The 144,179-nt window shown below is 39.3% G+C and overlaps 1 protein-coding gene, 2 long non-coding RNA genes and 2 other non-coding genes across 7 annotated transcripts; 2 read left to right on the top strand and 3 right to left on the bottom strand.

Annotated features, from left to right (window-relative positions):
• Positions 1 to 3,243: 3,243 nt before the first annotated feature.
• On the bottom strand, positions 3,244 to 3,351 carry LOC131222589 (small nucleolar RNA R71). Its single transcript, XR_009160117.1, has one exon. It is a non-coding gene; the product is annotated as a small nucleolar RNA R71 (small nucleolar RNA).
• A 39,855-nt stretch (positions 3,352 to 43,206) lies between these two features.
• LOC131251615 (uncharacterized) lies at positions 43,207 to 49,345 on the top strand. 2 transcript variants are annotated; one of them, XR_009174002.1, is made up of 4 exons: positions 43,207 to 43,614; positions 48,442 to 48,520; positions 48,619 to 48,768; positions 48,997 to 49,336. It is a non-coding gene; the product is annotated as an uncharacterized LOC131251615 (long non-coding RNA). The 2 variants fall into 2 exon arrangements; XR_009174001.1 differs by having other exon boundaries at positions 48,619 to 49,345.
• A 27-nt stretch (positions 49,346 to 49,372) lies between these two features.
• On the top strand, positions 49,373 to 64,395 carry LOC131251607 (uncharacterized). 2 transcript variants are annotated; one of them, XR_009173996.1, is made up of 3 exons: positions 49,373 to 49,728; positions 61,336 to 61,442; positions 64,027 to 64,395. It is a non-coding gene; the product is annotated as an uncharacterized LOC131251607 (long non-coding RNA). The 2 variants fall into 2 exon arrangements; XR_009173997.1 differs by lacking the exons at positions 49,373 to 49,728; positions 61,336 to 61,442 and adding exons at positions 61,539 to 63,313; positions 63,407 to 63,525.
• An 8,603-nt stretch (positions 64,396 to 72,998) lies between these two features.
• Positions 72,999 to 89,400, bottom strand: LOC131247669 (uncharacterized). Its single transcript, XM_058247742.1, has 2 exons — positions 89,317 to 89,400; positions 72,999 to 73,469 (listed from the first exon to the last, which is right to left on the bottom strand). The coding sequence occupies exons 1-2, from the start codon at positions 89,398 to 89,400 to the stop codon at positions 72,999 to 73,001; spliced, it is 555 nt and encodes a 184-aa protein (XP_058103725.1).
• A 5,831-nt stretch (positions 89,401 to 95,231) lies between these two features.
• On the bottom strand, positions 95,232 to 95,338 carry LOC131223206 (small nucleolar RNA R71). The gene has a single exon (XR_009160337.1). It is a non-coding gene; the product is annotated as a small nucleolar RNA R71 (small nucleolar RNA).
• Between the last annotated feature and the right edge of the window lie 48,841 nt (positions 95,339 to 144,179).

The following is a 144,179-nucleotide window of genomic DNA, read 5'->3' as shown; positions in this document are numbered from 1 at the left end:
TAGGCTTTTCAGCTCTTGTTGGGATGGTCTTATCAATTATGTTTTCACTTCTAAGAGTGGTGATAGATTTAGCTTGCTCCATGTGATTTGAAGAGCTATGGTCACTTATTTCACATTATTGTTTTGGGTTAGGGAGAGGTTGGGTTGGCAAGGTCCCTTTCTTCATAATAACAAGTTGTGACTCTATTCTTTAAATAGACGATGCAAACACTCCCAAAGTTGTCTTAATGTTTTAGAATGCTTGCAATATATTTTGATTAAATTACACTTAATTTTACATGAATTTCTGAACCGTATTTTCTTGAGACCTCCTTTGATTGATAAGTTGAGAAATGGCCTCTTGAGGTGTAGCCGTTTGTCCATTCCTCCGACTGAAGTTTGGATGATTTCTCCAGTTGGGATTGTATGTATTTGAGGTGGGTCTGTTGAATGGTCATTGGTAGTTGTTTATGGCATTTGATTGCTCATAGAACAACTCTTGAAATGTAGGAATTGTAGGACAATTCTATGTTAAGTGTGCATTGCTAGCACAAATACCACAAAAAACTTTCATGGCCTCATTGTAAATGCTATTGTGAAAATCTAACACCCGTGGTATTGTCAAATTTTGTTGTGCTAAACCATTTAGTATTTGCATCATGCTTTGAGTTGAAGTGATCAGGTTCATGCATTTTAAAGTTGTCTGCATCTTCATCGAACTTGCTTACATCTTCAAGTTGAAGTAAAGAGTGTTGAAGTTCATGGTTTCAAGCTAAAATTCAAGAACTCAAGTTCAAGTTTGAAGTTTAACTACTGTATACTAAAGACTCAAGAACTCAAGCGTGACTCAAGCTCAAGTTCAAGAAACCGAACTCAAGCTTCAAGTATCACAAGATATCAAGATTCGGAAGCGTATGATGTTTCATTTGTTCCAACTCACAAACAGGTTTGCATGACCCGAGATTGACCCTAGATAGTGTCATAATCATTGCATATTCTTTGTGGGTCATTTCATTTGTTTATAGGTCATTTTCTCAACTAGTATTAGACCTTGTTCGACTAGTCCAAGTACTGCCTTGACCAATCTAAGAGTTTTCTCGACCAGTCCATGGTTTGTTGCTATTTTTTAAAATTTTCTGTTGGGCTCTTGACCAGTCCTGGTGACTGGTCATGTCACTCGACCGGTCGTGCAGGCTTGACTCAAAGTCTAGCAACATTTCTGGGTCCCACTTGACTAGTTGAGTGCAGTGCTTGACCAATCGAGCAACGGTCTTATCATATCGCGTCGAAAAATTTAAAATTTTGTTGGTCCTTCAACCAGTCGAACTAACCCTTAGACTAGTCAAGTGAACAGTATTTTCACTTATAAATAGAGCACGAATTTTAGAGTTTATTCATTGATTAAAAGCGAAATCAAGACACCACTCTGAGAGATAAGTTTATGATATTTTTAAGCTATATTGTGCTCATTTAATATTCTCTTTAATTAGCTTTTATTATTTGATTTTGAGATCTTTATTCCAATCTTACTTTAAGAAGGGATTTGAGTCTTCCCCTTTCTTGAGATCAAAATCAAATCAAGCTAGACCAGGTTGATTTAATTAAAAATCATTTAGAATTAGAACCTTTTCATCTATAAGACTGGACATTGAACATCTTTGTCTACATCAAATTGGTTCTACCGAGTTTCTTCAAAGGAGAATTTTTAGATAAGTACATTTACTTTTTGTATATCCTTTTTGATTTTTAAGGTTGTGCCAGAAAAATCTCTTTTTAGTTTGTCTGAGGTGATCCAGAAAATCTCAGAGTGTGGGGTTTTTGGAATTGTGTAAGCCCAAGCAAAGACACAATTGTAAAGGTTTTAAGGTAAACCTTGGAAAACCTTTTTTCATAGTAAACGCTAATATCCTGAGAGAGTGGATATAAAGAGTAGAGCAATTGTGTGGCTACTTTCTAACAGTTGGTGTACACACAAGTGAACCACTATAATTCTTGGAAATGTGCTGGATGATTGAATGTGCTTATGTGTGTAAATGTTGTAATTTATTTTAAGCATTTGTGGTGAATGGTGTAATTTATTTTATGCACTTGTGGGAATGCTGTAATAACTTAGTATATTTTAGTTATCATTTCCTTTGCCTCTTTATTGGTTTGGGTTTTTGATACTTACAAACATTCTAGTAAGGTTGTCCTGCCAAAAGCCTTTGGTTTTTGGTGTTAAATTGTCCTTAGAACTAAGTTTGTATCAATCTCTCAATACTAGTATATTTGAGGTTGATGTTTACTTATGCTTCTTTATTATTTAATTGTGCTATCATCCTTTAAATTCTGCATTTATTTTTTTAATTTGGCATAGTCGTATTCACCTCCCCTCCGCTCTAGGACATATTGTTCGGCCTTTTCACTTGTCAAGTTTGACAACTTCTACCTTCTTATGTTCGAACAAGTTTTTGGTGCCGTTGCTAGGGACTACGCTGTACTTTATAAATTATTTTAGTTTTAGAATTAGTTAATTATTAGGACTAACTTTTGTTGTGTTTTTTCTAAATTAAATTTTTTGAATTTGCTTTTAACGACTAACTTGTTTTCTGTTTTATAGCATTTAACTTAGCAATTCATCTTTGTTAATATCCTTACTTTTATCTTTTTCAAATTTTGTAGATTCTGAATTTTTATTTTTAGTAATAGTTTAAAATTAGAGGGATCTAGAGTATTTCTTAACAAAGTGGGTATGTGACAACACTCTACATCTTTTAAGCAAAGGAGGATTAGTTGAAGGATTGCATATCCATCACCAGATTAGACATCACTTAAGATCCTATGAGTTAGTTGAGATAATAATTGTAAATCAACCTCACCACCCGGCTGAAGAACTTCAAGATGAGAATGAGGTACATCAGGCTCCCTGCCTAAAACCTTATGTGATTATTTACAACCTGCGAAGGCGAGTATACCTTCCTGCATGATTTTTCCACTCAATGTAGGAAACGTGAATTTTATGCCAGGAGTAATTCAACTTCTTCCTAAATTTCATGGGCTAGGTTCTGAAAGACAATATTTGTACTTGAAAGAATTTGATGAGATCGTCGCTACCCTACACTTTAATAATGTTTCTGAAGATACTCTAAGATTGAAATTGTTTCCCTTCTCACTGAAAGAGAATGCTAAGTGGTGGCTGCACTCCTTAAGGCTGCGATCCATTGGTACTTAGGCTGAGATGACCCGGGAGTTCTTTAAAAAGTTCTTCCTGGTTCATACAACAAACACCTTAAGGAGGGCGATCATGAATTTTGCCCAAAAAGAGGAAGAAACCTTCTTCCAATGTTGGGAGAGATTCAAGGATCTCTTGAATTCCTGTCCACATCATGGTTGCGAAACATGGTAGGTAATAAGTTTTTCTATGACGGATTAACTAATCCCATGTGCCAATTTGTAGAGATGATGTGTATTAAGAAATTCATAAGGAACTCGATGATGTGTGTGATTACTTTGACCAACTTGCTAAAAACGTGCAATCATGGGACACCTCCTCAAGACCTACCACTTTTAAGCCAACTCAATCAAAAGAGAAGGGAGGGATGTATGTCTTAAGAGAAGACAATGACATGAGCGCTAGGGTGGACAATGTCACAAGAAAAGTTGAGGCCATGCTTATACCCCAAGTGCAAGTTTGTGAAGTAGTAATAATCTCGGTGATATCGAGGTCGAACCCATATGGACTTAATGTCTTGTGGATTTAAGAAGTATTTAAGAATTAGAACTGTAGACTACACTAAATCTGAGAATTGAAAAGATATTATTGTGAATTGAAACTATTAACATAATGGAAACTAAAGCACCAAGGATCCACTTGTAGTTATCTTAATGTCATCTTGCTTGATTCAATCAATACTTCTACTGTAATCGGAGTCTTAATCTATCCAGTTAGGTGATAGAGCGGTTACAACATCATAAACAGATTTAAACAGATTCTGAACATTCATAGGATTTGAAAGGACGAGCTATAGATGTCCTGGGGGTGGTGAATAGGATAATACAAAATATTTTGATATAATGAGGAATAATTAAAGAATTACTCTTAATTGTTTAGAGTATTGAAATCTTGATTACAAATAGTTCGTAGGACAACCTTCACTTAAAAGCTTTAGGCAAGACAACCTTATTTCACAACATCTTTAAGATCAAAACATCAAACTTAACAAGAGAAAATCAACACAAATAAAGAAATAAAGAGATAACCAATCACTACCATTGCATTTTTCTTGTAATTTTTCTTGTGCTTTTAAGATGGAACCTATAGTAAAGCGTACTGTACGTAAATCCAGAGCTAGTTCATCTTCTAGATCCATCCCTCTTGGTGTACAATTGTTGTGCTCATCAGAGGATGATCCAAAACATGTTCGAGATTTCCACATAAGGAATATTATTATTGAAAAATCTGTAAATTTAGACCATGTTGCTCATTTTGGTCTTGTTGAAATTCTTTCTAAGGTTAGATGGGAAAGAATTTTGCATTAGGGTGGGACAGCTTACTAGTCTATTGTGCAAGGCATGTTTGCCTCTATTTGTGATGTTTCTCTCGAGGATTTATAATTCTTTATTAAATTTGTAGAAGAGACAATCACTATTACGCCTTTTGTCATATCTGCTTTAATGGACATATACGTTGCAGATGATGGAATTCTGATCACTACAATTTTAGAGAAAATATCTAAATCTGAAAAAAATCGATTACAAGAGCATTATGTGGTTTCAATACTGAATGGCGATCCGGTAATGCCTTACCCTCCAACAAACTATTTCCTAAATACCACATCTTACATCTCATCTTACTCCTTTTATGTCATGCCGTTGTTATGGGTATTCGTGTCTATTTACCTTCTTTGATTTGTTACGTCATCATTCAATTTCGCTTGCATCCAAAGAATGGGTCAATTCCGTTTGGACATCGTATGTCTAGTATTACTTTTCATTACAATGTCCAAGTCTCTACGGTTAATGCAACAAAATCCGAACTCCTTTTTAACAACTTGAATTTGAATATGATGGACCTCACTTCCCTATCGGAGCAAAGAGGAGGACAAGAAGAGCCGCAAGAGGCAACAGACACAACTATGGATGACATCTTCATTGAATTAGAAGATTCTGATGATCCAACTGATTCTGACTATCATCCCTCTCAATTTGATGAGAGGTTATCTGCATTAGAGGAGAAGGTTGAGGCTCTACATGTATCTTAGGCTTCATTAGCCTAAACCCAAAAGTGTACAATGAAGTACATGAAAAAGTACTTCCATCGCATCAACCGGAGTTTGCGACTTAATGATCCTTTGATGCCTGAACCATCTTCCTCAGGGTCAGATTGAGCTTGATTTGTTTACTTTCTTTAATTATGTTGGTTTTGTACTAAACTTATTCGATGGTTTATTTGGATATTTTGGATGATTTGCTTGATGATATATTATGGTTGTATGAATATTTTATATACTGTCTTATACAGTGTTATTCATCTTGACGCAATATTTTCCCTGATATATATGTTAATTGCTATTTCTAGATATTGGCATTCATGTTATTTTACCCTACTTTGATATGCTTCTTAATATATCATAAAACTTCTTCTTCCGTTGTCAACTCGTAACACAAAGGGAGAGAAAATAGTGTGTGTGGGGTGGAATGTTACATAGTGGAACTCTTCATAGTGGAATGCTACATAGTGCTACATAGTAGAATGCTTCATTTTTTTATTTTTTTTTTGCACACTATATGTTGTATTTCACAAGGAGAGCATCATAGTTGTCTACGAGAATTATAAGGACGATCCTTACAACCTCCATAGGGTAGCTTCAAGCTTATTGATCTTGTTAATAATTCTTGTGAATGAGTGTAATCATAAATGATGGATGTATTATGTATGTTGTGTGTTTTGTTATAAAATTGACAAAATGGGAGATTGTAAGTGTTGTTATGTTAAGCATACATATATTGTTAAATTTCGTAAGACAAAAGTACTTCAAGGTTAGATCATAAGTATGGAATCACAAATACTCTACATGACTAAAGATCAACTCAAGATCGGCTTATGATCAACTCAAGATCGGCACATCTTCTCAAGAAATTGATGCTCGTATTCAAGACAAGATCAAGTCAAAATTCAAGACATGATGTCTTATATATTTGCTAAAACACAGGTGGTATAACCCTAGAAAGACCTTAGGTTTAGGTACTTTAAAAAATTCATTAACTTGGGTTTTAATAAGTGTTTTTACTGTGGAATTCGACTAGCCTATCTTCAGGTTCGGCTAGCCTATCTTCCTTAGCCAGCCTAACTTCAAACTCGAACAAAATAACAAATTCTATTGAAAATTCGGCTAGCCTAAGTTTTGGTTTGCTAGCCTAAGCTTGAAATTCAGCTAGCCCAATAAAATTTGGGTGAAATTCTAGCAATGCAAATCTTTGATTTTTGTAGGAATTCAGCTAGCAGAATTGTAATGTTCGGCCAGCCGAATTTTGGATAGATCTTATCCTGTGTGATCCAATAGTCGTTGGAATAAATCCAGTGGAATCCGGCCAGTCGAAGTCGGTCTTAGGCTAGCTGAAGTTCCAACCTCTTTGCCTATAAATTGAGTTTTTCTCTCATTCTAAATGAAAATGAAAATTTACTATAATTATTCTCAAGAGAGAGAGAGAGAAGCTCAAGTCCTCGACAAGCAATCTATTGGTATTTATAAATTTAATTTATAACTTATTCAATTCCATTATCTCAAGATCTTTTTAATCTTATTATAAAAGGGTAATCTATACTCTTCTCTGAGATTTAAAAAAATAAAATCAAGTATCCATTTATAAAATCTATATAATCCTATACTCTTTCTGTCTGATTAAACATTGCACCATCTACATTCAAGAAAGAAGTTCTTTTACTAAAAGCTTCTGTCACGTCTTTGAATATTCATTTTGAAGATAAGTACATTTACTGTATTTCTTTTTAGGTTTTTCTGAGATAACCTGTGAAAATCTCAATAAAGGTTTTTATGAGATAGCTTGTAAAAATCTCAGTAGAGATTTTTCTAAGATAGCCTGTCAAAATCTCAGTAGGAATTTTTATTTGTTATAATCTGTGAAAATTACAAAAGGGGTTTTTATTGTGATAGCCCGTGAAAATCACAAGGAACTATATCAGGTTGTTAAAGTGAAGTTGCGAAAACCTTATTATAGTGATAACTAGTAATTTTGGGAGTAGAGTAGGTGTAGTTGTTTTAAGCATCAAACCACTATAACCTCTTATACCTTGCTGTGAATGCTTTAATCTTTTAGTAGTGGATGTTATTTATTATTTCATTCTTGTGGTAAATGTTGTAATTTTTTTATTATTTTCTCTTGCTAATTTGAAAGATATTCATGAAATAAGGTTGTCCTACCTAATATTTTAGGTAAATGTTGTTTTACGAATCATTTAGAATCAAGGTTTCAATACTCAAGAAATTGAGATTTTTATAATCTTTATATATTCCAAATTTATTTCAATTATATGGCATTGTCTTATTCACCCCTCCTCTAGGACATCGCCAGCTCTCATTTTGAAACCTTCTAAGGTCACCTATTTGAGGTGTTATGGTCTCCCAAATCTTTAGGGAGGGACACCATGGTTGAGGCTATTAAAAAAAGGTAAGCATCCAAGGTCTTCATCACTAGAGGAGTCTCATGAATCAGGTTCGGACCCCTCCGTATCATCTAAATTTATTTCCATAACCTTGCCTTAGGATTTTACTTTGCTAGTACATATATCAATATCATGTTTATAACTCTCATAATTGGAACATTGGGTTATACTCGATTTTTTGAAATATTTACCTTTACGCAAAGGTTCAACCGATTTAACCTTTTGAGTCACAACTCTTCCTTATATTAAACTTGTGGAATTTCTTAAATTTTCTAGAAAATTCCCCTTCCTCATCCTCATCGTCAATATCACTTTTAGATTTAACAATCTTTTACTTATATGAATACTTATATGAAGTTTTAAGGACGGCTAGTTTCTTCTTGTTAGAGGAGGTCTTAAAGTTTAGTTCATAAGTTTGTAGGGAACTTAAGAGTTCTTTTATGTTCAACTCGTCTATATTCATACACTCTTTTATCGAGGTTATCTTAGGAGAAAACCTTTGTGGTATGATCTAGGTGTTTTCCTACATATAAAACCTACTGGAATCCTCCCTCCTAAACCCTAAATGGAGTTACAAATATCATTAAGTTTAGAATAAAACTTCATGAAAGTTTCAAACTCTTCCATTTTTATATTTTCAAATTGGGTTATTAAGAGCTGAAGTTTCGATCTTTTAATTGTGCTCGTGCCCTCATGGGTAGTTTTCGAGATGTCTTATGCTTCCTTTCCTATTTTACAAGTACAAATACGTTTAAATTCATTGGGCTAAATGACATAGTAAATAGCATTGAGAGCTTTGACATCATAGGTTAACTTCACTCTCTCATCGACACTCCATTTAGATTTATCTTTGAGAGTGCTAATGGTTCTACCATCAACCACGATTTGTTCCATGGGCATAGTTTATCATTGTTCAACTGTAGCCCAAATCAAAGGGTCAAGGGATCTTAGAAAGACTATCATCCTAGCCTTTTAATAGGTGTAATTAGACCCATGAAAATAAGGCGGTTGTGTGACAACACATTGGGCAGACATAATTTTAAAGCCCCTTTAGATCAACTCTAGGCGGTTATGCCCTTCAAGAGCCACCCACTCTGATACCAATTGAAATTGCATATGATACTTTACCATTGCGTGTATAGAAGCTTAGTGGAGCTATAGAATTATGGCTAAGTCCTATATGGAAGGTGAATAGGACCACTTAAAAATTTCACAATTAAAAATACAATTACCTATTTAAAATCATATACCAATTTAAACTAAGAAGGCAATTAACATTGAGGCTTCCAAGCTAAAGTGGGTCCAATCACATTAAATATAAAATATATACTAATAAAGCAACTAGTGTATATAGATATTGATCTTGTGTGTGGGATGTACTAACTATTCAACACCTAACATTTATCTAATCATGGATATATATAATTCAACAAATTAAGTTCACATGCATAAATAGAAATGTGCTCAAATAACAATCTTAAACACAAGCATGTATAATAGTTTAGTTTCCCTACTTCACTCCAGGCGGATGCACTCTCCATAAGTGTACCACTATTCACTATCGGAGGTTTTAATTAAAGTTCACATTTAACCTATACAAGAGTATACTTCCATCAGAGACCTACACAAGGGCTTACAAATGTACACTCCTGTCAGATGCCTACATAATGAGTTATAAAGCGTACATTCCCGCTAAAGGCCTATACGAGGACTTACACGTAATCACCCATGTTGATGGTGATACGCTCTTAAAACCTACGTGAGAATTTGGGTCACAAACTCTATACTAAATCATACACAAGGAAAGAGTATGTAGACTCTTACAATTGACAACTTACTTGATTGGTCGTCCCTTTTATAGCATTTTGCTTGAGTCACTTCTTCAAAGATCTCTCGTATTTGAATCTGCTCCTTAATTTCTCCCCCAATCATTGATGCCGATGCTTTAGCTCATATGATTAATCGTCTTACATATGATGCTCCAAGAGCTGACCAAGGTGATTGGAGGTTAGTTGAATCTCCTTCAACTTAAGAGATTTATAATCCTATAAGATTCACCTAGATAGGTAGTCTAGAGAATTTAGACAAGAAATTGAATATATATATATATATATATATATATATATATATATATATATATATATATATATATATATATATATATATAGAGAGAGAGAGAGAGAGAGAGTAATGGTCTCCTGCGAACCACACCGCAGGATACCTTAGTGCGGTCCAATACCTAGCGTGTAAGGGACCCTTCCGCGGGCGCAGATTGGCTACTGACAGGTTGACTAGCTAGACTATTATTGAATTTGAGGCCCCACCATGATATATGTTTTGTATCCACACCATCCATCCATCTGAAGAGATAATTTTAGGGTGAAATCCAAAGAATTGAGTCATAGCCAAAGCTCCAGTGGACCCCACTACAGAAAACAGTGGGGAGAGCGAAGCCACCGTTAAAAACTTCTAAAGGCCACCAAAAGTTTTCGATCAAGCCTATATTTATATTTTCCCTTCTTTAATGTCTTTGTTAACTTTTGAACAGGTTGGATTTTAAAAAAACATCATGGTGGACCTTAGAAAGGTTTCCACGGTTGGCATCAATCTTCCCGCTGTTTTTTGTGGTGGGTTCCACTAAAGCTTTGGATCTGCCTCATTCTCTTGCTCATGGCTTAAAATAATATCTCCAAATGGATGGACATTGTGGATACAACACATACATCATAGTGGGGTCCACAGAATTGGTGACGTCACTTCCGCAGAGTGAGGTCCAGTGTTAGGAAGCGGATTGCGTGGTAACTCACTACGCTTAGCATACTGAGTAAACTCTGTGAGGTCCACCATGATTTATTTATTTTATCCACTTCGTTCATACATTTTAACAGATAATTTTAGTACTTGAACCAAAAAATGAGGTCTATCCAATGTTCAAATGGACCACACCATAGGAAACAGTTGAATTGAATGTCTACCGTTGAAAAATACTTAGAGGGCCACAAGAGTTTTGGATCAAGCTTATATTTGTTTTTGCCCTTCATCCATGTCTAGATGATCTTATGAATAGGTTGGATGAAAAATAAACATCACTATGAGGCCTAGAAAGGTTTCAACGGTGGAAATCATTATCCCCACTGTTTCCAGTGGTATGATCCACTTGATCTTTGGATATGCATCAATTTTGGGCTCAACTCCTTAAATTAGATGAAAAAATGGATGGATGGCATAGATAGACTACATACTTCAACATTGCCCAACTTTATTTACTCAGCACAATAAGAGTGGACTGACTAACTCGGTACGCAATTTGATTTCCCGTATGGATTGGCGTGGCTGGTGGTCGGAGCTCTATGGGCCTCACCATAATGTATGTGTTTCATCCACTCTGTTCATCCATTTTTAAAGAAGGTAAAATATAAATATAATCTTGATCGAAAACTTTTTATGGCCTTTAGAAGTTTTTAACGGTGGCGTCACTCTCCCCACTATTTTCTGTAGTAGGGTCCACTGGAGCTTTGGATGTCACTCATTCTTTGGATTTCATCTTAAAATGATCTCTCCATATGGATGGACGGTGTGGATACAAAACATATATCATAGTGGGGCCGTAAATTCGTAGCAGCTAGCCAATCCGCGCTCGCACAACAGTTTCTTGGGGTGGGAATTGGACCGCACTAAGGCATCCTACGGGATGGTTCACAGGAGACCATTACTCATATATATATATATATATATATATATATATATATATATATATATATATATATATATATATATATCGTTAACAGATCTTTCAATATGATCAAAAGCCCCTTCAATAGGATCGAACTATCCGTCGATCCTCTCGATAAAATTTAGAAATATATCTGTATGGTTGCGAGATTGTTTCTTCGATCGGATCAATTTGGTCCTTCAATGCCATCGAGACCAATCGACAAACTGTCAATGGGATTGAGGACCACTAAAAAACTATTGTTTTGGATAGGTATGCTTATAGTAGTTTTGCAACTCTTTTAGCCTTACTTATCACATTTGAATTGGACTCCTAAGGCTAAGGGATAATGAATCAAGGTTTGCTTATTAAGGTTAGGATCATCTAGAGGTTAAGGTTATTTTGGAACTATGGTTTAGGGTCACCAAGGTACTTCTTTTATTTGTTTTTCACTCCTTAATGCTCCATGTCTACTTGTGTCTTCGGTCTTCAGCTTCTAATAACTCAACCGACTACATAACACATAAACTCACGTGATTAATTAACAAGGTATACAAATAAGTGCATTAACACTACCCCCTCAATATCCGCATAGAATGATTTGCAATTTGTAAAGTAGTTTTGGTGGGTTTCACCTCACCAAGTCTCAATTGTTTATATACCGAGTATGATATGAGATTAACACTTGCCCCCAAGTCAAGAAGTGATTGTTCAATCTGGAAGTTCCTTATGATGCAAGAGATGGTAGGACTATCTGAATCTTTGTATTTTGGGGGAGCATTCTACTTGATAATAACACTAACTTGTTTGATTAGAAAGGCTTTCTTTTATATTTTAAGTTTTCACTTAATAGTACAAAGATCCTTGAGAAACTTTGCATATGATGGTAGTCTCTTAATGGAATCCAACAAGGGTATATTGATCTTCACTTGCTGGAAAACTTCCAAGACAACATTGTAAGTGCTATAGTTTCTATCCCTCTTTGTTGTCAAATTTGTAGTGCCAAAATCACTATTATACTCTGTTATATATAACTTGCATAAGTGAAGCTCTCTCAAGGATCAACATTCATAAACAAGCTAAGCTCACAACAAGCAAAGCTCTCAAGTACAAGACTCAAGATCTTGAATGAAAGAACTGCTCACAAGATAAGACTCTGGAATGAAAGAACTGCTCACAAGACAAGACTCTGGAATGAAAGAACTGCTCACAAGACAAGACTCAAGCTGAACTCAAGACTCAAGCTGAAACTCAAGCCACTTTCAAGATTGAGTTACATGAAGAGTTCAACTACATCAAGACTTCAAGACTGATACTTCAAGGTCACTTGTTCCTAATGCTTCAATGTCCATACTTCATGATTGAGGTTTGTTTGACCATAGGTTGACCTTAGAAGTAGGTCATTTCGGATACATAAGTCGAATGTTATTTTTCATGTGATTGGTCTGTTCTTCGACTAGTCCTAGGCCTTCTTCGACTAGTCCTAGACTTGCTTCGACCAGTCTAAGAAATTCCTCGACCAGTCGTAAGTTTGTTACAAATTTCGGATAAAATCTGTTAGCCTTCGACTAGTCCTGGAATCTGTTCGACCAGTCGTAGGAACAGTGTCGACTGATCTTCGACCAGTCGTACATTCTTCGACTCGAAGTCCAGCGAAGATATTCAGGTCCTACGACCAGTCGAAGGAAACCTACGACCAGTCGTAGGTGACCTACGACCAGTCGTAGGAGAGCTACGACCAGTCGTAGAACGGTCAGAGCATATCCCGCCGGATTTTTCAAATATCTGTTGTTGCTTCGACTAGTCGAAGAGCACTCTAGACCAGTCGAAGACCCGATCTTCTCACCTATAAATAGTGCACGAATCTCAGAAGAAATTATCGATTTAATTAAAGTATTCAAGCCAATCTTCGTCGAACTTCTGAGAGATAATTCTGTGCTCCATCTAAGCTAAGTGTGCTTATTTAATATTCTCTTTCCTTAGCTTTATTTAATTGATTTTGTTTCTTATATTCCAATCTGATTTGATAAAGAGGAATTATTATTCCCTTTCTTTGGAATCAAAATCAATTAAGGCAAGCCCTATTTGGTTTAATTTAAAATCTATTAGAATTAGAACCATTGTAATCGAGTACTGGACATTGAACTTGGACATTCAATCATCTACTTTGATTTGGTTCTACCGGGCTGCTACAACGAAGGAGATATTTAGGTATTTTACATATTGTAAATTCCTTTCTATTATTTTGGTTTCTTTCAAGATTTGCCAGAAAAATCTTGTTATTTTGGTTATCTGAGGAAAGCCAGGAAAACTCAGAAGTGGAGTTTTTTAATTGTGTAAGCCCACATACAAAGACACAATTGTAAGGGTTTTGGGTGAACCTGGGAAAACCTATTTTTAGTGAACGCTAATATCCCCTGTGTGAGGATATTAGGAGTGGAGTAGCTTTTTGTGTGGCTGTTGTATAACAGTTGGTGAACACACAGGCGAACCACTATAATCCCTTGAGTTGTGGTTGATTGATTTATTCTTTTAATCTTTTAATTAATTTTTGTGGGATGTATGTATGGTGGTGAATGTTGTAATTATTTCAAGCTTTGTGAGAATGTTGTAATAGCTTAGAATTTACTTTCTGCTATTCCTTTATAAGCTTGATTTTCAATTTCATTTGAAAGTTGTTCCAGCAAGGTTGCCCTGCCATTTTTATGGTGTATGGCTATCCCTAGAACAATACATTTTTAATTACAAGTTATTTCATTTCAGTTTGTATTTAATTCTGTATTCCTCTTTGATTTGAGACTTGATACAAAGACCTTTCTAGAAATAAGGTTGTCCTACCATAAACTCTGTTTTTGGTGTAAGGTTGTCCTTAGAACAACGTTTGTATCAACCTCTCAAGATCAGAATTTTGGGGTTGTTTTTCTTTCCTGCATTGTTATTTAATTTGGCTATCATTTTCTTTATTATTCCGCTGTTATAAGTTTTTATTTGGCATTGTCCTATTCACCCCCCTCTAGGACATATAGCTTGGCCTTTTCAAGTGGTATCAGAGCCTAATAGCTCTTTTTTTATTCTTGGATTTAATTCCTGAGCTAACGATTTAAGCTATTTAAGATGTCAAATTTTGATAGCCTTTCAGTCACTAGGCCTCCACCCTTTGATGGCTCCAACTATGCTTATTGGAAAGTCAGAATGAGGATCTTCCTCAAATCAATGGATGAAAATGTGTGGCAAGCCACAGTGACTGAATGGAATCCTCCTATCATGGAAGTTACTGGGGTTGATGGTTCAAAATCTATGAAAACCACACCATATTACCAATGGACCACCCTTCAGAAAAGTGAGAGTAGTGCAAATGCTAAAGCACTAAATGCAATTACTTGCGCACTATCACCGGATGAGTTCAAAAGAATCATTTCTTGTACCGCAAAGCAAGCTTGGGATATATTAGAAATGACACACGAGGGTACTACAATTGTCAAAAAATCTAAAGTCCAACTCCTCACAACCAGATTTGAAGAAATTCATATGGAGGAAAATGAAATGTTTATGGACTTTTACACTAGATTGAATGACATTGTAAACTCAATGTGGGGTCTTGGTGATAAAATCCCAGAAAGTAAAGTATGTGCAAAAATACTAAGCTCACTTCCTGAATGGTTCAATTCTAAAGTAACCGCAATCCAGGAACTTCGTGATACGGATAATATGAGGGTTGAAGAACTAGTTGGTTCTTTACAAACCTACGAGTTAAACTTTAAAGCTCCTAAAGGTAAATCTATCGCACTAAAATCTTCTAAATGTAATTCAGAAGAAAATTCTGATTCAGAAGATGATATGGCTCTTTTAGCTAAAAAATTTTATAAAATTTTCAAAAGCAAGAAAAGAGTTGATTTTCAAAAATCAAATGATAAAATGAAGTTTAGACCCAAATCTAGAAAATCTTTGAAAGATAGTCAATGTTACAACTGTCAAGAATATGGGCACTTAGCAAATAAATGTCCTAAAAGGGACAAACCCAAGAAGAAGGGTATGTTGGCTACATGGGATGAATCATCTGATTCTGAAGGTTCTTCTGAATCAGAAGATTCTGAAACTGAGTCGGGCAATAAGATTAAAGCTCTTATGACTCTAGCCAAATTCACATTTTCAGATAATGACTCTACAAGTGAAGAAAATCTGAATAGTGAATGTGAAAATGAAGATGATCTTCAAGACGCTTACAATGCCCTATATAAGGAAAGTTGTAAAATTGCTGTCAAACTTAAACTTCAAAAAGAAAAGTTTTCTAAACTCAAAAATTATTTTGATTCACTTGTCTTAGAAAAATCACAAATTTCAGATAGTTTTGAAAAATCAAAATGTGATTTGGAATTCAAAAACTCACTAATTATTGATTTAAAATCTGAAATTGAGAATCTTAAAACTGAAGTATCTTCTCTTCTGAGTTTAAAGGACACATGGAAATATGCCCAAGGTGATCCAAAGTTAGAAAAACTTTTATCCGGATCAAGAAAATGTGGCGATCGATCCAGGTTGGGCTATGATAAAAATCTACCTCCTAAACAAAAGTATACTCCTCCTATGTTTGTTAAAGGAGAGTCCTCAAACTCAAAAGGGAAAAGTACTTATCAAGATTTTTCTAAAAATTCAAAAACTTTTCAAAAACCTAGAAACAGCCATGTCAACTTTAATCAGAAACGAATTCCACTAGCTGAAAAGATAGTTGATTTACTCAAGGAGCTATTAAAATCTAACTCTATAGGTCATTCCTACAAATATACACAAAAGAAGACCAACTATGTTCCTAAACCCAAAACAGTTATGAAATGGGTTCCTAAAGTTACCTGCTTGGTTGCTCACACTGCTTTCAAAGCAACAAGTCATTCAAAGTGGTACCTAGACAGTGGATGCTCCAGGCATATGACAGGTGACAAAGCTTTATTCACCGATCTGAAAGATATGACTGATGGTTCAGTCACATTTGGTGATGGTAGCAACTGCAAGATTATAGGCCAAGGTATGGTTCAACTTTTTAATCTTCCGGTGTTTAAAAATGTTTTATACGTTGAAGGTTTAAAACATAACTTGCTTAGTATATCACAAATATGTGATAATAACCATAATGTTCGGTTTTCTAATCAAAGCTGTGAAATACTAAACAATAAGGGTTCTGTAATATTAACTGGACGTAGAACGTCTGAAAATTGCTATATTATTAGTGAATCCAGCTCATCTAATCAAACATGTTACTTTGTCCATACAGACGAGACTGATTTATGGCACAAACGTCTTGGACATGTACATTATCGAAATTTATATCGATTGAGCAAACGAGAACTTGTAAGAGGTTTACCCAAACTTCAGAAATTAGATAAAATATGTGGCGAGTGCCAGATAGGCAAACAAACAAAGAACTCACACAAAAAGGTGAATTCAAATACCACATCAAGACCACTCGAACTTCTCCACATGAATCTGATAGGACCTACCAGAACGGAAAGTCGTGGTGGGAAAAGGTATATCTTGGTAATAGTCGATGACTTTACCAGATTCACTTGGGTAGTCTTCTTAAGGGATAAATCTGAAACCCTTGAAGAAGTAAGAAAAGTTCTCAAAAGGATTCAAACTGAAAAATCCTCTCAAATCAGTAAAATTCGTAGTGATCATGGATCTGAATTTGAGAATAGCAATTTTGATAAGTTCTGTACTGACCAAGAAATATTACATGAATTCTCTGCTCCCAAAACTCCACAACAAAATGGAATTGTAGAAAGGAAGAATAGGGTGCTTCAAGAAATGGCTAACGTCATGTTGAATAGCATGAAGCTCTCTAAAAATCTTTGGGCTGAAGCAGTCAACACAGCTTGCTATATTATTAACCGAGTCTACACTAGAAAAGATAATAATAAAACGGCTTACGAATTGTGGTTCAATAAAAAGCCTACCATTAAATACTTTCGAGTTTTTGGCAGCAAGTGCTATATTTTACGTGATCGTGAAAATTTGGGAAAGTTCGATACAAAGAGTGATGAAGGTATTTTTCTAGGATACTCTTTAAACAGTCGAGCTTATAGAGTTCTGAACAAAAGGACTGGTGTGATTCAAGAATCCATTAATGTTGTCATTGATGATCACTTAAACACACCAATCTCTAATTCAGATAATGATGAAGTACTAATCATTGATAAACCCGATACTTCATCGAATCAGACTGATTCTGAGTTAAGGACTGTTAAAGATCATCTAACCACACAAATTCTTGGAAACCCTCTCACTGGTGTTCGCACCCGTAGACAACTTGAGGATATATGTAATTATGTATGTTTTACATCCCAAATTGAACCATCTAACGTAAAAGAAGCTCTGGCTGATGAAAACTGGATTGTTGCGATGCAAGATGAACTCAACCAATTCGTAAGAAATGATGTTTGGTATCTCGTACCAAGACCTAAAGATAAACACATCATTGGAACAAAATGGATTTTCAAAAATAAGTCTGACGAATGTGGAAATATAATTAGAAACAAGGCTAGACTGGTGATACAAGGTTATACTCAAATTGAATGGATTGATTTCGATGAAACCTTTGCACCAGTAGCACGTCTTAAATCTATCAGACTATTTATATCCATTGCATGTTTTAGAAAGATAAAGATCTATCAAATGGATGTAAAAAGTGCTTTTCTAAATGGCGATTTACATGAAGAAGTCTATGTTGAACAGCCAATGGGATTTGAAGATTCCAAAAATACTGATCATGTATATCGGCTTAAAAAGGCACTTTATGGATTAAAACAAGCACCTAGGGCATGGTATGAGAAACTAACAAAATTTCTTTTAACTCATAATTTTCAAATGGGATCTGTTGATAAAACTCTGTTTGTTAAGAAACATAATGATCATATCCTAATGGTACAGATTTATGTTGATGATATCATTTATGGATCAACTTGTACTGACTTAACTACTGAGTTTGCAGATTTGATGAAATCACAGTTCGAAATGAGCATGGTTGGGGAATTGACTTATTTCCTTGGATTGCAAGTAAAGCAACAACCTGAAGGAATATTCATTTCTCAATCTAAGTATGCCTTGAATCTAATCAAAAGATTTGGATTTGAGAATGGCAAGAATTTCGATACTCCTATGAGTACTACCCTGAAACTATCAAAAGACTCTAATGGTAAAAATGTTGACTCAAAACTTTATCGGAGTATGATTGGTAGTTTGTTATATTTAACTGCTAGTAGACCTGATATTTCTCTAAGTGTTGGTATTTGCGCAAGATATCAATCTGATCCAAAAGAATCTCACTTGATTGCTGTCAAGCGAATTATTAGATATGTCGCAAGTACTGTAAATCTCGGTCTCTGGTATCCTCATGAAACCAATGTTCAATTAGCTGGGTACTCGGATGCTGACTGGGCTGGTAATCTAGATGATAGAAAATCAACCAGTGGTGGTTGTTTTTTCATTGAAAATTGTCTAGTTTCCTGGTTTAGTAAGAAACAAAATTCTATATCACTTTCAACAGCTGAAGCTGAGTATATTGCAGCTGGTAATGCATGTACACAACTTGTTTGGATGCAACGAATGCTAAGTGATTATGGAATTAAACAGGATTCTATGTTATTACATTGTGATAATTCCAGTGCGATAAATATTTCAAAAAATCCTATTCAGCATTCTCGTACTAAGCATATTGACATTAGATTTCATTATATAAGGGAATTAGTTGAAGAGAATGTTATATCTCTAGAATATATTCCTACTGAAGATCAACGAGCTGATATTTTCACAAAACCTCTTGATAAAAGCAGGTTCAAAAAGATGAAATTTGATCTTGGCATGTGTATTTTAAATTGATTATTTATGCCTTCTTGTATAATATTGTATATATTTGCTAGATTGTATTTCAATTTTTGTAAAATTTGCAAGTAAATTGAATTTTTTTGGGGTTTATTCGACCAGTCGTGAGTATACACGACCAGTCGTACTACGACCGGTCGTAGATATCCACGACCAGTCGTAGAACTCGAGAATCAATTAATATGGATGACATTTTTGAGGAACTGGATTCTGACTCAGCTAATGATCCAGATTTTATACCATCTGATGTTGATGCACGTCTGAGTGCATTAGAAGGTAAAGTTGAGAATATAAATGTTAAGTTGGAAAACATGTCTGTTGCTCATGATTTGCAATTCAAGTACATGCGCAAATATCTTAGGCGCTTGAACAAAGGCATGCACCAACTTGATCCTTCTATTCATGCTCCATCTTCAATTTCTAGTTCTGACTAGTTTTTATGAGACTTCTGGTCTGTAATAACTTTATTACTTAGCACTTGGCTGATTTTGATTTGGATTCTATCTATGTTTAATGCTGGATATTTGTTCTTGATGTAATATTTATGCTGGATATATGTGATGCTATCTTGAGTATCTCTATGACTCTTTTGTTATACTCTATTTCCTCCTTCTGTTTACTCTCATTCCTTTATTTAGTTCTCCTTTGTCATATTGTGATTAAAGGGGGAGAATGGTTTGTTGTTAATATGATTGTGAGAGGAGTAGCATTGGTTATGTTACTCAGGGGGAGTGGGGTGTCAAGGGGAATATATGTTTGATCTTGAATATATGTTTGATCTTGTTGAATGATAATAGTTGAATGTTGAATATTGATTTACAGGTATTAACCAGTTGTTTTACTCTTGTTTATCTTGATTATGTGTTTTGTCACTAATTTGACAAAGGGGGAGATTGTAAGTGCTATAGTTTCTATCCCTCTTTGTTGTCAAATTTGTAGTGCCAAAATCACTATTATACTCTGTTATATATAACTTGCATAAGTGAAGCTCTCTCAAGGATCAACATTCATAAACAAGCTAAGCTCACAACAAGCAAAGCTCTCAAGTACAAGACTCAAGATCTTGAATGAAAGAACTGCTCACAAGACAAGACTCTGGAATGAAAGAACTGCTCACAAGACAAGACTCAAGCTGAACTCAAGACTCAAGCTGAAACTCAAGCCACTTTCAAGATTGAGTTACATGAAGAGTTCAACTACATCAAGACTTCAAGACTGATACTTCAATGTCACTTGTTCCTAATGCTTCAATGTCCATACTTCATGATTGAGGTTTGTTTGACCATAGGTTGACCTTAGAAGTAGGTCATTTCGGATACATAAGTCGAATGTTATTTTTCATGTGATTGGTCTGTTCTTCGACTAGTCCTAGGCCTTCTTCGACTAGTCTTAGACTTGCTTCGACCGATCTAAGAAATTCCTCGACCCGATCGTAAGTTTGTTACAAATTAGGATAAAATCGTAGCCTTCGACTAGTCACGGAATGCATTCGACCGATCGTAGGAGCAGTGTCGTGATCTTCGACCGATCGTACATTCTTCGACTCGAAGTCCAGTGAGTTTTATAGGTTCTTCGACCGATCGAAGGAAACCTACGACCCGATCGTAGGTGACGATCGTAGAGCAGTCGAGCATATCCGGATTTTTCAAATATTCATTGTTGCTTCGACTAGTCGAAGAGCACTCTAGACGATCGAAGACCCGATCTTCTCACCTATAAATAGTGCACGAATCTCGGAAGAAATTATCGATTTAATTAAAGTATTCAAGCCAATCTTTGTCGAACTTCGAGAGATAATTCGTGTTCCATCTAAGCTAAGTGTGCTTATTTAATATTCTCTTTCCTTAGCTTTATTTAATTGATTTTGTTTCTTATATTCCAATCGATTTGATAAAGAGGAATTATTATTCCCTTTCTTTGGAATCAAAATCAATTAAGGCAAGCCCTATTTGGTTTAATTTAAAATCTATTAGAATTAGAACCATTGTAATCGAGTCTGGACATTGAACTTGGACATTCAATCATCTACTCTGATTTGGTTCTACCGGGCTGCTACAATGAAGGAGATATTGGTATTTTACATATTGTAAATTCCTTTCTATTATTTTTGTTTCTTTCAAGATTTGCAAGAAAAATCTTGTTATTTTGGTTATCTGAGGAAAGACAGGAAAAAACAGAAGAGGGGTTTTTAATTGTGTAAGCCCACATACAAAGACACAATTGTAAGGGTTTTGGGTGAACCCTGGGAAAACCTATTTTTAGTGAATGCTAATATCCCTGTGTGAGGATATTAGGAGTGGAGTAGCTTTTTGTGTGGCTGTTGTTTAACAGTTGGTGAACACACAGGCGAACCACTATAATCCCTTGAGTTGTGGTTGATTGATTTATTCTTTTAATCTTTTAATTAATTTTTGTGGGATGTATGTATGGTGGTGAATGTTGTAATTATTTCAAGCTTTGTGAGAATGTTGTAATAGCTTAGAATTTACTTTCTGCTATTCCTTTATAAGCTTGATTTTCAATTTCATTTGAAAGTTGTTCCAGCAAGGTTGCCCTGCCATTTTTATGGTGTATGGCTGTCCCTAGAACAATACATTTTTAATTACAAGTTATTTCATTTCAGTTTGTATTTAATTCTGTATTCCTCTTCGATTTGAGACTTGATACAAAGACCTTTCTAGAAATAAGGTTGTCCTACCATAAACTCTGTTTTTGGTGTAAGGTTGTCCTTAGAACAACGTTTGTATCAACCTCTCAAGATCAGAATTTTGAGGTTGTTTTTCTTTCCTGCATTGTTATTTAATTTGGCTATCATTTTCTTTATTATTCCGCTGTTATAAGTTTTTATTTGGCATTGTCCTATTCACCCCCCCTCTAGGACATATAGCTTGGCCTTTTCAAACTTGATTATTAATCGGTGGTTATGATGAGAGTAACCACCGAGGGAACGAGGGTACCACCTTATGACCATGCTCAGACTCTTTTTCATGTTGAACATCACCGATTTACCATTGCTCTTAGATTAAAAGATTCCTTAGGTTTTTCAACCTTCTTTGGAACATATTTTTCAATCACTTTACCACTTCCAAGCGCGATGACAAATTTAACGTGCTCAACATGGGGATTAGAAGAATTTGGATCACTCGTTTCATATTGCCCTTTGGGATTCGGTTGTAGTTGAGTAGGAAAAGTTCCTTTCACCCTAACATTAAGGTAGGATTCAATTCTCTCAACTAAAGATTTATGCTCTCGGAGGATTTGCATTGCGCTCTGATTGATTTATGTTGTTCATGCATGAATGCTTGCAAAGTTCTTCTAAGGTCTTCTTCTGTGGGGGCACATAAGGGGTACTATAGAGGACCCTTGAGGATTATTGCCCGCATTAGCAGTGGGTTCATTTCTCCAACTAAAGTTAGGATGGTTCCACCGATTAGGATTGTACATGGTTGACATTTAAGCACTAAAGGGCCTTTAGTAAGCATTCATGGCATTGGGTTGATCACGCAACACTTCGTAGAAGGCAGGGATTGTGTGACAATCCTTAGTCATATGTACATTGCTCTCACAAATACTATAAGAACTTTCAACAATCTCATTGGTTTTAACCACATCGACTTTCCTTAATTCCAAGGCTTCTACTTTTCTTACACGACCCACTATCTTTGCATTAACATCATCATCTTCCTTCAATATGTACATACTTCCATTTTTCTTGGGCATAGGCTTGGTCTCATTTGTTTTATTAGATGTATCCCGAGGTTGGGCGTTCTTTGCTAAAAAAAATTAAAATAATTGCAAGTCTCATCGGGATCCTTGCTCATAAAATCGCAATTACACACCATCGCTATGAATTGTTCCATGTTTGAGCTCAAACCATCATACAAAAAGCTAATCATTCACTATGTTTCGTAACCATAATATGGACAGGTAAGTAGGAGTTTGTTAAAATGTTCCCAATACTAAAAAAGGTTTCATTCTCCTTTTAGGAGAAGTTCATGATATTACGTCTCAATGTATTTGTAATGACCCGAAAAACTTTGTGCAAAAACCCGAGTACTACCTCAAATTCTTTAGAAGTTAAATGTGGGTTAACTAGTGTTAAACTCGATTACTTGTGAAATTAGCACTAATCACTTTAAATTTAATCTGCAACACCCCAAACCTATAGAATCGTTAGCGCTATATTACCCTGAAATCTAGGATTCAACGCTAAATCCAGTTGCTCTCGGGAGTACTTGGAAACTTTGTATCGGACCTGGACCGCATGTCGAAAGTCCGATAGCGATGATCTTAGACAATTATGATCATTTTGTTGGGCTTGACAATCACCTCAAAAATCAAGTCCAGATGATGTCCTGAGACGATTTGCTTGAGTTCGAAGTAAAGAGTGTGAGAAAGGTGAGAAATTAATTATGAATTTATGAAATTTGAATCGTGTCGCTTGCGCACCGATTTTAAGCATTCTGACCGTTGGATTCTGGCCCAAATTCACCCTCGGATCAGGAAAGATGGCTCACACATGTCAAAGTGCCGGTGGGCCTGATCGAGTTTCGGTGACCATTGAATTAAAACTGGTCCGCCACGGCTGATCTATAAATCCGATCGGTACAAAAACTCAGCCTAACCTAGATCCATGGTCAATGAGCTTAAGTCTGACCCACGTGAAAAAAGGACCTCCAGAAGTGCTCCGTTGGATCGAAATAGATCCGATTTGGTTATAACTTAAGTATACCTTGGCCCTTGGGCTATTTTTATCAATATTAAGCCTATATAAAGACCTTAAAACCCTCACTCTCAACTCCATACGAATTTTCTAAACCCTAGCTAAGAGAGAGAGGAAAAGAGAGAGAAAGTGAGAGAGAAGTTGGTGAATCATCTTAAGATTCTTCCCTGTTACTCTGCGTATCTAAACTATCACATCTGAATCGTTATTCCAGCTATTCTAAGTTCATTCTTGGGTAAGTCAATCAAACCCTAGCCTGTTTTGGAGCTTAGAATAGTCTAAGTGTTGATGTAGCTCATTTCATTCATGCCTTAGGTTATCTAGTCGCCGTTGACGAATACTTATCATCTGAATCAGATCTGTTGCGCACTTTCTGATTTAAGGTGCGGACTATATTCGTATAGGTTATGGTTTTCAAGGCTTTCAATGTCGGTTAATGGTTTATTATTGTTGTGGGTGAAATTTCACATGTCAAATGCGATGTTTGTATTGCGTTCCTGATATATATGAGCTATATTGAGATTTGTGTATTCCTTGTATATGTAGAAAGTATCGTATACGTATGAAATACGAATATGTGTTTGTCATGATTAATTGTCGTGTATTTGTACTAGTTGTATGTGTATCAACTCCTTGGCCAAAGGAATTGTCCAAATCTGTGTTATCACCAACATACGTCATGTATGTTGGAATATGTAGTTTAAGTGTTTGTAGAAATGTCTGAATGATCAAGTGTGTAATATATTATCCTGTTTACGGGCGTTGAGAAGAGATTCTCAACTATCTTATTGGTGTGTATGATTTCTTACATGCAATTTACATTCCTTGTTGTTTAAATTCGGCACTACTTATGTGTAAATCCATGTTAAGTTGATATTCATCAAATGCTCACATACTGTATGATTAGAATTGTTGATCCATTACTATTCTGAATTGCGGGTATGAACATCTGTTATACTTGAATGTGTTTGGGACTATGAAATAGTCCAGGGAATCGGTAACAAACCTTGAGTTCGTGGCCGAGGTTGTTTTCGCCACGAAGGACGTGTTTGATAAACCCGAGTCGTATTAGGGTTGTCGGCAATGGTTTGGCCACACAGAGTATTTGCGCACTCTATGTCGTTCAACTCAAAGTGCGCTCGTGCTAGTCGAGCTCATCAAGTAACCTGATTGTCCCGGTGGATGTGCACCATGTATGTACGCTACTGTTTGAATCTAGGGTACCAAACTTACCAATGCAATCCCGTTAACCATTGTACCTTGATCCGCTAAGACTCATGAGCCGGACATGGTGGTATGGGACACCGTGGTCGAGCTGTCGGCCTATACTGGGGCGACGAGCCTCCCCGTATGACCAGTGAGCACACCAGACTCGTGAGCCGATTATGGTGGTATGAGACACTATATTAGCGCTGTCAGCCTACGTTGATTGGTGACGAGCCCTTTGTAGTACCCTCGAGCATACCTTGATACTGCATTGAGGTGACGAGCCTTAGTGTAGCAACTAAGGTATGACTAAGCATGCATTGATTGGTGACGAGCCCTTTGCAGCGACCTAGAACCATATGATCGTATGAGATTGTCTAGGACTGACGACCCTAGAATGGATCACCGTTTGGGAATTGATATGAGGAAGGTACCTTAGCTTCCCAATCCTACTGTATGAAAAGGACTAATAACAACTTAGTAATCATGTTCATGCACCGCATTGCATATGCTTTGGCGTCGTGGAGCACTGCGGGAGGTTGTCATGCGTACCGTAAAATGAAGACGCTGAGGGAGTGCAGGCGAGAGTATGCATCATTTCTACATACATCCTTCATTAACAAGAGTAATTAGGACGTGTTTGATTGTATTGCCTTATCATTACTGCTTGATTGATTTGATAATATGTTAACTTTTACTGTATAGTTCCACTGAGTTGATCACTCACTCCTACATTCTGGGACGGTGTTTTAACACCAACCAGACTCTGTCTTAGATGCAGATGATGATGCGACCTCCGAGGCAGAGCAGGAGTATGAGGATGACGAGGACGCATTTTCTTTTATGTAGTTCTCAGGCGGGTTCATGTGAGTCGTGCCCTGAGCACGAGGATTCTGGGTTTCTTTTGTAATGGATGATTTCATTTTGATACTTATATTTTGAAAACAAACACTTGTAATTATGACCTGGCAGAGCATACATATCACAGGGACTTATATAAATATACATATATGTTTCTTCAGTCTTCCGCTTGCAGATTTCACCTATCCTTGGATTATGTTTGCAGTTTGGCTTAATCTACTCCATATTTTATGCACTCATACAGACAACATACATCCATCATTGCATATGTTGCATAAGTGATATTTTGAAACTTGGGAGCTGAGTTATGCTCGACCCCCGAATTTCAGGGCGTTACAGTTTTAGTCTTATAAACAGGGAAAAACTTATAAATGAATTCTGTAGTCATCTCAGATCATGTCTTGATGATTCTTGCCCTCAAGGAGTGTAACCATGATTGGGCTCTCCTTAAAGGAGAAGGGAAATAATTTCACCCTCACTACATCTTCAGAGACATTGTTGTAATGCAAAGTGGGTACAATCTCATCGAATTCTTTTAGATGCAAACATGGACTTTCAGAATCAAGTGAAATTTTAGAAGCAACTAAATATGTTTAAAATCAATGTTACCCACATTTACTGGAAAAACCATACAAGAGGGAGTGGTTGTTCTTGTAAGTTGTAGGTAGTCACGTAAAGTCCTAACTGGTGGGACATTATTCACTTTATTCTCATCTTGGTTTGGTTCATTCTCAACCATGGTTCTGGTTAATTCACAAGTATCAGGGCGTTTTTTAACATGGTGATTGGACATCCCTTCAACTAAAATTCATTCGCTTAGAAGACGCTTTTGTGTGATCATGTGTCCACTTGGGCATGAACACAGAGAAAATCCTAAAATTAAATCTAAACCCTGAAAAAAATAGAAACAATTATCTAGAAAAGCAATTAAAATAGAATGAGGTAAGGATGTTAACCAAGAATAAGACACGATTTAAGACAATCCTACAGAACATCAAACAAAGGAATTTAGTAGTAATAAAATAAACAAAAAAATCTTATATAAAAATAGAAATTATAGAAAAACCCATCTTAAAGTGTTTTTAAACCACAATCACTGGCAATGACGCCAAAAACATGTTACAATCCTAAAATTGCACACTTAGTGTAGGTATTGAAGTAGTAAAGTATTTAGTAGGTCCGAAGTGAATCCACAGGGACAAGAGGGTAAAAACACTACTAAAACTAGAATAAATTTAAGTTATTCCCATTCAGGTGAATTTTAATTGTGTAGAAAACAATAATAAAATAAAAGTAAGGTTTCAAGTATCAATCAATCCCCAATGCTAATTCGTTAATCCAACCTTATTACTCAATTGGAATCGAATAAGGATTTGTTCTAATTGGAAGATAAAAAATTTAAATCAAATAATGATTTCCAAATAAGATATGAATCGCAATTGATTAGTCTTATAAAAAGAATTTGTATGTGCTTGTATGTTTAGCATACATAAGGTTGTCAAATTTCATGAGACGAAGTGATACCGATCAGATCATAAGTACGCTTAGATCACAACTACTATACATGTCTGAAGATCAGCTCAAGATTAACTTATCATCTCAAGAATACGTTGCTCGGTTTCATACTAGTTGATCTCTGTATTCGCTAACCAACATGTGATATAACCTTAAAAAGACCTTAGGTGCTTTAAAAAATTCATTCATTTTTGCTCTAAAGTTCAGTCAACTTAATTCTGGTTCGGCCAGCCTAAATTCCTCAGCTAACCTAACTTCAGGTTCGGGCTAAAAATTAAAATCTGTTGAAAATTCAATCAGCATAACTTGAAATTTGGCCAACCCGAGTGAAGTTCGGGTCAAATTCCAACAATGCAAAATTTTGAATTTTACGAGAAGTCAGCCAGCCGAATGGGAGAATTCGGCCAACCGAATTGGACATTCAGCCAACTGAATTTTGGATAAATTTTATCCCGCATAATCCGTTAGTCATTGGAATAGATTCGGTGGAATTCGGCTAGCCGAACCTACTCTTAATCCAGCTGAATTTCCAAACCCTTTAACTATAAATAAAGGCATTCTCTCATTCTAAACAACAATGAAAAATTACTCTAAACTTTCTGCAAGAGAAAAGCTCTGGTCCTCGGTAAGCATATTGTGCAGTATTTATAAATTCTTTTTAAGATTATTCAATTTCTTTTTTCTCAAGATTATTTCAATCTCATTTTAGAGAGTAGTTTATACTCCTCTTGAGATTTAAAAGAATTAAATCAGTAGCATTAGAGTTTTCATTTCACAAAATACTTTAGAACCCTATACTCTTTCTGTTGAGTGAATACTGCATCCTCTACGTACAAGAAAGAAGATCTCTGCTACAAGCTTATACTACATCTTCAAATCTACATTTGAAGATAATTATTTTACTTTATTTCATTTTAGGTTACTCTGAGATAACCTGTGAAAATGTCAGTAGGTTTTTATTTGTGACAGCCCATGAAAATCACAAAGTGGGTTTTATTTTTTTTGTGATTACCTGTGTAAATAAAAAAGAGATTTTATTGTGGGAAGCCCTTGAAAATCACAAGGAACTGTATTAGGTTGTTAAGGTGAACCTGAAAAAAATCTTATTATAGTAAAAGCCAACATTACGGGGGTACACTACGCCAAAATGGCCAATTTTCGACGGACTTCGTCCATCGCAAAAATCTCTTGGTTTAACGACGAATTTAATCCGTCGCTAACGGAAAAAGTCCGTTGCTAAGCTCGTCTTTCTCAAATATCGTAGTCCGAACGTCGCAGAATTTAGCAACGGACCAAAATCCGTCGCTAAAATTTGATTTATGATGGATTTTTGTCCGTTGTAACTAGGCGACGGACGAAATCCGTTGCAAATTTTGATTTGGCGACGGAAAATGAATAGTCACAAATTCCCACCCAAAATACCAAATGGCGCGCTTTTCAGTTGCTTTTGCGACGGATCGTCGTAAAAGGACTTTTGCCTTGACATTATTTTTTTCATTTTTTTAGAATATGGTGGAAAATTAAGTTTTTTTGTAGTCTAATAATTGTTTTTTAATAGAATTTCAGTGGTTTAATTGTACATATTTGTATCTAAGATTATTTTTTAACAATTGATTGAATGCAAAAAGAAAATTTATTTTGTTTTTATATCAAATGAGTGGAATTTTTATTTTTATTTTTTAATTTAAAACTAATATTTAAATGATTTGTAATATCACATGAAAAAGAATATTAAGAAGTTAAAAAAGTTTAACAATGTTTGAGAAAAAAAATAGATTTTGAAAAAATAAAAATCGTGATATAATAAAAATCTATTTTGTGGGAACAAAAAAGAATATTTTATAAAGTTGATAAATTTGAAAAAAAAAAAAAAAAAGCATTTGATTTTGAGAAAAAATAATATCCTGAAAAAGAAAATTAAAAATATTTTTAAAAATGTGAAAATTTTCACAATGTTGAAAAATGAAAATATTTTTTTTAAAAAAAATGAGAGTTTGAAATTTGAAAAAAAATAAAATAAAATTTGTGAAGTTCAATAAAAATTAACAAGTTCGAATAAAATGCTTTTAAAAAAATGGAGAAGTGAAAATTTTAAAATAAAACGATATTAAAAAATTGATACTTTATCAAAAAACAAACATTTTGAAACGAAAAATCAATAAGTTGAAAAATTTTGTGATTTTGAAAATTAATTGAAAATGTTCAAAATTCGAAATTAAAAGAAAAAGTTATTTATAAAAACACTAAGATTTTGAAAATATATATATAATTTTAAAAAAATAATTGAAAAGTTGAAAACAACATGATGCTTTTGAAGAAAAAAAAAAATCGGCATTTTAGAATATTTGGGAAAAAAATTAAAAATTGTGAAAATTTAAGATATTTTGAAAATAAAAATTCAAAATTTGTATTTTAATTTATTTTTTGAAATATTTTATAATAAAAATGATATTTTGTTAAAAGTTTTCAAAGAAAAATTTAGAGTAAAAAAATATACATTTTGAAAAAAATGTAATTTTTAAATGAAAATTGAAATTTATTTGTGAAAAAAAATATTTTTTAATAAATTATTAGGCACATCCACTAATTGAACATTTAACCGTTTTTGGACAATCGAATTAGTCCAGATTGAAGAGTAAATAACTTCATATGTTTAAATCAAATTTCACTCAAATTGTTGATCAGTCTTGTATTCACAATACCTTTCTCACATGTAGCTAGCTTGATTGGGGCGAGTAACTAGTCAAATTGAGGGTATTGATCAATAAATTAGAGTGAATGGACTATATATATAAACTGGGATAAATATTATTGTCAAAATTGTGACCCAACTTATTAACCTCGCGAGAACCTACGAATTGATGTTAGTAAGTTTTGTGGGCCTCATCATGATGTGTGTCGAACATCAACACCGTGCATTTAATGTGTCCCCTTTAGGTTATGAGATATCTCAAAAATCATCCGTAAACAAAACTCAGGTGGGCCATACCATCTAAAACCATGTCAAGACATCTTAAAAAAATATAAAAGCACTTGGTGGGGCCCACATGAATTTTGGATATGGCTAAAACTTGGTCTGACCCCTCATCCAAGTGGGACACACATAATGAGTGGGTTGGATATATGAATCACATTAAGGTAAGCCCAATATATGATTATGAATGTTTTAAGGAAACCCTTCTACATTTAAGTTAGTCATTACCCTTACCAGAGTAAACTCTTCGGGGTCTACCGTTATTTATTTATTTTATCCACTCTATTTATTCATGTTAACAAATAATTTGAGGTCTAAAGAACAAAAATGAAACATATCCAAAGCTCAAGTGGACCACACCACAGGAAATAGTGTGATTGAACCTCTACCATTGAAAATTTCTTGGAGGCCATAGAAGTTTTGGATCAAGCTGATGTTTGTGTTATCTCTTCATTTATATATATTTGATATTATTAATAGGTTGGATGGCAAATAAACATTACTGTAGACCCAAGGAAGGTATCAATGGTGGAAATCATTATTCTACATTGTTTCGTGTGGCATGGTCCACTTGAGTTTTGGATTTACTGAAAATTTGGGATCAACCCATACTGTTCATCCATTTTTCAAGATCATTTCAGAGAATTATTCAAAAAATGAATCATATCTAAAGATTAAATGGACCGCACCACAGATACCAGAATTGATGGGAACGGATAGACTAGTCCCCTGCCACCCGCCTGTTGGCCAGTCTTCGGTGTTATGTGGGCCCCATCATGATGTATGTATTTCATCCATTATGTTTATCCATTTTTACCGATCATTTTAGGGCTTGATTGAAAAAATGATAGGAATATCAACCTAAGGTGGACCACATCATAGGAAAACAATATTGATTGGATATCCACCATTAAAATCCTCTTAACGCCCACGATACTGTTTATTTGACATCCAATCTATTACTTAGATCATACAAGCCCTTATGAAGGGAAAAAACAAAGAGCAGCTTGATCCAAAACTTTTATGGCCCCCAAAAGGGTTTCAATGGTAGACGTTCAATCCCCCATTGCTTTTTTCAGTGTGGTCCACTTGATGGTTAAATCTGTCTTATTTTTTGTCTCAAGCCTTACGACGAGCTCGCCAATTGGATGGATAGTTTGGATATAATACATACCTCACGATGGGACCCACATAACTTGCTGACGTAAGCCAACTATTCATCTCCTTCATTTGGCAGGAAACAGAATAGCTACTCCCCCTGCCACTAGCCTCGTGGCTGGTGGTCAGTGCTCACTATGATGTACATGTTTCATCTATTCTGTTCATCCATTTTTCAAATTATTTTACAATTTTATATCAAAAATTAATGGGACATAAATCTCAGGTGGACCACACCACATGAAAACAATGGCGATTGGATATCCACCATTAAAATCTATCTTAAGGTCCATTGTACTGTTTATTTGACATCCAATCTATTGATTAGGTAATACATGACCATATGAAGGGAAAAACCAAAGATTAGCTTGATCCAAAACTTTTATGACCCCCAAAAGGTTTTTAATGGTCCATCAACACTGTTTCCTGTAATGTGGTCCATTTGAGATTGGGATATACCTCATTTTTGGTCTTACACCATCAAATTATCTAGAAAAATAGATGGACGGCGTGGATGAAACACGTACGTCATGTTGGGGCCCACCCAGCATCCTTGTGCAGGAACTTATCTGCGAAAGGGTTTAGCACGTGGAATGCTGACCTGCAGTCTCTAAAATCTGAATGGCCCACATGCAGCAGAACTTCATAAAACCTACTGCTATCAATTTTACTTTGAACCAAGACTTCAATTGGCCATGAAATATGCAAACAGTTTCTTCCTTGAGAACTCATCACACATTTTGAGTCTCTAAAATCTGAATGGCCCACATGCAGCAGAACTTCATAAAACCTACTGCTATCAATTTTACTTTGAACCAAGACTTCAGTTGGCCATGAAATATGCAAACAGTTTCTTCCTTGATTTGCATTTCTATTTTCTATGGCCCACCAGAATCTTAGATCAGGGTGAAAATTCACCCCCTAAGATTTCATGGGATTATACATCTTATGGACCGTTCGGATTCAACACAAATAACACGTTTGCAAAGGTGCGCACGTGCGTAGGTTAGCATGCCTCCTTTAGCACGAAATCCACGTCCCCTGAAACGAGGAACCCCTGTTCTCTCTCCCTCTCATCCAATCTCCTTTCCGTCTGTCCCTCTCCCAGCGCCGGCCCTAGAGATTTCTCCCACCTCTCTTCCTGTCGATCTCTTCACGTACATCAGGTAATGCTCTCTCTCTCTCTCTCTCTCTCTCTCTCTCTCTCTCTCTCTCTCAGTCGATTGATAGTGGTGGTTCTCTAAATCGATTGATAGTGGTGGTTCTCTCTCAATCTCTCTCTCCCAGCGCCATGATTCGGAACCCCCTGGATTCGGAACCCACATGATTGGAAACCCCAGCGCCAATGGTTATTCCAAATGGGTGATTCCAAATGGTTATTCCAAATGGGTGATTCCAAATGGGTGATTCTTAAGTAGAGGTCTGGCCCTTGATAGATTGGAATGGTAGAATAGGTTTCCTGTAGCTATCCCCAATTAATTGGAATAAGGCTTACATGGTGATTATTTTTATTTTATTTAATTTTATTTGTTTTTATTTTATTTTATTTTGCTGTTTTTGGTGTTCTTTTCCTGTTTAGAGATCAAAGTCGGGCCCACTTCTTGTGAAGTATTTTCCTCAAAAGCTGTAGAGGAAGATGAATTAGAAAATGGTAAATAATGGATGGACCGTTGCATGCATCATACATCAGATGTATAGAAATCTTAATGGGATTCGTGCCATCATGTCATGTGTATGTCTCAGGTGGGCCCACCAAGAACATGCCTTGGCCCAAAAATCAGGCTGGTTCACTCATCAGGTGGATCATGTTTGTATGTTGAATATAGACCGTTGATCATTTTCTTGGAGTCCATTTTTCTCATACTGATGTGGCCCAATCTGATGAATGGATAGTGGCTCACGTTATTTTTTTGCACCAGGGGATGTTCATAGGTTGCCCCACCTGATGAATGGCCTGGATCTAGCACATCCATGTTACATTGGCATGTTCTTTGCCAATCACCTCCTCACAAGAGCATGTTCTTTGTGTTTTCCTTTTACCTAGGTTTATGTAATGTTATGAATAGGTTGGATGACAAATAAACATCACGATAGGCTTGAAAGGTTTCGATAGTGGATGTTATTATCTCAAATATTTCCCATCGTGCGCCCACTTGCCCTAAAATGATTGGGAAAAAAAAAATGAATGAATGGGACATAACCCATGTATCATATGGGCCTTACAGAGTCTCACACCTGATGTGGCTATTGGACGGTGATACGTGGACTCCACAATGATGCACGTGTTATCTACACCATTTATCTATTTTTTTAAACTATTGTTTTAGGGTGAGATAAAAAAAAAAAAAAAAAATCCAAATTTCAAGTCGACCACACCATAGGAAAATAGTGATGATTGAACCCCACCATTAAAATCTTCTTTGGGGTCACAAACATCAGCTTGATCCAAAACTTTTGTGACCTTGAGAAATTTCTAATGGTAGGCGTTCAATCACAGCTGTTTCTTGTTTGATCCAAAACTTTGCCTAACAGCCCTCGCGCACGGCTCCCGTGAAAGACAGGGTTACAAGCGTATGGGGCCCATTGTTCAGGTATTATGGATCCTACTGTGGATGGCCTGTGCACGAAAGATACTCCCGAAAGGAAATCCTAACCCTTGATTAGTGGGGAAAAAAGATATGGTTAAAATTGAATAGGGCAACTGTTTGCATTCAACCAGGAAAGGCCACATATTGTACAGCTATGATCTTCGAATTTGGACTTTTGGTACAGATGCTATCTGCATTGAAGAAACCATTATGAATGGTTTGGATCAAGCACAATTGAATATCAATGGTGCTGATTGCTTCATGTGCACTTGTTTGCACAATTGCGGACGATTATCTCTACCATGTATAACCAGAATAAACAGTAAACTTTGTATTTAAATAATGCCATTTGAATCTGTCATTTTTGTTATTTAAATTTCATGATAGTAGCATCTCGTCCTTCGATCTTTGGCCTCCATAAATCCATTCACAACCTGCCTTGCGTCACTACATCACAGCTCGCCCTTCATGTATGGCCCAGATCTTGATCTTTCATCATGCAACCAACCTAGAACTTTAATTCTCTTCAAATAATTCATCTTTCATGTATGGTTTCACAAAAGTAGTGTACAAAAACATGCGAGATGACAATAAACTGGAATGGCCCACCAAACAGCATACTTCAATACAATAGAATTTTAACTCCAACTTCAGTTCATAAAATTCAATTTGTTCACCGTCAGCACCACACCATTTTTTTAGTTGCACCACGTGTAACTGTAAGAGATTCTACCGGCATGAGTACATTAACCGCCATGAAAAAACAACTCCAGACAAAAGTCTGTTGATCAATCCACAACATCACTGCTGACAAGCTTGAATTTTTTTAGCATTGAGGACCAATTTCCTTACAGAAGAGAAGGCGCCCAAGATTCCAGTGCCAGTAAACACAACAACAATAGAAGCATTGACCCAGAAGGTTAGAGAAGTTTTGGGAGGGTTGTGCGTCATGTGGTATAAGAGCATGGGGAGGATGAAGTCCAATGGAATGAACCCAATAGCTCCTACCATACTATTTATGTCACTGAAGAATGGTAGCATTGCTGTAAAAAATGCACAGCATACCATATACATGGTTCGGGGTTTTTTTTTTTTCCTGCCTAGTTCTCTCGGATGTGTGTAAAACCCTGTCCACCACGCCAATGCACATGCTAAAGTGGATCACACTATATATTCTCTAGCCCAACCAGTCAAACAGATGGGTCACGCTGTAGATTCTCTATCTGCTAAATCTAGCAGGCTCCCTTATCAGGTTGGCCACAGCTACAAAATTAAATATTGTTTTTTCTCCATACATATGTTTCATCTGACGTGTTCCATCTGACGATTGGGCTGATTTAGAACCATAGTATCTACACGTTCCAACACAGTTGATGAACCAGTCAGATCTTGCACATGTTTGTTACATTCTCATATGCATTGGTGTGTAGATGCACAGGTCCATACACATGTACAGGCTTAGCAAACCTCTGATTTTTGGTGGGTTGGGCTTTTTGAGGCAACGCATATGATGGGCAGTATAGATTCTGTTAACATTTCACTGGGCTCCATTTCTACCAAAGTAGAAAGTATGTGCACAATCGGTGAGAGTGGGTGTAAATGGTGGATCACAAGTAGGAGATTCCGATACATTATATGGTGTTTTACAGCATGAGTTAGATATCCACTGTTTATTTGAACCATGTAGCAGTGTCAACATGTTAATAATTAATCATAAATGCAATTATGATTTGCTTGGCATTTTGGTTGATTTCTATGCAGTCTGAGCCTACTGCATTGTATGTAATTTTGAAAATTTTATTCCTAAACAGATGCCATTAATGCAATAAATGGAACAATCATTACTTATGGACAGGTAAGCTGCAAGTTGATAGAAATTAATTGAAATGATGCTTGCTCTGGTTGCCAACATTTTCTTTTTATGTTTCTGTCATTAACTGTAGTTTTTCATATTGTAAATGCATGAATTCATGACTGCAAACATGCATGCACTGTAGTACACATGTATGCAAGTGCGAAGATATATCCTTGAATTGCCTGTACTGTTTGAGGCCAGGCTACAAAATATGCATCCAGTGAGCAATATGTAGCTTCCATATTCATATTGACAAAAAAGCAAAACTGATAGATGTTGTGTTTTGTTTGTTTCGGCAAGTAATGTAAAGCTTTCATGTCATACTAACAAATTGTAACCTTCAAATAATGCATTTGGAACAGACTGGAGCTGGGAAGACATACAGCTTGGAGGTGAAGTGATTAAATTGTATTCATGAATGGGTTGTTTAATGAGTCATCCTAAAAAAAAAAATAGTGGTGTATTTTGAACTGTTTTGCTTTCAATTCAGATGATATCTAGTAACGTCCTCATGTTGAAGCAGGGACCAAGTATGTCAGAGTGTGATGGACAGAAAAAAGGAATACTTCCACGAGTTGTAAATGGGCTTTTTGACTAATAGATGTTTGAACTTGTAAAACAGATCTAATAACAACAATGGGCCATTCGTGCTACCCAACGAGATAACGGTTGTGTGTTTTGGTGTGGAAGGCACATACTTTCTGAGTCTCCACTTGTAAGCTTCAAATGTTTCATTTTTTTTTTCCCCAAGTTCTATGAATCCCTTTTGTCTTTTTGTACACGACTAAAAAGGAGAATTGCCCAGCTAAAATTGATTTCCTTGGGTCTGCTTAATTTGTGACCTGTTGGTCTGAGTTAAGTCCTGAGTTTGATACCTTGCTTTTCAAATGTTATACTAATTGTAATATTCATGTGCTTTGCATTTTGATTTGGAGATGTATTCCATTTACTTATTAATATTTATTGCATTCTTGTTCTAGAGTTGTATGTCGGTGTGGTTCTTGCCAGGCAGAGAAAAGGACACTCCGTGATTGGGAGCGGCACACTAGTTCCAAATGGAAAAATTATCTAATTATCTAAGAGCTGAAACAAGCAGGCCATTTTTGTGCAAGCCTCTTTTTTCTTCCTAGAGAAATTCTACTTTCGGATGCATTTGGATGCTTGATCGAATTTAATTGCTGAACATTCATTTATCACTACTCAATAATGCTCCCAAATCAGATCATTGTAGCTGCTTGTCTATTTATTCCATTCGGAATTGTAATTAGCTGGTATTCTCGTATCCTTAAGTTAACAGCATGGTAAAATTAATCCAAATATTTCTGACATCTAGAGATTTACACAAACCATGAGAGTAATTCAAGTAGTATTGATTGTAGCATCAAGCTTACAGATCATCGTGGGTTACAACCAGCTTTGGGAAAAATTTTCACGGTACTCCATAGCAGCACCTCATTCAGTGAGGTTAATTTGGTCATAAGCATTAAGGACTACATATGTTTGGGACTGTTTTCTAAGTCTCAGAAGTTGCTTTCTTTTCTTTCTTGATTTTATTTTTTAATTTGTACATGGTTGATGATATATATATCTTGTTTCTCTCATGGTTAATTTTGTGAAACCGATGACATCCACCTTCTGTATAATATTTTCTAATAGAAATACTACTAGGCTCCATTGTACTGCCAGTAGCTAGGCATGGTGCAATGCTTTACCTCTTGGCTTAACTTGTCCTGCTAACAATTACACTATCCTTTCTTGTCGTCCTCAGCTTCTATTTGAGCTTGATCTTTTGACTTGTATACTGAGTTTAAATTTATTTTTTATTTTTTGTTCGATAGACCCCAATGCAACAACACAAGGATTGCAAATTTTCATATGCTGGTCCGAAGACTCAAGTGAGGCTGACAATTGAATCTAAAAATATGTAAGTAAATATCTCACATCTCTATACTGTACATGTTTTTATGTACTTTTTCTCAAATAGAGTGGTATGACCTAATAACCATTATCAGGGCCCATAAAACCATCCAGGTAGAATGCGGGGTCCAAACCTTTGATCGGACAGATTGTGGGGCCTACTCCTATGTTGTATCAAAATGCTCAAATGTGTTAATTTAAGACTTTGTAAAAAGACAATAATGGTACTGTGGGAGAAATGGTTCTACTGTAAATCCATCAAATTTTCCATGCACCATGCAGAATGTCTGTAACATTGTTTACTTCTCGATCTTACCCAGTATATTTGTAATTTATTGTGTGTGCCCGGACATCAATTTGTGGTCTGATTGGGTTACTTGCTAGTGCTGGCTTATGGAATTCTATAAATGTTTGGTCTTTGGCAGTGAAACCATTGGCTGCCTCTTTCACCTACCAAAAGGTCTCTTGCATCTCAAGTCTTTGCTCCTTTATTGACATGTGGATAGGTCATATGCATGATGATCTTGATCATGTAGTAAAGAAGAATGGCCTGCGACTCGTTTGCCCTCCTCGAAACCTTTGTACCAACAATGGTAGATGAAATCTCTTCTTTCTTGTACCTTTTTCAATCTCATTTTTGCACGATGATCGTACTTACACCATCTCATTTTGCCAGCTCTAACTTTCATCATTATTGAATGTGCTGAAGCTTATTGCGTTAGAATTTTTTTCATTATGGAATGTGCTGAAGCTTATTGCATTAGATTTTTATTATTATTTTTTTAAGTGCCAGAACTTATTGAAAAAAAACTCAATGTGCATGTAATCTATCATTGGACACTTGATTTATTTGCACGTTGCCATTCTTTCATCAAAACTTGGATGTTTTTCTGTTCTTTCCAATGGACATTCTTGAATTGAGTGCAAGTGTTCCACGATCCTCAACACCGAAAGAGATTATATTTATAGTTTCTCCATGGTGGCTTTGCAAATGATTATGGGTAGCCTGTTGAGGATTTTTCTTTTCGAGATTTTAGCAATTTTTACGTCGGAAGCCTGGAGTTATTATGATATTTTGGCATGTAATGATTCTTGAACTACTAGCTGCTCGAGGGAGATGCCATGACTTGAATTTCTTTTGGTTCATCAGGGTTCTTGTTTCTGGCTGTGCAACACATAAAAAGTATTGTTTATTTTACATTTTGATCTGATGTATGAAAATAGAGCGAAAATGGTTATGTAGGGAACACACAAAATTAGTCGGATTGAGGTTACTAAACCCCAGTTAATTTCTATACACTTGCTCTCAACAATATTGATTTACCTTTTTCAATTTTTATTTTTATTTTTTTATTTTTTATTTTTTTTAATTTCACTAACAAGTCATGCCTTTAACCAGACGTTGTCTCTTGTTTTTGCACATGTACATTGTTGACTTGTTGAGTAAGATACAAATGTTGGTAATGGATGATGTAATGACACAGGTACAAGAATGTCTTCCTTTCTTATTTGCATTTTTTGGGAAAAACTTATCAAAACTATTTTTTGGACTAGATAATCCATCCGTTCTACCACTGATGTCCCATCTTGAATGGACGAAGTAATGGATGTGAGGCTTGGTAATGAAATTCAACTTTTTAATTTTCTTCTTGTGATTAGTATCATTCTTTGGGAAAAACTTATTTAAACTATTTTTCCATTTGCAAGGGCCATGGTGAAACTAGCACCAGGACTGCAATACACCAGCAAGCTGATGTAGGTGTAGAAGGTATATATTTTGAAGTGGAATAAACACGCCAGCTTCTATAAGTAGTCACCATGGATGTTTTTCTTTTTCTTGTGCATGTCAAGTCTATATATGCAAAGGTCATAGAAATCATGAATTCATGATTGATTGATTTTCCTGATCTTAATGCATTTAGGAATTATCTAGTAGAATCTTTCCGAGAAGCAAATTCTATTTTCATTTTTGTTCTTAGAAACTTGTTGAGTTAAACTCATCATGATGCCTAGTTATTATTAAAGAAAACCTTAATTTATCTTTATCTTTTATTTTTTTATTACTATTTATGTTCTATTTATGTAGCTTCCACATATTTCTATTTGTCCCTATGTGTTTATGCACCCTGTATAATTAATATTTGTATAATAATGTTTTTAATTGAAAGTCATATTAGATAAAAAGATATGTCTAAATAATTCAACTTGGAAGGAGCTATATTTTCACTACACCAAATGTGGAATTCTCCTGTGATTTCGAGTTATGATTTTGGGCGTTTTATGTACATTATTATTCTATCAAAGAAGGCCATGGAAAGTTGTGGAAATGTCACTTTCTAGGAAATAGGAAAACATGCAATAGTGGAAATGTCATTTCCTCAATTTACATTTCTGCAAATCCAAACAGGCCCTAGAAGTAGCTGCTAATCTTCCAAATGTTGAAATCAGCAAAAATGAGAAGTCCAAGAATTCAGCTTATGGTGGCCCTTGGATCTGCATCAAAATTATCTTGCTACTCCCATGTCCTTTGACATTTGAGTTACACATGTTTACCATTTCCTTTATTGGTACTCTCATGTCCTTTGATAATTCCTGTCTTCTGTGTTTGTTCTGTGTTTTTGTGTTTAACCTGTTGAGAGGGGTATTTGCAGGCTGTCAGTTCACTGGCTTGTGCCAGAACAGGTTGGATGAATGTTGACATTGATAAAATCGTGTGCGAGACATGTGGAAAGCAACTCAGTTTTACTTTGTTGGCGTCTTGGACAGTCTGAAGGTCAAATTCCAATGTCTTAAATTGCTTTAATCCTATTTGCTACCTCTAAAGTTCTATTGCTTTAATCCCATCTTCCAATTTGGGAACATGTATCCACTCTTCTAATTCTCAGTTTCTTTAATAGAAGCTCCTGAACAGGATTGCTATGTTTCCCTGTTATTTGAAGAAGCACTTGTTTGTTCCTTGATTACTGTTTTTTGTTCTCCACCAGAATGCAGGACCATTTTATTAATGGATAGGAGCAGGACTAGCGAGTGTCAAAATAGCAGGATTCAACAATAAAACCCTGTACTTGTCATCTAGTAGATGGATCTACAAGGTAACCACAGAGATTGTGTACATCCATTTAGTTTTTGTTACTGTAAATAGCTCCCATTTGTTAATACTTGAGAGGTCATATACAATTCACAAAGATTATTTTACTCTTCTATTAGGCGGAAGCTCTTGATTTGGAGAAAATTGTGCTTCAAATAGTAGCAGAAGTTGCAAAGGACTGGAGAATAGATGATATAAGTTGGCCCTTGGGTCATTGTAATTTTAAAGCCAACATGCTTGACAGAAGTCTCGCTTTTGAGTGGTGATGAGAAGGTATGTGAAATGTCTTCTACCATGCTATTTTGATTTTGCCTGTTTGGCTATATCAGGCTATGTGGCTGCATGGAAAGCTGTATTGCAATAAAAATTTGTAGCGTGAAAATGGACATTCATGTGCATTTGTAGTATGAAAACATCAAATAGACCGTTAACTATTTTATTGGTATTGTGTTGATTATTGTCTTGATGACTGTTAAATGGGTGAAACATGCATGCACATGTTTAATCATTGATTGATTATGATATTATTAAATAATCGTGTGAATTACTTTTTGAATGACTATTAGGTGTAAGATTCAAAATAAATACAAACAAATCTGACTAGTTTTTTGTAATCCGCGGGCACCTAATTCGCAGATAATTTAGCGACGGACCAAATCCGTCGTTAATTTCTGAACGTTGACAGTACACGGGTTTGAGCTCGGTCCTCCGTCGCTAATGTTTTAAATAATGAATCATTCAGGTGGTTTTCCGAATTTCAGCGACGGATTTTTAATTTTTGCGACGAATCTTAAACGACAGATTTTATCCGCCGGGAAAGAATAACGACTCAGTAAACGGCGATTGGCGTAGTGGTAGTAATTTTGGGAGTGGAGTATGTGTGGTTTTTAAAGCACCGAACCACTATAACTCCTTGTCCCTCTGTGGCGAATTCTTTAATCCTTTTTAGTGATGAATGTTATTTTTATTTCATTATTAGTGGTGAATGATTTATCTTCTCTTGTTAGTTTGAAAGATTGATTTTAAAGACATTTGTGAAATAAGGTTGTCCTGCCAAATATTTTAGGTGAAGTTTGTCTTACGAATTATTTAGAATCAATGTTTCAATACTTGAACGATTGAGATTTTATATTCACTACACCAAAATCATTAATTAGGAACAGCTAGCTCTTTGGTTTAGGAATGGTTTAAAACCGTTCCTACTTAAGAATAATAGGTTATTTAGCTACGAATATAAACCGAAGCTATTTTGCTACAGCTTTAGATAGTCCCATAGGTGGACCTATGGAGGCCACCATGATGTACATGTTTTATCTAAGCCATCCATCGATATTAACAGCTTATTTTAGCACATGAGCCTAAAAAGAGAGGCAGATCGAAGGTTCAAATGGACCACAGAGTAGAATACAGTGGAGATTAAGTTCCTACCGTTATTTGTGGTGTGGTCCATTTGGTCCTTTGTTTTTCCTCCTTTTTGGGATCATGCCCTAAAAGTACTTGTAAAAATGAATGGATGGTGTGGATAAACCACTTATATCACAGTAGGCCCCATGGAGCACCTGATAGTATCGCCCGTCTCCAGCTCCTTCGTGATGGGTAGTACCAAATACATCCAAAAACAACCCCATGCCTAAAAAGAACCCTTGCTCATCTACTCTTCCTTGCACGGGGAAGAAAGAACGGAGAATGGGAAGGAAGAACGGAGAATGGTGAGGAAAAGAAAGAGAGATGCATCTCGTTGTTGCAATTGTTCCTCTCACACTCTTGTAATTTTCTCCCTATCCAAATGCCTATACAAATACATCTTATATTTTTACCTACATCTCTCTCTCTCTCTCTCTCTCTCTCTCTCGTAGGTTTTTTTTTTTGAATCTCTCTCTCTTTTAACATGTCCAAGGATGAGATACGAGGATCTCTGTAATCCGATGTATGATATGGATATCAAGGAAGCCTTAGCCACTTGCATCTCAAGCATTCAATGGATCTCTCCATAAAGCACGAATATCTCCCTGAAGATCTACAGGTCCTCTCTCTATATATATCTGTCATCCATCTGTTAGATCGATTATTTTTATTTTTTTTTTCCAGATTGTCTATGACTGTAGGTTATAAAATGAGGTGCAAATGATTGAATCTGTGAAGTTTACATCAATCTTTTTTAAAAATTTGGTTATGTTATGCTTTGGCACCTTATATGCTCGATTAAATGCCAAACGGCCCAAACCTGTTGTATTGTCAAGAACTTTGCTGTGTTCGTGCAATTGATTTGGGTTTCTTGTGTCTCGTCTGTCTCTACCATACACACAGTTTAAAAGTTTTGGAATGTAATGATCTGCTGTGTTCGCCATCTATTACAGTTTCTTTTTAAATGATATTAATTACATTATCCTCATGTCCATAGCTAATTTAATGAAAGAATTTAATCTTATGTTTCAACTGGTCCACAACATACGATGATTTACTAACAACCAGTCAGCTTTTTCCACAACCAATCACATTACCTGTAAGCTTTCTAAGATCTTTTCCCTAAATATCTCCTCCCAATGGCATGTTTTGGTAGCTATCCTAAATTCCAAGCTAATTTAATCTATATGTTAATGAGAATTGATAAGGTCATCACCAAGGACATGTATGTTATCCTCAGATTTTCAGCTTTTATAAGTGAGACCCATGGTTCAGAGGTCCAGACCATTGTACGAATGCAACTTATTGTGGATGAATGCCATCTCAAAAATCACCTCTGATGCAACCCACTGTGGGCAAAGGCTGTCTAGAAAGTCTCCTAGTCTGGAAGATCCTCACCACTGATCTTAGCTGTTTGAAGTTTAATTGATGGGGACATCATGCGCACACGCGCACGCACAACACCCCCTACACACGTACGTACACAAAAGGAGGGCCCCACCATCGATCTGGCTCGATGACAATATCCAAGGAGGGCCCCCTAGCTAGAAGACGAAGTTTTAGTTCAAAAGGGTGGGCCCGATAGTCAAGAAAAACCTATCATGGGATCTCATGATCGTGGCCCACTCGTCGAATTAATTTCATATTTTAGGTTTTGCTTATTGTTATTATTTAGAACATCGTGAATACTTTATATTTCTTTGTTCGGTTTTTATTTTAGTTTACTTCATCGCTAAGTAATAGATTGCGCACATAGTGCGAGTTTTTGGAGTATAGGGTTTTCCCTATAAATAGGCACCCCTTGTAGTTCTTTTCATTCATTTGAAGATTAATAAAAATTCTGCGTTTTCCTACTCTCTGAGTTGTAAAGCCTAATTGGGTGCGAAGCCCTCCCTTCATCGAAGGGTTAACTACCATGGTGCGAAGCCACATCTATCCCGATTCGCCCCTATCCATCGCCATCTCTACCATCCATTATTCTCATCTCACCCCATCATCTACACTTCGAATCAATCATCTATTGTAGCAATTCTCCTCCTCACAACAAAATTTAAGAATCTGGCCTTACAGGAGAGCCGAAACTTCGGCGGAGCACCACGCACAAACCGTACATTGGATCGAGCTGAAATTTGGGGATTTTGGAGTCCATCCCTGGCTGACAAGGGCCAAGGTGTTCTTTTTCTAAATAGTGGGCGCTACACACGTGCGGTCGGGATCACACACACGTGCGTCTGGGCCATCGTTGTTGTCCACGCGTGCGGTACTTCTCTGGTTCGTCTCTCTTCTATCTTTCACTTCGCTTTCACCCAAAATCCCTAAACCTAACCCTAAATTACTCAAATATCCAATTTTATGCCCTTTCTTTTTTACCCTAGGGTTTCCCGATTGGAATTTCTGAATCCCTTGGATTAAAGACTAATTACTATGCATGTGTGGATGATTATTTCTTATCTTTGAGTATCATTTGGTTCATAATTCTTATTGATCCAGCCCTATCATGTGTAGGCCTGGACCCGCATAGATTCCTCTTAATTGAATGTTTGGACTTTCATGTGGGATATGGAATTTGTGTAATTATTTCTGAACTAACGTGATCTTAAGCCTGAAATCTCGCATATCATATTTAATTGTCATGTCCTGCATCAAATTTGATATCAGAGCTTAGGGTTCTTATAGGGGAATGTATTACATGTTTAGGGTTAGTTTGTTTGAGTCCATCATGCATTCAATTCATCATATGTAGCTTTGAGGAGTCCATAGTCCCTGATATTAGTTGCTGAAATTTCTGTTAGTAGGAATTTAGCAATTTACATTGTTGTAACTTTCTATTATTCCTTTATTTTGACAACTATATTGCTGGATTTTAGTAGCACTGCGTAGTTTCCCTCATATAGTCCCATAGGATCATTTAGTCCCATATAGTCGTCGTAGAAAGTCCTTGGTTAGAGTTACAAGTTGTATGCCCACACGTACGGGTCATGGTTTTAGCTAGCACCCTACACTAAACATGGAACAATTGCTAGAGTCACTAAACAAGTTGTCTCAGCAGATCGAGTCTTGGGGTAAGCGCTTGGAACAAGACATAGATCAACACCTTGACCAAATAGAGGCCTCCCTCAGGACAAACCCCACCATTAGGGAAGATGGTCAATCTCAGGTAGGTGGCGAAGGAATTAGTCATGGGCGTGCACTCATACCCCCACCCCATGAGGGACATCAAGACCATTATTTTGAGGGGTATAACATGTGTGGCCTCGTGGGTAGAGAGAGTGCACCAGAGGCTAGTATAGAGTTACCTACTGAGGTCATTCCGATAGTGGATGAGTTTCATGATGTCTTTCCTGATAATATACCAGATGAGTTTCCCCCTAGGAGGGATATTGAGCAAACCAGAACATGGGACACCGTAATACCTATAGCCGAGTTTGCGTTTAATAGTTCTGTCGATAGGTCCACAGGTCTCTCAGTCCTTATGAAGTCTTTACTGGTTATAAACCTGAGAAACCAATTGATCTTGTCCCTATGTCACTGTCCCATAGGCCGTCAGAGCCTGTAGAGTCTTTTCTACATCACATTCATTCATGGCATTAAGAAATCAGGCAGAAATCACTACTAGTAATGAACATTACAAATTTTCTGCAGACCAGCATAAATGTTTCAAAGAATTCAATGTAAGGGACTCTGTGATGGTCCGCATCAGGCCCGAGCGGTATCCTCCGGAGTCCGTTCGTAAGTTACACGCGCTTAGCGTTGGACCCGTCAAAATTATAAAATGAAACGGTCTCAACGCGTATGTGGCAAATCTTCCACCCTCCATGGGAATTAGTTCCACATTCAATGTGGAGGATCTAGTTGCATTTTAAGGGGCCATTGATGCATTATCCAGCCTTTCACCTAACCATCTTGATTCATCAGACCTTTCCCTTGATCCATGGCCCCCTCTCGACCCATTTTCCAACCTCTACCTCCCATACCTATCCGTCCCGACCTATCTTCCCAGCTACTACGTCCCATACCTATCCCTCCCGACCCATTTTTCCAACCTCTACATCCCATACCTACCCGTCCTGACCCATTTTCCCAACCTCTACCTCCTATACCTACCTGTCCTGACCCATCTTCCTAGCTACTACGTCCCATACCTACCCTTCCCAACCCATTTTCTCAGCCTCTACCTCACTACCTACCCTTCCCACACCTAGAGAGGAAATAAAGGATATTCTGGACCATCAGATAATATCTACGTCGGACGGCGGGTTTCAGAAGTACCTGGTTAAATGAAAGTTATGCCTAGCTTCAGACAACACGTGACTCACTAGGGAGGAGCTTCAGAAACTTGATCCTGACATCCTGGATCGGTTTAAGAGTTTTATTTTGCCAGTGGCGAAATCTTCGCAGCCGGGGAGAATTGATGGAGACATCATGCACACATGTGCACACACACTCCCCCCCCCCCCCCCCCCCTAGCGCACGTACGTACGCAGAAGGAGGGCCTCACCATCGATCTGGCTCGATGACGACGTCCAGGGAAGGTCTCCTATCTAGAATATGAAGTTTTGGTTCAAAAGGGTGGGCCCGATAGTCAAGAAAAACCCATCATGGGATCTCATGATCGTGGCCTACTCGTCGAATTGATTTCATATTTTAGGTTTTGCTTATTGTTATTATTTACAACATCGTGAATACTTTAGATTTCTTTGTTTAGTTTTTATTTTAGTTTACTTTATCGTCAAGTAATAGGTTACACACATGGTGCGAGTTTTTGAGGTATAGGATTTTCCCTATAAATAGGCACCCCTTGTAGTTCTTTTCATTCATTTGAAGATTAATAAAAATTCTGCATTTTCCTACTCTCTGAGTTGTAAAGCCTAATTGGGTGCGAAGCCCTCCCTTCATCAAAGGGTTAACGACCGTGGTGCGAAGCCACATCTATCCCGATTCGCCCCCATCCATCGTCATGTCTACTACCTATCTTTTACCATCTATTCTTCTCATCTCACCTCATCATCAACACTTCGAATCAATCATCTATTGCAGCAATTCTCCTCCTCACAACAGAATTTCAGAATTTGACCCTACAGGAGGGCTGAAACTTCGGTGGATCACCACGCACAAACCATACATCGGATCGAGCTGAGATTTGGGAATTTTGGAGTCCATCCCTAGCTGACCAGGGCCAAGGTAGCCTTTTTCTGAATAGTGGGCCCCACACACGTGCGGCTGGGATCACACACATGTGCGTCTGGGCCATCGTTGTTGTCCATGCGTGCGGTACTTCTCTGATTCGTTTCTCTTCTATCTTTTACTCCGCTTTCACCCAAAATCCCTAATCCTAATCCTAAATTACTCAAATCTCCAATTTTATGCCCCTTTTTTTTCGCTAGGGTTCCCCGAATTGGAATTTCTGAATTCCTTGGATTAGGGACTGATTACCATGCATGTGTGGATGATTATTTCTTATCTTTGAGTATTGTTTGGTTCATAATTTTTATTGATCCAGCCCTATCATGTGTAGGCCTGGACCCGCATAGATTCCCCTTAATTGAATGTTTGGACTTTCATGTGGGATATGGAATTTGTGTAATTGTTTCTGAACTAACGTGATCTTAAGCCTGAAATCTCACATATCATATTTAATTTTCATGTCCTGCATCATTAATGTGGACCGTTTCCCTGTCTCTTCTTAATTGTCAGTTTGCAGGGCCACATATTGAGAGATAAGGATATTCTTATGGAGTTGTTTTTTTTTTTTTTTTGAATGGTCTATCTGCAACGAGTCCCAACAGAAAATGGTCTTTGTCAGTGAACCATGGGCTCCTCTTCTGCAAACTGAAAACCAGAAGGAAACTGGTGTACAACATCATCAGGTAGAAGATCATATAATTCCTTCATATGTAAATAGCTTTTCATGCCAACGTACGTGCAGGAGATGGTTGATTTTTTAGTTGATATCTGGCATGAAGAGGGGCTTTACGATTAGATCCGAAGATTATCTTCTTGGGGCGGTGAGATGTTTGTTTCTTTCATTTGTAAAGATGCTTGTATGAACTAAATAACACAAGCTGCAATTGTCTTTTGAGCCGTGTTTCTTTCTTCAAATCAGATGAACTTTGGAAGTTACATATAGATAGAAGAACCCAACTAGTCAAACATGCCCCGGCATCTCTGAATCATTTGGAAGCAAGTAGAGAGTTATATGATCTCTCTATGATGGAAGAATTTAAGCTAGAGAGCATGGCCCATCTCAGATATGGTGAACAAGCTCCTTCAATTTAGGAAGTATTTTAATTCATACAAACAATGTTTTTGATTCATACAAACAAGCCCATCTCTCTCTGATGGCTTTTCTGTTATAGAGGCTATTATTTGAAAAAACTCCAATTTCAAGATTGTTTTTACTTTTGATGTATTTGAGTGGATTCCAGACAACCCAATCTGCATTACTGAAGTGCATACAAATTTCTTTGGTGTATGATATCAGTCAGCTGAGAATTGGATCTGCTCAGAATATTGTGTCCCACCTGGAACCAGAATCTCCAGTTAGTAAAAAAGCATCAGATCAGTCATCAGAGCAACCACAACAACAGCCACAACAAGCAGAAATGAAACTGATCTCAATGCCCCACCCTTTTTTAGATATTTGCACCCCTTCTTCTTCTTCTTCTTCTTTTGGTGGAGATTTTGTCACAAATCACGTGGAGATCACCATGGCATTTCTCATCTATATACTTCTTCTTCCTTCTTCCTTCTTCCTTCTTCTTCTTCTTCTTCTTCTTCTTCTCTCTTTTTAACTTTTGAAATTGGGATTTTGGGGGGTTCTTTTATTTGGTGGAGATTTTGTCGCAATGAGGTTTTATTTATTTATTTCTTTTGATTGACAATGTAGTGAGATGTTGGGTATGGGGTTTTGTCATTTTCACAATTCGGGTTTGTTAGTATGTTGAAGCATGAATTGAAGAAATGGAGATCACCTTGGCAGGTTGGCAAGTGTGCCACAAATCACGTGGAGATCACCTTGGCATTTCTCATCTATATAATATTCATCTGTCATTACTCATTATAGAGACTATATAATGATGCAGATCATAGCGATAGACCCAAACCAGGCAGCATACGAGATAGGATTGCCAGTCATCAAAAGGCTGGTGTTGAGCACAAGATTGACTACATGGAGTCTCTGGCACTTCCAGTTCTTGATAAATTGCTAGAAGATGTAAGTGTAATCTTCTCCGACATTTGACTGGAACTTAAGTCATTGAAAGAAAATTGAACAGAACTCTTTATTTTTTATAATCTTTAGGAAGTTCATTAGAAGTTAAACAATATTGTGTTTAATCCACATAGATAGGATGTGATTTTTTTTTCATGATTCATAGGAGCCTGAATTCCCCTCATAACTGTAATGATCTTGGTCCATTGCCAGTCAGGACCATACATGTGATGAAGAGATGGTAAATTCAGATTGTCTATCTGGTAGGGGCCTACTGGGGATGTTCCACAGTAGAGAAACCACACCCAGATCCTGGACTGTGGAAATAAACAATGGGCCGTTGGTCCACATTCCAAGGGTAAGTCCTATTAATTCAAAGACTAGGATCATTGGTGGTAACTTTTGTATCTTGGGACATCCACAGTGGGGCCCACCAGTCACATGTGGCAATAAACCAACGTTGACTCATTTGAGACCAGGGATATTCTCAAACTAACATAATCTAGAAAATCGTGGCACTCCTGTTCAAAACCAATTGCAGGTCCACTTGCATCAGCAACAACAGCAACCATCCAAACATCTTAGGGCCTGTTTGGCAAACACCTAAATTTGATTTCAGTTCATTTTAGTTAATCATCGTTATGTTTTAATTAAAATGAGATGAACTCATTTTCAGGTGTCTACCAAACAGGCCCTGCGATTTTCCCTTCACAGCACATGATGTACATATATTCTACATTACAATTTTCTTTAATTCATGCTTCAACATCGTTTGATTGGAATGGTTGGAATGAGTAGTACCAGTTTCTGTCCCAAGAAAGTCACATTCAGAAATCAATATTTAAAACCATGCCAAGAGTCGTGTGTAGAGAAGAGCAGTTCATTTGGTTTGGGAATCTCAGTAACAAACCATGATGTAGCTCTGTTTCCAAGTCACAATATTACAACCGAACAAATAAATGCATCATGACCTAGAGCCCATTTCATGCCTTCAAAAAATCATAGTAATCCCAATAATAAGCTCTGTTTACAAGTGTTGGGGAAAAAACATGACAAGTCCGGAGACCTGGTTATGGAATGGACCAACTCTACTGACACAGCCCGAGGATCCAAGGTAACAGGTCCGACCGAGGCAAAACAGTGAAGCCTAAAGGAGAGACTTAACTCGGGTTGTGGAAAAGAGGTTCTGACCGAGAGTCAAAGAGTCGGGAGCCGTAGGCAAGATATAGAAGACGCATAAAGTTGCCTCGGCAAATGAGCCTACAACGTCTAAAGGATCAACTAAGGTCCCAAGGCTAGAAATCGCCCGATCGATCATAAAACTGACTCATGTTAAGTCGGTTGTAGTATCGGTTATCGGAATAAGGAGTATCGGTTACGAGCCGACTCTGTTTCATCTGATAGAAGATAAAAAGCCCTGTCCTTGCAGCCAGCCGAGACTCATCTATTATTAGAGTCGGTCAAGGCCGAGCCGAGCAAGGAAGAGGTGGTGTAAGCATGAATACCGTCCCGAAAATCTTGTGAAAGGATTCCCGACCCCAAAAATCTCGGGATTGGGAAGCATCCGTAAGCGGATTACAATCAAATCAAATCTCCTAAGATTGGGGAAAGAATCCCTGCATGGCGGGAAGGACGTCTCCAAAATCAAAGGTACGTGGTAAACCCTTCTAAAAACCCTTCCTACGTTGTCCAGTCACTGACTTTAGCATCGGAGGGTCCCCGGCTCTAGCTAGGGTCTCCTTTGTCTCATCCTTGTGTAGGCGATAGATCAGAAGGAAGGCTCACCAGCTTTTTGCATCAACAATTTGGCGTCGTCTGTGGGAAACTGTACAAAAAGTCGTTCTCCACACTCTATCCAGAAGCTGTAAACGTGCTCTAATGGTGATAACTAGAAGAACGGTCCAAGAAGAGCTAAATGAGGTTGCTGTCACTGAACGACTGGGTACGAGCGTAAATCGAGGAACTCAGAATCAATCCAACAACCGTCAGAATTCCGCTGCTCATCCGGTGGCCTCTGCTGCTACGAGAAACACCCAGCGGAACTGAGGCAATGGACGATTGGATAAAGAGGTCCAGGAACTCAGATCTGACATAAACATCATGAAACAAATGTTGGAACAGATACATCGGCAACAAGTTCAGCCCGGTGCCCAGACGACCAACGTCCCACAACAAGTCGCCGATCCTGAGCCTATCGCTCCGCAATCGGCGATCCCTCAGCGAAGTCAGCCACACGGTCCGTCCAAGTCAGCATCCACTCATTCCAAGACTGTCGTGCTGCCCCCTACTGATCTCCGACATGAGATTGATTGGCGGAGGTGCAGTCGGCCTCCGGTTGAGGGAATGACAGAAAGTGATGAACCTTGGAAAGCCGACCTTCACGACTTCAGGAGACAAGTGTGGGAATAGATTGCGGACATGAAGCAGAGTCGGGATGCCTATCAAATTAGGCCTGAAACAAAGGCATCCCCATTTGTGGAGGAAATAGTGCAGGCACGGCTACCGGAACGGTTTCGTTTTCCGCAAATCACACCTTTCACCAGTAAAACCTATCTAACTGAACACATTGAATGTTTTCGAACATACATAGAATTGCATGATGCCTCGGATGCTGTAATGTGCCGAGATTTTTCCTTCACTTTAGCCAATGTAGCTAGACTTTGGTTCAAGCAGTTGAAACCAAAGTCCGTCACCTTGTTTACGGAGCTCAGTGATGCGTTCCTCACCAACTTCATTGGTGGGAAGAAGTTGAAGCCCCCTACGCATCTGGACAACATAGTTCAGAAGGAGGGAGAGTTACTAAAAGATTATATCAAACGTTTCAATTTTGAATTACTCCAAGTTCGAAAACATTCAGAGGAGACGGCACTCAATTCCATCATGCAAGGTGTTAGGGATAAGCCGTTTCTGGCATCCCTGGACAAGAATCCGCCTATGACTCTGGCTGAATTCATGACTCGGTCAGATAAATATGCGGACGTCGAGGAAACACAGAACTTGTATGAGGTCGCCCAGAACGCAAAAACCCCAGCCAAAGAGTCAGCCAAAAAGGAAGTTGACTCGGCTGGAGGAAAGAAGCGTAATGACGACCAAACATGTGATGAATGTAAGTCGGGCAAGCGACCCGACCGAAGGTTTTCTACATACAACCTGCTTAATAAACCTCAAGAGCAGGTGCTGATGGAAATCAAGAGTGAAGGATTTATCAGTTGGCCGAATAAGCTTCGGAGTAATCCGAACCGACGGAATAATGATAAATATTGCCACTACCATCGCGGTCATGCCATAGTACGAGTGATTTTTATCACTCGAAGGAAGAGATCGAAAGACTTATCTGAGAAGGCTGGCTTAGAGAACACGTTGAAAGAACCGGGACAATGGAAGAATGCCCGAGTGACAACCGACCCACGGAGGAAATCCATACTATTGTTGGCGGTCCTTAAGGCGGAGGCGACTCGAACAATGCTTGGAAAAATCACGCCAGGAGCATCAGTCGACCTGAGTCCGAGATCTTGATCATAGCCCGACTTTCGAAAGAAAAGAAGAGAGAAAAATACTATATCTCGTTCACCGATGAAGATGCTCGAGGCATTCACCATCCCCATGACGATGCTTTAGTCATTACTCTCACCATCGCGAATCGAAGGGTATTCCACATACTCGTCAACATAGGATCATCTACTGACGTGTTGTTCACTCAGGCGTTCAACAAAATGGGTGCCGAACGATCGGCATTACGGCCGGTTCGTATCCCATTAGTTGGATTCTCTGGAGGACAGATACTCCCAGAAGGAATCATCTCACTACCACTTACTGCTAGAAACCCTCCGCATCAGGTGACAGTAATGGTCGACTTTCTGATAGTCGATCAGTCATCCGTCTACAACGCTATACTCGGCCGACCCTCTCTGAGTCTCTTTCAAGCTGTGGTATCCACATACCATCTCTCCATGAAATTTTCGACTGAGTCGGGAGTGAGAATCGTCAAAGGAGATCAGCAAGATACACGACGTTGTTACGCGACAGCCGTAAAAGCTCCACTCAAGGTATCAGTGATCGAGTCACTGGACCCTCGGGTTGAAACTCACGAATGAGGACAACCGGTGGAAGACCTTATCTCGGTACCTTTGGCTGAGACAGATGAATCTAAAATGGTGCGAATTGGCTCGTCTCTGTAGTCACCCGTGAAAGACAATCTGATAGCTCTGCTCCAACGTTACGCTGACGTATTTGCATGGAGTCATGAGGACATGCCTGGGATCGATCCTTCGGTAATGACTCATCGACTCAACATCGATCCGACCTATCGACCGATTCGACAGAAGCGACGCCTGCTCGGCCCCGAAAAGTATGCTATAATTGAAGAAGAGGTCAGCAAGCTCCTTAAGGACAAAGTCATAGAAGAGATATACTACCCAAAATGGATAGCTAATGTCGTGCTTGTGAAGAAAGCCAATGGGAAGTGACGAGTCTGTATTGATTATACCGACTTAAACAAAGCCTGCCCAAAGGATAGCTTCCCTCTTCCGAGGATCGATCAGATGGTTGACAGCACTGCAGGGCACGAACTTCTTAGCTTGATGGATACCTATTCAGGGTAAAATCAAATTGTAATGCACCAATCTGATAAATCTAAGACCACCTTTGTCACTGACAAAGGTCTTTATTGTTACCGAGTGATGCCGTTTGGTTTAAAAACGCTGGAACAACTTATCAAAGATTAGTGAACAAAATATTCGCTCGGCAAATCGGCCAAACCATGAAAGTTTACATTGACGACATGCTCGTCAAGAGTATACATACGGCCGATCATATAGCCAACTTAGAAGAAATGTTCCTGATCTTGCACAAGTTCCAAATGAAGCTAAATCCAAGTAAGTGTGCCTTCGGCATGAGCTCGGAAAAGTTCCTCGGATTCTTAGTTAGTCAGCGAGGGATCGAGGCAAATCCGGAAAAGATCAAGGCATTGCTTGACATGGAATCTCCAAAGACGATCAAAGACATACAAAGGCTGACCGGACGAGTAGCCGCACTCAATCGCTTCCTGTCCCGAGCTACCGATAAATGCCTCTCATTCTTTAAACAACTGAAGGAACGACAAACGGTGGATTGGATGAAAGAGTGCGAAGCAACATTTCAGCAATTAAAGTCTTATCTCGGATCTCCGCCTCTCTTATCGAAACCTGAACCGGGGAAGCTCTGCTGTTGTATCTGATGATGTCTGAGGCAGCGGTTAGCTCAACTCTGATACGAGAACAAGAAGGAAAGCAGCTGCCCGTTTATTACATTAGCAAAGCATTATTACCGGCAGATACAAGATATCCACTTCTAGAAAAAGTGGCCTTAGTCCTAGTAGTTTTCTTGCGGCGACTTCGGCCATACTTCCAAGCTCACACCATTGTCATTATGACCGACCTCCCACTGCGTCAAATTCTATAGAAACCAGAAGCTTCAGGTTGACTTACGAAGTGGGCGATTAAACTTAGCGAATTCGATATTTAATTCAAGCCGAGAGTAACAATCAAGGGGCAAGCCGTGGCCGACTTCATTGCTGAAGTGACACCACGAGCAGATTCAATGACTTGGAATACCGAGCCTACTAAAGAATTGACGACCGCTTCTCCCGAGTCATCGCCTGACCCAATTCCCTGGAAGTTGTATGTCGATGGCCCTCCAACTCTCAAGCAAGTGGGGCAGGAGTAATCTTGGAAACTCCCGATCAGACTTACATGTAGTATGCCTTAAGACTTGGATTTCAAGCCTCAAACAATATAGCAGAATATGAAGCTTTATTGCTCGGCCTCCGACTCGCGGCCAGTTTAGGTGTTACACATCTTAACGTCTTCAGTGATTCACAACTAGTCGTCAATTAGGTTACGAGCATGTATCAAACACAAAAAGAACAACTAAAAGCATACATGGAGAAAGCCAAAGAATTGATCGGCAACTTTCAGCTATGCGTCATCACTCAGATCCCTCGGACCGAAAATGTCAAAGCCGATCTATTAGCAAAACTTGCCTCAGCCGACGAGGACGACATACTTAGGTCCATTCCGATCGAGTATGTCGCTAAGCCGAGTATCAGTGAACCAGTTAGCTCGACCATGCATACAATTGATTCGGAACCCACTTGGCTCGACCTGATCATCCGATATCTCAACAATAGAGAGTTGCCCGAAGATCACGGCGAGGCTCGACGATTAAAGATCTGAGCTTCCCACTACACCATTCTTAACGGGATACTATATAAAAAGGATTTCTATGCTCCTTTATTACGATGCCTAAATCCCGATGAAGCCAATTACGTACTACAGGAGATCCAAGAAGGGATCTGTGGAAATCACTCGGGTGGGCGAGCACTCACACACAAGGTTTTACGTCAAGGATATTACTGGTCGACCGTTCAGCACGACGCTCGTAAACTCGTCCAAAGATGCGATAAATGTCAAAGGTTTGCAATTATTCCGAGGTAACCCTCGGAGGAGCTGACTCCAATGACCGGTCCTTGGTCCTTCGCGCAGTGGGGAATCGATATTATCGGACCACTCCCCATGGGAAAAGGCCAGACCAAGTTCGCTATCATAGCAATAGACTACTTCACAAAGTGGGCCGAGGCAGAGCCTTTGGCGAAGATATCCGAACAGAAGAGCACGGACTTTGTATGGAAAAACATTATCTGTCGGTTCGGGATACCCCGAACTATTGTTACTGACAACGGAAAGCAGTTCGATAACAGAAGCTTTCGAGAGATGTGCGATAATCTCGGAATTAGAAATGTATACTCATCGCCCCATCATCCTCAGACGAACGGACAGGTTAAGGCAGTCAATAAGATCATCAAACAATATCTCCGAACTAAGCTTGACCGAGCTAAAGGAGCATGGGCCGAAGAACTCCCAAAAATACTGTGGGCATACCGAACCACGGTCCGAACCGCTACAGGAGAAACTCCTTTCTCCCTTGCTTATGGCTCGGAAGCCGTTACCCCAGTCGAGATCGAGCTACTTTCAGCCCGAATCAATTCGTTTAGCGAAGAGGATAATGAAGAACTCTTGGCCCTCAGACTTGACCTTGTGGAGGAACAAAGAGAAAGAGCTCGGCTACGAACTATGGCTCACTAGCAACAAGTAACTCGATTTTATAATGCCCGAGTCAAGGTGAGGCGATTTCGAGTCGGGGACATGATTCTCTGAAAAACGTTCCTCAACTCTAAGGAAGATGGTGCGGGCACACTGGGACCCAACTGGGAAGGACCCTATGTCGTCTCAAGCACCATCCAACCAGGAACGTATCGATTGGAAGACCTTACCGGACAATTGCTACCTCATCCGTGGAATGCCGAGCATTTGAAAATCTACTATCCCTAGGTCAGCCTAGCAAAGCGTTCAAAAAGACTCAAAATTGACAAGCATATAAACTGAATCAAAATGAAAAAGAAAACCATGTGTATTCATTCATCAGTATGTTTGTTACATTAAGTTATATCTTGCTTCGACATTACATTAACAGAGTAAAAGGCTTAAAAATAAAACGAAGGGTCGGCCATGACACACAAGCTTCTTCCTTGGTTGTGGATACTCTTGAGCCTGCCCTGGAGCTCGGTTTATTTGGAGAGCTGGTGTGAGTGCCAAAAATGGAGCTGATGATGGTACCAAAAATTTAGCTCCAAGGTTCACTAGGAGATAACTTGAGTAGTTCAGACTCAGCTACCACCACTTGGAGCAACCTCAGTAACCTCGGGAGCTACCTCGGTTTCGACTTTGACACCAGCTGCGGCTTCAGCAGGTTCGGCAGCCTCAGCCTCCTGACCCTCAGACCCGGAGGCACCGTCATCAAATCCTGAGAGATCAAGGTCGGGAAAAGACTGCTTCATCAGTTGGATGCAAGTTGTATATCCACCCTGATACAAGCGATCCCTCTCTTCCTTAAACTCTTGGGATCCGAGAAAGGCTTGTACGGCCTGATCCTTGGCCTCCTTGGCCTCGTTGATGGCCCTCTGGATAGCCGCCTCGGCTTCAGGCTTGGTCCGAGCCAGCTTATCCGTGTAAGAGGCATGAGCCTGACGGATTCGCCGACTCTCTTCTTAAGCCTCTATCAGTAGCGAAGCCACATGAGCACATTCGGCTTTGGCATCAGCCGCGGCCTTCCTAGCTAGTCCCAATTCGCCTGACAAAATTCCAGCCCAAGCCAAGGCAGCCTCGACTTTTGCTTCCGCCTCAGCTGCCTGTTTTTGAGCCGCGGTCAGGTCCGAGCAGGCCTTAACCAAACAAGGGGCCAACTGCAAAAGGAAAATGTGAAGCCAGACTGAGTCACCAATAGAAGAAATCATAAAAAAAGGGGAAACTACAAACATTACTTCAAGGAGTATCTTCGCCGCATGACCGAGGGTTTGTAGCAAAGGGGCATTGTAGAGACTAGCAAAGTCCCTCTCCCTCCCATGGGCGATGGCCCAAGAGACCATCCCCGCCACAACCCACTAGAAAGGCGAAGGCTCTTGTTGAGTCATCCCCCCTCCTGAAGCCTCCCCTCTGTGCTCCGAGACTCGCTCTGCAACGGGTCCCGGCTCAGAAGCCACTTGAGACTCGCCAGGGACTGCTCCTGCCTCTTCTGCCCTCTCTTCGGGGTCAGAAAGCATGATGACAGTCGAGATGACTGGAGCAGGGGTGACTGGGGCGGACTCCTTAGCCTTTGGAGCCGTCTTCGCCTTCTTTGAAGGCCGAGGCTCCGACAGAAGCACCGACCCTGGAGGAGCTTTCATTTTTTACGCCGGTTTCAGAAAGGGCCGAGCTTCAGCCATCTTTGTATTAGACAAGGTAAAGAGTTAGGAAAAATCCAAGAAAAATGCGTCAGAACAAATAAAGGATACCTATCACGACAGAATTTAGGCTTGAGAGAAGAAGACGCTTTGGCTGAAGAAGATTCTTCCAAGACCGATCTTCCGGACTTAGCGTCTTCAGTTCCTTGATTCGAGCTAAAGCGTTGGTGCCTAACTTCGGCCTTTTCTTGGGAATGTTTGCAAAAACACGTTCAGTCAGACTTAGAAGAATCATAACAAGAAAAGACACAGAAAGAACATGCCGAGTCATCTGCTTCTAAGAATGCCCGAGGAATGCGAGGTCCAAAGAGCCCAGACTTGGTGGTCTCCCAACGACCGCACGCCCAGAACCACCTCTCTCTCCAGTGCTTGTTAGAGGGAGGAGGGTCAGTTATCAGAGGACCGCCCTTGTTCCGCCAAGCACACAGGAAGTACCAGCTGGGTTGTTAAGGGTTTGGTCGTACTTGGTACAGATAGAGGAACTCATCAATGGTCGATGGGGGCTGCTCTGCCTCGGCCCATAACACTGAACATCCGAATAAGTTCCTCCACCCATTCGGAACTATTTGCCCGAGAGCAATTCAGAGTCGGGAAAGGAAATCCTGAGCAACGGGTTGAAGGGGCAGACGCAAGCCACATTGCATGGCAACTTGGAAAATCGCGACCATCCTAGGAGGAGGATGGTTGGGCAATTCACTCGGGAGAGGAAGGCGAAGAATAACTGAGACAGGGACATGATACTCGACTCGAATTCTGTCCAAGTCTGCCTCAGTTAAGACCGAAGGGACCGGACCCCTCTGCTCATCTCCAGCCTCCCCTCCCTCGGCAGCCTCCCCTTCCTCGTCTGCCGACTCAGCGACCCGAACCGACCTCCTAAGAGGAACCGGCTTAGTGGTTTCCTCAAATTCCTCATCCTCTTCTTCCAAGTCATCCCCAGGAGGATTAGGTCTCCTAGAGGCAGTCGACAGTGACACGCCTCCAGAAGGACCTGCCGAAGCAGGACGCTCCGCTGAAGTTTCAGAGACCCTTTCAGAAAACTGTAAAGCTTCATTGGTGCCAATCGCCATCTCCGTCAGTAATGAGGGCGATTCCGAGACATTCCAGAGATGTCTAGTTCGTCCTCATCACCAGAAATCCCCTCTCGGGGACTTGAAGGACCATGCATTGCCATTGAAATTGAAAAGGAAAGGGAGGGAGAGAGTTAAAACTCACCGGAGAGGCGAAAAACACACAGACGGAGAAGCTAAAAGGAAAAAGGGAATGGAAATGGTGAAGGAAACGGCAACAGAGAAAAAGAGGAAATGGGGGAGGAAAGAGCAGATGTGCGAAAATGGGGAAATGGCGTCCCGCTCCTTTTATAGCCCCGCCACGTGGCAGAGGCATTTAAGGAGGAGTCGAATCGTCGTCTGTTTCGACTCCCCCGCCCAACACGTGGCACACGCCAACTGACACAAGTAACGTCCTCGCCATGCGTCCAACGCTCATAAGCGAACGAAATGTTTTGACGGCTGTCCGCTCGTGCGACCTCGAGTAAGGAACCGACGCACGTTAAAAACGACACAAGAAGCATTAATTGCCCCATCGTAACCTTAGTCTCCAGGGCACACCGACTTAAAAACTCATTACCCCTTAGTGTCGACATAGCTGACACAAGGAGTAAGGGGGCTTACTGTTGGGGAAAAAATACGACAAGTCCGGAGACTCGGTTATGGAATGGACCAACTCTACTGACACAGCCCGATGATCCGAGGTAACAGGTCCGACCAAGGTAAAACAGTGAAGCCTAAAGGAGAGACTTAACTCGGGTTGCGGAAAAGAGGTTCCGACCGAGAGTCAAAGAGTCAGGAGCCGTAGGCAAGATATAGAAGACACATAAAGTTGCCTCGGTAAATGAGCCAGCAACGTCTAAAGGATCAACTAAGGTCCCAAGGCTAGAAATCGCTCGATTGATCATAAAACTGACTCATGTTAAGTCGGTTGTAGTATTGGTTATCGGAATAAGAAGGAGTATCGGTTACGAGCCGACTCTGTTTCATCCGATAGAAGATAAAAAGCCCCGTCCTTGCAGCTAGCCGAGACTCATTTATTATTAGAATCGGTCAAGGCCGAGCCGAGCAAGGAAGAGATGGTGGAAGCATGAATACCGTCCCGAAAATCTTGTGAAAGGATTCCCAACCCTGAAAATCTCGGGATCGGGAAGCATCCGTAAGTAGATTGCAATCAAATCAAATCTTCTAAGATTGGGGAAAGAATCCCTGCACAGCGGGACCCCTCACTCCTATAAAAGAAGGACGTCTCCAAAATCAAAGGTACGTGGTAAACCCTTCTAAAAACCCTTCCTACACTGTCCAATCACTGACTTTAGCATTGGAGGGTCCCCGGCTCTAGCCAAGGTCTCCTTTGTCTCATCCTTGTGTAGGCGATAGATTAGAAGGAAGGCTCACCAGCTTTTTGCATCAACAACAAGTATCCACAAATTGACATTTGGTTGAGAGCTTTGCTACAGCCATGCATGTGCAATGAAGCTCATGAACATGCCACATATGTGGCAGCATTGCACTAAGGTCTGAGATCCAATCCATCCATCAAAATGGCACCACTACATTGATGCCCTAGCACAAGAATCAGGTTGATCCAATGTTTGTTTTTTGGCTAATGAAATGTTATTGTATTGTCTAGTATGGTACTTTCTAATTTTATAGTTGGTTTGTACTAGTATGGCTAAATGTTTTTGTGGAATTGGTCTTCAAGAGCTAGAAAATTGGGGATGTGAATTTCCTACTACCCTGTTACAGGAAGCCTATATAGCTGAATGGAATGTGGCCGTCCACGCTGATGTTCAGGTGGTGCTTTTACAATGACTTTTACTGGCAGTCACAAAACCGCATATCTTTAATTTCAGGTTTCATTTTTTTTTTTTTTTAATATGTGCCAGTTCCATAAAATAGTGTTTGATCATTGCACACAATTTCAGATTTCTCAGTAATTTGTTCTTTCACTGCTATTAGATTTCTGAGGACATCAATCCTTGTGCCTTTCTGTTTATTCATGTATTCTCAAGTTTACTTTGTTTGATTCATGCTTTGTTGTGAATTATGGTATTTTTTATTTTTTTTCCTGATATACTTGATAGATGCATCTTGTTGTTATTCTGTTTTCTTCTCATGGAAAACTAAGCTAATTTTTTCAGCATCATATCTGTGCATTCATCCTTTAAATGGCTAATCTGCATCAGATTTCTGACATCAATGCCTGTGTCTTTCTGTTAAATGGCTAATCTGCAATTGATTTGTGCATTCATCCTAATTATTTGTACACACCACAAGAAATATATGAAAACTTCCAAACTTGTGAAGGAGATTAGGATAATAAGACTAAGAAAGCTAAGTTGCCAATTGACTGGAATAAAATACTTCCATTTTGAAGTTAATGGCAAAAATTCCTTTTATTGATCTAAAATCCAACAGAAAAAACCTCCCTACAATGTAAGCAGATGTTTTGATAGAGAGAAACCAAAGGTCCCATTTAGATGCAAGCAAAGTTCTGTTACGTACACTCATGTTGTCATGTGATTAGCTAGATGTTTGGAGAGAGAGAAACCAAAGGTCCCATTTTCAGTTTGTATAGGCCCATGGGTTGGTGATCCAGAATGTTGATATGGTGGGAGCCATGGTAGGTGAACTGGTTTTCAGTTTTTCAAATAAGTTCTCTCATGATCCTTGGGTGGCCATCATGAAGTTGGGATATGCAGGTCCTGGATGCTCCTCCCTAATTAGAGCCATGATGGAACAAGGGCCCTTCAGAGTTAACCCCGATGGGAAGACTCTCTTTAAAAATGACTATGCCTGGAATAATGGTGAGTGAATCTAGCTTTCATAAAACTTCAAAAAACAACCAATAATTATTTACTCGATGTCATGTGATTAGCTAGATGTCCATTAGCTGGCCATTGATTTTGACTTATAGCCTACCGAATGAGTAGATTGGCCCAATTTCTATAACAGGTTTCATGGTATGTGACTCTACCTTTTGCATGTATTGAATATTTTGCAAACGCAACTCTGGTGGGAGAAAATGCAGAATGTGAAAGTTCATATACAGTTGCTGTATGTGATGATTATCTCTTATTTTCAATGTGCAGGGTGCAATGTAGGAGTTGTTAATTAATATTTGGCCTAATCTACACTAACAATAACATTTTTTAAAACGGTTACAATTCATTCAATGTGCATTTGGTTGCATGCATTTATGGCTGTCCATTTACTATGATCCCTGTCATGAGTGGATCATTGCCCAACAATCACAATCATTTGAGACCATCTAATTTTGCCCAATTGAATTGGACCATTCAATTTGATAGATCCCAGACCCAGTTGAATGATAGGATTGATTTCTGTGGTTGTTCTCCATCCAGATTAAGCCCCACTTGTTGGACAGGTCACCATGATTTGGTTGACAGTGGTGAGCTGACACCTTAGTTTAACCAATACACCACAACTTTGAACGTTTGGGCCCAGTTTGGTTGTGCCAATCTTTGGTAAAGAAGATTGTTGCTCAGATGGTCTTGACCACGAGTGACCCTTGCCTTAAAAAATCATTCAGATAGAAAGATCCTAACCCATCCAATTTTTTTGGCTGTTTTCTACTGCATTAATGGGTTAGAAGTATTTCTTTTATAATCATCTATTTGAAGCAGTTTGCTTACCTAGAGGAGCACTATGGAAATGGTGTGACAGTTACCCCACTTGAGAGGCAACATGCCTTTTTACCCAGGTATCGATATTGCCATTTTATGCTTGATATGCTGCTCTCATTTTCTTAACGAGCACATTGACTGACCCACTGATGGAACTCTCTTAAATGTAGGCCATGTATTTTCTATCCAGACAACAACATTTTAGTTGCACAAAATCATGCTGATGTTACTGACAATTTGGCCAAATACTGCATCAAAGAGATTGGGAAGCCACAGCCAGACAGGAAATGTGGGGTCCCTGTTAGATATTCCTGAGAATCCTCGAGGGTTTTTTTTTTTTTTTTTTTTTAAATTTATATATATATATATATATTTTACACACGCATGCTCACACCACACACTCACGCCAGTGGAATTTCACCACTTATGGATACTTGAACCCTTGACCAGGTGTTGAAACTCCTGAGAGTCTACCACCTGAGAAAGAGTAAGGATCCAAGAATCCTCAAGTTGTTTATTGTGGATCGATGCTGCTTTTGATGAAGGAAGCAGTTTGGAAGTATTTGCAGCAGATAAATGTTAAGTTGGTTTATTTCTGTAAAATTTCAGATGCAGAGATCAGAGGTTTGGTTGATCTGATTTGACATTCTAAAAAAAAAATTCTATGACAAATGGTTTTGAATTAGTTGAAATATCTAGATTTTTTCCTTCTTTCTGCATCATGTTACTTGTTTCTTGTTTCTGCATCATGCGCTCAAGGAAGTTTTTAACAAATGTTATTCGTTTGTAGGAAATTCATCCTTGGACACACATGATGGAAGTGCCTCAGTTGCATGGATTTGGCCCTGCTGCTAATCAATTGTTGTAGGCTTATAAAATGCTTTTACAGGTATCCAAGTCCAAATAGAACTTTCGATTCTTCGCTAGAACCATAAAATTGCCTTGGATCTATTGGTTTTTCCTGACAGTTATTTTAGGTTTGTTTCCCTCGCCTCAAGTGTATGCTTCATCTTTGTGAGTATGCTGTTTTGGGGCTTATTTTAGGTTATATTTTGAGCCCCTTTTCGGCCCTGTTTCACTGCTTGTAAGTTGTTCATTTTTATGCATGTATAGCATTTATAAAAACTTGCACTGAGAAGATAGTATTACCCGTATGATTTTTCACTTTGAATTTAGACTACTCACTGTTTTATTTTTAAACATCTATTTGATTCCTATTAATTGGTTGCCTGGGATTGCTTGATTACTGTGATTTTAGATATGTCCTATTTACAATAAGACCCACAATTTAAATGATCTAGATAGTTTCACATCAGTAAATCATGTGGAGAGGATGAGGCATGGCCATTTTTTTAAATGATACAAAACTAGCATGGGAATCCATAGAACTAGTAGAACATATATGACAGAGCTATATCCCCATATTGTACTTGGTAGGCTGATGTATCGATCGGAGCTAGGATTTTGATAGAACTATCTCTCAGTGGCATATGGGTGTGGAATATAACGTCGGTTTTGAAAATTTGAAAATTGGGATGGAAATTGATTTTGCGGCATGCCCTATTTAGCCATGGTTGAAAACTGTTCCTAATTGGTTTAGGAACAGTTCTCAACCGTTCCTAAAGAGGGATTTTGGTCTAGTGATTATTTATATATTCCCGTTTTGTTTCAATTATTTGGTATTGTCCTATTCACCTTCCCTCTAGGACATCAATAACTTACCTTTTCAAAATTAAGTAATTGATCGCAAGGAATTTCAAGCATCTATTGTACCTTGAGTTAACAATAGATCAAGAGATTTTATAAATCGAAATTTTCACCGAACTATAAATTCAATCACATTAATTATAATTCATTAATCGAACCATAAATATTGAATTAAAATGAATTAAACACCCTTTAGGCTCAGCTAAGAAATTAGCCAATCATAGCTAATTAAACTAATCTTTAAAAGAAAGAAAAATAAAAAAAGCTAGAACTAGAAAAGAACTAATAGACGAAGAGGATGGAAAAACTTTAAGAAGAAGAAGATCCACCTTTACTTTCTTTCTTTGGTCATCTCTATTATACCCTAAACGTGCTTAGGAGCATCACTTAAATAGAGATTTTCTACTGACTTGAACAAATCCCGCACTTATGTACTTTAACATGAACTGTCGATTGATACCTTTGATCGATCTAATGCAATCACTGCTGTACAATTGACTGCAATCGGTGGTTTTACGATCAATCAAAGCTTTTCCTTTGATTCGAAAGTATTAAAAAACATTCGGCAACCAATTTGAATTTTCCTGAATCTCGACTGACTTCCAATCGACATCAATCGATTGAAGATCCTATTGATTGATTGAAATTTCTGTCCTTTTCACTTGAATTCAAAGCGCTTGATTGTCAATTTCTTCCATCGAAAAGTACCAAGTCTTTTGATATTTGAACTTCACTTCTTCAGCACTTCAGTCTTCTGATCTTTATCTTTCTCTGTGGGCTTTAAAACTCCACGATTAGCTTGGATTGTCTCAGACTTCCAATATTCTTATGCAAATTGAAAAATCATCTGATAAAAGCCAATCAACTTTTAATATAAATGCAAAAGATTATAAAATTAAGAATAATTATGCAATATTAAATAGCTATCAAATAGGACCACGCAACTTGACCATATAGAGAGAGATCTTCAGGCCATTCATCTGATCGGTTGCATTGTAAACATATCATTTGAAAGCAATAATGCTGCTCTACCCCTCAAACTTGGAGGAAAAAAATGTGCGGTTAGAAACAAGTCCAACGGTCCAAGTTCAACGAATCTTAAAACTATCAGCTGGAGCATAGTCCACCTTCAATGGTTATAAAATATCAACGGTCTGTTTTACCCAACCACAGGCAACACTTGCCAAAACTAAAAATCTATGGTTGGGCGTACATGCATGGTCTCTGCATGGCAGACACGTGTAGCTGATTGTAATTGTTTTGACAGGATGAATCCCACAATTCAACTCGTCCTGACTCACCCAAGTCTCAGCCAATTCATCGGATGTGTTCCCTTAAGATCAAAAGTCATGGTACCAACCTATACTGGTGAGAAATTGACCACTGTAGATGCCACCTTTTACCCAGCATCTTTTCTGAGCCATCCCAAACTTACAATCCTAGTCTAGACCTTTCATGTACGGATAGACTAATTGAGGACGAAAATACCCCTACATTTCAAAGTTATTTTCATTTCCATAGACCTATGGCTACAGATTATAACCGTAGCCATAGGTTGTGCATTCATGGTGGGCAATGGGGCCATCGCTGGTTTGGCGCGACCCCACCGATCTAAACAGAGCCGGGTAGGGCCACCGCCAGTTTGGCGCAATCCTGCTAGGGCTTGAGTTTTGTAGGGCCCTCTACACGTGTGGGGCCCATTTTAGCACTTTTACCCCTTTTTAAAACCCCTAAACACCCCCATTTCGAAATTTTCCTAATCCCTCTTCCTCAAAACCCAAAAACCTCCCTGAAAGCCCATTACCTGCATCCAATCCTCCCCACTAAACCCCATTTCCCTAAATACTCTTCATCTTTAGGCCCTCTATTTACAAAAATTCTTCCTTTCAAACCCAATTCCCTCAAAACCCCTCATTCCCTAAACTGGTATTGCTCAAGGGGGCGTTTGGTGCAGGGTATTAAATGGGACCAAGTGGGATAGAATTGTATTTAGTCCCGTGCAATTCCATCCATCATTTGGAGAGGATGGGAAAGGTTGGGATTAGTTGGGATGGAATTACATTTAGTCCCATGGAATTGCATTTGGTCCATGCAGGATTTCTGTGGATTTTGAAATCCATTACACATGTGGGCCCCACATTGATGCATGCATTTATTTATGCCGTTCATCCATATACATCGGTTACATGTGACATTTTAGTTATATTTGTGTACAAGTGAACAACATCCGTTGTGAATTTGGTCAGTTGATTACAATTTTATGGTCCACCAAACATGATTTTACTTAATCCGATGTTTTCCAGTAGTAAAATTTTTATCCCAAACATGGGATTAGATGGCTACAATACCATAGTATTTCTAGTCATGCAATCATTGTGCAATAATGGTGTTAATCCCTTATAATACAATTCAACACCATTTAAATCCACGGACTAAACATGCCCCAAGGGGATAACTACTCCGAATCCACGGAGCTGGAAATTCAACGAGGAAAACTTGAAATTGAGCAAGGCAAACTGGAAATTAAGTGACGCAAACTGCAAATTGAGCGAGGCTAATATGAAATTGAGCGAGGCAAATTGGAAATTGAGCGAGGTAAATAGGAAATTAAGCGAGGCAAACAGGAAATTGAGCAAGGCAAACTGGAAATTGAGCAAGGCAAACTGAAAATTCAACGAGGCAAACATGAAATTGAGCGAGGGAAACTGAAAATTGAGCAAGGGAAAAAGGAAATTGAGCAAGACAAACATGAAGTTAAGCGAGGCAAATTGCAAGTTGAGTGAGGCAAACTAGAAATTGAGTGAGGCAAGCATGAAATTGAGCAAGGCAAAGAGGAAATTGAGCGAAGCAAACTAGAAATTCAGCGAGGCACACTAAAAATTGAGCAAGGCAAATTGTAAATTCAACGATGATCAAAGGAAATTGAGTGAGGCAAACATGCAATTCAAAGAGCATCAAAGGCAATTGAGCGAGGAAAACAGCAAATTGAGTGAGGCAAACTGGAATTTGAGCGAGGCAAAACTGAAAATTTAGCGAGGGAAACAAAAAATTCAGCGAGGTAAGCTGGAAATTCAACAAGGCAAATTAGAAATTGAGTGAGGTAAACTAGAAATTGAGCGAGGGATGATGGAAATTCAACGAGGGAAACTGAAAATTGAGCGAGGAAAGCTAGAAATTAGGCGAGACAAACTAAAAATTGAGCAATGCCAAACTGGAAATTGAGCGAGACAAACTAGAAATTGAGCAAGGGAAACTGAAAATTGAGCAAGACAGTGAAAATTGAGTGAGGAAAACTAGAAATTGAGCGAGACAAACTAGAAATTTAGCAAGACAAATGGAAAATTGAGTGAGGCAAACTAGAAATTCTGCGAGGCAAACTTGAAATTCAGTTAGGCAAACTAGAAATTCTACGAGGCAAACTTGAAATTCAGTTAGGCAAGCTGAAAATTAAGCGAGGCCTCGCTCAATTTCTAGTTTGCCTCGTTCAATTTCTAGCTTGCCTCACTCAATTTCTAGGTTGCCTCGCTCATTCAAAGCATGGAGAGAGGGTTTGGATGTTTGGGAATGTGGAGTTTTGAAGGAGATGGGTTTGGAAGGGAAGGAGGCTTGGGTGGTTAGCTTGGAGAGAGAAGGTTTTTAGGTCCTTAAGAAAGAGGGTTTTGAATTGAAATGGGGTAGGAATTGAAGGTTTTAGGATTGTTGCCTTGCTCAATTTCTATGTTGCCTCGCTCATTTTATAGGTTGTCTCGCTCATTTTTCAGTTTGCCTTGCTCAATTCCTAAGTTGCCTCGCTGAATTTTCAGTTTGCCTCGCTCAATTTCTAGGTTGGCTTGTTGAATTTTCAGTTTGCCTCACTCAAATTCTAGTTAGCCTCGCTCAATTTCTAGGTTGCCTCGCTCAATTTTTATGTTGCCTCATTCATTTTATAGGTTCTCTCGCTCATTTTTCAGCTTGCCTTGCTCAATTCCTTAGTTGCCTTATTGAATTTTCAGTTTGGCTCGCTCAATTTCTAAGTTACCTCGCTCAATTTCTAAGTGTCCTCACTCAATTTTCAGTTTGCCTCGCTCAATTTTTAGGTTGTCTTACTCAATTTCTAAGCTGAAAATTGAGCCATGCAAACAAGGAATTCAGTGAGGCAAACATGAAATTCAGAAGATGGCAAGCTTGCTATGATCGAGGCAACCTAATAATTGAGTGAGGCAACTTATAAATTTAGCGAGGCAGGCTGAATTTGAGTCAGGGAAACATGAAGTTGAGTGATGCAAGGTGAAAATTGAGCAAGGCTATGAGACCCGTATCCTATCCCGTACCGTTCCGTAGGCTTCCGCGGTCCTCCCGGTCGAATTTTAGCGATTCGTGATCTGTTATCGGCATTTGCGCGTGATCCTGAGTCATGTCCCATATATTAGAGTCGGCTCGACCTGAGACTTATATCCTTGCAACTACGCCATCGTCACGGTTCCGATGCCGCGTCTCGCGCGCTGAGGCGATACCCTTGCCAGTAGATGTGGGCCCGCGTTTAGTTCGAGAAAAACACCGTGCATTGCTAATCCCAAGAAAATCCATCACATCAATCCCATCAATCATATCAATCAAGTACACATCACTCCCATCACTCACACCCATCTTTAAGTACAACTACCTATTCCCAAAGTCAACTATCTCTCTTACACAAGTACTCCCATCACTTACATTTCTCTTATCTCTCTCATTTCTCCCAAGCAAGCAATCGCCCAACTTCCATGAGAGAGCTTGGTGTGGCCCACCTTCCTACCTCCCATCTCCACCATCTAAGCTTCATCTCAACCGTTAAAATCCATCCCTTGGAACTCTAGATCGTATTGGTGGAAGGAGGAGTCTAAGATCCAACGGTGTGTGTTCATAGCATTAAATTTCTTTGATTTTGATTATTTGAGGGCCCACATATGGTGGGACCCATTTGATGTATGGTTTGTATCGCCTTGAGGGGCCTATAGTGGCGGGGTCCCTCCATCACCATCTGATCTTTCTCTCTTTTCTTTTTTCTTTTTATCATAATGATGATGTTGCCTTTGTGATTTGGGTAAACTTGTGGTTATGCTTATTATAAGTTAAATGTAGGTTGGAAAATCCTCCTTGTAGGATCCCAGGATCGGAATTTGGCATATGTATGCTGGGAGCCGAGAATGGGGTGCTGCGGAGGCTGTCGGCACCGGATTCGGCGATCGAAAATTCTGTGAGCCCAGTTTCCGAGTTTGGAGCGTGACAGAGGCAACCTATGAATCAAGTGAGGCAAGCTGAAAATTGAGCCAGGTAAACAAGGAATTCAGCAAGGCAAACTACAAATTCAGCGATGCAAGCTTGCCATGATCGAGGAAAGTCCAATAAGTCCAAAACTATAGGAAATTATGGGCCTCACTGGGCTTGAGATCCATTGCGGACAGTAGATCCATATTATGCCTTAAGCCGTGCCCTTTGCAATTTCAAGGAAACTCTTGAACTATGCGACTCTCCAAAATCTAAAGCCCATAACCTAGGGGTTTCTAAAGGGAGAAGCAAGGGAAAGAGAAGGGAATGTAAGGAAAGAGGAGGCTGACCGAGAAAGGATAACATTATGCTAGAGTATCGTAGTGATTATCAAGTTACGGAGACGTGATTTTCTTCCCTCTTCGAGAACATTGACTAACCGCTTGAATTAAGGAGCAGCTTGATCTGAGTTAGCCACATTTGACTTGTTCAATCGACTTGGATTGAACTTAGACGGTCGACAGTAGTCAGACTATGCGGAACTCTTATACCAATGAGAGCTTTAAATGTGTAATGGGCCCGATTGTAGGCTCGTATCCCGACTTGATGTATAAGACATATTCAGTATACTTTCTTCCCCTTCAATATGACCATTTTGGAACCTATTACTTGTATTTAGTCCCGGTTGTAGGCCTCGCTCAATTTTCATCTTGCCTCACTCAACTTCATGTTTCCCTGACTCAAATTCAGTCTTCCTCGCTGAATTTTTACCTTGCCTCGCTCAATTATTAGGTTGCCTCGATCATGGCAAGCTTACTATCTTCTGAATTAGAGCGAGGCCTCACTGAATTCCTTGTTTGCATGGCTCAATTTTCAGCTAATAAATTAAGCAAGGCAACCTATAAATTGAGCGAGGCAACCTAAAAATTGAGTGAGGCAACCTAGAAATTCAGCGAGGGAACCTAGAAATTGAGTGATGCAACTTAGAAATTTATCGAGGGAACCTAAAAATTTAGCAAGGGAATCTAGAAATTGAGCGAGGCAACCAAATTGAGTGAGGCAGCCTATAAATTGAGCGAGGGAACCTATAAATTCAGTGAGAGAACTTAGAAATTGAGTGAGGGAACCTAGAAATTGAGCGATGCAACCTAGAAATTGAGCAAGGGAACCTAGAATTGAGCGAGGGAACTTAGAAATTGAGCGAGGGAACCTAGAATTGAGCGAGGCAACTTAGAAATTGAGCGAGGGAACCTAGAATTGAGCGAGGGAAAGTAGAAGGTGAGCGAGGGAACTTGAAATTAGGTGAGGCAAACTAGAAGTTCAACAAAGCAAACATGAAAGTTGAGCGAGAGAACATTTACAAGTTATGAATTTTCATTCATTATAAATTTTCCTGAAGTACAAATTGCACGGGGTATATACAACACTATATATAATATAACATTCCACAAAATTTCCCTTTTCATCCCATGCCTACATCAAGTATCATTTTCAGGTTACAGACAAACAATCATACACTATCGACTTCCTCCAAACGGCAGTGAATTTTTACATGTTTGTTCCCTCCAAGGTGCCACCACTGCACAGTATATTGATGAATTTCATTACAAATATGCTGCAGTCAAAACCATTGCTTTGCTTCTGCACAGATTTCTCTTCTTTGGCGGTCCAAGTCTTCCCTTCAAGCGCGGTGACGTCTCCAGTGGCATGGAAGAGAATGGGGAGCGCCTCCGTCATCAATTTGATCTTTTGCTTATACTTTAGGAGATCATTTGACATTAAGCTATCAATAATAATGATCTCTTGTTGTCTTGGATATACAACCAACGAGAACTAATGATAGTTATTATGGTTCACGGGTACATAAACTTGTCCATGTTTAAGAAATTGAGCGATCAGTAAAAACATGATCATAAAACACATTACAACCAGGCTTGATGTTATGTGACGAATGCATTGCCCGTTCACAACACCAAATTGCCTTGACGTGTGATTTATCCCACTGCTTGGCAATTGCGACGACATTGCTTATCTCACCTACCAACCTCGCACGAAGCAAACTTGGAGTCTCGATACACCTTTAGATTCAACATACTTACTTGAAGGGATAGCTATTACAAACGTAATCAAAGATCAATACAAGTAGCAAAAATATGAATTAATAGAAAAAACATATTAGCGATAATCCGAAGTAAACATTTACTGTAAAATACGTGGGACAGAACTTGCAATCCTTGGGATATGCAATTGAAAGGTCAGACTGCATTTCTTCTAAGAATTCAACATATTTGTCGATAGCCTAATCCACAGAGTAATATGATTCAACAATAATCGAATATAAGATATAAATATATGAAAGTCAATGTATATAAACACTCAATTACGAATGCTTACCACACTATCAACCCACGCATCATCTACCCATATAGAATTGAACCATGAAGCCGTTGTTGTCTCCTCATTTACTCCATAGTAGTTCTCTAATTCTTTTAGTTCATCTGTTGATAGCATCCTGAATGGATCCATTTGTATACAAAATGATATCGGAGATGTATGAAAGTTTATAGCTTCCTCAGGTCGGCTCACCACGTTAGTGGTTGTATCGATCGAAGACAGGGATAAGAATGGAGAAACTATATAATAGGATGGCTTCATTACCCTTTTAGTTCTCCTTACATAAATGGGAGGAGAAACGGGTGCTTCATCCAATAGAGTATGCTCGGCCATAATATACGATTGCACCTCTAACTCTCCATTTCCCTGTTCTTTCTCTTCCATATCCTCTACTTCCCCTTTCTTCTTCAACTCCTCGTCCTCCTACCTTAAAAACTACCCCCTCTGTGTATAGAAATCTTCCTTCTCCTTCTTGAAGTCATCCCTCTCCTTTGCTAAATTTTCAGTCTCTCTCAATAACTCACACATCTGCCTATTCAACTCCTCTTTCTCCTTAAAAAACAATTCCTTCTCCTTCTTCAACCATGCTCTCTCATTCAAATCTTCTCTCTCCATCTTCAACACTTCCTTCTCTTTCAACAACCCCTCCCTCTCATCGAGCTTCTCTTCTCTCTTTCTCAACTCTTCTTTCTCTTTCCTCAGCTCATCTCTCTCGTTCTTCAACTCCTCTCTCTCCTTCTTCAATTCATCTCTCTCAACCCTAAATTCATCCATCAAAAGAGCTGGCTTCACGATATTCCCCCCCGATCCCTCTCCTTGTACGCCTTTTTCATCACTTTCCGTTGATCCCTCCGCATCCTCATCATCATTCTTGTTACCCTCATCCTCATCCTGGGTTTCAATGACCTACAAAATGTATCAATGAAGATATGAGAGTCGGGATACTTTTATCATGACATTGGGTTTATCGAACAGTGAATTAAATAACTAAAAATTTAATAAACGTTCATAATATCTCACCTGAAAACTATCACGGATCAAGCGAACGGTGTCCGTTTCCCATTCTCATAGGGTGGGTTCCAAGTTCTTTATTAATATAGTCTGCAAAAGAACCCAGACTGATGTTAATATATGGAGTATAAGTGTCAAATTAAGCAAAGTGAACGGTGGAGAAATACATATACTTACAGCTTCGCTCTAAAAAATTGCATGTATTTTGTTGTACCTCCAACCCTTCCAGCCTCGATATTGAATGAAACGTGAAATTTGTGAGGGAACATACGAAATAATATACTCTCGTAAGGCCGGTAATTTCTCTACAGCCCATATATGTTATAATGAGATTGCATGAGGTTAAAAATCCACAATTGAATATAATCATGTAGAATAAAGAAAGAGTTCTTACCTGTAGAAGAAAGACACAACCATATAAATCGAAATGATGAGATGTGCAATAAGAAGAAAAATGGGGATTGCTTAAACAGACTTAGCTGAGTATCATGCTTCTCTAATCCACCCTTCACCATGTCGAACTACCATTTTAATGAACACTTAGAGGATGGGTTGGGGAATTGAGAATAAGAATTGTCACCTACAAACATGTAATGAAAAATATATCAAAAAATAAAGTTCACTATATACTTGATGAATCATAACATAAAAAATTAAACGTAGTTGAAATCAAAGCATAAATCGAATAAAACTCAAGTGAAATTAAGAGAGGCAAGCATGAATTGATCGAGGCAAATTAGAAGTTTATCGAGGCAAGTTGGTAATTAAGGGAGGCAAACTAGAAATTGTGAGAGGGAAACATGAAATTAAGCGAGGCAAACTGAAAATTCAGTGAGGGAAACATGAAATCGAGTGAGGGGAGTTTGAAATTGAGCGAGGCAAACTAAAAATTGAGCGAGGCAAAGTAGAAAATGAGTGAAGGAAACATGAAATTCAGCGAGGCAGGGTGAAATTGAGCGAAAAAATTTAAAAAATTGAGCGAGGCAAGGTGAAATTGAGCAAGGCAATCAAGAAATTGAGCGAGGCAATCAAGAAATTGAGATTGGTAACCTAGAAATTTAACGAGGCAACCTAGAAATTGCGCAAGGCAACATAGAAATTGAGCGAGGCAACCTATAAATTGAGGGAGGGAACCTAGAAATTGAGCGAGGCAACCTACAAATTGAGCGAGGCAACGTAGAAATTGAGCGAGAGAACCTAGAAATAGAGCGAGGCAACCTAGAAATTCAGCAAGGTAACCTAGAAATTGAACAACACAACCTAGAAATTAAGCGAGGCAACGTAGAAATTGAGCGAGGTAATGTAGAAATTGAGTGAGACAACCTAGAAATTGAGAGAGACAACCTAGAAATTCAGCGAGGCAACCTAGAAATTGCACGAGGTAATGTAAAAATTGAGTGAGGCAACCTATAAATTGAGCGAGGGAACCTAGAAATTGAGCGAGACAACCTAGAAATTTAGCACGACAACGTAGAAATTGAGCGAGGCAATCTAGAAATTGAGCGAGGGAACCTAGAAATTGAACGTGGCAAGGTAGAAATTGAGTGAGGCAACCTAGAAATTTAGCGAGGCAACGTAGAAATTGAGCAAGGCAATCTAGAAATTGAGCGAGGTAATGTAGATATTGAGTGAGGCAACTTAGAAATTAAGCGAGACAACCTAGAATTTGATCGAGGCAAGGTAAAAATTGAGAAAGGCAGGCTAAAAATTGAGCGAGGCAAGCTAAAAATTGAGCGAGGCAACATGAATTTGACCGAGGCAAGCTTGAAATTGAGTGAGGCTAACTTGAAATTCAACGAGGCTAACATCAAATTTAGCAAGGCTAACATGAATTGGAATGAACTTTAAATGAAATTGAACTAGCCTAACAATTTGCTCTTCGGTGAATTTGACCGAGCAGTTAATGAAATTGACCGAGCTTTACATGAAATTCAATTTCTCTTCAGTGAATTTGACCAAGTAGTTAATGAAATTGACCAAGCGGTTCATAAAATTTTCTGTTACATTACATGAATCCGTGGAAGTTCTCCATCATATTTTTATGATATCTCTGTCAAATTTATGAATTGCTCGGGGAATTTCACCAGTCATGAACTAGGAATGTCGGCGACGACTCAAGCATATTGCCGAGAAGTAGGTCAAATGGACCAAAACCTCTCGCAAATTGGATTTATAGTTTGCTGAGTACGCTCTTATCGTACTGAGTTAACTGAGTTGGGCCCACCTTGAATGTATGTGGACTATCGATGATGTTCATCCATTTTTCCATCTAAAGTAAGGGTTTAAGCTTAAAATGGTAGCATATCGAAATATCAAGTGGATCATATCATAGGAAACGGTGGTTCCACCGTAGAAACCTTGCTATGCCCCACAATGATGTTTTATTTGTAATCCATCATGTTCATAGGATGATTTTTACATGGATGAATCGAAAACCAAGATGTGAGCTTCATCCAGCAGTTCAATAGCCCACAAAAAATTTACACCGTTTAGGGAAATATACTACATTATACCTGTGGTTTGTGCTTTCTTCCGTGGAGGGACCATTTTCAGAAAATTGAGAAAATATAGATGTATGGAGAGCGTGGGATCTAGTGAGAGAATGGTGCGATCCAAGTAACAGACTTTCGTGCAGGAAAATGATTTTTTGCCTCTCTCTTTTTTTTTTTTTCCGGAAATGGAGCAAGGAAAGGGAGTGAAAGGAAGAGAATGGCGGTGAAAATTAGGGGTATTTACGTCCTCAAATTTGCTGTCTGTCCGTGTAAGGTCTAAGTTGGGAAGTTAAGTTTCAGATATCTCATAAAAGACGTAGGATAAAAGGTAGCGTCTACAATGGTAATTTTCTCCATACTGGTCAATTCGTACCTCGAGTGGGAGCGGATCAGGTGTTACCCGGGTAACACTGTAATGAGTGTTACACCGACTGTGCAGCCTACCTGGATGTATGTGTAGTATATATCCATGCCCTCCATCAGTTTTTCCAACACATTTTAGAGTATGCTACCAAAAATGAAATAGATCCATATCTCAATGGACCACACCATATGAAAAAGTGGTCATTGAATGCTCACCATTAAAAACTTCCTAATGCCCACCGTAATGTTTATTTGCCATCCAACATGTTGATAAGTCACAGACCTGGATGAATGGGAAAAACAAATATCAGCTTGATCTAAAACTTTTGTGATTCCTAAGAACTTTTCAATGGTGGACATTCAATTCCTACTGTGTGGTTCACTTGAGATTGGATCTACTTCATTTTTTGAACCATGCCCTAAAATAAAACGGAAAAATGGATGGACGGCGTGGATATGCAACACATATATCAAAGTAGGCCCCAGGGTCTGGGAAACACAGTGTAAGATGTTACCCGGGTAACACGTAATCCCGCTCCCCCTCGAATCCTCGTACCATGTTTTGTGGTCCAAATCCAACGCATTTAGAGTCGGGTCCCATGTTAGTTAGGCAGAGTCCAACGCATTAATATTTTGTACCTAGTAAGGCCTAATGGGCCCATGTCCGAATAGATGCCCATTTATTACCAAGTTAGGTTCAATGATCCGTCAGGCTGACCCAACGTCATTTATTATTACATTGTAGACACCGAAAGTTCCATTAAATTGGAACTGTGGGAAGTTAAGTTCATACCTGCCAAGGCTTGCAACAGTTGGCAGAGTGAACACAGCCAGTTTATACGTGGTATGCAAGCTTTGCTAATGTACACGCCATGCATGTGCCAGCATGGAATGATAGGTTCAAGATCCAATCCATCCATCAGAGCGGCACCACTATATTGAGGCCCTAGTCCAACCAATAATCAAATGATCAGCAGCAAATGAATGGCTTTGAAAAACTTAGCTGAAGTTTCTAAACTATTAATCTGTTTGCAGTATGGGCCCACGTGATGATAGATCTATGGTTGTTACCGACCTGGTACTGGTTGGTACTGGTCGAAGCTCTGTGATCCCCGCCATGATCTATGTGTTTTATCCACGCCTTCTATCCGTTTTGCTAGCTTCTTTTAGGACATGAGCCTAAAAATAAGGCACGTTCAAAGCTCCAGTGGACCATAGCATAGGAAATAGTGGGGATTGAACAATTACTATTGAAAACTTCTTGTGACCCATAGGAGTTTTCGATCAAGTTAGGTTTTCGTGTTTTCCCTTCATCCAAGTTTATGTGAATTTTTGAACAGGTTGGATGGAAAAAAAACATCATGGTGGGCCTGAGGAAGGTTTCAATGATAGGGGTCATTAGCACCATTGGTTCATGTGGTGTAATCCACTTGAGCTTTGGAAAAATGAGCGCCTGTCCTAATATGAGCTTGCAAAATGAATGGATGTGGTGGATAAAACACATCATGGTAGGGTGACATAATTTTTTAGTACGGCAGTATTGAGCCCGGTCATGGCTAGAGGTGGGCATCGAGTCGAGTCGGACCGAGTTAGGTCCAACTCGACTCGATCCGGTATTGTGAAACCCTTGACCCAAACTCGATCCGACTCGGTACCGAGTCCAGCAGGCCTGACTCGATCCTAACCGGATCTTGGTTGGGCCGATCCGAACCGAGTCCAACTTCGTCAGAGATACCGAGTTAGATCAAGTTGGCTATGGTTCGGATTAGGTCAAAAGCTCAACTAGATCGGGTCAAGGCCGGCCGCACCACAGAGCGAACCCAGGCCGATCCCGAGTCGGCCCAGATGAACCACATTGGGCCAGGCTGATCAATCACAGCGGACCAGGCCATTTAATAAAAATAAAAATAAAAAGAAATTACCTGTATGTTAATGCTGCTGTTCGGACGGGTGGCCGAACCGGGGCTGCTGCCTATACAGACAGGTGACCGGACCTGGGCTGCTGCCTATGTGGACGGTGGAGAGAGAGAGAGAGAGAGAGAGAGAGAGAGAGAGAGAGAGAGAGAGAGAGAGGGGAATCGGGCGGAAGGGTGCCGAAGGAGGATGGGGATGAGGAGCCATACGAAAGGGTGCCAAAGGAGGAGGAGGAGGATGAGGAGGAACCGGACTCCGGGATCAAATTAGGTGCGGCGGCCAGCTACTAGGGTTAGGAATGGGTAGGTTTAGGATTTTTTTTTTCTTTTGAATATATACTACCCGATTACCAGTCCAAGTTGGGTTTCGGATCGGATCGGATCGGGTTCGACCATATCGGATTTCGGTTTGAGTCGGGTCAGGTTACCATATAACCCGAACTCGACTCGGTTGGAATTCGGATCTGCGTGGGTCTACTCGATTTGATTCGAAACTGGCATTCAGTTCGGGTCAAGTCGGATCCGACCGAGTCAGTCGATTCGGATCCACTGAGTCGAGTCGAGTCCTGGCCAGCTCTAGTCATGGCATCACTACCAAATCCAAGCAACAAGGGAATAATGCAAATTCCCAGACATGGATTAGGTACTACCCTCACCTCTCCTTAGCTACAAACGAACAAGGGCTACAAGGGGTAACCGTGGTGTATGGGTTTTATCCACATTGTTTATTAATTTTTTTACCTCATTTTATGGTACAAGCCCAAAAAATGAGGCAGTTTCAAGGCTTAAGTAGACCACACAACGGGAATTAAACATCTATCCCTAAAAAGTTTTTAGAGGCCACAAAAGTTTTGGATCAAGCTTATATTCATATTTTCCCTTAATTCGGGTACATGTGACCTTATTAGCAGATTAGATGGAAATTAACCATCACAGTGGACACTAGGAAGGTTTCAATGGTGGGTGCCATTAGCATCGCTTCTTTTTATAGTGTGATCCACTTGTGCCTTGGATCTGCCTCATTTTTGGCTAATACCTAAAATGATATGGAAAATTGGAAGAGCGATGGGGATAAAATCCACTGGTCCCTCAAAACTCGTCAATTCCTAGCTAGAGTCGGGTGTGGGTAGTACTCAATCCCCATCCTAAATTCACATGGCGTGGCCCACTTGAGCTTTGGAATGGCCTAATTTTTGTTGTTTTGCTTCATTAAAGTTGGAAACATGTGATGAATGTCTTAGAGGACATATACACAACACAATGGGTCCCACAACACTCCGGGAATGTTCTATTGGGTGGCATCTCCTCCCCAATAGTCCCATCTAGATGGTCTGGATGACTAGACCATGCAACCATATGGGCCTATCATGATTGGAGCAGGAAAAAAAGGACTGTCCATCCAACAAAGACAACTTATGAGGGGTGTGTTTTTGGTAGATGAGGTAGTATCTTTTGAAATTGCACGTGGTGGGCCACGGGCTATGCGTGGAAACTTGGCAGAGCTAGGGAATGAAGGCGTTTACACGTGGTGGGCCATGGGCTATGCGTGTAAACTCCGGTGGTAGACTCCGATTGGATTGAGCTCTAAAGATTATAAATGTTAAAGCTGAACATACACAAGGAGTTTACATAGACTTTATAAATGACAACTTGTTGGATTGAGCTCCTTTTATAGTGCCTTATCAGGTTGATTGATCAATGTTCTTTCGTGCTTTAATCAGCTCCCCTCGATCGTGATGTCAATGCATCGTCAATGCTTCAGCTTAAAGATCAACCACCTTGCATGAGATGCTCCTTTCGGTGACCAAGGTGATGGGAGGTTGGTGAGTTCTCCTACAATAAGTGGGAATGTTGTAATCATACAGGATTCACCTATATGGGTGTTCTAGAGGGTTTAGAGAATGATTTGACTATAAGTTCAAGTCTAATCTTTAAAACAAGGTAGAGATTAAGTTTATCTTCAACATTTTGGTTGGAATCCTCTTTCAAGTTATAAATCATAAGAAATATAACTTAAATCTTATTTACTTAGAGACTTAGGATGAGGGATATGGTCATGAAATCACCCAAGCTTTTATTGCACCAATACTTATCTAAATGCTCAAGAACCGAATGCCTTCTATTAAAAGGTTAAGCTTCCAAGGGCTCAACTGACTACATGACACATGTAATAATGTGATTGACAAATACGATACACAAATCAGTGCACTAATAATCTACACCTTTGTCAATTACGTGACAAAAACCTAACGTAGACCATGTTATGGTTCATACCAATGATATACCAAAACAATACTAAATTTTACGTGTCTAAGATTACAATGATTTACAAATTTAAATACAGGAATTGAGACATGTAACATTAGTAATGCTCCCCCATAATTGCTCCACATATCTCATCAATTCTTGCAACAATAAACAAACCCTGCAAAATAGAATTCATTATTTTAGTGGTACTTAATCTTTCTCCCATTTTTTGTCAGTATTTAACAAAGAGTTTGTTCCCATAAATATACTAATAAAAACATAGCATGGAATATCTCTATAAGTAATAGATTTATCAATTATAAGGCATATACTAACAGGGGTTTAAAGGGTGCATATAATCATTAAAACATAGAACATGCTTATTTTGGTCATTCAAAAGATATACGAATCAAATTAGGGATAATCAGTGATAATGTAAGATAAAATATGTGATATAAAAATTCAACAAATTTAAAGCTTAAACTATTAATATAAATGAAGTTATAATCCTTAGATTTACTAATTAAGCACAAGATAAGGCTAGAATCCTCAGATTTTTAATTCAGCCCTAAGGGACCTTCTAACATTACCTCCTTAAGGTGTTATGGTATCCTAAGTCTTTAGGGAGGGATACTGCAGTGTAGGCCAATAAGACACATAAGTGACAAAGGTCTTTAATAGTAGAGGAGTCTTCCGAAGTGAATTCGAACTCTTCCGTATCATCCCATATTGTCGCCATACCCTTGCCTTTAGATCTTACATTATAAGGGCAATCAGTGGCAATATGTTCATAACCCTAACAATTATAACATTTGATATGCTTAGGTGGTTTAACATATTTGCATTTACAATTCTCAACCATCTTCTCCTTTTTGTCACAACTCTTCCCTCTACTCAATTTGAGATTTTTTTAATTTTCTTTCAAAATCCTTATCATCGTCCTCGTTATCATTATCACTTTCAAATTTAATAACTTTATGCCTATGTGAATGCCTATGAGATGTTTTAAGGATGGTTAATTTCTTTGTACTAGAAGAGGCCTTAAAGTGTAGTTCATATGTTTGTAGCTTTACTTTCATCTCATCTATATTTCTACACTCTTCTATCTAGGTTATCTTGGGAGTGAGTCTATCCAGTAGAGATTTAAGTATTTTTCTACATATATAACCTTCTAGAATCATCTCTCCTAAACCCCACATAGAATTGTAATTATCATTCAGTTTAGATTAAAATCCCATGAAAGTCTCAGACTCTTCTATTCATATACTGCTTATGCATTTTAAGTGTGGAAGTAAGGTGGAGTTAGAGAATGAAGGTTACATCCTAAAAGGGGGGGGGGACTAAGACCTATTTAAAATTATCCCAATTAAAAACAACAATGCCTAACTTAAACTAAAAGTAATTAAACTAAGTAAGGCAATGTAACTCTAAGGCTTCCAAGCCAATAGAGGGTCCAATCACATAGATTACAAATGATATGCAAATAAGCAACTAATCTATATAAATAGTGTATATGTGCATGTGAGATGTGCTACCTATTTAATCACTAAGCATTCAGCTAATCATACATGTGTAATTAAACATTCAAACACATATATGCACAATTAAATAATTACACAAATAACAATTCCAAACATAAGTATATATAGTGGTTCGACTACTTACTTACTCTACTTCTGGTGAACGCACTCAACCCATGAGTGTATCGAATTTCACTATTGGAGGTTTTAGATTAAGTTCACCTCTAACCTTTACAGCCCTACACAAGGACTCTAAAATTTATGCCCTATACAAGAGCAAGGGTCATAATCTCGAACCTAACAATTTAGGCTCTACTCTCGTGCTAAGGTCCTACACATGAACCCAATGATTTAGGCCCTACATAAGAGCCAAGGTCCTACTTCTGAACCTGAAATTTATGCCCTTCATAAGAGCAAGGGTCCTACTCCCAAACCTAATACGTATTCTCCTGCCGGAGGCTTATGAAAAGAATTTGGTTGGTTTTTTCTTAGGCTAATTAACAACCTTAGTCCTACACAAGAACTACAAAATTTAGGCTCTACGGAAGAGCCAGGGTTATACGAAAGAACCTAAGTGAGTTTAGACACAAACTCTTACACTCCAACTGTAAGACCTGTATCCTAGTCTCTGTACGCTTCAGCGGTCCTCCCAGTCAAATTCCAACAACCCTCGACCTGTATCCGACGTTTGCGTGCGATCCTAAGACGAGTCATGCATACCAAAGTCGGCTTGACCCGAAACTTGTACCCTAGTGACCATGCCGTCGCCGCTGTTCCAATGCCATGACTCGCGCACCAATCCGATACTCGGGCTAAAAGATGTGGGCACACGTTCATTTTCAGGAAAACGCTGTGCGTTGCAAATTTTGAAGGAATTTCTACAATATGTCCCATCAATGAATCAATCGCTCAAGTCAAGTACACCCTATACCTCAAGTATAAGCTCCATCTCTCCTTTTTCCACAAGTCAACTCTCTCTCTCTCTCCCCTACCCATCCCTCTTTTACACAATTTTCAACTAAGCCCATGCTTCCCCATCTCCTTTCCTTACAACCACCACATCATCCCATCCCTTTTCACCCATCACTTACCCCTCTCTCTCATTCCCATTCACTCCCAAGCAACACCACATGTCCAAGCTCCTCTCTCCCAAGCCAAGTGTGGCCCACCCTCTCATCTCACATCTCAACCATTCATTCATCATCTACCTCCATCAACATTGAAGGCAAGGAGTTAAGGAGGCTAAGGGATTAAGGAGGAGTGTAATAGGTGGGTGATCCACTGTTGATTCTTATTTTAGGGCCCACTTGTTGGTGAGACCCATTTTGATTTATGTGATATAACCATGAGAGGCCCATAGTGGCGGGGTCCCTCTATCACCGTCTCTCTCTCTCTCTCTCTCTCTCTCCTTTTTTCATTTTTTTTGTGATGATGTGGCCATGTGGCCCACCTGGACGTACCCCACTTGATGTATATCCACACCATCTGTGCATTTGGTGGCCCACTTGAGCAAGGCTCACCTCATACATGTGCTGTGACCCAAACTGTCTAGTGTCCAGGGACGCTGGACGTGAACTGGAAACAAAACTATTTACTTGATTCCAAACTTTTAGGTGGGCTGCTCATGCAGGCCCTACCTTGATGTATGGGTTTAATCCACACCGTCCATTCCATTCCCCAGCTCATTTAAGGCGTTGAGCCGAAAAATGAGGCCTACCCAATAATCAAGCAGGCCATACTGTAGAAAATTGTGATTTCTACCGTTTAAGGCTACTAGGGCCCACTGTGATGTTTTTACACACCAAAATACCTTGAATATTGGGTTTGTTTGGTCCATCATGAGCCATAGAATCCAATGGCTGGACTAGATTTTTCGGATGTGGGCCTTACCTAAGAAAAACCATGGAAAAATATAAAACAATTTTTTTTTTAAAAAAAAGTAGCTGACGCTGCTGCTGCTGCCATCTAGAGGACGGTGCAGCAGCGTCCTCTACGTTGTGGATAGTGGCCAAGGACCGTGGGTCCTAACTGTGGGCCCCACTGTGATGTGTTTTGAACATCAACACAGGCCCCTTAGTGCAGTGGGCCACCCCAAAATTCACCCATAAATCAGAGCTCAGGTGGTCTATGTCATAAGAAATAGTGGAGATTGAATGTCTGCTATTGGAACCCGGTTGGTTTACAAAAGTTTTGGATCATTATAAAATTTATTTTTCCTCTCTATCCAGGTCCGTGGGATCCATCCATGCCGTCCAGCCATTAGAGTGGGCCACGCCATGATGCGTGTGATGCATCCACTGTCCAGGGACGGTGGGACGCACCCTTGGTGTGGGGCTACACTTGATGTATGTGTTGTCCAAGCCATCCAGGCCTGGACGTTATTAGTATATTAAATATAATATATATATTATACTAGGAGGTGGGCCACACTTGTGGACCCACCATGACCTCGTGTGTTAAATCAGCACTGTTCAAAGCATCCAGGGGTCTCTGGATGGTGGCTTTTCTTATGACATGTTATATTATATTATATTATATTATATTATATTATATATTATAATATATTATGGTATATTATATTATATTATATAATATATACTATAGTCGCCACTACGTGGACTGCACCATGATGTATATATCTGCACCATCTAGTTGCTGGACAGTGCAGCAAGCATGACAAGCACGCCGTCCATCCAGATTACGTGGGGCCCTTGTCATGTATGGGTCTTACCCACATCGTCCATCCATTCATCTGGTGAGCTGTGGGCCACGTGGGTTGACCCCACCCCTGATGGATTTTCACACTCATGTAGTCCATCCGTTTTGGATGAGGATGCCACCTTGATGTATGAGTTTCATTCCATGCCGTCCAACTATTTTCCACCTCAACCGTCCATCAACTGGCGTGTCATGCTAGGTACGGCCCCACAATGATGCATGTGTTGTATTCCTACCGTCCATCCATTTGGCGACCCCGTCTCACGGCTTGAGACTAAGGCAGATCCAATTTCAAATGGACCACATTGCAGAGGACGGCGGGATGAACACCCACCATTGAAAACCCTTTGGGATTATAGGGGTCTAGATCAATATAATATTTGTTTTTCCTCCATATCTAGGTCTTTGTGACCTTATGCATAGACTGGATAGAAAATAAATACCATAGTGAGCCCATTGGAATTTAATCGTGGGAATCATTATCACCACTACTATTTGTGGTATGGTCCAGATGATCTTTTGATCTAATTCATTGGTAGGATAATGCACTAAAATGATCTCTATAGTTGGATAAATGGTGCGGCCCAAGTAATGCGGCTCACTTGTTGTATTTGAGAAGCTCAAAGTGATGTATTTGGGGCCCATGGGTTAAGGCCCGGTTTGATGTATTTGGGGGCCCATTTGACTCGACCCATTCGACTTAGCCCATTCGATTCGGCCAATTTGAATCGGTCCCTTTGATTCAGCCCACTTGATGTAGCCCATTTGATGCATGATTGACCCATTGGAGTGGCTCACATGATACGACCCACTTAAGGTATGTGAGACCTTTGTGTGGGTCGACTGTGATGTATATGAGGCCCATTGTGATGTGAGATTCCACTATGATGTATGTCATGATGTTTTGGCGGCCATGCCTTAGGAGTAATGGTGGTTTGACGTCCACATTGATGAGCAATGATGGTTAAATGTCCACATTGTGACCTTTCCTTAGGCCTTGTTAGGTCCATTCTCATCGCTGCAAATTGCCGAGGCTAATTATTGATCGATTCTGATTATCGTGGTCTTTTGCCGATTCTGATTTTTATGGCCGATTGCCGATTCCGATTGTCATGGCTGATTACCGATTTCGATTATCAAGGCCGATTGTTAAGGCTAATTCTGATTTCGATTGTCGAGGCCGATTTACGAGGCCCGATGTGGGGTATATTCAGCCCGTGTTTAAGGCCCAATGTGATGTATATGAAGCCTATGTGATGAGGCCTATTGTGGTGCATTTGAGGGCCAGGCGATGGAGCCCATTGTAATGTATATTAGACCTCATGTGAAAGGCCCATCGTGATGTGTATTAAGCTCTTAAGTGAGACCCATGGTGTTGTATATTAGGCTCTTGTGTGAGGCCATGGGCCCACTATATGTTAGGCTCTATGAGGGCCATTCCTTAGGGGTAATGTTGGTTAAATGTCCACATTGTCAAGGTCGATTGTTGATGCCGGTTATTGATACTGATTATGAGTATGTGATAGCATAGCATCATGATACATGCCCATACGCATCATCTGTATATTTATTGTGAGATGTGATTGATCATTGCATACGTCATAGCACAGATGATCTATGAAACTCCCTGATAGGGGAAGTTATCTCACATGAGCGCACGATATGTACAGGATTGATGCATGATTAGATTACATGACTTATGCATCTTGCATTATGTGATCGTGATTACTGTACGCCCTAGCGACATTAGGGCTGTGACCTCCACAAGCATATCGTGGATGACTAGATGGGACACTGAAAATGTTTGGTTCAAGCATTTAGGCACTTTGGATGTCCGTGGGTGAAAGTCCCTAAACCTCCGAGGCCAGGAGATGCCCCAATGTCAAGACCGAGTGGATACATGAGTGCCCGAGTGCCGAATACCAGGAGGCCGCATCTCCCACTATGTCATGGTCGGTTGGGAGGGAGTGTGGCCTTACCCGCCTAAGCGTAGGGCGCATAGCTAGGCTAAGTCTGACCAGCTCATGAATGGGTCCGCTATTGACGTGCTGGGTATATATTGGCTGACTACTGGCCAGGTGGATAGTGAGGTCTTTTCCACTTGCATGGTCGTGTGTCAGTGGGCAACGATTTGCATGTAGAGTGTACTAGACCCCGGTGATGATCCCAGTGATATACAGTATTGATATGTGAACTTATTGAGCAGGAGTTGCATACTCATACATTCATTCACTATCCACTCGGGCTAGTGGTGTGCAACTGTTTGTTAAGTGTATATTCGCAATGGCCAGGATTTCGGTTGGGGCGTGCGACTAACCTGAGATCAGGAATCGACCACATTATGTCGGACTATCCAAATTAGGTATGGGACTAGTTTGGATAGAAGTCCCTTGTGATGGACCCCATAGCCTGCGATACTACGTACTATCATTTCGACTTCACACTCTAGAATGGTCATTCCATTCGCACTGCTTATTGCATTACGTCCATGGCATAGGCTTTTGGGTTGCTATATTTCTGCATTTATATGATCTAGACAAAGCTGATGGTATTAGTAGCTCTTCCGAATTGCATATTTTATTGCATCCTCGAGATCTGAGATCTGGTTCATTATGTTTCTGCATTACATAGCCGATTTACATTACTTCCTCTATATATGACATTGTCTTCATATGTCTTTTCATCCCATATCCTAGATGAGGTTGATGACATTTTTATAGACTTGCAGTATTTTCGCTTACTTTGATATCTTATGATTCATGCCAGTAATTCCGATATTGTATGATTACGGCATTGTATTGAATACTTGACACTTATCTTGTGTACACACTTACACCACCCTCTAAGCTTTCTATAAGTTTATGTACAATAGATGCGTGCAGGTGATGATAGGACGTAGTCGAGCTGGGGGAGGAGCGTGTGGCAGATCTTCTGGAGATTTTATTATATGCATGTATTTCATTTTCAGTATTGTACTCAAATGATTATATTAATAGATACGTGGTGATGATGTTGTTCTTATGATTTGAGTATGCTTGTGGTTATGCTTCTTACGAGACAAATTCATGTTGAAAATCCTCCTTATAGGATCCCAGGATCAGAATCTGGGTATGATCGCTAGGAGCTGAGAATGGGGTACACGGAGGCTGTCAGCACTGGATTCAACGATCGAAAATTTTGTGAGCCCGTTTTCTGAGTTTGGGGCGTGACACCAACCTACATAATGAAGGAGTATAAACATGGAATCTTATATATGACACTTGTCGGATCGAGTGCCTTTTGATGCTCCTCTTGGGTTGCTTGATCTCCGCTTTCCCATGCTTCAATCAGCTCCCCGATGCTCCCCCAATCATGTTGCCGTTAAATTTAAAAATACTTCTTTAATTAAACCATAAATATGAAATATCCAACATGAAGATTAAAAAACTTGAATCAAAGTAAGAATAACATTAAAACAAACTACAAGCTTCACTTTTTAGCTCTAACTAAGATATTATTTAAGCAAAGACATGATTGAAACTAAACTCTTAAAACAAAACATGAAAAACTAAGTAGAACAGATGGATTGAAGAAGATAGAAGACTCCTCGAAGTTCTCTAGCACCTTTCTTTACTCCTCCTACCATAATTCGTACTTAAAAAGCCCTAAGAGATCCCTATTTATAAGCTTTGTAGGAATCGACTTTGAAATCGCCTCAATTTACACAACTTTATGTAGCTTCAACGACACCTTCGATGGCATTCAATGACATCAAAGTCCAGACATCGAGTTTGATTCAAATTTGGAAACTGTTCCGCGCGTATTCTGTAAGTCCTTCGATTAGATCACCCGACCTTCGATGGCATTAAATTAGCTTCGATGTCAACGAATATGTGTTCGATGGGATTGAAAAATGACCAAAACCATCCAACGAGTAACTCTCATAATTCATTATAATTTCAATGTCATCAAACTAGCGTTGATGGCATCGAACGTGTCTTCGATGGGATCAAGAATTGAATCTTTTTGTCTAGCAACCAAACTTGATTTTCTTCGATTTCTTCAATAGGATCAAGCCTCCTTCGATGGCATCGAACACTTACTTCAATGGCATCAAAGTTGTGTTCGATATCATCGAACTATCACGTTCAGCAATTCTAGATTTCTATAGTTTATAATCTCAATTTTCTTCCTTCTTCACTTGGTTTTCTTGGATCTTAGACTCTTAAAATCTTCAATCATGACCACCAAAGATCAAACTCTAACTTTAGTAATTCTTGATCATCAAATCCATACTTTTAATGTCTTTTTCACCTTAAGCTCTCAGAATCACCTCGCAAGAGAAAACAAGAGTAATAAGTTAAATTAAGCACATTAATTCTCAAAAAACCAAGTTACAACATGAGAAAATTATGTAATATTTCACACTCAACAATAATTTCATAATGAAGGGCTAAGAGGGAGGCATCGCAACCGCACTCAGAGCAATTGATGCAGGGCTAAAGCGAACTTGTATCATGCACTTCGAGTCCTCAGGAAGATTGCTGAATTCAGGAGGACTATTGGAAGGGATACCCTCTGCATTGACTGTCATTTCCGAGTCAATGGTCACAATCTCAGTAATTATGGGGTCAGGAACCCCTGGAACTGCTGAAGCTACTGTTGTTGTTGTTGCGCCGACATTACCAAAACTGTTGAGGTCGCTACTATAGTTGTATGAATTGCGAATATTGGATGACCGTTATTGCTGTTGTTGATTGTTGTTGTGGTTGGGTCACAACCATCTATTTCTTGGCCGGTGTTAGTTCCCAAGTAACTACAAGAAAAACAGGAGTCAATGAGTGCATAAGCAGGTAATTTAATATAAGCAGATACGAGCAAGCGATCTCCACCTAAGTCAGAACAAGTGGCATAGATGACAGGCCGATTTCTAATGGCTTGAGAATTTTATATTATGGTCGTCAGCGGTCGAGTGGAAGTAAGGAATGGTGGCGGACTAGGACGATGAGGCGGATGATACTTCTCATCAAAAGGGAGATCATGATTATTCAATTTCTCTCTATCTTGCCACCATTTATTCTATCATTTATTAAAATGGGCTTCCTGGTGACATTTCAAACCCTCCTCGATCTCTTGAGAGTAGTCAGCAACAGAAAGGCCGAAACAGTATGTAATGTTTGAAATAAGTCTCAAAAGAGGATACGACTTCGGCCGAAGAAGTACTTAACGGTCGACACAGCTTTGCTGGTGTTAGTAGTGGTTGATCATCTATTATTGAATACAACTTAAGGTGATTGATGCGTCATAGGGTAAAGGTTGGTATTGTCGGTGGTGGAGCGGGCAGATCTCCCAAATCATGAATATTCTTTAGGTTTGTTGATGGTTGCAGAGTGAAGACTGGAGTATCAATGTTGGGCGGTAGTGACCTCCTAACTAATTAGGTCAGTAGCCTCAGTCGATGGAACTGGAGGACGGAGAGCGGCTGATCTAGTTCTCAGTTTCTTGGTTGTCTTCTTTACAGAAGGGGAGATAGGGGGAGTTATTGTTCTTTTCTTTCTTAACTGAGAAGCAAAGTGGCCAATCAACTCGGCATGATCCCTATTGTTCAACAATCGAGTATAATGACTCTCCCTTTGAGGAAACTATTCATGACTTGCGGTAGATCATCATAATTTGGGAGATCTAGAACGTTTGCCTCTAGATGATAAGAAGCATGAAGTTTGGCATACACACCTGAGTTGAGCATCACTAAGCGATTGTGGGGTGGTTAGTTGCATGATTTGTGCGAAAGAGGGTAGGGAATGTACTGTACTAGGCCAAAATACCGAGCAAATTGTTGAGTGTTAAATATTACATATTTACCCCTATTTATATCTTGGTTTTATGAACATGATAATGCTTAATGGGTATATTTTATACATGTTTGTATTGTGAGGTGAATCTAAGAGCTTGGATTGAAAAGAATGTTAAAAGATAGATTTGATGCTCATGAATCACTAAGGCAAGGTGTAGCGGTCCAACTAGCACTGTACAATATTGTCCACTCTAGGTCCCACTAGACCCGTATGGTTTTTTTCTCAAGGTTGCCCCCAAAAGGCCTCATTTGGGGTAAGGATACTGGTAGCTCGCCTAGGTCCTCAGGCCCCACCCACATTAGCACATACTCGTCCACGATATTGTCCAACTCAACTGCCATCAGAGTGCACAACAGTGGTTTTGCTCTCGCAGGAGGCCTCGTTTGGGGTAAGGATACTGGTAGCATGCCTAGGCCCTCAGGCCCTGCCCACATCAGAACCTACCCGTCCACGATATTGTCCAACCCAACTGCTATCAGAGTGCACAACGGTGGTTTTGCTCCCTCAGGAGGCCTCGTTTGGGGTAAGGATACTGGTAGCTCGCCCAGGCCCTCAAGCCCCGCCCACATTAGCACCTACTCATCCATGATATTGTCCAACCCAACTGCCATCAGAGTGCACAATGGTGGTTTTGCTCCCGCAGGATGCCTCGTACAAGGAAGGTCTGAACCACACATATAACCACCACAACTTCAGACAACTCTTCCGATGTGGGACAAGGTTCCACCCCACTGCCAACACAATAGCCTACCAACCACTAGTAGCTCACCCAGGCCATTAGGCCCCGCCCACATGTGCTGCAGTGACGGGGCATCAAAATATCCCCCACCGAGGGCAGAACTGTCCTCAGTTCTAATACCATTTGTAACGACCTAGCCTCAATAGTATAATATTGTGCGCTTTGCCTGAGGATGCATGACTTTATTCTTGAGGTCGAGCTCATGGCTCACCCCAAAACGCGTTATACTATTGAAGGCTAGATCCCACATCAGTACAACCCTCACGGATTTGTTCCTACTTAGCGGAAGCACCAGGGCTACATCACCCACAGGACACGTTATTCTAATTAAGGACTAATATTGTTCACTTTGGGTCTACTAGTAGCTCGCCTAGGCCCCTCAGGCCCCGCCCACATCAGTACAACCCTGGTGCTTCCGCTGAGTAAGAACAAATCCGTGAGGGTTGTACTGATGTGGGCGAGGCCTAAAAAAGGGCCTGAGCGAGCTACCAGTGGTTGGTAGACTACTATACCCACAGTGAAGGTGAAACTTTGTCCCACATTAGAAAAGTTGTCTGAAGTTGTGGTGGCTATAAGTTGGGCTCCTCCCTTAACAGACATGACACGTTTTAAAGCCGTGAGCTTCGACAAATCGGACAATATCTTGTGTTGTTGGGTTGAGCCTTACAAATGCTCTGATACCATTTGTAAGGCCCGACTTAACAACACAAAATATTGTCCACTTTGCCGAAGCTCATGACTTTAAAACGCGTCTTGACTGTTAAGGAAGGAGCCCACTTATAGCTACCACAACTCCAGACAGCTCTTCCGATGTGGGACAGAGTTCAGCCTCTACTGTGTGCACAGTAGCCTACCAATCACCGGTAGCTCGTCCAAGCCCTTAGGCCTCACCCACATCAGCGTGCACCCGAGTGTGCCGGCCCATGTGTGACCACAGTGATGGGGCATCACAATATCCCCCACCAAGGGCAAAGCCATCCTTAGCTCTAATATCATTTGTAATGGTCTGACCAGCACTATATGATATTGTCCACTCTGGGTCCCACTGGACCTGCACGATTTTGTTCTCGGGGTTGCCCCCAAAGGGCCTTGTTTAGGGTAAGGATACTAGAGCTCGCCCAGGCCCTCAGGCTTCGCCCACATCAACACCTACCCATCCATGATATTGTCCAACCCAACTGCCATAAGAGTGTACAAGGGTGGTTTTGCTCTCGCAGAATGCCTCATTTAGGGTAAGGATACTGGTAGCTCACCTAGGCCCTTAGGCCCTACCCACATCAGCACCTACCCGTCTATGATATTGTCCAACCCAACTGCCATCAGAGTGCACAGCGGTGGTTTTGCTCCCGCAGGAGGCCTCGTTTGGGGTAAGGATACTGGTAGCTCACCTAGGCCCTCAGGCCCTGCCCACATCAGCACCTACCCATCCATGATGTTGTCCAACCCAACTGCCATCAGAGTACACAGTGGTGGTTTTTCTCCCACAGGAGGCCTCGTACAAGGAAGGTCTGAACCATGCATATAACCAGCACAACTTCAGACAACTCTTCCGATGTGGGGACAAGGTTCCACCCCACTGCCAACCATTGGTGGCGAGGCCATTAGGCCCTGCCCACATCAGCGTCCGCCCACTTGTGCTACAATGACGAGGCATCAAACAAGGGATGGATCTTCGGAGACCAAGATTGAAGATTTCAAGACCCCAATATTTAATGAAACCAAGCGGAGAAGGAAGGAAATCGAAAGTACAAAGTGTAAAAATTCATAGAATCTGAATTTCACTGTCTATGTCATCGACCACCGATCGATGACATCGAAGCCAGTGTTTGATAACATCGAACACGGGTCGATGACATCGAAGAATTACATGAAAATCAAGTTTGGTTGCTAGAAAAATTGGATGCAGTTCTCAATAACATCGAAGCCCTGATCGATTGCTCGAAGACCTGCTCGATGACATCGAAGGCACTTCGATAACATCGAGATTTTTGTGAATTTCTGAAGCAACTCAATGGAACACTTTGGACACATTCTCAATTACTTGGATGCCCTTCGATGACATTGAAGGACTATTCGATGACATCGAAGGTATGTTCGATGACATGAAGAGTTACGCAGTGCGAAAAGGCGCGACTTCTGGATTCAAGTTACATTCGATGACATTGAAGGTGTTACACAAAGTGCGTAAATTTGAGGCGGTTTCCAAAGATGGTCGGACTAAGGCTATAAATATGGGTTCTCTAAGGAGTTCTAAAAAGGAATTATATTTCAAGGAGCAGAGCCAAAGGGTAGAGTAGCCTCCCAAGAGTTTTTCTTCCTTATTTATTTTTAATGTTTTATTTAGGGGATTCAGTTTCAATCATGTCCTTGGTTGGCTATTCCTCTTAGCTAGGGCTAAGAGGTGAAGCTTGTAGCGTGTTGGGATGTTTATCTTGCTTTGATTCTTGTTTGTCTTGAACTTCATTTATTTTTAGTTTAATTTTAAGGAATATTTTCAGTTTTCTATGATTTATTGTGACTCAAATTACAATAGATGCTGTAATGGCTTTGAATATCTTCTTTTTCTGTTTTGAGATTGTGAGATTAGTAAATCCTGTTATTCACCATTGTCTCCTGGGCATGGTAGGATAATGGAATACGTTCTAATCGTCACAATACTCCTTCATGTGTGGACTAGATCAATGAAAAGTTTATAGATTTGATTGAATTGTTCCATCTTCCAATTGGATAGGATAAGACTCTAATTCTAATTATGTTTCTTTAATTAAGTAAGGTAACATCTTGATAGCTACAAGTGGATCCTTAGCGATTTAGTTCTCTTTTCATTATTGATACTTCATTCACAATTACTCTCTTTTATTCCAGATTTGGATTTATATCTTATTCTAGTTCTACTTCTAATTACTTTCAGAATACGTATAAGTTTAGTCCCCATGGATTTGACCTTGGTCTCATCGAGTTATTACTACATTGCGACCCTACACTTGGGGTTGTGAACAAGTTTTTGGCGCCATTACTAGGGACTATGGTTACATTTTTTTGAGATTAATTACTATTAGAATTAAGTTAAAATTAGGGTTTATTTTTCTGGTATGCTTTTAGGTTATGATTTTTCTGCAATTGTTTTTAGAGAATAACATTGTTTTTTTTTTATTATTATTTTTAATTTTTTAAACCCTAACATAACAACTTTAATCAAGTAACTTCGTTCCAACTCTCTTTCTTTCTAGATTTCTTATTTTTTAGGTTTATTTGTTTAAGTTATTTGAGGGTTGCGAGTGTTTCATACCTAAGTGGGTTCGTGACAACTCTCCGTCTCTTGAGTGAAGGAGATTAGTTAAAGGGTTGCCTATCCATCACCAGATTAAACACCTCTTAAGATCCTTTAAGTCAGTAGAAGTGATGGCTGCACATTAACCTCAACCCCCAGTTGAGGAGGCCCAGGATGAGAATGAGGTGCATCATGCACCCCTGCCTTGTTCTTTATGAGATTATTTACAATCGATGGGGGTGAGTACACCTTCCTGCATGATATTCCCATTGAATGTAGGAACTGTGGATGTTAAATCGGGGGTGATTCAACTCCTTCCTAAGTTTCATGGACTAGAATATGAAAGTCCATACTTGCATATGAAAGAGTTTGATGAGATAATATCTACATTACACTTCCCAAACGTGTTTGAGGACACAGTAAGACTGAAATTGTTTCCTTTCTATTTGAAAGAAAAGGTTAAGTCGTGGTTACATTCCTTAAGACCACGATCCATTGGCACGCGGGCTAAGATGACAAGAGAGTTCTTTAAAAAGTTTTTCTCGTATCATAAAATGAATACCTTAAGGAAAGTAATCATGAATTTTGTGCAAAAAGAGGATGAGACCTTCTTCCAATGTTGGGAGCGATATAAGGATATCATAAATTCATGTTCACAACATGAATACGAAACATGACAGATAACAAACTTTTGCTATGAGGGATTGACCTCACCCATGCGTCAATTTGTGAAAATGATGCGTAATGGGGAATTCATGAATAAGGAAGCCGATGATGCGTGGGATTATTTTAATAAACTCGTTGAAAACACACAATCATGGGATAGCTCCTCAAGAACCGCCACTTCTAAGCCTACTCAATTATAAGAAATGGAAGGAATTTATGTTTTAAAAGAGGAAGATGATATAAATGCAAGAGTGGCCAATCTCACAAGAAAAGTCGAGGCCATGGAACTTAAGAAGGCAGAACTTGTCAAACCTGATAAGGCTATGAAAGTTGTTTGTGGTATTTATGCTTATAACATACATACAACTAAAAATTGCCCAACAATTCTTGCTTTTAAAGAGATATTAAATGAGCAATCAATTGCCATAAACAACTACCAAAGACCTTTCAGAGGACCCACCTCAAATACATACAACTCCAGCTGGAGAAACCATTTAAATTTCAGTTGAAAGAATGGACAAATGGCTAATCCACAAGAGGCCCTTACTCAATTTTTAAATCAAAAGAAGCCTCAAGAGGATATGGTTCAAAAATTCATACAAAACTAAGAGCTATTCAGCCAAAATACGGTACAAGCATTCCAGGATCTCAAAACAATAATGGGAATATTTGCATTATCCATTCAAATGATTGAGTCGCACTTAGCGAGTGGGGAGAAAAGGATGCTTCCAGTCCAACCCCTCCCCAATCCAAAACCACAATGTGAAGTTAGTGACCCAGGCTCTTCAAATCAGATAGAGTAGGCTAAGTCTACTACCATTCTTAGGAGTGAGAAAATTATTAACAAAACCATTCCGGCAAGAGCTGAAAAGCCTAAGGAACTGGAAGAAATTGAGAATGATAAACCTAGCAATGCCCCACATGAGGAAGAATAGGAAAGTGTGAGTAAGTCGATTGCGCCATTCCCCCAGCGATTAATTGCACCAAAACCTCTAGCTAATTCACAGGATATTCTAGAGGTGCTAAAATAAGTGACAGTCAACATCCTTTTGCTAGACATTGTGAAACAAATCCCCTCTTATGCCAAATTTCTGAAAGATTTATGTACAACCAAGAGGCGGCTAAGTATTCGAAAGAAAAATTTTCTGACAGAAAAAGTGAGTACTATCCTCAAGCAAGATGGGCCACAAAAATATAACGATCCTGGTATCCCAACCATCACCTGTATAATCGGGAATCACCAGATTGAGCACGTACTTCTTGACTTAAGAGTGAGCGTTAATTTGATTCCTTTCTCGGTATATGAATAATTGGGTTTAGGTGAATTAAAATCTACCCGGGCTACATTACAACTTGCTGACCGTTCGGTCCATGTACCGAGAGGGATGATTGAGGATGTGTTGGTCCAGGTTGACAAATTCTACTATCCAGTAGATTTTATCGTCCTGGATACTTAACCCATTGTAGATATGAGAACTCAGATACCTGTCATCCTTGGTCACCCATTCCTTGCTATATCCAATGCCATCATCAATTGTAAGAATGGAATTATGAATTTATCTTTCGGGAATATGATGTTGGAGCTCAATATATTTTTCAACATGAGCCAACAGTCAGAAGATGTCGATGATATCCACGACATCAATTTGATAAATTCTTTCGTGGAAGATAGAGTACTTTTGACTCTGTACTCTGACACTCTACAGGCGTGCTTAGCCCACTCCCCTGATTTAGATGATGACACGATTAGGGAGATGGATGCCATGCTTGATGCTGCACCGGTACTTGAAGTTAACTGGTGGAGGCCACAATTTGAGAAATTACCCCAAACCGATGTAGTGCCTCTACCATCTAGCCTCAAAGTACCAAAGCTTGACCTAAAACTTTTTCCCACTGATCTTAAGTATGTCTACTTAGGTCAAGATGAGACATACCCGGTAGTGATTTCTTCCTACCTTGAGAAAGAACAAGAAAGTATGCTTATTTCTACTCTCATTGATCATAAAGGAGCCTTTGGATGGTCGATTGCATTCATCTTGAGGACAATGCGAAGACCTCCGATTAAGTCCAAACATGAAGGAAGTGGTTATAGGTGAGGTACTTAAGTTGTTGGATGTGGGTATCGTTTACGCTATATTCGACAGTCGGTGGGTGAGTCCAACTCAGGTGATTCCTAAGAAGTCCAGAATCACCATTGTAGCCAATGCCGACAATGAACTTGTGCCAACTAGAGTCACTACTGGTTGGAGAATGTTCATTGACTATAGGAAGTTGAATACCGTCATAAGGAAGGACCACTTTCCTTTGCCCTTCATTGATTAAATTTTAGAAAGGCTAGCTGGTCATTCTTACTATTGCTTCCTTGACGACTATTCGGGCTACAATTAGATTGAGATAGTCCTTGGAGATCAATAAAAGACTATGTTCACATGTCTCTTTGGCACCTTTGCTTACCGAAGGATGCCATTTGGACTATGTAATGCCCCCACTACTTTTCAGTAATGCATGTTGAGTATATTTTCTGATATGGTGGGATAATATTTAGAGGTCTTCATGGATGACTTCTCCATTTTTGGTCCATTCATCAGCAAGTGTCCAAAAAATCTTTAAAATGTGCTAAAGTAATGTGTAAAAAAGAATATGGTTTTGAATTGGGAGAAATGTTATTTTATAGTTCCCAAGGGAATAGTGCTTTGACATATAATTTCGTCCAAGGGAATTGAGGTAGACAAGGCTAAATTTGACCTTATCTTTAACCTACCTCCACCCAAAAGCATATGTGATGTTCGATTCTTCTTAGGACACGCCAGATTCTATAGATGATTTATAAAGGACTTTAGTCATCTCTGTTATACTTTATGCAATCTACTTTAAAAGGATGCATCATACAAGTAGACTAAGCAATGCCAGGACGCTTTCACTAAGCTCAAAGGCATGTTGACTACTGCACCTATCATGCAACCACCCGATTGGAGCATACATTTTGAGATTACGTGCGATGCATCTGACTATGCTATTAGAGCGGTGTTAGGCTAGAGAAAAGAGAAGAAGCCCTATGTGATTCACTATGCAAGTAGAACTCTAAATTATGCCCAAGTGAACTACTCTACTACGGAGAAGGAACTCTTAGCCGTAGTGTTCGCTTTGGACAAATTTAGGTCCTACTTGATTGGATTTAAGATCATCATCTACATAGACCATGTTGTGGTAAAGTATCTTCTTTCTAAGATGGATGCCAAGCCTCACCTGATAAGATGGATCCTTCTACTCCAAGAATTTAACATGAAAATATAAGACAAAAGGGGAGTAGAGAATGTAGTGGCTAACCATCTTTCGAGACTCTACCTCCCCAATTCCCTTGAGCCGACACTGATAAATGATATGTTCCCTAATGAACAATTGTTTAAACTCTCCCAATTACCTTGGTTTGCTGACATTGCGAATTATCTTGCCACAGGTTTCACGCCGACACATTGAACTACGTAAGATAAGAGATAATTCTTTGTCAAGGTACGTAATGTAAGACCCGTATCTTAATCCGTACTGTTCCGTCGAATCCCGGGATCCTTCCCATCGAATTTCGGCAACCTGCGATCGGTAATTGATGTTTGTGATCGGCCCTAAGTCGTATGTTGTAGATTTGAGTCAGCTTAATTCAAGACTTGTACTATTGCGACTGAACCGTCGCCGCGGTTCCAATGCCGTGACTCGTGCACCAATCCGATACCCTGTCAGGAAGAAGTGAGCTGGCCTTTATTTCGAGGAAACACCACGCGTTTGCAATCCCAAGAGAATCTCTACAACATGTCAAATCAATCCCATCAATCAATCCCATCAATCACCTCATGTCAAGTATAAAGCAACCCATGCTTTCTCTCTCCAAAGTCAACCCTTTCTCACCCTCTCTCTTACACACCCATGCTAGTCAAGTACACCATCACCTCACGCATCACTCACATCCATCACTCCTCTCCTTACATCCCATCTCCCTCTCTCTCTCTCTCTCTCATTTCTCAATTCAATCCCAAGCAACAAGAGAGCTCACGTCCAAGCTCTCTTCCATGTGAGAGAGTGCATGTGTGTGGCCCAATTTCCCATCCCAAATCCCTCATCCTAGCCATTCATTTCCCATCTTCCACCGTTAAAGTGAAGCACAAGGAGATTGGCGTTCCAGCGGACCGAGAAGATCAACGGTGGGTGCTTCTATAGGCTAGATTTTCATGTTCTTATGATGGGCCAAGTGAGGCCTACTGATCAATGGTATGGATCTCACTTTGGACCCTTGATGTAGCCAATGACCCACCTTGATGCTTAAGATCATTCCATGATGGGGCCATTCTCCATGGACCCCATCATGATGTTTATTTTCTTGCATAAATAGGGTCATCTAGACCTTCTATTTTGGTGGAGAAAGGATCTCCACCGTTGATTTTCAATTTGGTGGGCCCATATGCAATGGGACCCACTTGATGTATGATTGGATGCTTAAAACGGAGGGCCCATAGTACCGGGGTCCCTCCATCACATGTGTATCTCTCTCTCTCTCTCTCTCTCTCTCTCTCTCCCTCTCTTTCTTTTTATTCTTCTTTTCATGTGATGTTGGTGTGATTGTGTGGCCTGCCCTAATAGCCCCACCATAAGGCTTGTATTTTATCCCAAACCATCTATAGGTGGGACCCACCTTATATGTATTGTATCCACAACACCCACCATTTGGTGGCCCACCTAAACAGGGCCCACCTTGTACGTGTGATAGGCCCAGACCGCCCAGCGTCCAGGGACGCTGGACGTGCATGGAAAACACAAATATAAGCTTGGTTCACAAGCTTCTTGATGGCCAACTCATATAGGCCCCACCTTGATGTATGCTTCAAATCCAAGCCGTCCATCTCATTTTCCAGATTATTTTAGGCGTTGAGCCGAAAAATGGGGCTGATCCAACTTTTTGACGGGCCACACCTTTGAAAATAGTAATTTTCACCATTAAAACTCACCTTAGTTTTTCTACATGCCGAAAAATGCCCAATATTGGGCTTGATAGATTTGTTATGCATGGTAGAATCCATTGGCGGACCCGAATTCAGCAGATGTGGGCCCTACCTCTGAAAAACCATAAAAAATCTAAGTTTTTCAAAAAAAATAATATGCAAACCAATAGCAGCATTGTTGCTGCTGCTGTTGTCAGACGCCAGCGTGCCAGGAGGGCGGGCGGACAGTAGAGTCCCACGGCCCCTGACGTGGGCCCCACCCTAATGTATATTTGCCATCAAACCCGTTCATATGGTGGGCCACCTCCATCAGTGGGCCCCCTTCAAATTTCAGCCTCATCCAAGACTCAGGTGGCCCACATCATGGGAAACAATGGGATTGAATGTCTGCCTTAGAAAACTTTTTCTGGGCCACAGAAGTTTTGGATCAATTTGAAATTTGTTTTTACCCTTCATCCAGGTCCATGCGACCTTATCAACGGTCTGGCTGGAAAATAAATGTTATGGTGGGCCCCACGTGGGACCCATAATGATTTATGTGTTTACTCCCACCGTCCAGTGGACGATGGAGCCCAAAGTGATGTACATGTTTCATTTCCACCGTCCAGCAGACGGTGGGGTGCACCATGATTTATGTGTTTATCCACACTGTCCGCTGTCTGGACAGTAGACCCCACCATGATGCTTGTGTTGCACCCCAACCGTCAATCCATTTTGCAAGCTCATTTTAAGGCATGAGCTAAAGAATGAGTCAGATCCGTGGTTCAAGTGGGTCCTACCACTATTATTTGAAGTGAGGATCGGTTGATCCTTTGACATGATTTATATATACATATATATATATATATGTTTGTATGTATGTATTTGTGGTCATTTTTAAGGCCCACCTTGGCATTTATAAGGCCCGTGTTATGAGGCCCATTTGATGTACATATGGGGCCCAATTGGTATGGTTCATTTGAGATACATAAAGCCCATGTGATTAGGCCCATTTTGATGTATTCTAAGGCCCATGGGTTATGGCCCATTGCAATGTACATAAGGCCTATTGGTGAGGCCCATTAATGCGGCCCATTTGATGAATGTAAGGCCCATGTGATACGGCCCATTTGATGTACCTAAGGCCCATGGGTCGAGGCCCAATGGGTTGTCCTTAGGGTCTATTGCAATGCGTGATTTCTCTATGGTTTGTGGCAGACTATGCCTTGGGAGCAATATTGGTTTGACGTCCACATTGCAAGTATAATGTTGGTTAAATGTCTGCATTACGACTCTCCCTAGGGCCCATTGATAGGCCGTACTTGTGGTGTGTAGGCCTTCTAGGCCCATCCGCATTGTAGGGATAATTCATCACTTTATAACATGCTTAGTATAGCTCCATGATACATGCCCATACGCATCATATGTATGCTTAATATGAGGAATGTTTAGCATAAACCGTTGGGCTGTGGCATTTATGCGACTCCTTATGAGGCGGAGTGCCCCCACATGAGTGTGTGGTACACACAGGATTATTGCATGATTTGACGATGTGACTCATGCATTCTGCATATGTGTGACTTGATCACTGCACGCCCTAGCGACATCAGGGCCGTGGCCTCCACAAGCACATCGTGGATGGTCGTATCGGATACCGAAAATATTGGCTCTAGCATTGTGGGCACTTAGGATGTCCTTGGGTGAAAGTCTCAAAACCTTTTTGGTACCAGGAGATGCTCCAACGTCTAGACCGAGTAGATACATGAGCGCCCGAGTGCTGAATACCAGTAGGCCGCGTCTCCCACTGTGTCGTGGTCAGTTGGAAGGGGGTGTGGCCTTATCCGCCCGAGTGAGGGGGCTATAAGCTAGGCTGAGTTTGACTACCTTGTAAATGAGTTCGCTATCGACGAGCTGGGTAGGTATTGACAGACCACTGGTCAGGCTATTCCACTTGCTCGACTGTACAGCTAGGGAGGAGGCAGTTTGTGTGGAGTGTATTAGACCCCGAGATATCTAGAGAGGAACTATACTGATATGTGTACTTGATGAAGACTGGCATGCTTGCTCTGCATCTTGTATATGACAGTTGGCTACATAGGCCTCGCATCGCATGGCCTTGGTATGGCCAATCACATTCATGTCTTGCATCATATAGCCTTGGTACAGCTGATATCATTCATGGACTTACCGTATATTTCTGCATTACTCTGATATTGTACACTTGGCGCTGGCCTTGCACACACACTTACACCACCCTCTAAGCTTTTGTAAGCTTATGCACGACCATTGCGTGTAGGTAGCGTTGGACAGCAACAGCGCTGAGGTAGGAGTGCGCATCAGTTTATTTTGAAGCTTTTTGATCACCCTGTATTTCCCTTTCTACATTGTACTTAAATATTTTGATTTAGTGGATATGTGGTGATGTTGTTTTATGACTTGGTTATGCTTGTGGTTATGCTCCATTACAAAAAAAATTCATACTGAAAATCCTCCTTGTAGGATCACAAGATCGGAATCTGGCATGAGAGTGCCAGAATCAGAGAATGGGGCACTACAGAGGCTGTCGGTACCGGATTCGGCGATCGGGAATTTTGTGAGCCCATTTTCTGAGTTTGGGGCGTTACATGTAAATTTTTTTAGGATGATCCTTATCTATTTAAATTTTATTTATACTAAATTCTAAGGAGATGTGTGCCAGATAATGAACATCAGAGTGTTATCTCATTTTGTCACTCTTAGGCCTGTGGTTGTCACTTTTCTGCTAAAAAGACCACGGCCAAAATTCTGCAGTATGGCTTTTACTGGCCCACTATGTTCAGAGATACTCACGAGTTTTACAAAACTTGTGAGCATTGTTAGAAATTAGGAGGATTTTCTCGTCGAAATATGATGTCACTGAACCCGATTCTTATCATTGAAGCATTCGATTGCTGGGGCATCGATTTCATGGGACCATTCCCCCAATCATTTGGTAATAATTACATTTTGTTAGCAGTATACTATGTCACTAAGTGGGTTAAAGTAATCCCGTGTCGGAACAATGATCATCAAACGGTCATTAGATTATTAAAAGAAAACATCCTTTTCCAGTTCGGAGAACTTAGGGCCATCATTAGTGATGGAGGGTTGCACTTTTGTAATATGCCATTCGAGAACTTAATGAAAAAATATGGCATCTCTCACAAAGTGATCATTCCCTACCACCCGCAAACAAGCGGGCAAGCTAAGATTTTCAATAAGGAAATTAAAAAATTATGAAAAAAACGGTTACCCTGACCGTAAGGATTGGTCAATCCACTTGACCGATGCTTTATGGGCTTACCGTACATCTTTTAAGACCCCCATTAGAATGTCTCCCTTTAGACTCATCTATGGAAAAGCATGCCACCTGCCCGTGGAGTTAGAGCACAGGGCCTACTGGGCTATTAAAAATCTGAATTTTATCATGGACAATGCTGGCTCGCTACGCAAAATTCAATTGAATGAACTCGAGGAAATCCGAAGCGATGCATACGAGAACTTAAGAATTTGCAAGGACAGGATGAAGGTGTTCCATGATCGGAACATCATTCAGAAATCATTTGCACCAAATTAAAAAGTCCTTTTGTATAATTCTCGCTTACATCTTTTCCAAGATAAGCTTTGATCTCGTTGGACCGGCCCCTTCATTATTACTAATGTCTATCCTCATAGGGCCATCGAGCTAAAGAATCTGGCAACTGACAATATTTTCAAAGTGAATGGACATTGTCTAAAGCCATTTATTGAGAAGTTTGATTTAGAGGATATGACCATACCTCTGATTGATCCTGTGTATCAAGATTGACCTCTTAGTCTGATGGAGGTGTAGTTAGGTTTATTTCTTTCGTAGGATTTAGGATTAGGATAGTTTTCCTTCAGTTTGTTTAGGCTTCGTGCTAACTCATTTGATGTTGCGAACTTTGAAAAAGCTTCATTTATCCTTCTTCAGGTACTACCTTTCCATCAATACTCCTTTCTTTTCATTGTTTCATGTGTATTGTATGCTTATATCTTTTATAATGAGGACAATGTAAGTTTTAGGTTGTGGGGTGTGGATTACGTAAACCAATCAGTATTTTCTTAGTTTTTGAGCAAAAATTTTGAAAAATTTTAATTTTACAAATTATGAACCTATTTGGAAAACAAATGCTTGTGTAATTAAGAATGTTTTGAGTATAATGATAAGATAGAGATTGAATTTTGAATTGTTGGAATTTGATCAACTGAGTAGACTATCACTTAAGTTGCCTCATCTAATTGACTAAGAGGAAGTTTGAATATCATGTTGATCTAAATCAGAAGACACATTCAATTTATTTTCTATAAATTACGCTAGAATTTCTGATTGTTAGTATGTGAATAATTGATAGTTGTTGAGAATTAAGTCTAGAGAATTTTATCCACCTTAAAAAGATGAAAAGAACTAGTTAAAAAACAGAGAGATTGACAACAAGGTCATGATTGATGAAAAGACTGAAAAAGAATGAAAAGAATAAAAAGTTTGAAAAAAATGAAGATAAAAAGACCAGAAAGAATGAATAAATAAAAGTGACCGTCGATATAAAATCAAAAACTGGAAAAAGAATGGAAAGGTGATAAGTTCAGAATCAATGCTTGATTATTCAATCAATCTTGAGGTGATGAGCATGGCTAACATTATGAAATGATAGTATCTTTATGGAAAGTAAGTTGGCATTCACTAAGCCCATTGAAAAACTTGGTATATGAATTTATACTCATAAGTAATTGATAAAGAACCTATTTGACTGATTGCACGTGTGATTCGTCTCTAGGTTTTCAAATTTTTACTCTCGCTTCTTTGAATTATACTTATCATACTTGTTTGCATAAAAGATTTTTTTTTTTTCTGAAAGGGGTTTGAACAATGAGAATTGAAGATTCATCATGCATGTTTCACTCGGGATTAGCAAAATGTTGGTTGGGGGTGTGTTGAGTGTCAAATATTGCATATTTACCCGTGCTTATATCTTGGTTTTATGAACATGATAATGCTTAATGGGTATATTTTATACACGTTTGTATTGTGAGGTGAATCTGAGAGCTTGGATTGAAAAGAATGTTAAAAACATGGATTTAATGTTTAAGAATCACCAAGGCAAGGGATGGATCTTGGGAGACTAAAATTGAAGATTTCAAGACCCCAAGATTCAAGAAAATCTAGTAGAGAAGGAAGGAAGTCGAAAGTGTAAAGTGCAGAAATTCATAGAATCTTAACTTCACTGTCTATGTCATCGACCACTGGTCGATGACATCGAAGCTAGTGCTCGATGACATCGAAGAATTACATGAAAATCAAGTTTGGTTGCTGGATAAATTGGATGCAATTCTTGATGATATCGAAGCTTTGTTCAATGGCATAAGGATTTTTGTGAATTTCTAAAGTAACTCGCTAGAACACTCTGGACACATTCTCGATTACTCGGATACCCTTCGATGACATCGAAGGTATGTTCGATGACATGAAGAGTTACGCAGTGCGAACAGGCGCGACTTCCAGATTCAAGTTACGTTCGATGACATTGAAGGCGTTACGCAGAGTGCGTAAATTTGAGGTCGTTTTCAAAGATGGTTGGATTAAGGCTATAAATATGGGTTTTCTAAGGAGTTCTAAAGAGGAATTAGGTTTTGAGGAGCAGAGACAAAGGGTGGAGCAGCCTCCCAAGAGTTTTTTTTTTCCTTATTTAATTTTAATGTTTTATTTAGGAGATTTATTTTCAATCATGTTTATGGTTGGCTAAATCTCTTAGTTAGGGCTAAGAGGTGAAGCTTGTAGCATGTTGGGATATTTATCTTGCTTTGATTCTTGTTTTTCTTAAACTTCTACTAGAAAACTAGGCAAAGGCTACGGATTTAATCCGTAGCCATAGATCTATGGCTACAGTTTTCATCCGTAGCACGACTGTAGTCGTAGGTGTTGAGTTAATAGGTCTAAAATCTATGGCTACGGATTTAATCCATTGCTATAAACTACAATAGCTACAGATAAAATCCATAGCAATAATTTCTATAGCAAAAGGCACCTACAACTACGGATAGTATTTGTAGCTAAAAGTAGTGCTAGATCTGTAATAATGTGCCAAATTTAATAACATCTACGGTTGTCAGATTATCAGCTACGGTTAATATCCGTAGCTATTGCCTATATTTAAAAATAATTTATAATCATTCATTCATTCAATTACCACCTGCATAATCATTCATTCATTCAATAATGAATCAATTACAATCCTTCATTCAATCAATTACAAGTACATTTACAATAATCTTAAAAATACATATCTTGGTGAGTCTGTGTGCACTCGCATATAGCCAGGTGCATTCTTCATCCACCATAGAAAATGGATGCGAGTATCAATAGTCCACCTGCACATCCAACAGCTATACCGATAACTTCTCCCATGCGTCTTCTGTAATTATTCGAGGGCGAACTACAGTAGAGGACTTTTCAACATAAAAACAAAGAATCAGTCAATTGAAAGATGGGCTCCACTTGTGCAAACTGAAAATCCAAATGTCGCTGCATGAGCATTGTACAATGCATCTAAAAGCCCCATATTCGAATCCATGAAGTACGACGCCATGCAACTTCATCCACCTCAGATGTGCTATTATATTGTAAAAATAAACAAAAGTATCCATAGAATTAACAGACAATAATATACATAAAGAGTCACTGGCATTGCGTGTGCCTAGTGGTCGTAGAAGTGGGAGCGGCGTCTCCGGGAACTGCAGCATGAAATAAGATCAAACCATAAAACAGTGATCAAAATACAAAGTGGGCCATCAAATGCTACTAGCATATTATATAAATAAGCTAGAGGTACTAGACAATGCTCCGGCAGACTAACAGTAATCAGTTTGTATAAGTGGCACTCCTGGTTCAGTGATCCAAAGCGTTGATCACAGTTTCACATTGAATGAGCCATGCACAATTTACAAACACTAATTGTAGCAACTTATAATGACGTACTCAACATACCCAGCACAATCGAGAAGATACAGCAGTTAAGATAGTCCATCCGACTATTCTAATTTTCAGATATAAAAGCCCCTTCACATCGTGCTCCCCCAAATCAATTGTTCCAATTTCCCTAGAAGTGCTTTACCTGTCAGTGGATGCTATTCTCTAACAAGTCTCCATCTCAATTTCTGCCTCAGCCTCCCTAACAGATGGTCAAGCTTTCACTATAGAAAGGGTGCATTTCATTAAAGCCCTTACATAGTAATTTTCGACAATGGGTTGGTTCACTTGCAGGTCCCAGTCTGATCTATAATCCCGAATCTACAAATCAAATAAGATTTTAGCTAAATTATATTAGTACCAGCATAAACAATGTAGAGCAATAACCCTTGGAATATCAAACTGTCCACATCTTGCTAGTGCATTGCTCATTCATCCAAGTGAAATACAGGGAATGTAGTATGAAGCATAATCTTTTAATAAAATCATGTCCATTAGATTCTGTGTAGAATGTTTTATTTGTCATCATCGTCGTTACAATTTGGTTGACGATTTGTTTTCCAATTCCATCATCAATATGTATAAGCCCAACCTAAAATTGAGGATATCATATCATTGTTATCAAAATTATTGCAGAGAAGGAACATTTAGTGAATAATTGCAAGAAGAGCAGGATTTTCAAATGTTACTCTTCTCGGTCACATGCCAATGTGACGTGTGTGAGATCTAGGAACTGCTGATATTAAATGGCCCAAAACAGCCTGGATCTTGTACACTCATGCCATAGTGGCACATGTCAGAAGAGTAAGATTCAAAATCCTACTCTTGTGAGTGAACATAGCTTTTCACAGGTTAAAAAATGTGTGCTTACAGTGAACTCAGAATTCAACATGCTTCTTTCCCTTGTATACGTAGGTTATCTGCACACAGTTGCTGTGTTAGTCAAACGGAAAGACAAAAAAAAGAAAAAAAGAAACTGAGAAGTGGATAAAAAAATTCAGTTATCTTACACCCATGGTTCTAATTATCAGGTATCATATTTGTACCGGTGACAACAATACAATTGACTTATCAAACGTGTTGGTGAGAAACGTCAAAAATATTGAAAAAATGCTATTTATCTTATCCTTTTGTGTGTGTGTGTGTGTGTGTGTGTGTGTGTGGTCCATCCATTTCACCATTTCTTTTTAGAGCATGGTCCAAAAATTGAGGTAGATACAAATCCCAGGTGGACCACACGACAGAAAAACAGTGGTGATTGAACACCCACCATTTAAAACTTCCTAGATCCACACAGTAATGTTTATTTGCCATCCAACCTGTTTATAAGTTCACACAGACTAGGAACACCTATGGTTCTATGTACATTATCCACACAGTAATTGTGTCCATTCACATGCAGCCGCACATGCCAATATGGACCATGTGTGAGATCTCAGCTTTTCATAAGATGAGCCACATGCAAGAATCAGTCTTTTCAATCCTGAAGTGTGGCACAATATACAAAAGAAATGAGTGGCTTCTTTTTTTTCTTTTTTACACACCCTCACACCCAGTGGCTATTTTTTTTCTTCACTGAATGTTTCTAGCCATTGATTTGATGGCTTTCTCATCATTGAATGTAGAATGCTGTCATATTTCTTTCTTAATTGACCATCTACTGGCAACTAATTGAGTCATTGTGCAAATTGAAGAATTGACCTATGCCACAGAAACTCAATTGAAGCACTGAACATTATATACTACCAGTTTGTTTTTGGGGTATTGTATATGATGCTAAATGGAAAGAAAAGGAGCTTTTGCGATCGGCCCAATAATGCTGCAGTTAGGGCCCTCTGTTGGAAGTTAAGATCGTCTGACCACTGTGATGTTTAAGTTATGATAGCAGAGTTGAAAATTTCTACCCTATGGACTAATGAGCATCTAGGCTTACAACAGTGGGTGGAAATAATGATATTCTAATTATATTTTTGCAGAGTGTGAAGTGAAGCAGCTAGATATTTGGGTTGCAGGAGTGGGGAAATGTTTTTTTAAATGTTAGCAAGTATAAACAGCTAGTAAGCACAAGAGGGGGCATGAGTCAATAGCACCGTTGAAAGCCACAATGACACTTTATTAGAAGGATCATGCAACCAAGGATTCCATTATATAATAGAAGTGGACTTTATTTTGGACAACCATGTCAATATTGCTAAAACCTTCAAACATGGGAAGACACAACAACTTCTTAAACAACAATTCTTTCTTTATCTAGAACATAAACAAGTCCATGTCATTATGTATGCCAAAGTTCATTGTAACAAACAGATCCAATGGTTGGTGCATAGCAGTGGCCATCCAAAGTGGGCAAATCATATCAAAGCTTCAATCACAGAAATAAGGGGACGACTTCCTTTTTTTTAGGTACTAAATATGATAATATAATGATCAATCAAAAGAAATGATGAACTCTGCAATGTTTAAGGTGGGGCTCTCTAGCTGGACTTTTTTTTTTTCTCGGCTTCTTGTTGCTTCTAGCATTGCTTCCAAAATAGCACCAATCTTGACATCCACCATTGATCTCACATTAGCAACGCAGGCCTAAAATACAATGAAGTTTGTACAGACACATTAGCAAATGATCAAATGTAGGAAATGAATAGAGAGAGTAATTAAATTCCAATAGCTGTTAGTTTTTTCAGTTGAATAGAGAGAAACAACAAACAAGATGAAGCCTCGAGTCCACAATGAAAACTAGGACATGAACTGCCTGTTTGGATGTACCCCAGAATGTGATTGGGATCCAAAATGGGGCCCTACCTGTGTCCATTTTGCAGAAGTAGAGCATAATGGAGCAAATGCAAATGCAAAGAACTCAACCTCGGGTACAGAGCCAGGACTGAGCTGGTTCAAAATGCTACATAAAACAGTCCCATCGATCAAGCGCATGCTCTGTTCTGCTTCTGAAGCTTCAAAAGACCTAATTAAGTGAGGAAATATACACTTCAATTGTGACCACCATGTTGTGTCAATCACAGAGGTAAAATCTGAAGATATGGTTGAGGAAAGGCGATTGTGGATTGACAGGTATTGGTTGAAGCATTTCTTCAAATGACTAGAGGGCATATTTCTATATAAAATAAAAACTCAACACTTTAAATATAATAAGAGGTAGTATATGGTCATCATGCATATAATCAAAATCATAACCCAAGTCTAGAACATCCCAACGTTTTAAATGAATAGATACTAGTGATTGATTGCACCTTAGTCCACCTCCTCGATCTTGGGCCTAGCCCGATGCCTCCTACTAATAGACCATCATCATGTTGAATTAGATGAGAAATGAAGCATCTCCTGATAAACAAAATGCAAGAAAAAAATGACCAGATTCCAAGTCTAATTGCAGAGAGAGAGAGAGAGAGAGAGAGAGAGAGAGCCGTCGGTTAGGGTTTTTTAGGTGTGGAGGAAATGCGAAAAATGATATGGGGGTTTTATATGGGATAATTGGAATTCCGAGTCCGATTGCAGAGAGATGGAGAGAAGAATTTAAGAAGGGCCTTGAAAATGGGATGATTGAGAGAGAGGGAATGAGAGGGTTTTGGGATGATTGAGAGGGAGAGAGAGGGAGGGAGAGTGATGGCCGAATATTGATTTGGGCGCGTGGCTCTCTTTTGAGCGCGCGCCCAATTATTTTGGGCATGGATTGGGTACCTACATGGAGCCCACCATGATGTACATGGTTTATCCATTCTATCCATTCATTTTTATAAATATATTTAGGAAATGATTCCCAAAATGAGGTATATTGAAAGCCCAAGTGGACCACACCATAAGAATCACATGTGATTTAATCTCTATTGTTTCCTACGGTGTGGTCCACTTGAGGGTTTGATATACCTCATTTTATGGGATGTTGCCATAAATTATATTTCAAAACAGATGGACGGATTAGATAGAACACATAGATTGTGGTGGACCTAAAAAAGTCCCTTACAGGATCGTCAATTTTTAGTAGTGTAGCAACTTTTATTTAGGAGATTTAGTTTCAATCATGTCTATGGTTAGCTATATCCCTTAGTTAGGGCTAAGAGGTGAAGCTTGTAGCATGTTGGGATGTCTATCTTGCTTTGATTCTTGTTTTTCTTAAACTTCATTAATTTTTACTTTGATTTTAAGGAATATTTTCAGTTTTCTATGATTTATTATGACTCAAATTATAATAGATGCTATGATGGCTTTAAATATTTTCTTTTTCTGTTTTGAGCTTGTGAGATTGGTAAATTCTGTTGTTCATCACTGTCTCCTGGGTATGGTAGGTGATGGAATCCCTTCCAATCATCACAATACTCCTTTATGTGTGGACTAGATCAATGAAAAGTTCATAGATTTGATTTAATTGTTCCATCTTCCAATTGGATAGGATAAGACTCCAATTCCAATTGTGTTTCTTGAATCAAGTAAGGTAGCATCTTGATAGCTACAAGTGGATCCTTAACGCTCTAGTTCCCTTTTTATTATTGATACTTCATTCACAATTGCTCTCTTTTATTCTAGATTTAGATTTAGTTCTTATTCTAGTTCTACTTCTAGTTACTTTCAAAATATGTACAAGTTTAGTCCTTGTGGATTCGACCTCGGTCTCACCGAGTTATTACTACATCACGACCCTACACTTGGGGTTGTGAACACGAACAATGAGGGATAATATTATTCAATCCCGGCTTTAGTGTTCTTCCCCAACTCGATTGAGCCTTCGTACGGAAGGTCGTGGCTGAGGATATAACTACCCCATGCCTAATGTGCTTGATTGGCTGACACTTTATCATCTGGCCCAAATTGGCTAGTTAACCAACCTGGTCCATACACCTCTCCTTCTAAGAAAGGCTTAAAAGTCTGATTTTTCTTAGTTTTGTGGAGGGCGAAAAGTCGTTAGAGTTAGGACTCGATCGTGAGATTCTTATGGGGGTAGTGGAGAATCCGATCATTAAAAGAGGAATAAGATTTTCTTCGTGCATATCATGACTAAATAGAGAATGACGAAAATAAGAATAAAACCACATCTGCAAGAGTCACAGCAGCCCTCTTATAGAATATATTCCTTTGTGGATAGTCTTGTAGATACCCTAATATAAATGACCAAGAACAAAGGGTGATAATGCAATCTTAATGCCCTAGGTGAGATCCTTGGTCAAAGAGACGTATTCTGTAATGACTTGTTGAGCGCCCACACACAAGAGATGTCAGCAGATCCAGAAGAGTAGAAATGTTGTCTTCTCATCTTCATCGACCAAGCCGTTGAATTTATGATAGGCTGTTATAAAATGGGTGTAGGACTTGGTAGATTTACTTGGGAAATTTTTGTGTCATCTTGAGACAGAGCCTAGAAAGAAGGCCATGCCAAAAGGTAGCAACTTGGTCAGATGGGCAATATCCTTAATGTTTGGACTCATTGGATAGCAAACAAATAAAAATGAGGTGGTCAACATGCTTCAGAATGTCAATAGTACAAGCAATAGGGGGCGGATTCACTAGATATTCCAGAATATAGAATTTGATGCATTTATAAATACCAAGTTTCTTCCATGTCTGCCCGTGTTGAGAGGATAGCCGCATGTACCATGCGTCCCAACCTTGAAAGGATTTTAGCCAGACCCGTGGAGTTTTTAGGGCATTTGTTAGGTCGCGAATAGAGCCAAATCGAATTAAGATATTCTCCCCAAGTCAAACGGGGAAGAATGGATATAACAGTCGGATTTCCTCTGTTGTTACCTCAGGGGAGAATGTAGGTCCCAAGCAGATGTATTCGCTGCCCAATGGCAATTCGAATAATTTTTTCAATACATTTCTTCATGAGGATATCCATCACTACTATGATATCCATCTGGTCAAAGGAAGGGGTGGATGACGAAGAAGCAGTGATTGCAGAAGGAGAAGTGAGAAATGAAGCATTAAAAAGGGCGAGCTCTAAGTCCGAGGGGGGGGGGGGGGGGGGGGGGTGAATAGGACTATGTCAAATAAAAAATAAATACGGAAAGTAAAGGCAGATATTATAAATAAATAATAAGATAGCATAAGTAAATTGCAACCTGAAATGTACTAGTCTTGAGAGGTTGATACAAACTTGGTTTTAAGGATAACCTATCACAAAAAACTAATGGCTTATGGCCAGACAACCTTACTAGAACATTTGCTAGTATCAAAAACTCAAACCAATAAAAAGATAAAGGAAATAAACTAAGTTATTACAACATTCACCACAAGTGTATAAAGTAAATTACAATATTCACCACAACACATGTACCATCATCATCATCCAAACTCCAAGAATTATAGTGGTTCATGTGCGTACACCATCTGTTCGCAAACATCCACACAACTACTCCCCTCCCAATATCCACACCCACGGGATACTGGCATTAAATATGAAATAAGGTTTTCCATGGTTCACCTTAAAACCTTCACAATTGTGTTTTTCAAATGGGCTTACACAATTACAAAAACCCCACTCTAAGATTTTCCTGGCTGATCTCAAACAAAACCAAAAGATGAGAATTTTCCTGGATGAATCTCACAAACTAAAAAATTATAGAAAATTAAAATGATAATTATCTGAAGATTCTTCTTCAATATAGCCTGGTAAAACTGATTCCTTGTAGATGTAGATGTTCAATGATCAATCTCACAAGTGGAAGGGTCTTAGGTCTAGATGAATTTTAAATTAAATCAACCTAGGGCTAGCTTGAATTTGATTTTAGATCTCAAAGGGTAAAGCAAAGTTCCCTTTTAATATAATAGATTTGAATAAGGAGATTAATAAAATCAAATAGAAAAGCTATAAAAGAATCTAAAATTACTAACTAATAGCTTCACAATAGTGGGGACTTATCTCTTAGAGTGATGGCTTGATTTAGAATGGAATGAATTGAAATCTCTGAGAAATATCCTCAATTTATAGGCTACAAATCGGTTCCCTCGACTGGTCCTAGCCGAACAACATTTTAAATTTTCTAGTGGTATCGGATAAAACAGACCCTCGACTGGTCGAGTGGCCAGCTCGATTGGTCGAGCAGAGCGCTCGATTGGTTGAGTGAATAAAAGTCACATTACTGGAGTTCGAGTTGAGTCATACTCGATTGGTCAAACCAGTCTCCACGACTGGTCGAGCAGGATACTTGACTGGTCGAGGACCTAACAAAAATTCTGAAAATTTGAATTTAAATCTATACTGGTCGAGAAAAACCATGGACTAGTCAAGCCATTGCTTGGACTAGTCGAATAAAGACTACAACTAGTCGAAGCAAAGCCTAAATTAAATATAATGACCCAAATTAAATATGCAATGTTAATGACCTAATCCTAAGGTCTTTCTAGGGTCATGTATACCTTAAATGTGAGTATTGAAATTGAACCATTGGTCGCTTCGGTAGACAGGACACTTTGAAGCACATGAAGCTTGACCTTGAATTCTTGAACTTGTCTCGAACTTGTGTCTTGAGACTTGAACAAAAGTACTTGAGCTTGTTCTTGTGACTTTAGCTTGAAGAAGTGTACTTGAGCTTGAATTAGAGACTTGATCTTGAGCTTTTACATAAGCTTAAACTTTAAGCTTGAGGAATGAAGTAATGATACACTTGAGCTAGAGTACCTTGACTTGATGAACTTCAACTTGTTATTGTAGTTGAACATGCGAACTTGTAGCACATAACGTTGATTTAGATAACACCATGCTTATCTTTGAATGAGGGTAAACTTCTTATCAATTTGAACTTGGAGGTGAACTTTTCATCTATCAAAACTAGTTAACCATACTGAAGTGTTTTGGCACAATAAAATTTGACAACTCAGGGTGCTAGATTTACAACTTAGCACTTACAATCTCCCCCTTTATCAAATTGTGACAAAACAAACTTACAGAAGATTAACCTATTCTAATACACAGATTCACTTAGTTCAAACAACCACGAAACTCCCCCTCAATCAACTCTCCTTCAACTTAAGCTCAGTAAAGACTTGTATTAAGAGATACATATATTTTATCCACATTTATACATCTCATAACCACAATATCATGAAACAGATTAAGATATAAGCAATCAAATACCCAATTCCTCCCCCCTTTTCGTCACAAAATGACAAAGAGAAGAAAAAAAATGTGAAATGTGGTAGCTAATAAGTGAAGAGAGTCAGAAAGAGTGTGAAAGTTAGCAAATTAAACCATAATTAAAGGAGTATTAACATCAAACAAACTTAAACATGTCCAAAATTCAGAGTCACCAAGCATAGTAAAGTTAAGTTAAATATTACAAGCCTAACAAAAGTACTCAAACTAATCAGAACTAGACTAAGAGGGAGGTGGAATGGATGGATCAATTTGGTGTAATCCCTTATTTATGCATCTAAAATACTTACACATATACTTCATTTGTTTATCTTGGAAAAATTTCAGTCCATCCACCTTCTCTTCCAGTGAGCAAAAGCGCTCATCAAAACCAGGAGGCTAAAAATCAAGATCAGCCTCAACATCATCAGATTCTAATTCATTATAAATATCTTCCATATCAACTTCAGTTGATAGCGCATCTTCCTCTCCAACTTCTTCTCTAACTTCTTTAGCATCCCTTTCAGTTTGACCAGGTGCTAATCTCAAATTCATTTTGTTGATATTTGAGTTGTTGAAAGGTAAAAGAGAAGTAGGAGCTTCTCCAGTGGCATGACCACACAACAGTGTAAAGCAAGAGTGGTCATTAAATAAGCGAAATGAATATCACTATGCCTTGGATGAAGTTGAAATTGGATAATGAAATAGCAGATTAAAGAAGGAAAACACACTGGAATGCTGGATTCAACTGAATGAAGAATACGTGCCATGAAGGTAGTTAGTTCAGCTGTGTTACCATCTAGGGTATACATTGAAAATAAAAATGTGATGTAATACTCTGTATTTGGGCAACATATGATTGACCCGAAGTGCATCCCTGGAACTCCATTCCGAGTCCATGTTGTATAAATTTCTGGTTAATAAATGTCTTTCAGACTCATTCAATTTCTCAGCCAATGTTGGAATGAGAATTCCTTCATCATTCACTGGAATCTCCATCAACCCAGAATTAAGTGATGATCTACTTTATAAGAGCCTTCTCTAAACATAATATTGAAGGTTAGACTTCAATCAAAACATCACTTATGCATGCATACATTGCTTAGGCAATGGAGCAGTATGCTGGTCCGCCCCAATTCAAAATGTTATCCCATCCTACAACAACAAGGAGGGGAATAAAGTTGAATTGAACAAGATGGTTAGCATTAACAGTTCACTTAAAAATAATGTTGCGGAGACATATATCCCACGCATATTCTAGGTCCTCTTCGGGAGGTCGAAGAGTATGCATTGAAATGGAAGGAGAAGAAGAAGCTTGAGTATGTTTCTTCTTTGGTTTACCTTCCATTGCAAGAATAAACAAGAAAATACAAGAAAGGATTTAAGGATTTCAAACCCAACAGATTTTTAGGAAGAAAACCTAACAAACCATAATAAAACTTGAAATAAATGCAAGATTCAAGCAAGATGAGACCAAAAGAGCCTAAATCCAAAAGGAAATCGAAAATGGACCACTTACTTTCAAGAATTGAAGTTGGGTTCGATAGGTCGGAGAAGGGACTCGAGAAGAAGAAGAAGATTTTGGAGAAAAAGTACTTTTTCACCTTAAAAAAGGAGTTTGGCCTATGCACCATGACTGGTCGAGTACATACTCGACTGGTCATGCTACGATTGGTGGAGTACGTCCTCGACCGATCGTGAGAGCACAAAAATGCATATATTTTATTTTTCTCAAATTTTACAATGAAATAAAATCACACAAAAAATACACAATAGTACAAGCATGTAATCATGAACATTTCAAGAAGAATTACACATACCAATATCCAATTTTAATTTGAAAAACCTGTTTCTATCAAGTGGTTTAGTGAATATATCAGCAAGTTGGTTTTCAGTCTGCACATAGTCTAAAGAAATAAATTTTCTCTTCCACTAATTCTTGAATATAGTGATACCTAATGTCAATATGTTTGGTACGAGAATGTTAGATGGGATTCTTAGAGTTATTGATTGCGCTAGAGTTATCGCAATATATAATTATTGTGTTTTGTACAATCCCGTAATCATTCAACATTCTTTTCATCCATACAAGCTTAGTGCATGCATTTCCAGGTACTATATATTCAGCCTCAGCTGTGGATAGGGATACATAACTTTGTTTCTTGTTATGCCAGGAAACCAAACAGTTCCCAACATAAAAGCAACCACTGCTAGTGAATTTTCGATCGTCTACATTCTTAGCCCAATCAACATCCGAGTATCCAGCTATTTGAACATTAGTATCAATTGGATACCATAGACCTAAATTAACTATACTTGTGACATACCTAATAATCCTCTTGACAGCAATCAGGTGGGATTCGTTAGGTTCAGATTGATATCTAGCACAGATTCTTACGCTGAATGTAATATCAGGTCAATTCGCAGTTAAATATAACAGACTGTCAATCATACTGCGGTACAATCTAGGATCTACGCTCTTACCTGTTGCATCTTTAGATAGCTTAAGAGTTGTACTCATAGGAGTATTAAAATGCTTACCACTTTCAAAACTAAACTTTTTAACCAAGTTTAGAGCATACTTAGTTTAAGAAATGAAAATACCATCTTTAAATTGTTTTAATTACAGACCTAAAAAGTAATTCAGTTCTCCAACCATACTCATTTCGAACTTGGACTTCATCAACTCTGCAAACTCAAAGATAGGTTAGAACATGTAGAGCCATAGATAATGTCATCAACATATATCTGCACTATAAGTATGTGTTCATTAATTTTCTTAACAGATAAGGTTTTATCAACACTCCCCATAACAAAGTTATGACTTAGTAAAAACTTAGTCAGCTTCTCATACCATGCCCTGGGAGCTTGTTTTAAACCATAGAGTGCCTTTTTTAGGCGATACACATGATTAGTGTGTTTAGGGTCTTCAAAACCCTTTGGTTGTTCTACATAAATTTCCTCATGTAGATCAGCGTTCAAGAAAGCACTCTTGACATCCATTTGATAAATTTTAATTTTTTTGAAACAAGCAATGGATATGAATAATTTGATGGATTCAAGATGAGCTATTGGGACAAAGGTTTCATCATAATCGATCCCTTTTATCTGTGTGTACCCTTGTACAACCAGTCTAGCTTGTTTCTTATAATATTCCCTAACTCATCAGATTTATTTTTAAAGATCCACTTGGTTCCAATGATATGTTTATCAACTGGTCTAGGAACCAAATGCCACACATCATTTTGAATGAATGGATTCAGTTCATCTTGCATGGCTACAATCCAGTTTTCATCAGCAAGAGCCTCTTTTACATTAGCTGGCTCAATTTGGGAAGTAAAATATACATAATTGCACATGTTTTCTAATTGTTTTTGTGTACGCACACCAGTGAGAGGGTTACCTAGTATTTGATCAGTAGGATGGTCTTTAACTGATCGAAGTTCAGTGTTGACTTGACTAGATGAAGAGTTAGGTTTATTTATAAAATTGACTTCAACATCTTCTGAACTTGGAGGTGGTGTATTAAGGTGATCATCGATAACTACATTTATGGATTCCTAAATGACACCAATCCTCTTGATGAGAATATGATACGCTCGATTGTTTAGAGCATACCCTAGGAAGATCCCTTTGTTACTTTTAGTGTTGAACTTCCCTAAATTTTTGCGGTCACACAAAATATAACACTTACTGCCAAAAACTTGAAAGTATTTAACTGTGGACTTTTTATCTCTTGATATTTTTGATGTAAACACGATTAATTATATAACATGCATCGTTCACAGCTTCAGCCTAAAGATTTTTAGATAACTTCATGCTATTTAACATAAGATTTTTAGATAACTTCATGCTATTTAACATAACATTGGTCATTTCTTGAAGCACATGGTTTTTCCTTTCAACAACCCCATTTTGTTGAGGTATCTTAGGTGCAGAAAATTCATGTGATATCCCGTGATCGCTATCGAACTTCTCAAAATTGCTATTCTCAAATTTCGATCTATGATCACTTCGGATTTTAGAAATAATTGTTTCCTTCTCAAATTCTGATCCATGATCACTTCGGATTTTAAAAATAATTTTTTCCTTTTCAGTTTGGATATGCTTAAGTATCTTTTTCACTTCATCAAGAGTTTCAGACTTTCTCTCTCATGAATGCTACCCATGTATATCTGGTAAAGTCATTTACAATTACCAGGAAGTATTTCTTTCCACCTCGACTCTCCATTATAGTAGGTCCAAGTAGATCCATGTGGAGGAGTTCAAGGGGTTTAGATGTGGCAAGGGAGTTTACTTTCTTGTGACTACTCCTTGCTTGTTTCCCAATTTGACATTCGCTACAAATATTATCCATTTTCTTCATTTTGGGTAGATCTCTTATTAGTTAGGCCTTGCTCAGTCTATATAGATTTCGGTATGTCATAATTTGGTCTTATTGGTTTGGAGCATGTAACAGGATAATTTAGATGAGCTAGTATCACTTACAATATATCAATTTTCAGATGTTCTGTGACCATTCAATATCACATAACCTTTCTCATTAGAAATCTCACAACCTTGATTAGTGATTTTCACACTATGTTTATTATCGCAGATTTGTGAAATACTTAGGAGATTGTGCTTAAGGCCTTCTATGAATAAAACATTCTCAAAAGGAGGAAGGTTGAAAAGTTGAACCATACCTTGGCCAATTATTCTATAGTTGTTCCCATCACTAAATGTGATTGACTCGTCAGTCATTTCTTTGTAGTTGGTGAACAAATCTCTGTCAGCTTTCATGTGTCTTGAGCAACCACTGTCTAGGTACCACTTTGATTGACTTGAAGCCTTGAAAGTAGTGTGGGTAACCAGACAAGTAACCTTTGGGACCCATTTCATCACCATTTTGGGTTTTGGAGACCGTTGATTTTTTTACGCTTGTAGTTATTATTAATTCTACCATTCGAGTTAGTTTTCATAAGCTCCTTAAGTAAATTAACAATCTTCTCAGTTAAGGGATTCTAATTCTGATTTCTAAGATTGATATGGTTGATATTAGGTTTGGTAGCTTGAAAAGTTTTAGGAATTTTAAAACCATTTTGATTTAAGCTTTTCCCTTTTGAGTTGGAGGACTCTTCTTTAACAAACTTAGTAGTAGTAATCTTACTTTTTAGAGGTATGATTTTATCATAGCCCAGACTCGATCTATCTCCACATTTTCTTGACCCTGTTAATAATTTTTCAAGTTTAGGGTCTCCCTGGGCATACCTCAAAGTATCCTTTGAACTCAAGAGAGAAGAAACTTCCATTTTTAGTTTCTCATTTTCTGATTTTAGGTTTTCAAGTTGAGATGTTTTAAAATCTAAATCACATTTAGTTTTTTTCAAAACAATCAGAAATATACAATTTTTCTAAAACTAAGTTTTCAAAATCCTCTTTTAACTTTAAAAACTTTTCTTTTTGAAGTTTAAGCTTGACAGCAATCTTATAACTCTCCTGTATATGACAATGTAGGCATCCTAAAGATCGTCTTCGTTTTCAGGGTCACTCCTCAGATTTTCATATTTAGATGTATCAAAACTATCTGTGGAAGTGACTCTGGCTAAAGTCATTAGGGCCTTAACTTCACTTGTAGATTCGGGTTCTAAATCATCCGACTTAGAAGAAGCTTCAGAGGAGGACGATTCATTCCATGTGGCCAACATGCCTTTTCTCTTTGGCTTATCCCTTTTAGGGTACTTATTTGCCAAATGCCTGTATTCATGGTAGTTGAAGCATTAACTGTCTTTTAGTGATTTTCAATTTTAAGTTCTACTCTTTTTCTTTTCAGAGGGTTTTTGAAAATCAACTCTCTTTTTACTTTTGAAAATCTTATAAAACTTCTGGGCTAATAAGGCCATATCATCTTCTGATTTTTCATAATCAGAATTATTATTATCATGAGAAATACATTTAGATGATTTAAGGGCTATTGACTTACCTTTAGGAGCCTTAAAATTTAACTCGTAGGTTTGTAGAGAACCGACAAGCTCTTCCACCCTTATATTATCTATGTCTCGAAGTTCTTGAATGGTTGTCACCTTAAAAATGAACCGCTCAGGAAGTGAGCGCAATATCTTTGCACAAACTTTACTTTTTGGGATGCTATCTCCAAGACCCCATATAGGATTGACCATGTCACTTAATTTAATATAGAAATCCATGAATGATTCGCTTTCTTCCATACGTATTTCCTCAAACCTAGTGGCGAGGATTTGAAGTTTAGACTTTTTTTTATAATAGTCATACCCTCATGTGTCATTTCTAAGATATCCTAGGCTTGTTTTATAGTATCACAAGATATAATTCTTTTGAACTCATCTGGTGAGAGTGCACAAGTGATTACATTTAAAGCTTTAGCATTGACGCTACTCTCATTTTTCTAAAGAGTGGTCCACATATAATAAGGTGTTTCTTTCACAGTCTTAGTTCCATCGGAGCCCAGAACTTCAAACGTAGGTGGGTTCCATCTAGTCACTGTGGCTTGCCACACGCTCTCATCAATGGACCTCAAAAAGATTCTCATCCGGGCTTTCCAATAAGCATAATTAGAGCCATTAAATGGGGGTGGCCTAGTAATAGAAAGGCTATCAAGATTTGACATATTAGACACTCGAGATTGCTTAGCTCAAGAAATTAATCCAATGGAATGAACTATTAGGCTTTGATACCACTTGAAAAGGGTGAGCTATAAGTCCTATAGGGGGGGTGAATAGGACTATGCCAAATAAAAAATAAATGCAAAAAGTAAAGGTAGATAGCACAAGTAAATTGCAACCTCAAATGTACTAGTCTTGAGAGGTTGATACAAACTTACTTCTAAGGACAACCTAACACCAAAAACCAAAGGCTTATGATATGACAACCTTACTAGAACGTTGGTAAGTATAAAAAACTCAAACTAATAAAGAGGCAAAGGAAATAAAATAAGTTATTACAACATTCACCACAAGTGCATAAAGTAAATTACAATATTCACCACAACACATATACCATCATCATCATCTAAACTCCAAGAATTATAGTGGTTTGTGTGTGTACACCAACTATTTGGAAACAGCCACACAACTACTCCACTCCCAATATCCACATCCACGGGTTACTGACATTCAATATGAAATATGGTTTTCCAATGTTCATCTTAAAACCTTCACAATTGTGTTTTTCAAATGGGCTTACACAATTACAAAAACCCCACTCTGAGATTTTCCTAGCTGATCTTAGACAAAACCAAAAGATGAGAGTTTTCCTGGCTGAATCTCATAAACCAAAAAAATACAGAAAATTAAAATAATACTTATCTGAAGATTTTTCTTCAATGTAGCCCAGTAGAACCGATTCCTTGTAGATGTACATGTTCAATGATCAATCTCACAAGTGGAAGGGTTCTAGGTCTAGATGAATTTTAAATTAAAGCAACCTAGGGCTAGCTTGAATTTGATTTTAGATCTCAAAGGGTAAAGCAAAGTTCCCTTTTAATATAATAAATTTGAATAAGGAGATCAATAAAATCAAATAGAAAAGCTAGAAAAGAATCTAAAATTACTAACTAATAGCTTCACAATAGTAGGGACTTATCTCTTAGAGTGATGGCTTGATTTAGAATGGAATGAATTGAAATCTCTAAGAAATGTCCTCAATTTATAGGTTGCAAATCGGTTCCCTCGACAGGTCCTGGGTTCGACTCGATTGGTCCTAGCCGAACAACATTTTAAATTTTCTAGTGCGATCGGATAAAACAGACCCTTAACTGGTCGAGTGGCTCGCTCGACTGGTCGAGCAGAGCACTCGACCGGCTTAGTGAATAAAAATCGCATTGCTGGAGTTTAAATCAAGTCACACTCGACTGGTCGAACTAGTCTCCACTATTGGTCGAGCAGGGTACTTGGCTGGTTGAGGACCTAACAGAAAATTCTGAAAATTTGAATTTAAATCTGGACTGGTCGAGAAAATCCTTGGACTAGTCGAGCCAGTGCTTGGACTAGTCGAACAAAGACTAGGACTAGTCGAAGCAAAGCCTAAGTTACGTACAATGACCCAAATTAAATATGCAATGTTAATGACCTAATCCTAAGGTCTTTCTAGGGTCATGTATACCTTAAATGTGAGTATTAAAATTGAATTATCGGTCATTTCGGTAGATAGGAAACTTTGAAGCACATGAAGCTTGACCTTGAATTCTTGAACTTGTCTCGAACTTGTATCTTGAGACTTGACCAAAAGTACTTGAGCTTGTTCTTGTGATTTGAGCTTGAAGAAGTGTACTTGAGCTTGAATTAGACACTTGATCTTGAGCTTTAACATAAGCTTGAACTTTAAGCTTAAGGAATGAAGTAATGATACACTTGAACTTGAGTACCTTGACTTGATGAACTTCAACTTCTTGTTGTAGTTGAACATGCAAACTTGGAGCACATAACGTCGATGTAGATAACACCACGCTCATCTTCGAATGAACGTGAACTTTCCATCAATTTGAACTTGGAGGTGAACTTTCCATCTATCAAAACAAGTCAACCATACTGAAGTGTTTTGACACAACAAAATTTGACAACTCAAGGTGCTAGATTTACAACTTAGCACTTACAAGGATTTGGGAAGAAAATCGCAAGTAGAAGGGAAAACTGAAATGTGTAGAAGGAAAACATTTTGAAATTCTATTTATATGGCCGAAGGGAGAGAGCATTTATTGAAGCATCATTACTATTTCGGCAAAATGGCTAGAGACGACATGTGTAAGTACAGGGTTCATCCAATGCCTCGATTTGACGCTACTGATCCTGATGAAAATGGTCGAAGGCGGTTCACATTGGGGTGACACGTATGTGTATTTATTATGGTATTAATGGGACTCAAACATCACTATCACTTTCACCTACATTTCCTCTATTGTAGTGACCTTGGAAGAGAATCGTTCTGGTAAAGATCTTAAGTTTTTCTACAAATACGTGGACGAAGAACTCTTTCTCCTAACCCCCATATGGAGTTACATATGTCACTCAATTTAGTGTAAAACTCCATAAATGTTTCATGCTATTCCATTTTTATGTTTTCAAATTGTGTTGTTAAGAGCTAGAGTTTAGAATGCTTTACTGTGCTTGTCCCTTGATAGGTGGTTTCCAGTAAATCCTATGCATTTTTTGTTGTTTTGCATATGCATATTCATTTAAACTCTTCTTGAGAAACGTGCAGTAAATAGTGTTAAATACTTTTGCATTGCAACTGGACCTAGTTTTGTCATAGTCGGTCCAAAGCGCTTGACGTTTGGGTCTTGAAATGGTACGTAGCACCATAATCCAATACATTTGATCCATTGGTGCTTTCCACCCATTTTCTATTATATCCCAAACCGCATCGTGTAAGAATCTAAGGAATATGTGCATCCTAACTTTTCAATAAACATAGATCCGTTAAACAAAGGAAGTCTAGAGATCTATGTTCCTTTGGTTTTAGACACATTTTCAGCTTTAACAAGGATCTCCATCTAGGCTGCTAAGCCCTTCAAAAGGAATCCGCTCTGATACTAATTGAAATTATAGTTGTACCTCTATAAGTGAAGCTTCAATATATGACTAATGTCCTACAGGGGGTGAATATGACTTTTTAAATTTTAAATAAATAAATTACATGCACTTACTTCTAAACACTTATATGAAGTAATACAAACATTAAGAATTGCATCTATTAAGTTTACTTAAGTGAAAACATCATTTAGGCATTCTGTCAAATATGTTTGCTGCAGTAAAGTAAATCATGTATATTGTTCAACAAAATATAACAAATAAGAGATAGAATATTTAGCTAATTGCACACGATGTATAGTAGTTCGATTACGTGCCTACTCCACTCCCAGCTAATGTACTATCTCCTGAAGTATGCCGAATTCCATTATTCAGATGATTTTAAATTAGGTTCACCATTTGAGACTATTTGCTTTGCTGAAGTTCTTGCTATTTATAAATTTTTGTTACATCTTCTCTTCACATGTTTCTCTTCTTTATTTCAACAGTTATAGCAACTGAATTGTTGCCAAGTCTGTTTTTCAGATTCTTCCTTCTCTTCTTGACATGTGTCCTGCTAACCATTCTTTTCTACTTGACCACTTTCCACCTTTTGGACTTCTCGACCATACCTCGTCATCAAATGACATGTACTATCGAGCTCTGCACCAGTTATACTTCCATGGAAAGCATTTCAAAATCTTGCAATATCTTTCCCATGCTATATATATTTTTTTCATACAATGACATCAGTCCATTTTTAATTGGCTATTTCATGAAACGTAAAAAAAATAGTGTACAACAGTTTACCCATAAACATTATACACATCACATACATGTACATTAATCTCAAGTGTCACTAAGCATGGGAACATCAACGCCTAATTTGCGGCCATAAAATAGACAGAACAGCGAAAATCCAATAGTCCAAATTCACCAAACTATCAGTGCCTTGGACCGTCCAATCAGTCTGATTTTAGGTAGATTACTACAAGGCGGGGCGGCCCACCACTTCTAAAGTTTGGATAGGGGTATATAGGTTTCATCTGTACAGTGGCTGTGCTTCAGTTCAGTATGGACAGATGCTGCCAGAGCCCAGAGTAGAAAAATGGCAACCAGACTGTCCAAACTCAACAAAACGTCCATTCGTGGGACACCAGAGGACCGAGAGATCAATCTGACTTTGGGTAAACGACCCATCCAAAGTGGGTCCCAGCACTTCGACCGTTTGGATAGAGGGAAGCATGTACCATGTGTGCAGTGGCGGTGCATAATCTATAGTTACTGTCAGGTCACAAGTGTTTTTCTTTGTCCGTTGGATGTGAAAATAATCAGCCACGTTATACGAACGTGGTCTTGACCATCTGTCAAACATATCACAGTCATTTTGCAAACCTAAAGTCACGTTCAGGTACACTGCTTCATGTTAACCATTGAATCCAGAGTCCCGATCCACGATTCATGATTATCCAAAACTCAGGTAAGCCACGCCATAAGGAAACGGTTGGTATGAAACACCCACCGTCAGTTTTGTGTAGGGTCCGGCACTGTGTTTATATGCCATCCAATCCATTCATTAATGTGCCTCTACCGAATAAAAGAATAACCCAAATATCACAGTATTTCAAATCTAAGCACTTTATACCACATAAATTTAGAGGTTTTAAACTTTTCTATTATTTATTTATTTTTGGACCACCTAAGTGTTGAATCAGCCTGATTTTTTGGCATAAAACCTAAAAAGTGAAAGGTGTGATGTGGACGGCCCCGTGATTTCATGGACCTTAAGCCGTTTTCGCAAGCATCCGCGGTAGGTACTACGTACCTAGCGTGCAGGTTTCGAAACCACTGATCGCATGGTTAGGATTGTCTGATGAATTGGACAGTTCGGTTGTATGATTTTATCCCATCCAAGGTGGGGCTGTTGCCATAATCACCGTACATGACTCACGTGTTCAGCAGAATTTGGGTAGACCCCCAATTCAAGAAGCGCCAAGCTAGTAAGGTAATGGTAGCGGGGGGACCGGGCAGCTCACATGTCTCTCACCTATTGAACTAAAGTGATAGTTAACCACCATTTTCAAAATACAGGCAAACAGGAAATTCCTGATTGTCACAAACGGGGGATCTGGAATCAAAACAAAAACAAGGCTCCAAAGTATGGGAGCGGATTGACTGTGATGGCAGGGGCAGAGTTAACTCTGTGCCCGGGGCTGTGTGGGTCCACAGAGATGTCGGTGATAAGTCCAATCCATCCATCTGTTTTGAAAGACTACAATGGGATGATATTCTAAAAATCAGGTAGATCCAAAACTCAGGTGGGTCACACCAACAAAATAGTGGGAAAAGAAACATCCACCGTTAAAACCTTCTTGGAACTGACCATGATGTTTATATTCCATCCAAACCGTTCATAGATTTATTACCACTCAGATAAACTGTAGGAACAATTATCATCCTGATACAAAACTTCTGTCACCGCAAGGTGCTTAATCCCTACTGTATCGTGTGGCATGGCACACTTGTGTTTTGAACCTGCCTGATTTTTAGAATCCAGAACTAATGTGATCTTTGAAAACAGATGGACCGAGTGGATTTGTCACTGACATCTCTATGGGCCCACATAGGTCCTGGCATCCGCTGTGTTCGTTTTGCCTGTCGCAACTCAGCAACCCATCAGGTGTCGCCCCACTGGGGCCCACATACTGTGGTAGTCTGGTGATCTGAACTGCCCATGTTCTGTGTTCTCTGCGGTTAGATACATGGTAAGAAACTTGATAATGTCAGATGATTCTAACCGTCGCCATGTATAGAAGAATTTATATCATTAAAAAGAATATTTTCAATGGTCCACATTCAACATCGAAAACTCATGGTAACCATCAGTGAATCTTTGTAGTCAAGTTGTTTATTCACGATGGAAATGAAACGATGAATGGTTCAAATTCTCATACCATCTGACCATCACCATTTGAAAATGGTGTGGAATCGACCAATAATTTTGATGGTCATTGACCGTTTAATATTTTTTTTTAGTTAATTATTCTCAGTGGTTAAAATTTAGAGTTTAGTTATTCGACGAATATGAGCTGTTAAAATTTTGAAATTTGAGTATAAAAAATCAGTACAATTAAGGATACCTCTCTCAACACACTCTCTCTCTTTCTTTACCAGCAATCATTACCATCAACACTGTCAGATTAGCCCCTGTAGGAACAACACCAGGCACCATCATCAGTAGTGTAAGCGCCATCGACTTAGATTTTTTATTTTTTATTTTTTATTTTTATTTTTTTGTTTCGTTTCCATGATTTTTCCTTGAAGTGCATGCATTTTTTTAATTTCTTTAAATATTGTGGATTTAGGATTCTAAAAATTCTTGATGCATCGGCTGATTTTGACCATCTAATCATTGACTTGAAATGGGCAGAATAGTTTAACTAGCCTTTGTTAAATGTCTACAATTGAAATCCTCCTAGGCCCATTGCATGTATGTACTTTACATACAAACCATCCATGTGTCCCAGCCCATTTACTAGGTATGAGACCAGAAATGAGATGGATTCAAATCTCATATGGGCCCATAGTAGAAGAAGTGGTGACTGAGGCCCTAACCGTTGAAACCTTTTCAGGGCCCCATGGTGATGTATCCAGCTACCCATCTAGTGGGGCCCACTGAGACCGTGGGAACCCCTGTGATGCATTCCCTATCCAACCCATTGATTAAGGTCACAAACCTAGACGAAGTGAAAATGCAAATATTACACTGATTAGTGTTTAGGGATTGAGGTTTAGGGCTAGGGTTTTAAGATATTAGTTTTGAATTTAGGGTGTAAGTTTTAGAGTAGGGTTTGAAGTTTAGGGTTTTAAATTTGAGGTTTAGGGTTTAGGGTTTGTGGCTTAAGGTTTATAGTTTAGGGTTTTATGGATTAGGGTTAGGCTTTTAGAATTAACATATAAAGTTAGGCTTAGGGATTAGGGTTTAGGGTTAGGGTTTAGGATTTAGGGTATAGTGTTCGAGGTTTAGGGTTTAGTGTCTATGGTTTTTGGGTTTTAGGGCTTAGGGTTTAATGTTTAGGATTTTAGATTTAGTATTTAGAGTTTGAGTTTTAGGATTGGGGTTTTGGGTTTAGGGTTTAAGTTTTAAGGTAACATTTAGGTTTTAGGGTTTTTTGGATTAGGGTTAGGCTTTTAAGATTTGGGCATAAGTTTTGGCCTAGGCATTAAGGTTTAGGATTTAGGGTTTAAGGTTTAGGATTTAGGGTTTAAGGTTTAATGTTTGAGGTTTAGGGTTTAGTGCATATGGTTTTGGGCAAAGGGCTTAGAGTTTAGTGTTTAGTATTGGTGTTTTGGGCTTAAGGTTTAGGATAAGGCATAAGGTTTACGTTTAGGGTTTCGGGTTTAGGGGTTTTGGTTTTAGGATTAGGGTTTAGGGTTTAGGGTTTACGGCTTAGGGTTTGAGTTTTAGGATTTTAGGTTTAGGGTTTTAGGGATTAGATTAGAGTTTTGGGTTTAGGGTTTAACCTGTAAGGTTAGCTTAGATATTAGGGTTTTGAGTTTTACGGTTTCTGTTAGTGCACTGATTTATACACCTTATTTGTTAATCACATGAGTCCCCATGTCATATAGTCGGTTGAGCCCTTGGAAGGTAAAGACCAAAGACACAAGAGGACATGGAGCATCAAGGAGTGAAGAATGAGTAAATGTGTTGTTTTGGTGACCCTGACCTTACACCCAAGACAACTTTAGCCTCTTGATAATCCTAACCTTAATAGGTAAATCTTTATTGGCCATCTTTTAACCTTAAGAGTCCAATTGAAATATGATAAGTAAGGCTAAAAGAATTGCAAAGTTGTTGTAATCATATCTGCTCAAAACAGTAGTTTTTAAGTAGTCATTGATCCCATTGATAATCTGTCGATGGGTCTCAATGGAATCGATAGACCACTAAATCTTACCAAAGAACTAGTCAAACAACTAAACAGATAAATTCCTAAATTTTCTCGATGGGATCGACAAGCAGTTTGATTCTATTGAAGGACTTTTGATCCCATCGAATGACCTTTTCATCCTATTGACAGAGTGTTAACTAGTCATTTTATAGCCAATATAACACGAACTCTAGAAAATGGGCATTCAGTTCTTATGCATTCTGATGAGTTTTTGGTACAATTGGAGTTTAGGTGATTCCCCACTTGTATCACTCATCATATTATTCTAAACCTATGAGGATTGATTTATCTTCTTGAGCTTTACCACTTTAATGAGGATTCCAACCTCCATGTGAAAGATGAACTCAATCTCCACCTTCTCTAGAGATTAGACACTATGCCTATTGGTATATCTCTGTCTAAACCATATAAGTGAATCTATTAGGAAATTAACTATCGATTAGTTGTGGGAGATTACACCAACTCTCTTGCCTTGGTCACCTCATTGCCACGTCACATGTAAGATGAATGATCATAGGACTGGAAGCATCGATGTCATCGATCGTGGGAGCACAAGTAGAGTTAATTGAAGTATGAGAGAGCATTGATCAGGCAACCCAAACAATGAGCTACCAAAGGAGCTCAATCTGACAAGTAAGTTGGCATTTGTAAGAGTCCACATACACTCATGTCTTGTATAAGATTGAGTATAAGAGTTTATGACCTAAACTTGACAGGTTCTTTTGTAGGACCTAGGATTTTGTGTAGGGTCAAATTCACCAATATAGGTGTGTATATAGTCTATAGGGCACGAGTGTGCACATGTTAGTAATTGTGAGAGCCTCAAGCAGGAGTGTATGTAAGGCATTGGATTAGGACTGTTAGTGGTTGTTAGTTATCCAATAGAAAACCAACTAAATTCTCTTGTGTGTGCCATCGACAAGTATGGAAATGTCAACCTCTTATACGAGAGAGTACTTGTAAGTGCTATAATATTTAAAGCACACTTCATACTTTGTTTGTCAAATTTCGTTTAGTCAAAGCATTTTATCAAGTGATCTTCAAGTATGATTCAAGATCAAGGTTCAAAACAAGTTCAAGATCTAGTAGAAGATTAAAACCAAGATCTAGTAGAAGATCAAGATCAAGATCAAGCTCAAAAGACAACATGAAGTCATGATCTACTAATGTTCTAGTAGAAGATCAAGCTCTTTAGAGAAGTTCAAGTCTTTAATCTACTTCAAGACAATGAAGTTCAGTCTATACAGGTATTATAAACACTAGAAAGACCTTAGGTTTAGATGCTTTCAAAATCTATTTTAAATTGAATTTTTATGCTTATATTTGGTTGACTTTCGACCAGCCTAAGTTTTGGCTCGACCAGTCCTAGTTCAAACTGAGTGAAACAGAAATTTTTTTTGCACCTTAGACCAGTCGAAGGACAAATTTCGACTAGTCGAGAGTTTCTCTGCTCGAAGTCCAGCAACTATCAGTGCAGATTTTGTCTCCTTCGACCAGTCAAAGATTTGTTAAATCTTATCCGGTCAAATCTAAAAATCCGTTGGAATTAAATTCGTTGCTTGGGCTAGTCGAAGAAACAACTTTTTTACCTATAAATTGAGGTTCTCTCTCAATCCGAAAATTCATTCAAGACTATCTAAATCCTTCTGCAAGTGAGAGAGAAGACTTAGCTATTATTAAGCTATTGAACGGTATTTATAAATTATTTTATAGATTTTTTGTTTAATTCCTTTAGTCTCAAACTCTGTCATTCTGATTCTAAAAAGAGAGTGAATACTCTTCTTATTGAGATTTAAGAGAATTAATACAAGTAGCTACTTAGTTTAAATTTAATTAAAATTAATAGAACCATGGACCTTTTCTATCAGACTGAATGTTGAACATTCGACATTCAAGAAAAGCAGTTCTTCGCCTACAACTTTTTCTACAGTGAAGATAAGTATACATTTATTTTTTGTATTTGATTTTTCTGAGTTTGCCAGAAAATCTCAGTGTTAGTTTTTCTGAGATAAGCATCTCAGTGAGGGGTCTCTTTATTTGTGATAGCCCAGTAAAATCACAATTGTATTAGGTTTTAAGATGACCCTGTGAAAACCTTATTCTTAGTGAAAGCTAAGATTATGTGGATAGTAATTTTGAGAGTGGAATGGGTGTGGCTGTTTGAGAATAGTTATTGATACATCGAACCACTATAATTCTTAGTGTTGTGGTGAATGCTTTTATCCTTTTGTGGTAAATGTTTGTAATTCCTTTTATGTTAAAGTGGTGAATGCTTGTAATATTTAGTTTTATTTACTATTGATCAGTTTGAGATTTTGATTCTTATTACATTTGTGAAATAAGGTTTTCCCACCTAAACTTGTTTGGGTGAAGGTTGTCGTACGAATCCGCTTGAATTAACGTTTCAATACTAGTGCAATTGAGATCTCTGATTTATTTACTTATTCAGCACTTTATTCGATTATTTGACATAGTCTTATTCAACCCCCTCCCCCTCTAGGACTTCTTAATCTCTCCTTTTTAGTACATATGTTTAGGTCCTTATTTAGCGTTGTTAAGGTTAGAGGTGAACTTCATTTAAAACCTTCAATAATGAATACTAGTACACTCGAGGGAGTGCTTCCAGCAAGAGTGGAGCAGGGAAACCAAACAAATATACATGCTTATGTGATTTGTGTATATTTTTATTAATGCTTATATGATTGATTAGTTTAATTATTTTAATACATGAGTTAGATTGTATGCTAGGCACTTATCTTGTTAAGCACACACAAATTCACTATTTCTAATAGACTAGTTGCATAGTTGGCATATCTCTTGTAGTCTATGTGATTAGTCTCACTTTGGCTTAGAAGTCTTAGTGTTAATTTACTTAGTTAAGTTGAAAAATTATTTAAGCAAGCATTTTTTATTTTATTTGTAGAATTTTAAATTAGTCTTAATCACCCCCCTCTAAGACTTAACTATAATTATTTAGTTCCCACAAGTTTTCGCATACACTGTGGTAGACTATCCTACCACGCAATTTCAATTGGTATAAGAGTGGGTAGCTCTTCAGGGGTGTAACTTCCTAGATCTTATACAAAGGGGCTTTAGAATTATGTATACCCAAGAAGTGTGTGCTGTCACATGCTCGCCTTATTTTGATGGGTCTAACTACGCTTATTGGAAGGTTAGGATGATGGTCTTTCTAAGATCCCTTGAACCTATAGTTTGGGCTATTATCGAAGAAGGATGGATTATACCCATGAAATAAGTCATGTCTGATGGTAAAACCATCAGCGCTATCAAAGATAAATCCAAATAGAGTGCCGATAAGAGAGTATAATATACTTATGATGTCAAAGTTCTTAATGTTATTTACTATGTCGTTTTCCTTAATGAATTCCAACATATTTGTACTTGTGAAACGGGAAAGTATGGAACATATTGGAAATCACCGATGAGGACACAAGCATAGTAAAAAGATAGAAACTTCAACTCTAAATGATCCAATTTGAAAATCTAAAAATGAAAGAGTTTGAAAGTTTCATGAAGTTTTATTCTAAACTTAACTATTTTTGAAACTCCATGTTGAGTTTAGGAGAGAGGATTCTAGTGGGTTGTATATGTAAGAAAAATACTTAGATCCTTACCGAATAGGTACACTCTCAAGATAATCTTGATAAAAGACTCAAGCAATAATGGCTAGGCAGGCAAAGATAATGGAAACGGTTGCTATCTTTTCTTTTTTCGATTTTTGATTTTCGGTTTATAAACAATTTGAAATTTATAAAATCGGCCCGAGTGCCATGTTTTTCTCTTTACTTTTTGGTCGTCCTTTAATTTTTTTCCTTTTTGTTATTTTCTTGCACAAGAGGGAAAGTAACTAGCAAGATGATGTGGCATAGAAACAAGGAATCGTGTGACATTTCATTTGCCAAAATAAGTGACACTGCGGCGACATGTACCAACTCCTCGAAGGTACGACACCTTGTATGCCATTACTATGCATAATCCTTTCCATGATGCATCAAATGTGAGATTGATCCCTGCTTCATAACATCTATATAAACGACACTTCTCACTTCTTCACGCTTTCAGACTTCCCATGTTTTTAAACTTCTTTAACTTCTGGTCGACATGTCTTCTGTTGTGGTTTCTTCTCCTCTTTCTCAGGCTAAGGCCTTTCTGAAAGAGATCCTCACTGACAACCTTGCATAGTTTGGTCATTTTTCCTTCCTATTTGATATAGACTTCTTCATTCAGAGCCACTCAAAAGTCGCTCTAACCAATCCACCTCTGGGAAAGATCTTAGAGGTCTTGAGAACACTTCACCACGTTGGGAACACTTTCGAGGTAAAATCTGAACTGAAACTTATCCTCTTATTCCTAAATTAGGAAACCTCCATCAAGGGAGAAGTTTGCACCCACCCTGAGAATTACAGTGCCTGGAATAACCACCTTCATTGGACTTGGCAGCACCAGTTTGACAAGACGGTACTACAATTTTTCCAGACTCAGTGTAAGGATCTATTGGACAACATCAAGGAGATGAAGCACACTTACGGTGAGAGAAGTCGCACCAAACCAAAGGATCTTCTAGCTTTTATGGACTCCCAAATTGGGATTTTCCAACCTCAGTCATAGGAGAGCAGTGATTGCAAGAGGGAGGCGAAGAATAACGCCATCATCTTCGGTCATCTCATGGATGAAGTGGTGCACTTTCTTGAGCATGTGATGGTCAAAGGGAGATCCTGGAAGGATAAGAAATGATAGGTGGAGGAGATCAAGGCTTGTGTGTAGAGGGAGTTCAAAGAAATCAAGATGACACACGCCTGAAGTGTCAACTCAGTCGGACCTCCACTTCTCTTCTCATTTTTTCGTTAGTTGTTTTCTACTTTTTTGTCTCTATACATACATACATACATACATACATACATACATACATATATATATATATATATATATATATATATATATATATATATATATATATATATATATATATATATATATATACATATATATGTATAACCACTGGCACTCCTACGTTCTTTACCCGCATTAATGAAATTTTTTTCTTTTCCATACTTTCTTCTCAATCATGTTACTTATTTTAGCGGTAATGACTTATTGTTGTAAACGCTTTTACTTGGCCTAGCTTTGCACTACTTCCCACATACTTAGATGATAGGCCTTCAAGAAATTTTCATTAATTAAAGTTTTCATGAGCTTTCCCTGCAGGTCACGATGGATATATGATCCACCTCAGAGAACTCAGAAGATAATGAATAGTCCGTCCCAAATAGGTGACCAGTTATGAAAACAACATCCTTAGATCTTAATTGCAACACCGCCTTATAGACCAAGTCTCCTTCTCCAAAAGCTTTTCCTTTAACCATTTTGTTAAGGCTTAAGCAACCTTAGTCTTGTTGGCTAAAATGGAATCTAAAGCTTCCAATTACATCTTGTCTAATTTCTCTAACTCTACCAATATGGCTTCTGTAAACTCAACCGAGTTAAGCCAGGCTGATATGCAACCCTTAGTGATGAAACAATAACTTCTAACGGTAAAAATGCACCATGCCCATAAGTAAGTGCAAAATGACTTACCCCTATACAAGTTTGAGGTGAATTTCAATGAGCCCATAGGGCTTTAGATAACTTAGTGTGTTATTCATGTGAATTATCCTCGACCACCTTTCTCAAATTATTTTTTATAACTTTGTTGCTAGCCTCAGTTTGGCAGTTTGCTTGTGCATAGTAAGGCGTTAAATGCAGTATCTTTATCTTATATTGCTCAGCCATCATTTTACTTCTTTAGATGAAAATATTGTGCCTCGATTCATGGTAATAGACTCAAGAATCCTAAACCTATGAATAATATGAGTTTCGATAAGCTTGATGATTTCTTTGTGGCTGACTCCCTTCATGGGCTTTGTAAGACCCGTATTCAAATCTGTACTGTTTTGCAAACTCCTGCGATCCTTCCCGTCGAAGTCCGGCAATCTGTGTTTACAATTGACGTTTGCGCGTGACCCTAAGTTATATCCCATAGATTTAAGTCGACTTAATCCGAGACTTGTACCGCACCGTCGCCGCGGTTCCAACACAGCGTTTTGCATACCGATCTGATACCCTGGCAGGGAGATGTGGGCCGGCGTTTATTTCGAAGAAAATGCCGCGTGTTTGCAATTCCAAGAGAATCTCTACAACATATCCCATCAATCAATTAATCAATCACCTCATGTCAAGTATATACACCCATGCTTTCTTTCTCCATAAGTCAAGCAACCACCAAGTCAACTCTCAAGTCAAGTACACCATCACCTCACATCCATCAACCATCACTTCTTTTACAATAACCCTCTTTCTCTCTCTCATTTCTCTAACACATTTTCCAAGCCATTCCAAGAGCAAAAAAAGTGGACATCCAAGCCTTCCCATGGAGAGAAAAGTGTGATGTATGTGGCCCACTTCCTCTCCCAAAAAATCTTCATCCTAGCCATTCATTTCTCATCTTCCACCATCAAAGTGAGACACAAGGAGATCGGCTTTCCATCCGACAAAGAAGATCGAAGGGTGGGTGCTTCATAGGCCTAGATTTTCATGTTCTTATGATGGGCTAAGTGAGGCCTACCGATTGATGTTATGGATCTCACTTTGGACCCTTAATGTGGCCGATAGCCCACCTTGACTTTCATTATCATTCCATGATGGGGCCATTCTCTATGGACCTCATCATGATGTTTACTTTCCTAAGATCTAAAGAGGTCATCTAGACCTTCCATTTTAGTGGAGAAGTAATCTCCACCATTGATTTTTGATTTAGTAGGCCCACATGTATTGGGACCCACTTGATGTATAATTGAATGCTTAAAAAGGAGGGCCCTTAGTGTGGGGTCCCTCCATCACATGTGTGTCCCACTTTTTTTTTTTCTCTCTCTCTCCCTCCCTCTCTCTTTCATTTCTTCCTATTTATATGTGATGATGTGGCCGTGTGGCCCACCTGGATGGACCCCACCATGAAGCATGTATTTTATCCAAGCCATCTATAGGTAGGGCCCACTTTACGTATGTGTTGTATTGTATTCACAACATCTATCAATTGGTGGCCCACCTGATTAGGGCCCACCTTAAGTATGTGTTATGCCAAACCGTCCTATGTCAAGGGACGCTGGACATGTAATGAAAACAAAAATATTAGCTTGATTCACAAGCTTAATGGGTGGGCCACTCATACAGGCCCCACCTTAATGTATGGACTTAATCCACACCGTCCATCCCTTTCCCCAGACCATTTTCGGCATTGAGCCAAAAAATGGGGCCAATCCGACTTTCTGACTGGCCATAGCATAGAAAAACAGCGTTTCTCACTGTTAAAATCCACATGATGTTTCCACACACCAAAATATATTGAATATTGGGCTTGTTTGGCTTATTTTGAGCCATAGGAGCCATTGGGCAGAGTGGATCCTCCTGATGTGGGCCCCACATACAAAAAACCCCAGAACTTTCCATTTTTCAGCAAAACGGTGCTACGTTTTGGCGGACGAATAGTAGGGACCACGGTCCCATATGTGGGCCCCACCATGATGTATATTGAATATCCACACCGTGCATTTGTTAGGCCCCTTAGGACAGTGGGCCCCATCCAAAAATCTACCTTATCAGGAACTAAGGTGGCCCACATGGCAGGAAGCAGTGTGATTGAACAACTGCCATTGAAACCCTTTTCTAGGTCATAGAAGTTTTAAATCAGTATGAAATTTATTTTTCCTTTCATCTAGGTCAGCGTGACCTTATCAATGGGTTGGAGGGCATATAAACATTAAGGTGGGCCCATGTTGGACCCACAATGATGTATGTGTTTTATTCACACCGTCCATGGACGGTGGAACCTACTATGTATGTGTTTTATCATTGTCGTCCAGGCATTTCCTGGATAGCCAGTAGGCCCCACCCTTGATGTCTGTGTTATATCCAAGCCGTCCATTTAATTGGTGGGCCAAGTTGTGGACCCCACCATGACGCATGTGTTACATTCTAACCCTCCAACCACTTTGTCAGGTAATTTTAAGGCTTGAGTTCAAAATTTAAACAGATCTATGATTAGGTGGACCACAGTATAGAAAACAGTGGGTTTGAACATTCACCATTAAAAACCCTTTCAAGTCAGTGTGACCTCATGATCAGATTGGATGGGAAATAAATGTTATCGTGGGCCTTGGAAGTTTTAATGATGGAAAATCATTATCACCACTAATAATTGGGTGTGGCCTCTTTGATATACATGGGGCCCATTGGTATAGCCCATTTGATATGTATATGGCTCATGTGATGTGGCCCACTTGCCATACGAGGGCCCATTGTGATGTATTCAAGGCCCATGAGTTATAGCCCGTTGCAATGTACATAAGGCCCATTGGTGCGGCCCACTTGATAAATATAAGGCCCATGTGATGTGGCCCATTGGATGTATCTAAGGCCCATGGGTCGAGGCCTAATAGGATATACTTAAGGTCCATTGCAATGTGCGATTCCACCATGGTTTGTGTAATGATATTTATGGCGGGTCATGCCTTGGGAGCAATGTCGGTTTGACGTCCACATTGTAAGAATAATGTTGGTTAAATGTCCGCATTATAACTCTCCCTAGGGCCCATTGATAGGCCATACTTATTGTGTGCAGGCCGTTTAGGCCCATCTGCGTTGTAAGGATAGTTCATTACTTTATAACATGCTTAGTATAATTCCATGATTCATGCCTATACGCATCATATGTATGCTTGATATGAGGAATTTTTTATCATAGCAAAAGCCACTGGGTTGAGACATTTACGGGACTCCTTATGAGACGGAGTGCCCCACATGATCGCGTGGTACGCACGAGATTGCTACATGATTGTATGGTGTGACTCATGCATCTTGCATATGTGTGACTTGATCATTGTACGCCCTAGCGACATCAGGGTCGTGGCTCCACAGGTACATCGTTGATGGTCGTATCGAATATCGAAAATAATTGGTTTTAACACGGTGGGCACTTAGGATGTCCTTGGATGAAAATTCCAGAACCTTTTTGGTACCAGGAGCTGCTCCAACATCTAGACCGAGTGGATACACGAGAGCCTGAGTGTCGAATACCAGTAGGCCAATCTCCCACTGTGTCGTGGTCAGTTGGAAGGGGGTGGGCCTTATCCGCCCGACTGAGGGGGCTATAAGCTATGCTGAGTTTGAACAGCTCGCAAATGAGTCCGCTATCAATGAACAAGGTAGGTATTGGCAGACTACTGGTGAGGTGGGTAGTGAGGTCTATTTTGCTCATCGGGCTATGCGGCTAGGGCGGCGGCGGTTAGTGTGGAGTGTACTAGACCTCACTGATATCCCACAGAGTAATTGTACTGATATGTGTACTTGATGAGTACTGACATGCTTGCTTTGCATCTCACATATGACATTTGGCTACATAGGCCTCGCATCGCATGACCTTGGTATGGCCGATAACATTCATGCCTTGCATCACATAGCTTTGGTACAACTGATAGCATTCATGGACTTACCACATATTTTCACATTATTCTGATATTGTACACTTGGTGCTTGCCTTGCGCACACACTTACACCACCCTCTAAGCTTTTGTAAGCTTATGCACGACCATTGCGTGCAGGTGGCCTTGGATCACAGCGACGCTGAGGCAGGAGCACACATCAAATCATTTTAGAGTTTTTGATCACCCTGTATTTCCCTTTCTGCATTGTACTTAAAGTTTTTGATATAGTGGATATGTGGTGATGTTGTTTTGTGACTTGTTTATGCTTGTGGTTATGATCTATTAAAAAAAAGTCATATTAAAAATCCTCCTTATAGGATCCTAGGATCAGAATCTGGCATGTGAGTGTTGAGATCCAAGAATGGGGCACTGCAGAGGCTGTCGGCGCCGGATTCGGTGATCGAGAATTTTGTGAGCCTAGTTTCCGAGTTTGGGGCGTGACAGAACTTGGTATCAGATCATAACTTGGGAATACCTGAGGATCACATCACATATCTACTATGAATTTAGAATGAATAGGTTTCGTGTCTGAATGACTTAGCAATTTTCTGACATAGACCCTTAACGTTTATGCCTTCGAGAATTCTCAAGGCTGATAGGCCCTTGTTCCTTCCTGTAGGACGTGATGCCTAGAAGAGCAACCGAGCAAATCTCGCTCCACCACCTGTGACTCCCACTCCACCACCTACGACTCCTGCTCTACCACCTGCTACACTCGCTCCATCACTGGATATTCATACTTTCCAACCTGAGGATGCCACTCCTCTACCTGAGAACAGTGTGGATCTTACCGTACCTGTGAGTGCCACCCAGCTTCAGCAGATGCTACAGGCGATGACCGCTATTCTTTAGGGGCAGAGTATGCATCCCACTATTACATCGGCTGAGGTAAAGCAGGAGCGTGCGAGGGCCCTTCTTAAGGACTTTCGACAACACGATCCCCCACATTTCTAAGGCGAGCCAGACCCAAATGCAGCAAAGATATGGTGCTCCAAGGTGGAGAAGATATTTGACACCATGAGATGTACGACCCAGCAGCGAATCCCATTAGCCGTATTTCTTCTCCAGGGTGAGGCTCAGCATTGGTGGGCATCTGTCGCCCGATCAGTAGTGGCCAATTTTATGTGGACCTGGGAGGACTTTGTAGACTGGCTCGACCGGAAGTTCTTTCCCGAGCATGTACGCCAGTAGGGCGCATTAGAGTTTGAGACTCTGGTCTAGGGGGACATGACTATGTCCCAGTATGAGGCACGTTTTGTCACACTATTGAGATTCGTGACGTATCTTATTGATGATGAGGGGCGAAAGGCCTGTCAATTTAATAATGGCTTGCGTCCTGCCCTCAGGAGCTGTATGATCGAACACATGCTTTCGACATTTGAGCAGATTGCAGAGAGGGCCCAGATCCGCGAGTCAGATTGGGCCGATTTGCAGAGAGCTCCAGACCAGAGGGGAGATTGAAGGAGGAAGGAGCCCTTTGGTAGTTCCCACCAGCAGCATCATTCACAGCAGTGGCCCACGACTCGCCCAGGATTTCGAGCACTAGTGGCACCCTCAGCACCACCGCACCACCTTCGGGACTGTTCATAGGTACCTACTTTGGATGCGGTAGGACAGGACACCGCGTGCACGAGTGTCCCCATCTGTAACAGCAGCTGTTGAGGGCACTGCATCCACCTCCTCGATAGCCACCACAGCAGCAGTAGTGACTGCAGCACCAGCCTCCGGGGCCTCCTCCACAGCAGCAGAGGCAGCAGATCAGGCCGCCACAGTGGCAGTAGCATCAGCAGAGACTTCAGAGGGGACCTGCACCTCCCCAGCAGGCCTAGAGCAGATTTTATGCCGCCTAGCAGGACCCTCAGTCATCAGGAGGGGTCGTCGAGGGTACTCTCCTTGCTTCTGCATGCATTGCATGTGTATTGTTTGATTCTGGTGCATTGCATTCCTTTGTGGCCGATGATTTCTACCGATCGACCGGTTTGCCGATGGAGTCTTCCCGTGAGGGTTTGTTAGTATCGACGCCCTTAGGGAAGACTGCAGTGTTAGACCGATTTTGTGCATCTTGCCCCATTTTGATTGGGGGTATCTTTTTGCCTACTGATTTGTTTGTATTGCTGATGTCCGAGTTTGATGTCATCCTAGGCATGGATTGGCTCGCCGAGTACCATGCTATATTGGACTGCTTCGCGAGGACAGTCACGTTTTGTATACCCAACATGCCAGAGTTCTAGTTTTTTGCCAAGCCTAGAGGAGAGCATCTTTCTTACTTGTTATCATGTGCCGTTAAGGAGTCAGCTGCTTTGAGTATCAACCAGCTGCCGGTCGTTTGTGGTTTTCCTGATGTATTTGAGGAGATTTCAGGGTTACCATCTCGTCGGCACACTTAGTTTTAGATTGATCTCGTGCCCGGTACCGCGCTTATTTCGAAGGCCTCGTATCGTATGATACCGTTGGAGTTACGGGAACTACAAAAGTAGTTGGACGAGTTGCATGAGTTAGGCTTTATCCATCCGAGCAGTTCACCATGGGGAGCGCCAGTACTCTTTGTGAAGAAGAAGGATGGCTCGTTGAGGCCTTACGTGGATTACTGCGAGCTTAACAAGGTCACAATCAAGAACAAGTACCCACTTCCAAGGATCGATGATTTGTTTGATTAGCTACAAGGGTGTAGTTCTTTTTGAATATAGACTTACGATCCGGTTATCATCAAGTTTAGGTCCGAGATGAGGATATCCCGAAGACATCCTTCAGGACACGTTATGGTCATTTTGAGTTCCAAGTCATGTCCTTTAGACTGACCAAAGCGCCCGTAGTATTCATGTAGTTGATGAACGAGGTCTTCCGTCTATATCTTGACCAGTTTGTTGTGGTGTTCATTAATGACATTCTAATATATTCGAGGACCCATGAGGAGCATGAGCAGCATCTGAAGATTACCATGCAGACCCTCCGTGCACACCAGCTTTATGCGAAGCTGGAGAAGTGCAAGTTTTGGTAGGAGGAGGTGAAGTTCCTCGATCATGTGGTGACGAGGCAGGGTATCGTTGTAGATCCTTCGAAGTTTGATGTCGTATGTCAATGGGGCCAGCCCACGAACGCATCTGAGATCCGCATTTTTCTTGGTTTGGTGGGCTACTACCGACGTTTTATTGAAGGATTCTTTCGCATCGCATCCCCGTTGACCAGGTTGACCCGGAAGGGTGCCGAGTTCATGTGGAGTGACACTTGTGAGCAGGCATTTAAGGAGCTAAAGGACCGCGTCACATCCGCTCCTGTCCTCACTCTTTCCTCTGGGAGTGATGGATTTGTTGTATTTACCGATGCCTCATGAGTCAGCTTGGGTGCTGTCCTGATGCAGCACGGGAAGCCGGTGGCTTATGTGTCTCGCCAGCTCAAGGTCTATGAGCTGAACTACCCCACACATGATTTGGAGCTGGCATCAATTTTCTTCATACTTAAGGTGTGGAGGTACTATCTTTATGGGGTGAGGTTCGAGCTCTTCTCCGACCACAAGAGCTTGAAGTATTTGTTCTCTCAGTCTGACCTGAACATGAGGCAGAGGCGTTTGATGGAGCTCCTGAAGGACTATGAATTTGATCTCCAGTACCACTCGGGCAAGGTGAACGTGGTGGTGGATGCCCTCAACCGTTAGCTACGAGGTCTGGTGGCGCACATGATGATTCAGGAGTGGAGGATGCTCGAGGATATAGCAGAGTACGACTCCGAGTTTGGTCTGCAATCTTCTATCGTTCAACTATCGAGCATATCGATTCAACCCTCTCTTGTCACAAGGGTGATCGAGGCTCAGCAGAAAGATGAGTCGTTATAGGATTACCGAGTAGAGGCAGCATTTGAAAGTCAAACAGATTGGTAGATTGGTTCTGATGGTGGACATCTCTTTAGAGGTCGATTATGTGCCTTGGATATTCCTGAGTTGCACCAAGATCTTATGACCAAGGCACATCGATCGCAATTTTCTATCCACCCTGCCTCGACGAAGATGTATCCCGATATGAGGTGTCAGTATTTTTGGTCAGAGATGAAGCGCCAGATAGCCAATTTTGTGACTGAGTGTGACACGTGCCAGCGTATCAAGGCCGATCATCAGAGCTCCCCTGGTCTATTGCAGCCGTTGAGCGTCCCGGTGTGAAAGTGGGAGCACATATCTATTGATTTTGTCATGGATTTGTCGAGGACACAACACGGTCATGACGCCATCTGGGTTGTTGTGGACTGTCTAATGAAGTCGGCATATTTTCTTACGATTCGTGAGACTTGGCATATAGACCGGCTCGCTAAGCTATTTGTTGATGAGATCGTGAGACTGCACAGTGTTCCCGTCTCAATCGTTTCAGACCGAGACCTGAGGTTCACGTCTCAGTTTTGGAGAAGCTTCCAGAGAGCGATGGGCACTGATTTGGAGCTCAACACCGCGTATCATTCGCAGACCGATGGGGAGACCGAAAGGGTTAACCAGATTCTTGAGGATATGCTTCAGGCCTGCGTGATTAATTTCTCAGGTAGTTAGGACGAGCACCTGCGATTAGCTGAGTTCGCGTACAACAACAGTTATTAGGTGACCATTGGCATGACTTTTTCGAGGCATTATATGGCAGACTGTGCAGATCTCTGTGTTGTTGAACTGAGGTTGGAGAGTGGCATTTCCTAGGTCCCGAGCTTGTGCAGCAGACGTCAGAGGTTTTCGATATCATCAAGCAGAGGATGCACACAGCTCAGAGCCGGCAGAAGAGTTTTGTTGATCGTTGGCATCATCCCTTGGAGT

This window comes from Magnolia sinica, chromosome 1 (genome assembly GCF_029962835.1).
Source record: "Magnolia sinica isolate HGM2019 chromosome 1, MsV1, whole genome shotgun sequence".
Classification (NCBI taxonomy): Eukaryota; Viridiplantae; Streptophyta; class Magnoliopsida; order Magnoliales; family Magnoliaceae; genus Magnolia; species Magnolia sinica.
This window is presented reverse-complemented; position numbering and strand designations above follow the sequence as displayed.

Excerpts from the sequence above, each read along its gene's own strand:
- LOC131247669 (XM_058247742.1), bottom strand. The coding sequence starts at position 89,400 with ATGACAGTCAATGCAGAGGGTATCCCTTCCAATAGTCCTCCTGAATTC. Across the intron at positions 73,470-89,316 it reads ACTCGAAGTGCATGATACAA|GTCATTGAAACCCAGGATGA; the intron begins GTTCGCTTTAGC and ends TACATTTTGTAG.